The sequence below is a fragment of the Mytilus galloprovincialis genome, chromosome 4 (genome assembly GCF_965363235.1).
Source record: "Mytilus galloprovincialis chromosome 4, xbMytGall1.hap1.1, whole genome shotgun sequence".
Taxonomy (NCBI): domain Eukaryota; kingdom Metazoa; phylum Mollusca; class Bivalvia; order Mytilida; family Mytilidae; genus Mytilus; species Mytilus galloprovincialis.
Genome location: NC_134841.1, coordinates 82,761,547 through 82,901,749, shown reverse-complemented (window position 1 = coordinate 82,901,749; position 140,203 = coordinate 82,761,547). Strand labels below are relative to the sequence as shown.

At 31.3% G+C, this 140,203-nt stretch overlaps 8 protein-coding genes across 14 annotated transcripts in view; 5 read left to right on the top strand and 3 right to left on the bottom strand.

The window, feature by feature from the left end:
- Window positions 1-3,534: 3,534 nt before the first annotated feature.
- On the bottom strand, window positions 3,535-19,313 carry LOC143073164 (heme A synthase COX15-like). The gene is made up of 10 exons (XM_076248503.1): window positions 19,154-19,313; window positions 16,382-16,468; window positions 14,993-15,156; window positions 14,652-14,774; window positions 13,413-13,605; window positions 8,919-9,086; window positions 8,202-8,283; window positions 7,480-7,634; window positions 6,268-6,381; window positions 3,535-5,496 (listed from the first exon to the last, which is right to left on the bottom strand). Exons 1-10 carry the CDS (start codon window positions 19,214-19,216, stop codon window positions 5,365-5,367), a joined length of 1,281 nt encoding a protein of 426 aa, XP_076104618.1. The 5' UTR covers window positions 19,217-19,313; the 3' UTR covers window positions 3,535-5,364.
- Window positions 19,314-19,547: 234 nt separating this feature from the next.
- On the top strand, window positions 19,548-36,659 carry LOC143073163 (histone acetyltransferase KAT7-like). The gene is made up of 13 exons (XM_076248502.1): window positions 19,548-19,666; window positions 23,062-23,161; window positions 23,691-24,149; window positions 26,736-26,818; window positions 27,174-27,260; window positions 27,592-27,798; window positions 28,247-28,444; window positions 28,978-29,067; window positions 29,710-29,850; window positions 30,696-30,789; window positions 31,216-31,362; window positions 31,828-31,934; window positions 32,485-36,659. Exons 1-13 carry the CDS (start codon window positions 19,652-19,654, stop codon window positions 32,608-32,610), a joined length of 1,854 nt encoding a protein of 617 aa, XP_076104617.1. The 5' UTR covers window positions 19,548-19,651; the 3' UTR covers window positions 32,611-36,659.
- A 6,381-nt stretch (window positions 36,660-43,040) lies between these two features.
- LOC143073161 (BLOC-3 complex member HPS1-like) lies at window positions 43,041-86,295 on the bottom strand. Of its 7 annotated transcripts, XR_012977413.1 has the most exons (17): window positions 86,102-86,294; window positions 81,700-81,852; window positions 81,148-81,269; window positions 71,656-71,764; window positions 68,990-69,141; window positions 67,940-68,153; window positions 67,433-67,481; window positions 66,609-66,703; window positions 63,420-63,567; window positions 62,234-62,424; window positions 60,921-61,085; window positions 60,371-60,483; window positions 59,594-59,784; window positions 47,447-47,610; window positions 46,020-46,133; window positions 43,425-44,492; window positions 43,041-43,388 (listed from the first exon to the last, which is right to left on the bottom strand). XR_012977413.1 is itself a non-coding variant. In XM_076248496.1 (16 exons), the coding sequence occupies exons 1-16, from the start codon at window positions 86,213-86,215 to the stop codon at window positions 44,229-44,231; spliced, it is 2,271 nt and encodes a 756-aa protein (XP_076104611.1). In that variant the 5' UTR covers window positions 86,216-86,295; the 3' UTR covers window positions 43,041-44,228. The 7 variants fall into 7 exon arrangements, 6 of the variants coding, with proteins under 6 accessions (XP_076104611.1, XP_076104609.1, XP_076104614.1 ...); XM_076248496.1 differs by having other exon boundaries at window positions 43,041-44,492; window positions 63,507-63,567; window positions 86,102-86,295; XM_076248494.1 differs by having other exon boundaries at window positions 43,041-44,492.
- LOC143073160 (uncharacterized) lies at window positions 49,905-51,724 on the top strand. The gene is made up of 2 exons (XM_076248493.1): window positions 49,905-50,709; window positions 51,305-51,724. The coding sequence occupies exons 1-2, from the start codon at window positions 50,044-50,046 to the stop codon at window positions 51,629-51,631; spliced, it is 993 nt and encodes a 330-aa protein (XP_076104608.1). The 5' UTR covers window positions 49,905-50,043; the 3' UTR covers window positions 51,632-51,724.
- On the top strand, window positions 57,585-58,664 carry LOC143073162 (uncharacterized). Its single transcript, XM_076248501.1, has 2 exons — window positions 57,585-58,294; window positions 58,578-58,664. Exon 1 carries the CDS (start codon window positions 57,641-57,643, stop codon window positions 58,082-58,084), a length of 444 nt encoding a protein of 147 aa, XP_076104616.1. The 5' UTR covers window positions 57,585-57,640; the 3' UTR covers window positions 58,085-58,294; window positions 58,578-58,664.
- Window positions 86,296-86,510: 215 nt separating the features above from the next.
- LOC143073159 (polycomb group RING finger protein 1-like) lies at window positions 86,511-93,808 on the top strand. Its single transcript, XM_076248492.1, has 8 exons — window positions 86,511-86,541; window positions 89,630-89,732; window positions 90,149-90,301; window positions 90,622-90,681; window positions 91,237-91,345; window positions 92,287-92,428; window positions 93,040-93,120; window positions 93,498-93,808. The coding sequence occupies exons 1-8, from the start codon at window positions 86,524-86,526 to the stop codon at window positions 93,537-93,539; spliced, it is 708 nt and encodes a 235-aa protein (XP_076104607.1). The 5' UTR covers window positions 86,511-86,523; the 3' UTR covers window positions 93,540-93,808.
- A 9,435-nt stretch (window positions 93,809-103,243) lies between these two features.
- Window positions 103,244-117,437, bottom strand: LOC143073157 (polycomb group RING finger protein 3-like). The gene is made up of 8 exons (XM_076248491.1): window positions 117,280-117,437; window positions 111,384-111,523; window positions 110,679-110,775; window positions 109,618-109,673; window positions 108,677-108,736; window positions 105,618-105,847; window positions 104,668-104,748; window positions 103,244-104,085 (listed from the first exon to the last, which is right to left on the bottom strand). The coding sequence occupies exons 2-8, from the start codon at window positions 111,490-111,492 to the stop codon at window positions 104,038-104,040; spliced, it is 681 nt and encodes a 226-aa protein (XP_076104606.1). The 5' UTR covers window positions 111,493-111,523; window positions 117,280-117,437; the 3' UTR covers window positions 103,244-104,037.
- Window positions 117,438-122,402: 4,965 nt separating this feature from the next.
- The window catches only part of LOC143073154 (protein farnesyltransferase/geranylgeranyltransferase type-1 subunit alpha-like), a 21,449-nt gene continuing 3,648 nt past the window's right edge, over window positions 122,403-140,203 (top strand). The window contains exons 1-7 of the mRNA XM_076248485.1: window positions 122,403-122,561; window positions 123,591-123,705; window positions 133,797-133,901; window positions 136,330-136,440; window positions 137,153-137,314; window positions 138,933-138,995; window positions 139,574-139,748. Of these exons, the coding sequence (XP_076104600.1) occupies window positions 122,426-122,561; window positions 123,591-123,705; window positions 133,797-133,901; window positions 136,330-136,440; window positions 137,153-137,314; window positions 138,933-138,995; window positions 139,574-139,748 (867 nt within the window). The 5' untranslated portion in view covers window positions 122,403-122,425. The remainder of the gene's footprint in view (window positions 122,562-123,590; window positions 123,706-133,796; window positions 133,902-136,329; window positions 136,441-137,152; window positions 137,315-138,932; window positions 138,996-139,573; window positions 139,749-140,203) is intronic.

Sequence of the window (140,203 nt, the reverse complement as noted above, 5' to 3'; positions counted from 1 at the left end):
GCAGGAACTAGGAATAAAATTTAATTGCATTTGTTAACTGTTTTAGATTTTTTTTTTTTAAACTTTCCTGGATAATGAAAGCACTTTATATTATTGTCATATATTTTTCTGAACAGAATGACTATATTTGGTATGCAGCTTGGCAGTAATGAGTTGAAACTTTGAGCACTTTTCAAATCTATCTGACAATTGTCTGTTAATCCTTTTCTTGTCATCACAACTCTGAAACCACAAAACATAATTTCATGAAATTTAGGTCAACTACATTTGGAATTTGAAAATATTTTACTCTGTACATGTCAGTCTGGTATGTTTTGTTTGACCCTTACCACATTTTAGCTCACCTGGGCCGAAGGGCCTAGTGAGCTTTTCTCGTCACTTTGCGTCCGTCGTCGTTAACTTTTACAATAATCTTCTCCTCTGAAACTACTGGGCCAAATTGAACCAAACTTGGCCACAATCATCATTGGGGTATTTAGTTTAAAAAATGTGTGTGGTCAACCAATCAAGATGGCCACCATGGCTAAATTAGAAAATAGGGGTAAAATGTAGATTTTGGCTTATAATTCTAAAACCAAAGTATTTAGAGCAAATCTGACAAGGGAATTAATTGTTTATCAAGTCAATATCTATCTGCCCTGAAATTTTCAGATGAATTGGACAACTGGTTGTTGGGTTGCTGACCCCAATTGGTAATTTTTAAAGAAAATTTGCCGTTTTTGGTTATTATCTTGAATACTTTTATAGATAGAGATAAACTGTAAACAGCAATAATGTTCAGTAAAGTAAGATCTAATAATAAATCAACATGACCACAAAAGGTCAGTTGACCCCTTAAGGAGTTATTGCCCTTTAGAGTCAATTTTTACAAAATATTTTCCTCTGTATCTAAGGGCCTAGTCTATATAGATAGAGAAAATTGTAAGTAGCAAGAATGTTCAGTAAAGTAAGATCTACAAACACATTACCATCACCAAAACACAATTTTGTCATGAATCCATCTGTGTCCTTTTTTAAATATGGACATAGACCAAGGGGAGCGACACAGCCTGTTTAGAGCCTCTAGTTATGGTAAGCTCAATGTTAATTTTTTGGGTTTTTTTTGTCTGTTTTTCTGATACTGATATGTCTGTCTGGCAATTATCATCTGACCATGACCTAATTTTCATGGTTCATCGGTCAATCTCTTTATTAACTATATTTAAAGCATATTTGGTGAATGGAATGATTGTAAGTTGTACATGTATGTTTATCTTACCATGACCTCATTTTGTTGGATTGTGTTAAATTAAGGTGATAGTTGTAATAAAGCTTTATATTTAGGACTATTGACATAATATAAATAAATGGCTTATAAAGAGGGCAAGACATTTCATTGTGTGCAGTCTTGTTTTTCAAGGTGTTATGCCACTTTGAATTTGAGTGTTGACCTAAATATATTAAGTGCAATAGTTTGTCATCTCAACACCAGGTTGTTTAATTATTTCAATGAATTACACATAGATGGATCATAAAAGAAATATTGCTATCACCTTAGTTTTGCTTGTATATACATGTAAAGAAACAGATGAGATGGTTATATCCTATTGTGCTTCTTCTACAGAAATTACATTTTCAAATGCAAATCTTTTTTTAAAGTTTTTAACAGACCAAGGAGATGCATTTGTAACATGCAGTCTTTCATGTTATAATTGTACCTTTTTAATTCTCCAAGACTGATATTGGTGGCAGAATATATCTGTTTTGCTAACAGAGTAATTCCAGTGTTGTTTCTTTAATAATTTTAACCCTTCCCTGAAAAAATGGAAAAAAGGTGTGTAGATTTTGTATAATATTTTAGGTGTTCCAGGCCTGTAAATGCTCTTAAAGTTTACCAAAGATCCCTAGCTAAGTCAAACCACATTCTTTAAAATTAGTACATGTATTTGTACTATTTAGGAGTAAGATAAAAGACTGGTTGTTTTAAAACTGAAATAATGTGTAGACTTACATTTTGAACTTGCATTTTACATCATCATGTTCTCATCCTGATAGGCATGTAATACTTGCCACTGGATTCTAAACACATATCCACTCTTCATATTTTATTTCTCATTTACACAATAAAGATTCCAAGTTAATTTACCCTCAAGTTCCACATTTGAAGGAAAACAAGTTGGTTAAATGCAGTTGAACTAATGCATATTTGGGTCTTTGTTATTCAATTTCTGAGCAAATCTCATTTCATAAAGACAGGAACGATAAAACAGATGATATCAGTTCAGCTTCTTATTCAACTTATTGAGAGAAAAAAACATGACTCATTTGAGTTGAGCCCATGATTCTGTGACATTGTATCTTGTTCAGTTGAGACTAATGATATAAGCAGAAAAACAGTGCTAAATAAATGGTATTCAAAATTCAGTCTCATTAAAACCAGCCCCCACTAACCACTTGCATTTGTACCTACAAAATTGAACAATAAATTAAGCAGAAGTACTAATATTGTCAATGAAAAATTGTGCCAAATATCAAAGAAAACAAAATAGAATGCCCAAACAACTACAGTCTTCTTTTATGATCCTTTTTCTCTAGATTTGTTCATGACCACTTTATAATGTCTTAATCTTAAAGGTAATAAAATTCTTTGCAGGTCACAGCTTGATATGACCAGAGGTCCAACCATGAACAGCTGAGGCAACATTCAAGCTTAGTACAGCTCTGAATTTTGATTTTGATTAAATATTTGAATTAGCATAGGTTTATGACACAAAATAAATGTGGTCTAAGAACTTGAAAAGTTTAAAATCGGACATTTACCTATTGTTATTATAGTCCAATATCCAAAAAAACTACAAGGTTAACATCATGTTCTGGCCCCTTATTCCTAAATGTTTGAACCTTGAAAGCCAATATCAATTTGAGGTATGGATTGATGATTGATTGGTATTTAACACCACTTTCAACACTATTGTGCTATTTTGTGGCAGTCAGTTTCCATTGGTGGGGAAGCCAGCGTTCCCTGAGAGAACCACAGCCTACGGTAGGAAAAGTGTCAATCATAGTCAATTAAGATTGAAGTCGAGTGCACCTGCCATGTATGGTATTCAAACTCACAACCTAAGAGTAAACAGGCTAGTGACACAGTAGTTGAGGTCCCTTGAAGTATGTAGCTTTGTGGTACAATTTCATAGATATCCATACATTTATTCACAAGTTTTTGTCCTGAAACAAGAAAAATGCTTTTTTGCCCAAATCTGTCCCAACCTTCATTTTGTAGTACGAAACCTTGTGGTACAATTTCATAGAGATCCAGACTTATGCTCAAGTTATTGTCATGAAACCAAATGTCTTTGAAGGGACGACATCACCATCAACCATAAAGATTTTGCATTTGTATAAAAAGAAGTTTAATTTTAATCCTGAAATTTTCTTATATATCAGAAACATCATTAAACGTTTTAAAGTTGTTTGAGAATCATAATTTTTTAATGAGGGAAATATTGCCAACACTCCCCCAACTGAATTACAGGCTAACATAAAACAAGACAATCCTATAATTCAACTTGTTTATTTCAAAATAAGTCACTTCCATAAAAAGTTTTTACCAGCTTCCTATAAACTATGTAATACAATGGATAGTAATGTGCTCTTACTAAAAGTTCTATTTGTGGATTTCAGTTTTTAATATTTTGTTAAAAAAATGATTTAATTTATAATTCTAAATTTTCCACATAACAAATAATCTGACATGATTTTAGAACATTAAAACAACTATTAATTCCATGATTTTTTTTCCCCCATACTTCAAGTACTAACATAGTTTAATAGTAGATAGTGAAAACATTGCATTTGCTACACATTAACATATCATTCAAAAATATTCTAAAATAGCAAAATACTAATAAAGCAAGTCTTCATAAAAATAATTTGATAATCTACAAGAAAATCTACATTTTATAGTAAGAATGGAATGACTTCAATGTGGGTCTCATTGGGGTTTAAGCGTGATGCGGGATTGCCAATTTTTTGTAAGCGTGACACGTGAAAGTCAAATTATTGTGCCGTGAAAACGGGAAATGAAGTCTAGCGGGACATGGGAAATTACAAAAAAATGAGAATTGCTTACATACATAGTATAAAACGGATAAGGGACTCTGACAAAACAGTAAGCCGGATCCGGGATCAGAACCCCCTAATGAGACCCCTTTCAATGAATTTATTAGCATGAAAGTGCAAAAAAAAAAAACCCAACTACAAATTTTATGAATTTACACATCTAAATGAAAACTCTATTATGTCACATTATTTAACCTACATACAATATAAGCATATAATAATATGTGCCACCAATTGAACATTTTGAATACAGTTTATATCAGCTATTTTCACATCTTTTAAACATTTTCAAAAAAATTTAAATCTCTTATACTTTGTACACTTGGCAAATCTGCCAAAAAGATAGATGACTTCATTTTAAATTTTAAACTTCATAGTTATCAGCACTCTGATCAATGACTATATGTGTCATACAAAAGAAGACTGATTTATATTGCAACCACTAAATTATGTTTAAAACATAGTAATGTAGTAGACTGTGGACTCATTTAGACATTTCATGCCATTACAAATGTATTGTCCTTGAAATAAATATATATCTATCTTCTGAAATGAGTTGTTTCACCCTATAAGTGAAAATTTACACCCTGCAATACTCTCCTTTCATAAAGCCTCTGAAATACTGACAATTAAGGTCAGGGACAGGGCTTACAACGTAAGACATAAGATATATCACAGATGCTAATACATTTCTAAACAAAAATTTCTTATAAAGAACACAAAATTTAATATAATATAATTCAGATATCAAAGGTGTCCACATTAATAGAACAAAATAGCACTTGTATAAGCAAAGAAAATTATCATTAAGCTTGAGTGTATAAGCAACATACTTTCTTTTCTATTATGGTGACCTAAAGCTTCAAAGTTGTTTGTCTATATTTTGATTTAGGTCAAGCATGGTCAATTTGGTCCTAATGGGTATTGTAAGCTTAGAAGATTAAAACAAACATGTGCAAAACAACAATAAATGTAAAGTATCGAAAATAAATGTAACAATGAAATAAAATTTATAAAAACATTGCAGGCTGTACTATCAAGGATAACCTATATATACCGATACACATTAAAATAGTAACATGTTTCCTCAGAGAAATGTTTTTTATTAGTCTTTACAACAATCTTTCTGCGCCATTGATAAAAGCAACGCCTACATTTATGTTTCTTTTTAAAATTTTAATCAAACATAGAATGTTCCCTTGGAGAGATTCCCAGCTGTTTTTTATTTTTCCCAATTTTTGAGATCTGAGTTCTTGGTATTCTTTTTTACTTTGGTATCCTCCTTAATTCGTGTGTTAACCACACAGCGATACTCAGTAGGACCAGAGATCCAGATTGATGTGTAGCAGCCACTGGTGTTGGTACATATGTTAGTAATGTTGTAATTCCCAAAGATGCCTACAAAATAATCAGAGCATGTTATTTCAAGTAGTAAGAAGTAAAAGGTACAAATATTGATACGTCCAATGTTTGTCAAGGGCAGCTAAAGAAAGGATATGAGATCTACATACAGTGGCATTTCCAGGCTTAAATGATAGTGTAGGCTCCCAATTACACAATATAGAGAGGAATTACGAGAAAATATAAATGTTCCATTATTTCAACACTTTTTAGTAAAATAACAATCTCTTTCTGATCATTTTGCTTAGAATTTACATACTAAATGTACCATCATAATAACCTATAAATCTTTACGGGAAAACTTCCCGTTACACTCCAATAAATATCCTCTTTACAAAAACAGGTGTTATCATTTGTTTGAAATGGCCAATAAATTGAGTATTACATGGACAATCAAATAGTTGTTGCAGGAGTTCTTAATGTGTATACAGCACTCATCATACTCTTGTTCATGACTTGTCAGATTTTGCATACTTATTTCAACCAGATATTTAAACATCTTGCACAGCAATACAGATAATTTCTCATCTCTATACGGTGTCCATGTGACCAAATTCTATACCCCAGTCATCCTTTAGAGGAGCTCTGCATTTAAAGACGATCATGTGGTTTTAATAAAAAAAAAATTGACGATATTTGTCATCTATTTGTTAAAATTTTGAAGAATGTTTTTTTATTCTAGATAAATCAACAAATTACATACACATTTTTTTTTCTCTAATAATTACTAAACACAATAAAAATACCTGTATTATACTCATAGCATACCTGTATTATACTCATTGCAAGTAATGCATTGACTGCCATTCTTGCTCTGGGTGGAAGGGGAGCTTTACGACACATCCACCAAAATCCTGCTATCAATAGCACTGTACTTTCTGCCTGCATTTAACAAATAACTAACATATATCAGCCTCGTATAAATTCAAGTGTTGTTAAATTACAGAATTGCTCTTGACAATACATTTAAACATGAAAAAGAAGATCTAGAGGGAAATAAAAACGAAACCCCTTGTTGACTTAAGGATGAACTTCGGTGAGGTTTTGGAAATTGGTCTTAAATGTTCGGACTCCTTGTTTTTTTTCCATCAATACAGGGTAAAATATTTTGCCCCATAACACCCATTTTTCTTTACATAAAAGACTTTAATAGCTCATAAAAGGCCATTTTCCAAAATTTAAGCAGATTCTTGGTTTTTGTTCTTTCGATTTTAGACCCAAATAAATCAATGCAAATGTAAGGTAAAAGTCTGAACCAGCCTTTCCCCGCCATTTTCTGAAAACTCAATTATCTCGAAAAGGAGTTCTATGACCTTTCAATTTTTTAGCTTATTTTGTTCCTTAACAAGTGCTCTTTTAGAATGTGGTATCAATTTTAACTTCTTGATTTTTTTAATTTCACCTAAGTACATCCTTAAATCAGTGGTTTGTCTAAAATTTTGTGTCAAATGAAAAATAATAAAGATTTGCTTACGAAATCAAAGAGTGTACAGTAAAATGCAAATTATCATGCTTGCCGATGCCTGTATCACCTTGCTCAGCTCTAAAAAAGTTCTACATGAAGCTTGGTGACATAAAACTTGTATTACCGTAGACAAGGACTTGTCATAACCATTATAAATGTTGGATATAACATAGCAAGTAAGTATAGGTTTGAGAAGTTTTTGAAACAAAACAAACTTTTTTGTAGACATGAAAACTACATATAAAACAAAATCCAATCAATTCAATACTCTTATTTTTCTAAATAGATAGATACTGTTATATCAACTGCTATTTACCATATCACTCTAATATCTTACAATATCAATAAATAGAAATGTAATAATTTTATGCAAAAGTCAGTTACTGACACTCCTATCAAATACTAAAATATGAATAATATTATATTTTCTTAATTGATATTTTTCTGCGAACTTGATTAACAGTTTATTGCTGTAAATACCTATTTAACTTGAAAATAATTCTAATAATTCATACCAAGTGTCTGTGGTTAAATTGAACAAAGGTAGGATTCTCAAAAATATTTTTCCATTTAGGATCAATGTTCCACATATCAGTTGGAATCCATCTGTCTGCCATTTTAGGCCATGAGTTGTATGTTAAACCAGCATCTAACCCTGCTACAAAAGCTCCTGTGAAAAGATATGTGTAATTGTGTACATAATTATTGATGTAGTTATCAATATGTTGTTAAAATAGATATTGTCCTTTAATATCAATATGTGATATTCTTTCTTTATGTCCCTATCATATGTAATTTGAAAGAAAACAAAGAAACAAAATCCAACAATTCTGTTGAAAATTATATGCTGTACATCAACAAAAGCGAACACACATTTTTTATCCTTTTTTGTTCATATCTCTTTAGGATTTTTCAATCAATAAATAGTTTATTTTGTATCTAAAGCAGGGGCGGATCCAGCCATTTTAAAAAGGGGGGGTTCCTAACCCAGGAAAAAGGGGGGGGGGGGGGGGGGGTTCCAATTACATGTCCCCATTCAAATGCATTGATCGTCCAAAAAAAAGGCTTGTAAAGTCAAATTTGTTTTCTATATCCAATTAGAACTACAAGTTCTATTGTACTGACTACTGAGTATACAGCTAAACTTACATAGAAACTGATGTCTCATTTTAGTACTCATACTGAAGAAGGAAAATACATGCTTTCCATACATATTTTTAAAGAACTTATATTGTACCTGAAATAGCTGTTATAAATATCAAAGCTTTCATTCCATGAGCCATTCCTTTGATTCTTCTCATCTCCTTAGTAAACTCAATCTAAAATGTAGTCAAATTCTCATTAAAAGTCAATAGAAAATCTTTCAAAATTTACTCAAAAAAAAAATCAGTATGTATATAAAACTAGTACCTTGTGTATTTCACACTAAGTGACATTTCTTTTATATCAAAGTAGTTAACAGATGTGTTCAATCTGTTTTAAGTTACTACCTCTCCCTTTTTTTAATAGTAATTGTTCTATCATTTTATCTTATAGTAATGTCTGTAATCAACGTGCTTTGCCATCCTCTTACATCTGTTCAAAGTCAAAACTGTTCAAATGCTTTGTTTTTCAATTTCATACTGTGTCTATATACCAATGATTTTATTTTAATGTCATATTTCGTGTGTTATATCATTCAAGTGTTAATGCCATAGTAAACATTTGTTCTATACCAAAAATTTATTTCCAAATGTTAATGCTCAATGTGTTTACTAAGATTCATACCTTAAATGTCATATGTCATATGAGATATGTTCTTTGTTCAATGCCCATATCTAAAATGTATCCAAAATCTTCTATGTTCAATGCCCTCATTTCAATATAATAATGTCTAGTCACAAAATATACTGCCTTTTTTTCTTCAAAATCATATCAAAATAAGTTTTAAAAAAAATAAAAATATTCAACTTACTTTATTATAAGGAAGAAAATGTGTAAATCCAGACCACAGAAATAATGAATATAAAATAAAGGCAGAACCAAGATGAGATGCTAATCTATATTGGCTAACTCTAGGAATATCTGTTTCTTTCTGTTTTTCTTCTAAACCACTTTTCACCATATACCATCCAAGAAATCCCTAGATAATATAATTAGATCTTTATACCAAACATTTATCAGTATACAATTAGTATAACAAGAAATCTGAGGGTATTGCATGTGCATATTGAAACTTAAACTCAATCTGTAACTTCTTCTGATAACATAAGTTATATGGTTTGCTACTGACCCCAAATTGATCTATAAAGGGTTTGTAAAATCTATAGGGGCTGAGGCTGAAGTTGTGATAAGACCATATATCAAGAATCTTATTCAGGATTCCCCCTAAATAAGTGCTGAAAACATTTGATATTACAAATCAAAATTGAATGATCTGCAACCTTATAAAAATATTTGTACAAAAAAAACAGTACTAACCAGGTGCTCCGCAGGGCGCAGCTTTATACGACCGCAGAGGTCGAACCCTGAACAGTTGGGGCAAGTATGGACAAAACATTCAAGCGTGATACAGCTCTGAATTTGGATTGTGATCAAATTTTTGACATTACATGGTTTTTTTTTACACAAAACAAATGTCAAGATTTTACAAATCAATTAAAGATTTCTTCTTCAAACTTTTTAAGTCTAAAATTAAATAGTTGATCATGACACAGCATAGGTTTCTGACACAGAACTAATGTGGTCTAATGAACTTAAAAGTTTTTTTTTGCCTTTGAGCAATTCACTATGCTGTTGAATATTAATTCTCTCAAAAAAATGTTTGAAGAAATTTTCTTTTTATTTATGAAATCTGAAATGAGAAAAATTTAAACCCCCCTCCCCCCCTTTTTTTCACATCCCCGTTTCCCTTTTTCCAAAAGTGATATCAATTCAAATTTCAAATGGAGTTTGCAACAATAACTACTCTTTTAAATACATCATAAAATATTAAAATGTAAAATAAAGTGCTTGTTATCACTGAATGGTAAAGATTGGTTGGTAGTAAAAGTGAATATACATTGTTTATTGTATAAAACAATAAAAAAAACTTCATCAGCAACATTTTATATTGGCAAATTTCCAATGAAGTTATTTACATAAAGTTATTGGCAAATAAAAATAGAAAATGACATCATAGTCATGTCTGGCAAATGTCCAACATACATTATCTAAAAACATTTTAGATAAGATAAGGAAAAAAAGCTTCATCAGCAACATTTTATATTGGCAAATTTCCAATGAAGTTATGTACATAAAGTTATTGGCAAATAAAAATAGAAAATGACATCATAGTCATGTCTGGCAAATTTCCAACATATATTATCAACTACTATTCTATACAAAGAAAGATAACTCCAATTGAAAATTAATTGCTATTGCACAATATTGTGCAATTAGATATTTCTTGCTATTGTGCAATACTGTGCAATTGAAAATTTCTTGCTATTGCACAATACTTGATATGGAATCCTGATTTGGACCAACTTGAAAACTGGGCCCATAATCAAAAATCAAAGTACATATTTAGATAAAGCATATCAAATAAGCCCAAGAATTTAATTTTTGTTAAAATCAAACTTAGTTTAATTTTGGACCCTTTGGACCTTAATGTAGACCAATTTGAAAACTGGACCAAAAATTAAGAATCTACATACACAGTTAGATTTGGCATATCAAAGAACTTATTTATTCAAATTTTGATGAAATCAAACAAAGTTTAATTTTGGACACCCATTTGGACCAACTTGAAAACTAGGCCAATAATTAAAAATCTAAGTACATTTTTAAATTCAGCATATCAAAGAACCCCAAGGATTCAATTTTTGTTAAAATCAAACTAAGTTTAATTTTGGACCCTTTGGACCTTAATGTAGACCAATTTGAAAACTGGACCAAAAATTAAGAATCTACATACATAGTTAGATTCGGCATATCAAAGAACCCCAATTATTCAATTTTTGATGAAATCACACAAAGTTCAATTTTGGACCCTTTGGGCCCCTTATTCCTAAACTGTTAGGACCAAAACTCCCAAAATCAAACCCAACCTTCCTTTTATGGTCATAAACCTTGTGTTTAAATTTCATAGATTTCTATTTACTTATACTAAAGATATGGTGCAAAAACCAAAAATAATGCTTATTTGGGCCCCTTTTTGGCCCCTAATTCATAAACTGTTGTGACCTCAACTCCAAAAATCAATCCCAACCTTCCTTTTGTGGTCATAAACCTTGTGTTAAAATTTCATTGATTTCTATTTACTTATACTAAAGTTATTGTGCGAAAACCAAGAATAATGCTTATTTTGGCCCTTTTTTGGCCCTTATTTCCTAAACTGTTGGAACCAAAACTCCCAAAATCAATCCCAACCTTCCTTTTGTGGTCATAAACCTTGTGTCAAAATTTCATAGATTTCTATTCACTTAAACTAAAGTTATAGTGCGAAAACCAAGAAAATGCTTATTTGGGCCCTTTTTGGCCCCTAATTCCTAAAATGTTGGGACCAAAACTCCCAAAATCAATCCCAACCTTCCTTTTGTAGTCATAAACCTTGTGTTAAAATTTCATTGATTTCTATTCACTTTTACTAAAGTTAGAGTGCGAAAACTAAAAGTATTCGGACGACGACGACGACGCCAACGTGATAGCAATATACAACCAAAAAATTAAAATTTTTGCGGTCGTATAAAAAATCAAACTTTTATTCAAATATGTAGAAATTTATTTTTTAGAAGTCAATTTGTGCTTTACTAACTATGTAATATATATATATGCGTGTGTGCAAGTGTCTTCATATTAGACAGAAAGTCATTTCATGAAATAAAAGCTGTGAAACCTTTAAGGGCATTTGATACAGTAACAGGGGAGGTAATGACGTTGCTAACGTAAATTGTTATTTTCAAGACGTCAAGCTATGACTTATTGGGAAAAGATTCAGTTTTCGACTGATTTTTATCATTCAAACTTATTTCACTTGAAAACGAGTTCATGGACCCCTCTGTTTTAAAATGCCATTTGGTTTGATTACGTAAGAAGAGTATGTGTGCCAATTTTCATGAAAACGTAAATAGTGCAATTTTTTTTAAATTTGATAAATATACAGCAAAAAATTATGTTTTTTTCTACATTCATGAACATTTGATGAATATTGTTACGCCCCAGTGATTTGAGAGCTGATATATTTTTACTGTGGTCTCCGTTCCACACTTAATACACGCAGATGTCCGTTGTTGTGTTCTGATTTGTATTTTACAGAAGAAAAAGCTTGTGGCATTATATTATATACTGAATTCTTTAAATCTATATATCGACTCTATTTATGTGTGTTATAATTCATTTTGTATTTGTTTATACTTAGTTTCAGTATAATGCGCCAAATGTAACATTACGTGTTCTTGTTTATGAATAACTTGTGTATTACGTCACATGTTGTATAAAATACGGAACGCATGTTCCTACAGTGAGCTTCTCTCCAAAAACCTCCATGCAGTTAGCAGTCTCTTAAACTAGAATTTGCTGCACCAAGTTAGAGCACTTGGTGATAATGCAGTGCACCAAGTAGATTTGCTGCACCAAGTAAAGTTGCTTGGTGAAAGTATTTGAATGCAGTAGACCAAGTAGATTTTCCTGCACCAAGTAATGCAGTGCACCAAGTAGGAGTACTTTGTGATAATATTTAATGCACCGAGTATGCTGAGTATATGAATGCAGTGCACCAAGTAGGAGTACTTGGTGATGATATTTAACGCACCGATTATGCTAAGTATTTAATTGCAGTGCACCAAGTAGATTTTCCTGCAACAAGTAATGCCATGCACCAAGTAGATCTACTTGCACTGAGCGCTAGCAGAGTTGTTTTTATTAAACTTGGTGTAATGAATGCACCTTGCTGTATTACTTATTGTATATAATAATTAAGGTATTTTGTTTCATGAACCTCTGTATATCCTGACAAGAAAACCGGGAACGTTACAATATGAGTTATTTCTGAATAAAAAATGTATAAATTTTTAGGATACTTATAAAATACAGAAATTACAAATTATTTAACAAAAAACAATTTGTGTTTATCTTTTAAAACAAAAAAATTATGGCTTTCTTTCGAAAGTGAAAATACGGCCACAAATCCGAATTTTGAGCAAATATACAAAATTTCGACCTCATTTTACTCAAAAAGTAGCACATGAAGGTATATTTTTTATTACATATTTGATTTAATCAGGTAAAAAATAGTCTATATGGAAATGTTTATCAAAATGTAAATACGGGATCAAAACTGTATCGTATGCCCTTAATACAAATTTGTTTATGTTATGACTTCTGGTATGAATTTGATTGTTTAAATAAACCTTAACTTTCAAGTCCTCTTAAACTGACAGATATTGTGTAAAATCTTATTTGAATCCATGGTACACAAAACACATACCTGAAATCCAAGCAGTGCTGTTAATGCTAACATACGTGGCTTCATTCCTTTTGAAATCCATCCCTTCTTTAGAAAATATGCACCAGGTAAAAGAAATGCCAATCCTATTAACCGACCCCACATTCGATGGCCATATTCCATGTAAAAAATAAACTTAAAATCTGATAAGCTCATTTCATGCTGTGCATTTACACTGTAAAACAGAAAACATGAATTATTCAGAAATATAGTACCTTAATAGAACAAACACGTGAAATCGCGGGTCCGTGACTGAATTAAAGTATATAACTATGTGTAAACTTTATTTTAGTATTGTTATTGTCATCTGATAAAGTCGTGCCGATGCTTTCAAAATCTTTTTGTTTGAACCCGTCGACCTGGAACTTATCAATTATTGATAATATTAATTATTTGGAAAACAAAAGGGTTTGGAATGGAGTATATTTTAATCAACAGCATGGTCCTATATTAGCTATAAATAAAGTTGAATTCTTTGTGACAATTATTGAATTTAGTAGTGTCAATCCTGTGATTAACTTTTATGACCCGTATATATAGCAAAATCCTAAATACACTGTTTGGTGGTGAGCCTGTCAGATGCGGAACGTACAGATAAGGTAATAGGTAACAGGTGAATATATATACTATTGGTATCAGTATTGGATTCGAACCGGAACTTGTTAATTATTGGCAATACTAATTATGTGGAAAACAAAAGGTTCTGGAGTGGTGTAATTTTTAATCAACACCATTGTCCTATATTAGCTATATATAAAGTTGAATTCTTTGATTTGTTGTTTTTACCCCATGACGGCTGACAAATTGGACCTCATTATTTTAGTATTATAGATAGATTTTTCTTAAAAAGAATTGAAAGCCAGCTCTTCAATACATTTTGTTGTTGTTGTAAAAATCAAATGTTTAGATCTACCTCAAATTTTCCGGTTATTAAATTAAGAACATAAGAACACTTTTTTATATAATCATCCAAAACCATAGATTGTGTATGTATTGATAAACTAAAAAATAGCTTTTAGGACTGCAGTAAAAATTTAATTATCAACGAGTGATATAAATTTTATCAATAATCAACCCTTAACATAAACAGGATAGTGATCTGATCATCATGGAAATGATTGGCTGTCCTAACCTTACTAACAGTTTAAAACCCTTTCTATAAATATATTTCATGTAATATTACAAGACAATGTGTGGTTGCTCAATACATCAGAATCTTACTATTTATATTCTGGAAACTGTTTATATTTTTCAAATTCTTCCTCCCATTCTTGTAGATTTTGTGGGGGTTTCATGTCTTTTAACAGGCGCCAATCAACCATTGATAACCCAGATTCTGTTAATCTACAAGTATTAATGAAAACTATCAAGTACAGTAAATTCAGAAATTATTGTGTTTATTTATTATCATATAATTCATGGAGCTTGTTCATATATTTCACAAATTCAGTAGAAAAATAATAGTACATTTGTACATGGATAAAAATGACTATCATTAAAATAAAAATAAAGATGCATCAGCAATTTTATTTTAAATGCTATGAAGTAATAAACGAACAAACCGTGTTACACCACCCAATATAACAGCGCCAAAACACATGCCAGCACAGCCTATCAACCATCCTCCAACTATCTTCTGAGCACGTAATGGAATTTCTGGGTTTGTTTTGGATATAGTAGTGGTCTGTCTTAATGGTTGAATCAGTCTTGATAATGGAAGATTTAACTGTTGAATAAAAAATTATTAACTTTTCAAAATGTTTATTGTGAATATAATTTCAAGTGATTCCAACATCAAAAAAATAATTTCACTTAAAAAGAATTCAAAATATCACAATATGACTTCTGTTGGGCTCTTTATTTCCACTTAAGGGGGCTCGCAGGTCTAAATAATTTTTTTCTAAATATTGGATTTCGCTATTTTTTTCTATAAATAAACTTTATCCTATACAAAAAAAAAGAGGTTGAATAAAAAAAAAGGCTCCATGTAAAATTAAGTGAAAACATTATATTGAGCTCCTATTAGCATTCTTGCTATTGTCCCAATAATAACCATCTTCATGCACACTAGGTGTCTTCTGCCATCTTGGATTGTAAAAAGCAAAACACAATTGGCATAGATGTTTAATAAAATATGCCAATTTATACAATAGAATGCAAAAATATTTTTTTATCTAAAATAACTGAATATAGAAAATTATGTGTTTCACCATATCATTTTGACCTCTGTAATAAAACTGATTATTTCATGTTTGATTCAGTTCTTTCAAATTCAGCAATTAAGGGAGATAACTCAGAAAATGTACTTTAATAAATGAATGGGAATTAAAAATACCTATTCTGTTTTTAACAAGAAAACAAATTCTGTGACCTCATGTTTTTATTTTTTATCTTATAAAAGCAAATAACAAAGCTATCTTCCCTTTATTTATTTAGTTTCTTTTTATTCACACCAAAATAGGTTTTTCCATCTATCATTTATTCAAATTCTGATAATTTTGCACCACCCTTTTAAGTTATATCTTTTAAATAAGTATGATATAAACTACATTTTGCCAAAGTATGAAAAAATTCTATTGTCATTGATTTTGACCCCTCACCTATCAACCTTCAGCTTTATTTAGTGATAATGAGCATAAATTTCAATTTCTGTCTAATTAATTGATCAACTGGAAACCCACCAAAAACTTATTTTTTCTTCAGACAAACCAAAGCACCGTACAACTGCTTCATCATTGTTCATGAACCCATTTTTTCATAACCACATAAAAACAAATATGTAGTCATAAACAATCAAATGTGAGCCTAGGTAAGAATAGCTACGGAGGTTTGAGGGAGATCATACATTTCTCACTAGCATGTTTACTTGTACATCTCTTTATAAATTGTACATTGAACATGTAATCTCTGCATATCTAACAAATAAATTAACTGCCAGACTAATTACATACTTTAGATGTCAACTTGTTTCCTTTGTTCAGTATTTGATATGGATTTCTGCATGTTCTTAACTGTCTGGTACAAAGTTGTAGTATTGTCTGAAAAAAATAAAGGAAATAAATTTTTTCAGTAAAATCATTTTGGTTGTATTATTAAAAGAAAAAAATAACACTTGAAGTTTTTGGCTTCCAACATAAGTTTATGATATACAATGAAGTACCACAAATACAGAGAATCAATGCTTTTAAAGATTAAAGATTCCATTTCATGGTATGTGAATGAATGAAATAGATATTTGGCTTACAAGTTTCATAAATCTAGCAAATGTAGGAATTCATCATTGTCCTCCAAATCTGTCTGTTTGGCTTCAGACTTATAGATAGTTGTTAGGATATTTCAGGCTGTTGTTCTTTCACTGTCTTGTAATATCTGGGAAATATATGTCTCTTTTGAGGAAGTGGTGACTTTGAAGCGATCACAGTCATGTAGTTTTACAGTTATAACTAAATAGAGATTCTCAAAATGAAAATGGGAAATATGTTAAAGAGACAACAAACTGACCAAAGAGTAATAAAAACAACACAAGGCCACCAATGGGTCTTCAAAACAGGGAGAAAATCTTGCACCCAGGACTTCAACTGGCCTCATTTAACAAAAATGTGTACTAGTTCAGAGAAAATGGATGTCATACTAAACTCTTAAACATATAAATAAACTACAATTAAAATAAAATGCTTCAGTGACCACAGCTGGATACAACCACAGAGGTCCCCTGAACAGTTGGGGCAAAAGTTGACACAATATACACACTTGATACAGGTCTGAATTTGGATTGTAATTTAATATTTGACACATAACAGGTTTCTGACACAGAATAACTGTAGTCAAACTCAAAGAACTTAAAATTGGTTATATGATTTTAATTTGTATTCAATTGTTTGCTTTTGTGCAATACACTATGCTGTTGGGAATGGACCCCCTTTTAAAAAAAAAAAAAAATATTAGAAGAAATTTTCTTTTTCATTTCTGAAATCTGAAATGAGAAAAGAAGAAATTTTCTTTTTCATCTCTGAAATCTGAAATGAGAAAAGAAGAAATTTTCTTTTTCATTTCTGAAATCTGAAATGAGAAAAAATTGACGACAACGACCGCCTGATACCAATAAATGTTTTTGCCGTCGTATAAAAACCACACAAGGCTATGGAACAAAGGCCAGAGGCTTCTGACATGGGACAGACACAAAAATAAGGCATTATAATAAGGGGACGAAGTCCCCTAAAACAGTAGAAAAATCAATTACAAAAATTTTTTAAAAAATTAAAAAATTCCAATGTTGTCATGAGACTATGATTAACAACAGAACCAAAAGCAGAATTGTTACGGTATTTCAGGTTTCTTTTTTAACATTAAAATGTGTAAGAATTAAAAAATGTAATAGATACGGACTTCATCCCCTTTCAGAGGTAGCGTCTGCCTCATATTATGGGTAATCGATAAATCGTGCAGGTAAAATCTCCTTCTACTATCGACTGTTATTACATGTGACTGATTGGCATATTGGATTCCAGTTCAGTTAGTATAAGAGTCCTAATTCATTTCAAACTGTAGTAGAAGTAGTAGTGAACCATACAAATTAATTGTGAATGTGAACAAGAATTTGTAGTGTATACAAATCCTTGAAAAAACCGCTTGCTCTGAACATGGCGAATGGTTTAACCCACTTGCTGCTGCAGGGACACATGTGTCCACACCGACTGTGCCAGAGGGAAACATATGTCCATGTTTTAATTTATGCTAGCTTCTCATCGTTGCTGAATCCGGGTCCGTTCGCCCTGATTCACGTTTGCCCTGGTATCTGTTCGCCCTGATTCCTGTTCGCCCAGGGTCCATTCGCCCTGATTTTTATTTTTTTCTAATTGTTCTGATTTCATAATTTTAAGTATTTGAACAAAATATGTTAAAGTTTGTTGAAAAATTGACAGAATATTTATATTCCCGCAATCAATTTATCATTTTTCTTTGATTTACAGAGTAAAATACTGGAATACAATGTATTTCTCTTTAATGATTACTACTTTCAGAGTATAATACTAAATGAACATGTAAACATACATGTTTCATGATTTACAGTTCGTACATTATTGTTTTTTTTAATTTCCAGCTGAATATTTTATCAAAACAACACGTTTGATTTTTATTAATAATCCATCAAAAGACTAGTATCACAATAATCAGTGATCCGAGTTATTTTGTCATTGAACAATTTTAATGATCCTAAACAAGCCATACACTTTTAAATATTTCCCTGTTTCCATAAATTTCAAGAATATATACCATAGAAATATCTGAATAAGTTTATTCAACTTAAATGCCCTGATCATGAATATTAATATTTTTTAAGTAGGGCGAGCAGACTCTATGGGCGAACGAACTCAGGGCGAACGTACCCAGGGCGAACATGTTATTAGGGCGAACAGTCCCGATACCTGCTGTACCTCTATTAAAATAAAAGACCGAAAATTTAAAAAAGTGTAATATGTTTCTACAATGGCTCTCAAATGTAACGGTCATTACTGCATGACGTCATATATCGAAAGATGTCATTGTTTGGCATGTCACGTCACAAGGGACATATATCAAAAGACGTCATTGTTAGGCATGTCACATCACAAACGTCAAGCGGTTGTATTTTCTGGCATATTATGAAATGCAACCCTAAAAAACTACAAGCAACAAGACTGAAGAGGGTTAATTAATTTCGATGTGCAGACTTTTACACTTACCGAATGACTTTTGCCATGAACAAAACCTTTTATCAAGTTTTTTTGGAGGCAACTGTTAAACATTTTCGCTTAAGCTTGCAGAAAGTTTATATAACTGTATATTTTGTCTTATGCAAGTTGAGGATTTATTTATAATCAATGTCAATCTTGCGCTTACTATCTTTTGTCCTTACTGTCAAACACTCCATAGATTAAGAAATAATAATTTATCTGATTCCCAATTAGAAATCAGAAATCACAATGTACCATTCCATTGATTTTTACACTTTCATAATCATAATATCTGCACATAAGTCTTATAAAATTTGAAAACTTAAATCTTATTCTTATTAAATTGTGTATCAAATGTAATTTACCGGTTCACATATTAGTACAGCAACTCCAATTTATATTATTGGTTTTAAGATAGATTATTCAGAACCGGAAGTAAATTTTAGCGGCCGAACAGTTTTGGATTGTTTATGTTTTGAAACATTCGATGTTTTCCCCAAAAAGAAAATGCCAAAGCGAAAGGTAAAGGTCATAAAACAAGGAAATAGAAGCTTCGTCTTAATACTTCCTTATTTCATAAATATTTTCTTGTAAAGCGCAATAAAATGGTGAGTTAAGATCGATCGATCAATGGAAAATTGATCTCTCAGCAAAAATTGTGTTATAATGTAGTCCAGATTCAGTTAGTTTACTATATTGCCAGAAGAAAATTTCATTAAATTATTGAATATGAAATATCTTTGAACATTTGATATTAAGAATCATGTCTGTTTAATAATTGTGTAACAAAATTCCCAAGAACAATAATTGACTGGAACCATCTTGAAGACACTATTCTATTGTGCGCGCAACAAGCGTAGAGAGCTTTAAATCTGCTCTCACTAAACGTCGGTAAATCGATGATGCCTTCACCCCGTTGTATAAATGCCAGAATTGGTACATGTGTAGCTATGACGTACCCATACAGATACAGAATTATGTCAATGTACATGTACCTTAACAGGATTTTCACAATAAGATGCATTCTCACCTTCTGTATCTGTATGTACATGTGTATATACGTGGAAGATACCAATTCTGACAGTATTCAATGAGAGAGAAACATCTGTATGCCTTCAAGGCACACAATTATCTGTCCGGACACACCATTGAATGAAAATGGTATTAAGACCAAGTCGATACACCTTGTCAGTATTTGAAAATGTCACCCGCCTGAACTATTGATGTTCATACAACAACCACTAGTCTTTTCCATTGTCAGATTTTTGTATTGTGACGTCAAAATGTTACAGGAAGCATTGTGATGTCAAGAAATGGTGGGCAAATAGCAATAAGATGTATTCTAAGAAAGTGTTTCAGAATTGTAAAAGCTGAAAAAAGTGGTTGTCATTTTGTTAAAAACAAGTAAAACAAACTGTATTTTATTGCAGTACAGTTAACTCAAACACAATAATAAATTATTTAATAATGTATAATGACCTGGAGGATTAACATGATTGTATTCATCTTTTCTGTCTTGTAAAGTCTTAGAAAACTGTCATGGAATGGTAACCCAATTATTTCCCCTTCTAGTTCAATGCAATTTTATATCTTGAGTACAGATTTTCCATTGTACATTTTTTAAGTGCCAAATTTCTATTGCTTTTCAGACGTGTACTTGTTGCCCTCTAAATCATGTACATTGGTTTTGGGTTATTTCTTAAATGGTTCATGACTGCCATTAATATTTAAGACAATGTAAGAGAGCAATACTGTTTTGAGTATAATAAGGACATTATATTCACTTCCCAGATAAAAGAAATTAGGAGTTTGGACCATTTACAAATGTACTCAGATAGTCATCCACTATATCATGTATATAAACATGTACATTTAAGAATAGCACAAAATTTGATAAAACTTAAAAGTTTTAGGAATCTGTCATGTGACTTGACAAAAATGTATGCATAGAAATTTTGAACTCATGTTGAGCAAAGGGGTGAAAAAGTTTTATTTTATACTGCACAAAATATTTGGGAAATTTAAAATCTAAAAGGATGGTCACCCTCCCTCAGTCATACAGAAATCACGATTATGTACTTACGAAACATTAAATATTTCTATACTACCCCACAGAATGATGATTATGAAAGTGCTGAAAACTTTAAATAAAGCAGTGATAGAGGCGTGCTTCTATCTGGTAAATGACGCCATAAAAGCGTTCGAAATTGAGGATCTTTTCGGATGAAAGACATGATTCCAGAAATGACCTACACCCTTTGAATAGACATGTTTATGGATCCTTCAAATTTTAGTAAATCTACTTAATTTTATTTCTGTTCAATATTCAAGCTAAAAGATAGTAAATTTAATTACAGACTTTGTACATTTGTTGTACCTGGTGTTATATGTATTGTATGGTCATATGTGTTTTGTAGTTAAGTCGTGAGCGTTGTGTCCCTTTGTATAATGATGCATATTGTCATGTGACGTTATCTGGCTCTTTGAAATAAACGTGCTGTGGAAATGGATGTGTTTTGATTGCTCTTAAGCAAATATAACTTTAGCGGCATGGGGAGGCAAGAATATGTCCCCCATGTACGTAATACTGGGTACTGTACTAGTACAAAAATGTACTGTTATCCTGTAACTTGAGATCCTTTTCCATATATATACATGGATATGTCATTTACAATAATTACTCATATATATGACATATCAGTTCTTGTAACTGTTGCATGTTTAACTTGTTCTATAAAAATACAGAATTGATTAAAAACTCATGCCCTTGGATAGATACAAATGGTTAATGCCAGTGAAACAATAGTCAAATAAATTTGGGTTTGGCATTTACAGGACCGAGTTAATGATTCTTCAAATTTTTCTTAGAAATATATTTAAAAATTGACAAAATTCGACAGAAACAAATATATTTTACAGGGTACATGTATGTCCTGTCCTTCCTGTTCTAATTTTGAAGACTGAACAATATATTATAGAACTAAACTCACTGAAGACACAATATGAGTTGGCTTCTAACTCCTGTCCCTTAAAAAAACAAAACAATCCTATCCTACATTTGTACATATGTACTAAATATTCCCTACATTTCTTTGGCCAGAAACCTCAAACATTCTTTTTATCTTAAAAAAAATGTAACTTCATATGTATTGACTTTAGAAGTTGAAATACAGGTATACATCTTATTCTTTGTATAATTTAAAGAAATTCTGATATCTAAATATTTTTATATAGAAACAAGGAAATTAGAGTTTCTTCTAAGTGAATGTTTCCTTATTTAAGTTAAGTCCAATAAAGTGGAGGAGATATGATCTTTGTATATATATATATATACATGTATATCTGTAGATAATTCAGAGTAATTACATTGTATATTGTGTTCAAATTATCAATAGAAATGGAAAATCAGTTGGTTTAAACATATTTAGATTTTCATTTGTAAAAGCATCAGAAGGGATTAGGCATGAGCTATAACAACATTAGTGATTAGCATCATATTTTTGCAACCACTTGCTCAACATTTGAATGGAAGTGATGATGCCTCTAAATGCACAAATGATGTTTTTTTTAACAGAAATGCATCTAACTTGAAAGTTGTCTATTAGACCATGCAGTTTAATTAATTAGATTATTTATATTACTAAATATGTCTAAAGATATTACAAGCCATACACGGTGACAAACAAACTAGAAAGAGTATAATTTATAAAAGTGTTTGTGAAAATAAGTGATCCGACCATAGCCATAGAATTGGTGTTAAGGTGCAAAGAGTAAATCCCTCTTGACTCTATTTTATGCTTCTGTGTTTGTTAATGAATTGGTGAAAACATTTTGGGATAAGATAAATTTTACAATGTTAAACAGTTTGAGTTGATACACGTATATTAACTCTGTTAATTAAAATAATTTGTTTTTAGCATACAAAAGAGGTGACAGAAGAAGCTGAAAGTGAACCAAGTGATTCTGAGAGTGAGCATTCTGAACCAACATCAAGAGTTACACGAAGATCAGCGCCAGGTACAGTAATTCAGATTTCATCTAGGAAATGCTATGTTAACATATTTTATTTGCTTAAATATGCAGAAGGAATTAGACACTTGTTTATCACACATAATAAATAAAAGTCACATATAAATGTATTATATAAAATAATATTATATGACCACAGGTGATGATCAAATTTAGACAGTTCTGTGGTAATAAGCTTATCAGTCCAGATTATTGAAAGTATACTTCTTTATTAGCATAATAGGACATTAAAAAAAGAAGTGATAATAATCTTCACACTTTGTACCACATGAACAGGATGGATCTGAAATAATATACAATGTACATGTATATTGACTCTATAAAATCTTAATTCAAGAAGGTCTTAGAAGGAAGCTGAGCATCAAAGTTGTTTCATAATGATATTGAGTTTATGATTACCAAATTCATAATGTTAATTTACTTCGGCCTTTGGATTAAGAGCATGTATACAGTTGAAGTAAATACTTGTTTGATATTTATAGATAAACAGTACGTTTGTACATGTGATTATTTGCAGATTTGAAGACATTTACAGAGTTGACACCAGTCAAGAAAAGAAAGAGACTTGATACCTCAACATCTGATTCAGAATCGGAAGTACAAACTTTGTCACCGAAAAGAAAAAAAGTGAAAGGAAAACAAAAATCTCAAAGCCCAGAAAAAGAAATAAAATCTGCTAAGCAAACACTTGACTGTGATGTGAAGGTAGAAAAAGTGAACAAAAGTGGGAAACAAAATAAAAACAATGTCGGTAAATCTGAACGTGGTGGTAAAGGTGAAAGACTTGGGAAAGGAAAACACCACTCTAAATCCAGTAAAGGGAAACAGAGTGGGAAACATGGAGATAAAAAACGTACCATTGAAATGACAGCAGAAGATGGATTCTTGTCAATATGGACTGAGAAACGACCTACGCCATCGTTAGATTACAATGAAAGTAATGCAAAATGTCCATTACCTGGCTGTGACTCTGCAGGTAAATACACAACTTAGTACATGTACATGAGGTTTTTGTCGAGCCTGCAACTTTTGTTGCAGAAAGCTCGACATAGGGATAGTGATCCGGCGGCGGCGGCGGCGGCGGCGGCGGCGGCGGCGGCGGTGTTAGCTCACTTCTTAAAAGCTTTATATTTTAGAAGGTGGAAGACCTGGATGCTTCATATTTTGTATATAGATGCCTCATGTTACGAAGTTTCCGTCAGTCACATGTCCATTGTCCTTGACCTCATTTTCATGGTTCAGTGACCACTTGAAAAAAAAGTTCAGATTTTTTGTAATGTTAAATTCTCTCTTACTGTAAGTAATAGGATAATTATATTTTGTATATGCGTACCTTGCAAGGTCCTCATGCCCGTCAGACAGTTTTCACTTGACCTCGACCTCATTTCATGGATCAGTGAACAAGGTTAAGTTTTGGTGGTCAAGTCCATATCTCAGATACTATAAGCAATAGGTCTAGTATATTCGGTGTATGGAAGGACTGTAAGGTGTACATGTCCAACTGGCAGGTGTCATCTGACCTTGACCTCATTTTCATGGTTCAGTGGTTATAGTTAAGTTTTTGTGTTTTGGTCTGTTTTTCTCATACTTTATGCAATAGGTTTACTATATTTGTTGTATGGAATGATTGTAAGGTGTACATGTCTAGCGGGCAGATGTCATCTGACCTTGACCTCATTTTCATGGTTCAGTTGTTATAGTTAAGTTTTTGTGTTTTGGTCTGTTTTTCTCATACTTTATGCAATAGGTTTACTATATTTGTTGTATGGAATGATTGTAAGGTGTACATGTCTAGCGGGCAGATGTCATCTGACCTTGACCTCATTTTCATGGTTCAGTGGTCAAAGTTAAGTTTTTGAGTTTTGGTCTTTTTATCTAATACTATATGTCATAGGTCAACTATATTTGGTGTATGGAAATATTTTATGATCTATATGTCAGTCGTGCAGGTTTTATTTGACCGTGACCTGGTTTTCACGGTTCATTGCTCAGTGTTAAGTTTTTGTGTTTTGGTATATTTTCTTAAACTATAAGCAATAGGCTCAACTATATTTGTCATGTTTGTTGTATGGAAGCATTGTTAGCTGTACATGTCTGTCTGGCATATGGTTCAACTGACCTTGACCTCATTTTCATGATTCATGTTAAGTTTATGTGACAGTCGTAATAAAGCTTTATATTTAGGAGTATCAACATAGTATCAATGATTAGTAAAGAAGGCGAGACATTTCAGTGTGTGCACTCTTGTTTAGAAACACAATTAACACACAAACAAATTAGTTAATAATCACTCTTGCTTGTGTTGAGTGAATCACTGAATAACTTGTGATTCAAGGTGACAAGACAATTATTCTAAGGTTACACAATGATTTTATACTATTTATTATATACACTGTGAAAGTACTTTAATTCGTGGGTATCAAATTTCGTGGTTTGAGCAATATTTACATGTTCGTGCGTTTTTAAATTCGTGGATTTTAGTTTTCTAAAAAACAGAAAATGAAAAATTAAAGCCTTTAGAAAAGAAGGTTACAAATAGTCTGGATTGAAGGAAATTGCAAAGTTAACATTGACCCGTGTAAATTGTAGTCATAACACTAATTAAGCCATGATAAAGTGATTAACAGATTAATGACCATCAAAGGTGTTAATTAGGCCATAAACATGCCACCTAAAGAAACAGTAAACGTATCTTGAATTGTCAAATAATTCTTATCAAAATCAAACCCAGCAGGAAATTATTATTTCCCATATGTACGAGAACTATGAGGATATAATATGAGCACTTTATCAGACTAGCATATCAATACCGGAAATCTGACTTTCGATGATCAAAAATATTTTTTATGAGAATTAAAAGATCAAAAGTTGTACAGTTTAGGTTATTAAAGATTAAATGGGTGTACTCCTGCATGCGGTTGTAGTTCTGTGACTGCATTTAAAGTATTTTCAGATTTGGCTTTATTCAATATATTCTCTAGATCATATCAGTAGTCAAACCTACCGATAGGGATCTTTCCATGTCTTGATTTAGACAATGGTTGTTTTATTTCGTTGGACACATAAATTCGTGGATAAAGTCATCCACGAAAACCACGAAAATTGGTACCTCACGAATAAAAGTACTTTCACAGTATCTGTTGAATGTACTGTTACACCATCACTAGCACTCTATTGAAAATGATCAGCAAAAGTGATAAGTAACTGAGACATCATGAGTGTACTGTAGTATCCATTATTCAAGTACAACTTGAAAATACAATTTATTGGTGTACATGCATGATTTCCTAGCAGTATCCTTATTGACTGTGTTTTATGTCACATGATCATTAAATTTTTTTGTTCTTTAATATTAAATGCTATGCAATTCTAGTGCCAAAAATGTAATGCATTGCTTCTACAAGCAAGTTCGACACAAAAAAACACCTGTTCTTTATGAAGATTGTGTAATGAGTTTTAATTCAACTACTTTTCTTTTCGAAATTAATGATGATAAATAACTCCACTGAGGACTGTGTGATACTTAATGGTCTTTACTTTATCTTTTAATTGTTTTAATTAGGTCACTTAACAGGAAGGCATGATAGGCACAGAACATTAGCCTCCTGTCCCCTTTACCACAACACAACAGCAGATGAATGTAAAGTAAGTATTATTTATATTTGAATTATATTTAAGATAAAACAGCAAAAATATAACAATTGAACATTGAAGCTCTGGAAGTTCATGAGTTCTGCTCTGTGAAGTTATACATGTACTAATTCTCTTTTAATTTTAAAAAGAGATCCCTTTAAATCTTAAGAAGTAGTACCAGAATTCTATTTTGAATATCTATGGAAAACATTACATGTAGCATCAAATATATTTATGAAAGTAAGAAGTGAAAATAAAGCAAATATTAATTCACAACATGAAATGATGCATAAATAATAAGTAAAGCAGCATGAAGATTTTTTTCTATTTGATTTCTAAGACAAATAATTTTTAAACTACTTCCTAGGGTCGATATGAAGAAAGACAGAAGAATATTTTAGACAGGGTGAAAATAGTGGAATCATTACAAGATAAACGAGATTTTAGAAGGAAGGTTAGTATTGTTAGATTTTGATATTAGTAAGTTTGTATTTTGATGTTCTTGTCAATTTTTAATTTGGTGTATTCATATGACATAAATATATGTTATTCATATTTTAGCAGAAAGACACTTGTAAAGAAAAAGGTTTCTGAAGAACTTGTGACAGATATATAAATTAAGTCCTTTTAATTAGTAAATAAAAGTATGTAAAATGATATGCCAATAACTTATGTTGCTTTAGCTATAGGTAATTAAGCATTTTCTGTTCAAATAACAGGTATCATTATACAATTTATGCTAATTTCAAACAATAATTCAAGTTACATATATTTTTTATATGAAGGTTCAAACAGATGAACAGAAAGTCAAAGTGATCAAAATTCGAGGGATGAGACAAAAGTTTGGAGATATACCAGAAGATATCAAAGTGGAACACAGAAAATACAAAGACACGTATGAGAGAGCTAGAGAACCATTGCTGCAAGGCCTGGCATCAGACTTTGATCTCAAGTTGTTTAGGGAAGCGCAGGCAAAGGCCTGTGAAGTACTGGTAGTTATATATTTTATTAGTTATGTAAAAAGGAGTTATTTATTAGTAAGGCTGACAAGATACAATTATCTGTTTGAATTTCAATACAAAGGCTTTGGTGACTATGGTTTAAATATGTTAAACGTTTTGTTCTACCCAAATATGCAGCCCGGCTTGCATTTTAAAAGAAAACATATTGCATCCTAACTTTACATTTGACATGTTTGACAATATGATTACAGTTCATGATTATGGAAAGTAATGTAGAAAACACTGTACAACTGACAAACATTCCTTGAGTGCTGACAATTTTTTAAAGGACTATTTGACTGATGTTTTTATTACACATATTAGAAAAAAATTTAAAAATGAAAAGTCAAAATGATAAAAAACAGATTTGTAACATTGAAATGCATATGTTTGAATTTATATTTTTAAAGATTTTAATTTCTATATATTTACTTTCCAGGAACATGAAATAACACAACACTATACTAAAAGCGATCTCTCAGAATACAGAATAAAGAAGTTAGAGATTGGAAGGTTTGAAATGACGACATGGTATGCTAGTCCTTACCCAGAGGAATATGCTCGACTGCCTAAAATATATCTGTGTGAATTTTGTCTCAAATACATGAAAACGGCCACAATTTTAAGGCGACATATGGTAAGTAAAATACTCTTGTTATAAATCTACCCTTTTTCCTTTAATCACATGCTTTAGTGTAAAAATTACCTCTTACTTTACATTAGTGTTAGTTAAGTGATAAATCATAAAGTAACTGTAATGAATATTTTTAGTATAAGTATGATAAGTTTGATAAAATTTTTTCTTAACTTTTGTTTGACCTTGAATTGTTAGGAAATGCAAATGATTGAATTTTTTTTATGACGTTTGATCAGAGCCAAGTTATAGTATCTGAATATTGGATTGATTTTTTTACACGTTTTTAAAGAAGTATGTAACAATAATAAACTTTTCAAGGAGAAATTTTATTTAATGAGCCATGAAAAAATGTGGTGATTTCTAACATTTCAAGAATGACATCTGTTTGCAATTATCCATATCATAGTGATTAAGTATTGTAGATGGATCTTACTTCTTGTCATAAAATGAAGTTTAAGATGTAAAATAGTCTAAAATATGATCATTTATATAATTTATTTTGGATAGATAATAACTTCCAGTTTGTTTTGCAGGCTAAATGTGTGTGGAGACATCCGCCAGGAGATGAGATTTATCGTAAAAATAATATGTCTATGTTTGAAGTTGATGGTAAAAGAAATAAGGTAAATGTAACTAAAAACAATATTCATGGCTTAATAATAAAAAAGAAGATGTAGTATGATTGACAATGAGACAATTCTTCACAAGAGACCAGATGAGACAGAAATTAACCACTATAGATCACCATACAACCTTCAACAAAGAGTAAAGCCTTAAACCGCATAGTCAGCTATAAAAAGCCCCGAAATGACAAATGTAAAACAATTGGTTGATGAAAAACAAAACATCATTTCCCAGAAGCACAGGACAGTTTAAAACACATATAGATATCCTTTTATATATTTATTGAAATAATTTCATACATATACATTATTTTTGGTATTTTATAGCAATAGCATATTTTGCACCGAACTTAACAAAAATTATCAATCAAAAATATATCTTATCATATATGATTTTTACTGTATAATAATAACATTAAATTAACGTAACTAGATTTTTTCGTATGATAAAAAGATCATAACATGTCATTTTTCATATCTCATGTATTATCAGCCCTCGGTCAATATCAGCCCCCGAATCATGCGGCTCTTGGGCTGATATTGAACCTAGGGCTGATAATACATGCGATATGAAAAATGCCATGTAATAATCTGATAATATTGCATGATTGGAAAAAAATCATACATATTTCTTTCTTTCAGGTGTATTGTCAGAATTTATGTTTATTAGCAAAGCTGTTTTTAGACCACAAAACATTATATTTTGATGTAGAACCATTCTTGTTTTATGTGATGACAGAAAATGATTCACATGGCTGTCACATTGTTGGCTATTTTTCTAAGGTAAGTAAACATATATACATTTGATTATGAAAGTATTTCATTTATATCATATATAGTATACTCTGATCTTGATGCACATATGTAGATAAACATAATTAAACCAAATTATTTCTTTATGTTAATTCTGGTAGTAAAATTTAATTATTTGTTTTAAATTTGACTTGAATATTTTGGTAAGTTATTTCTCATAGTGTTGTAATTTTCTTCATGCTTTAGATCTATGTTATTATACCACAAATGTTGTGTAGGGGGTAAACTGATCCATCTGTTAATAAGTTACATATTTCTGTCACTTTATATCTGACAACAACTACGAAGTCATACCTTACAAATATGGTATTAAGCATAAAAATTAAATGGTATTAAACTTTAACTGATGCTGCCATACAATGTGACATGCTTCATTTCTTTAATGTTTTCCTTGCTGTTTTAAAAACTTGTATCTTAGTTTAAATATATTTATTTATAGTGGATTGGGAAACTAAGTTTTTCAACTTATATTAATCCCTTTCCACTTTGCGGGTGCGAGTGCTGCGTTGAAGCCGCATAAGCCTTCTCTTTTTCGAAATCTACAAGGGTGTCTTTTATGTGCAAAGAAATCTTAAATGCAATGACATATGAAATTTTCATCACATATTTCTGTACAAAAAATATCTTTTAGTTGATGAAAACAAACACATGTTTGAATCAAAAAAATTTCATTGTACACACTTATAGGAATGTAAAAGACTAATCTCAACTTGTAAAAAAACTTAAAAACTTGAATTATTGCAGAGAAGGTTTTTTTTCATAAAAAATACTAAAAACAAACTCAGATTTTTTTTTAACTTGTTTTGCTTTTGCAGGAGAAGAATTCCTTTCTGAACTACAATGTATCCTGTATATTAACCTTACCACAATACATGAGACAAGGCTTTGGGAAAATGTTAATAGATTTTAGTAAGTATGGCATGCAATTCATCATATTTTGTATATTTAAAACGATGATAGCAATACCACATATGTGGTTTCAAGGTTGCCCTCCCACTTGGATAAGGTCATATCAAATAAAATACTTTGATATTTTCTGCTTCTTCACGATTTATATGACATTAAGGAGTGCAAGCAAAGATCAAGTCACAAAAGTTTTCCTTGTAAGTTGGGTGATATTTCTCTATATTTATCGATCTGTGTAAAGTTATCAACCTTTTATAAAATATCAAGACTTTTACTACGAATAATTTATTTCTCTGTATTATGAAGAAAAATGTATATTCAATTTGCTGAAATACAAACTTAGCATATTATGTTTGTACTTTCTGATTAATTCATTACAGAATTCTTTAAGGCACCGCACAATTCATGAACTCATATTTTTGTTTTCAGGTTATTTATTGAGTAAAACAGAAAACAAAGTAGGATCACCTGAAAGACCTTTATCTGACCTTGGTCTTCTTAGTTACCGTAGTTACTGGAAGGATACATTATTAGGATATATCCACAAATACAAAGGCAGTGAAATTTGTATCAAAGGTTAGTATTGTAAAGATTCCTACTACCTTATACATACATTAGTGTATACATCTTGCCTACCAAGAAGATCTGCAACAATAAATTGTATTCTATAAAAATTGATTGACATACTCTGATGCTGATTCTGGAAATTTGCAGTGCATCTTTTGAAGTTTGGAGCATCAGCTGACTTTTAGATATTTGTAAAATCCTTATAATTGAAATTACGTAATTCAGTAGGATTTTGGGATGCAAAGCACGTGGATATTGTGTATCACTTCATGTTAAATTTGTATAAACTAGCATTTTTTTTTTTACCTAAGTGTTCACAAAAAATAAGATTATGTTTTGTTGTAAGTTTACTGGAAGAAAAGAACATCTCATAATTGTGTTTTATACAAATTGACAGTTTTTTGGTTGTATTGAGAAATATTTTTTGTTTACTTCAAAATGCAATTCCTATTTTATTATACATGTTAATTACAGATATCAGCACAGAAACAGCCATAAATGCCAATGATATTGTCAGTACTCTGCAGGCTTTGGGGATGTTGAAATACTGGAAAGGAAAACATCTAATTTTAAGGAGACAGGTAATTAAAATGTGTGGTATATATGTTAAAACATGTATGTCTACCCTCATCCATTGATATATTAAAGATCCTAGCACAGGTAATTTAATGAGTGAAAGATAAAAAAAAAATATTACAGGAAGTTAATTACATGTATGATTTCTGTATAACTATATCACATACAATCAATCACATCAATCATAACTTCTTTTTCAAGAGAGAGTTTGTTCACACTTATATCTCTAAGCTGATGCTATTGCTACACAAATTTCTTATCATAATTAAGAATGGAGTACTGGTTTGTTATTTGATTTTGCCATGTGATTATGGACTTTCCGAATTGATTTTCCTCTAAGTTCAGTATTTTTGTGATTTTACTTTTTGATATATGAATAGCATTTAAAGTTTTTAACTCATTGAATACCTGGATAAAACTGATTACAGTCTTATAATGTTTCAGTGATTAAAATCCCCCCCCCCCCACTAAATGAAGGTAAAAAGCAAGGATATTAGAATATGTAAAGTAAATACATATATACTTTTTCAAATTAACCTTTATTTTCTTTGGCAGGATCTTATTGATAGTTTCATCGAAAAGAAAGTGAAACGTCCAACTGACTTTAAAACAATTGATGCAGCATGTTTAAAATGGACACCACATGCAAAGAGACAACAGCAGCCTCAAACAGCACCCTAAAATAGTTTTATGTGATAGATTCAATCCCAATAGTTGATCATCAGTAATGAATGAATGCTTTGATTCTGTTCCTGCTAGAGATGGATCATATTAGCTTAATGGAACTATAGAAATTTGGTTGAAAATCTCAGCGTGTTGATGTATAAGCAGAGGAACTGAAGGACTGAAGAAGATATTTTTATTTGTTTTTAACATCTTCATTAAATCTGCTCTTCTAAGCAAAAACTTGCTAAGTATGCTAGCCTATGTCATACATACCTCAATTTAATAGATGTGTCTATAGGAAAGGTGAGGAGACTATTTTATGTATTGAAAGGAAGTACTTTCATCATAATCAAATTTATACCAAAACATTAAAATTTATTTTGGTTATTTATCAATAATGCTATTCAGAACAGAAACCTTAACAAATTAAATCATGTTGATATACGCTGAACTTCATAGGATACACACTAATGACTGGACTGCTAATTTTTGTGGAACTAAAAATTAATTTATCTATTTTTCAAAAAAAAAAATGGGATTGTCCGATATTTTGACATTATGTAAAATTTTCACATGTGGGTAATTAACTTTTAATTCTTTTGCAATTTTATTTTATAATTTTTATTAAAAGTGGTTTGTGTGTGGATAAACTTTATCTTCTGAGTCTCTGGGGAATCTCAGAATCTAAAACTTATTATTCTGTTCTGTTTTGTTTTAATTGCTTTAAATTATTGTTGATTTTTTAAATACTTCAGATATTGATTGTTTCTTTAAATTTTTATTATGTTGTAAATTTCATGTGTTGGAGTACATGGTTATATGAATGTGTCTGGGATGAAAGGTACTAGCCAATAGTTAATATTTAGTAGAAAACTTAATATTCAACTATATGTTTTATGTGTGATGGAATTTTAAGGATCATAAACGTTTTTTTATGAATCGGTTTACTGATTGTTTACTTACGTTAGAAAAAAATGGATTCTTTGTTCAATTGTTCAACCTTCCAATCTGCTTAAAAACTTTAAAAAGAAAAAAAATATGGATTTGTTATCCAATCTTGCAAACTTCCAATCTAGATTTAATATAATTCAATTCATGCATTTCTGCAGAGCACATTTTATAACAATAAATATCTAATAAAATTGAGAATGGAAACAGGAAATGTGTCAAAGAGATAACAACCTGACCATAGAACAGACAACAGCAGAAGGTCACCGATAGGTCTTCAACCTTATATTTTGTTGACTGTATCATAATCTAGGGCATTGTGGGTAATATCATTGTTCCTTCAAAAAATATCATTAAATCATTAGTTTGTTTAGGGCATCATTGTCTAGTCACAAAGTTTTTATATTCAATTTTGATATTACCCATGGTTGCTTTAGATTCTGAAAACAGTGAATTAATTCGTTTCCAATTATAAAAAGGAGAACAGTGCTTACAGATGAATCTCAGAGTACTACTGCCAGCTTTCTGTAGAAATTATTATAAATATATTTTCATAATAATATTTTAGAATGCAATTAATTTTCAAGCCCATAACTTGAGTTATTTACTAAATTAAAAGCAAGAGTACTTTTCGTTATAATACATAAATACTTAAGAGTACTTAAGTTTTTGTCAAATTTTACCATGTTCTATGTTTCATTTATTACTTGTAATCCTCATATTATCACATACTTGTTTTTCATTTTCATGGTATTTATTTTCATGCATGACCAGATGTATCTTGATCTATAATTCTGTCAATCAGAACAAAATTTTATAGAAAAGATGTTAAGAACATGGTTATGTGAAAAATGCTAAGAGTACTTGCTATTTTTATATTCAATAATTTAAGTGCTTGAAATTAATTTGCCCAAGTAAATTTCTTTAAAATGATTTTAATGTGGAGTAGGAATTCCAGTTGTACATGTTGTTTTTAGTAAATAAAGCCTTTTCTTTTCTATTGTGAATTATAAACAGTGATTCTAGGTGAAGTTCCCTCTTTCCTTTTTGAAATGCAAATCTTTTTACTTCTAGTTAAGTTAACTATATTTAAAACAGGTTATTTTGTGGGAATTTTTATAAATATGTTATTTTTGAGTAAAGTAAATAAAGTAGGCTGATATTCAGGCTTCATGTCATGGTTCACTTTGAACTAAGTTTTGTTTTTCAGGAAAACTAGAATAAAATAATTTAAAGAGTGTACTTTTTGAAGAGGAAATTTAAAAAGATATTTTCATGTTCCTTCGGTTTCTTTTGCCTTTCTTTTTCTTTATTTTTTTGTTGGAAAAATGACCTTTTTATTATTTGTGTTCATTTTCATGTATAAATGACTTCATAACCCAAGAAAAGAATTATGAAATAACTTGTAATGATAAACATTGCTTGAATTTTAAATACGTTCAATTTTTAGATAGCATTTGCAGTTGAGTGTTGTAAATCTTGTAAATCACTTTTACCATATTTTCACACAATTTATACATATTTATGTTCATCATTTATACATGTAGATACTTTCATATCACATCTGTCACCCTAAATTATTCCAGTTTGGTGCTGTGTATTTAGAGATACGATCTATCATTATTGTATATATACTTTAAAACTATCTGTAAAATGCATCCATCTTGAATTGCATAGTGTCATATATATGCCTCATGGGTTAAAATAATTGAAATCCACTTAACATTTTGTGTGGTAGTCATATATACTTGACCATTTCATCAAAAACCTATTGTATTTAGTATGTATGATAGTTCTTGGCATTCAACAATATTAATTTTTTAAATGCTAAAGCTGTTTTATATTAATAAAGTTAAAACTATGAATGTACAATGTAAGTGTAACCCAAACAAAGATATTTAACAAACTTTTGGGCTGAACTTTCTCCAACCTTGTGTTACAGATGTCTTAAAATAATCAAATTTAAATTTAATATTTAGATAAATTGCTCAGATAGAACAATTACAAATTATGTTATTGAAATATGGCTTATTTTATATAACAAGAGGTCAAAAGATGAACCTTTCTTAAAAAATTTAAGTTCACTAATTCTTTTTTGACATATATCTTTGTTAATATTATTTCTTGAAAAAAAAAATGAATATTTTATTCACTTTCACAGTAGAATAGTATATTCCAGATAACTACTATATTATTTATAACCAATAAAAATTTGGTTTGAATAATAATTCCACAGCCTCTGTCAAATAAAACAGAATAAAGAAATGATTAAAAAAAAATGATTGATTTTGGCACATACTGGATATTTATCGTATTATATACATACATGTAATTATAAGAAAAGGACAAATGTGTTTAGAACCCTTAAACAAAATGTGCCCTTTTGTCACATATTTACTCTTTAGTTAAGTAAGGTAACATAGTTTTTGCAAATAAGTTTATACAGTTATAAGGGTACTACTAAAAAAAACAGTAAGCTGTTGTAAGTGTAATTTTAAATAGACATATTCGATATAAGAACAGGGATGCAAAAACAATGTTGTTATCAGAGATATTTTTCTCTTTTTTTTTGTATCAATAGGACGTGCTTGTACATATACTTTTTGTTTCAGTAACCATCATACTTAAAATTCAACAGAAGGTTAAATTGAATAATGAACAGAAGGTTAAATTGAGTATTCAACAGAAGGTTAAATTAAATATTCAACAGAAGATAAAATTGAATATTCAACAGAAGATAAAATTGAATATTCAACAGAAGATAAAATTGAATAATCAACAGAAGATTAAATTGAATATTCAACAGAAGATAAAATTGAATATTCAACAAAAGATTAAATTTAATATTCAACAGAAGATTAATATGAATATATTTTTAAAGGTAAATCATAATCTTCGAACTTGTTTATAATACTGGTCTATATTGAATGACATGAATACATACATTTTGTTTAAGTAGTGGTTTGCATAGCTATAAGGGCATATTTTCATATAAGGTTTCAAACATGTTATTTTTGTTTTACTGTCATGTGTTTAGAAATTGGTATCATTTTATGTGCAATCAGTGGATTACTATCATGTGAGCATACCGAAATAAAATGTTCAACATATTCTTATTTGTGTTATTAATAATATATTATGGCCCTTTAAAAAGGTGAATATCCAAAATTGTCAACACAAGAAGGTTATTTCACTGAGGGCCCAGCCCATAGTGAAATAACTTTTAAGGGTTAACAATTTTGGATATTCATTGATTCTAAGGAGCCACAATCGTTTTATAATACCGAACTAACAGCAGAAGAGCCTTTTAAACACTTACTAACTAATACATTCTTTAGTAGCAAACACAAACTGACATTTGAAAATAAAATTGTGTTCTAAAACTTCTCGAATGTACAACAAAGGTAGAATCTTTTTGTAAAATATTGATGGCCCGAAAAAGGAGGAAATGGGGAATGTGTCAAAGTGACAACAACCCGACCATAGAGCACACAACAGCCGAAGGCCACCAATGGGTCTTCAATGTAGCTAGAAACTCCTGCACCCGTAGGCGTCCTTCAGCTGGCCCCTTAAAAAATATGTATACTAATACAGTGATAATGGACGTCATACTAAACTCTGAATTATACACAAGAAACTAAAATTAAAAATCATACAAGACTTACAAAGGCCAAAGGCTCCTGACTTGGGACAGGCGCAAAATTGCAGCAGGGTTAAACATGTTTATGAGATCTCAACCCTCCCCCTATACCTCTAGCTAATGTAGAAAAGTATACGCATAACAATACGCTCATTAAAATTCAGTTCAAGAGAAGTCCGAGTCCGATGTCAGAAGATGTAACAAAAGAAAATAAATAAAATGACAACAATACAAAAATAACAACAGACTAACAGCAGTTAACTGACATGCCAGCTCCAGACCTCAATTAAACTGATTGAAAGATTATGTCTTCATCATATGAATATCAGGCACAATCCCTCCCGTTAGGGGTTTAGTATCATACTTTCATAAAATATATGAGAAGAACATAACCTGTGTCATGCCAACTACTGTTTTTTAAATAAATGTGTTTAGACCATTTATAAGAGATATCCTCCGCTGCTGGCACTAGATTCCTGTCCAAAAATTTATTTCCTTGTCTCTGGATGGGCTTCCAGTGTAATGTGAATGCTGCCATTTTGTTTATTTACATCTGTGACATTATTTCCATCTGAGATAACTCTTGGGTTATACACCACAGTGGAAATTTTAAGGATTATTTGTCATTCCTTTCAAATAAATTAAAAATAACTGAATTATTCTATGTCACTTGATAACGTGTTACCCAATAGAACTGTATGTAATAAATGTAAGGGATAATAATAAGAATTAACCACCTGTGTTAAGCTTGTGGCAATAAGAATTTAGCAAAATTATAGAGCCCCCCCCAGGAATGAATAACCTTCAGCTTAGAGAATAAAAATTTGAGAAAAGTTTTGCTTAGAAAACACTTTAAACTTCTTCTCAATTATGATTAGCTCACCTTCAACAATAAGAATTAACTACTGGCAATGAGAATTAACCACTGGCATTGAGAATTTAGCAAAATTAAAGACTATCCACCTTAGAATAACCATCAGCAATGAGAATGAAAATGTGAGAAAAATCTTTAAAATGTAGGATGAGAGTAACATTGTTGTTTTTGTCAAGCCTGCAACTTTTGTTGCAGAAAGCTCGACATAGGGATAGTGATCCGGCGGCAGCGGTGGCGTTAGCTAACTTCTTTAAAGCTTTATATTTTAGAAGGTGGAAGACCTGGATGCTTCATACTTTGTATATAGATGCCTCATGTTACGAAGTTTCCGTCAGTCACATGTCCAATGTCCTTGTCATGGTTCAGTGACCACTTGAAAAAAAAGTTCAGATTTTTTGTTATGTTAAATTCTCTCTTATTATAAGTAATAGGATAATTATATTTGGTATGTGCGTACCTTGCAAGGTCCTCATGCCCGTAAGACAGTTTTCACTTGACCTCAACCTCATTTCATGGATCAGTGAACAAGGTTAAGTTTTGGTGGTCAAGTCCATACCTCAGATACTATAAGCAAAAGGGCTAGTATATTCCGTGTATGGAAAGACTAAGGTATACATGTCCAACTGGCAGGTGTCATCTGACCTTGACCTCATTTTCATGGTTCAGTGGTTATAGTTAAGTTTTTGTGTTTTGGTCTGTTTTTCTCATACTTTATGCAATAGATCTACTATATTTGTTGTATGGAATGATTGTAAGGTGTACATGTCTAGTGGGCGGATGTCACCTGACCATGACCTTGACCTCATGGTTGAGTGGTCAAAGTTAAGTTTTTGAGTTTCGGTCTTTTTATCTAATACTATATGCCATAGGTCAACTATATTTGGTGTATGGAAATATTTTTATGATCTATATGTCAGTCGCACAGGTTTTATTTGACCTTGACCTTATTTTCATGGTTCATTGCTCAGTGTTAAGTTTTTGTGTTTTGGTCTATTTTTCTTAAACTATAAGTAATAGGTCAACTATATTTGTTGTATGGAAGCATTGTTAGCTGTACATGTCTGCCTGGCATGGTTCATTGGTCTTTGTTTAGTTATCTTGGTTAATGTTAAGTTTATGTGACAGTTTTTAATAAAAGCTTTATACTTAGGACTATCAACATAATATCAATGATTAGTAAAGAAGGCGAGACATTTCAGCGTGTGAACTCTTGGTTTTTTTTTTAGGTTAATCCAGTGCTTATAATTTAACTTTGAATGATCTGAATAAACAAAGCAAGAATTATCTAGAATTTCTGTGTCCTTTGTGTCATAGCTTATAACATTTTTGGCCTAATCAGGGCCATAACTACATTGAGGCAAATGAGGCAAATGCCTCATGTTAGAAATTTCAAAAAAATAAAATGAAACAAAAGATTGTCTTCATATCAAATTGTTTTCACGGATAGTGTCTTGCAAGAAGCAAGTTCTCTTCACCCTCTGGTGTCGCCCTTGCATGTTTTTCGTGATCCATATTCTATTTTACTTTTAGTTTTCAGAGTTGATGGTCTATTGTTTATACTTCTATGTCCCGGTTTTGTTTTTTGTTCATTAATTGTCCTACTTTAGTAGACTATAGTCTGAGTGTTGATTTTCATTTGTAAACTTGAGGCTTTGCAATGATGCATGTCCACCGATGTCGAGACACTGTGCCAGAATTTTTTTTAAGAATATATGATGCTACTGGACACAGACAAATGGTCGTTTCTGCATGGAGAATTGAACTTGATATCAAAGATTACAAAACTTTTTTTTTTTGGTAGATAAATCTATATAGTTTTAATTAAAGTAAGGTCACCAATCTCCTGGTATTAAATAATATGAAAAAAAGATAGTGTATTGCCATATGACCGTTTACATTTCGGAAGGATTAAACTTGCATTAAGTCGTGTTCAGACCCTTTAACAGAAAATAAAGGAATAGGGGGTAAACGTGCACGGGACAGGCTAATCGCACACAAAGTCAATGCATCGAAAAAATACAAATGATCAATGGTCAAAGTTTTTATTCATGTTCTTCATCTTGATAGTTGCTGGAGGGTCTTCAACAAAAAAAAAAGAATCATTAATACCGTAAAACAAGGTAAAGATCAGGTCCCTAGTGTTGAATTAATCAGTACTAGTACTTAAAGCATAATACTGCACTGTCACTATATTTAAATCTAGTTATAAAAAAAATCAACAAAGTCTTAGCACAATGCAAGACAAGAACAGACAGACAGACAAATACAGTTTAATAATTATGAGATTTACGAATTTTACTTTATCCTACATATCAGTCTTTTAATGTTGTACCTAAAACCTGAAAGTCTTAAATTACAATGATTTTTATTAAACAATTAAAAATAAATCATCTATGTTTTTGCTTTGAGACCAGAATATTGTCGAAAAATTAGCCAAAAATTAATTGCGTTTCAATGTAAGAAAGAGTCTGGATATGCGCAGAATGCACGATTTTGCGTTAATTTTCTCAGAGCTTCTGGGGGCCTTGAGCGGCCCCCAAACCCCTTGTCAAATTTTTTTCACCTCTATACGCTCAGCGAAAATATAGTTTGCCTCACTATCAAAATAGGCTAGTTACGGCCCTGCTAATGCAGGAGCAAGTCAAGTAACCCCTAGACTTTTGTCTGCCCATCTGTTCATCCGTCCATAAAAAAAAGTTCCCCAAATTTTTCTTGGCTTCAAAGGAATGGGATGATGTTATATTTTGTCTGCAGCTTTATAATGTTCAGATGTAGTGAGTAAGTGAGTTTTACATCTGCAGTGAAGCCACTGCCTTTTGCTGATAGTTTAAAATTTGACATAAAATCATTACACAAGGGAAATTTTTGTGAAGGTTTTCTTAGCTTCTTTGAAAGGAAATAATTTCAAATTTCGTCTGCATCTTGATAAGGTTTATTTTTAGCATGTAAGAAATTATCACTCTGCCGAGTAGCTACTGCCTGTTGCTGATTGTTTGAAATTTTTCAAGGAACTTTTCTTGGCTCCTATATATATGCTACCTCAATCAATTGCATGTAGCAATGGAGGTGCACACCCGGTATTGGTTTTGTTCGTTTATAAAATTATTTACAAATTTCTTTATGGAAGTATTATAAACAAGAATGTGTCCATAGAAGACAGATGCCCCTATCACACTATCATTTTCTATGTTCAATGACTGAGTAATTGAGCATTACATGCTTTTTTCAATGTAATTAATTAAATTACCATTAAATGCTCAATTACACATTACATTCAACTACATGGAAAATTGTAATGCATTACACTTAATTACCATAACATTTTTAATTACCCCATCCCTGGTTCAGTGGATCGTGAAATTTAGCATTAGAATTAGAAAGATCATAAAATAAGGAACATAATGTACAAAGTTTCAAGTTGATATGACTTCAACCTCATCAATAACTACCTTGACCAAAAACTTTAACCAGAAGTAGGACAGACAAACGAATGGACAGAAGAACAGACACCAAGACCAGAAAACAAAATGCCCATAAATGGGGCATAAAAAAGCCCACTAAATCAGACAATTTTGAATAAATGTTCTCACACCACTGGGGGATGTGTTGTCAAAGTCGGTACCAAAAACAAAACCATCAAATTTACTTCAGATATCATTATATACCTTTGTTGATGTTAAATCTGCATGTTCAATCAACTGAAAGGAAATTTATTGTAATGGCATTCATTGGCAATCATACCAAAATCTCATTACTTTTAAGAAGATGCATTAGGAGATGCTGACCAGGGCCGTAACTACATATGAGGCAGAGGAGGCAACTGCCTCCCCTAAATTTTCAACACCAAATTTTTTTTTTTGAAGTAATAATTTTTAAAATAAAATATTGACAATATGTACACGAAGAACTTGAATTTGTATTATAAACAACACACGTTTACAGTTTCAACACTGTTATCATGATACGTGATATATCTGTCATTCCCCGGATTTTTGATCGAAAGTGAACCATTTCGGTATTTGTTTTAGTTTTTTCTCTCGAGTGGCCATCCATCTGTTATTCACTAGTTTTTCCTATGTCGTACGAGAACGCATATGAAACTTTGCTTTCGACAATTTTAAATAAATCTTAACTAATCACATTTATTTAAGGGCTGAATTAAGCAAAGGAAGTTCCCTTTGTATTGTGAATTTTTTATGATATCGGAACTTCGTTACCGGCTGAATCAGCTGCTGGATAACAATTTTTAACGTGTCTAGTCAGACAGTACGTCTCCCGATCGTACGAGAACCTTATGGTCAATGCCTCAGTCGTTAAACACTCCAATTCGTTGTAGTTCTATTCATGTCTGTTCAGCTTTCAACAATATTGAAATTCAAGGTCCTCGATAAAAAAAAAATCTTGCGTTCTATATTATCTTGCTTTATATGGGTTTTTTTTACTTACCAGTTTGATTTCTAACAAAAATATCTTTAAATACAGATTATAATTGTTTGAAAAACAAATTGCTTCCAGGTTCAAGCATCACTGATGAGTCTTAAAGTAAGGAAAACGGGTATTTTTTGTTAGCCAATTTTATGATTATGAGAGAACAAAATCAGCGGTCACAATATATTTAATGTTAATAATTATAGTTCAAAGTACGGCCTTAAAGACGGAGCCTTGGCTCACCCCGAACAGCAAACTCAGTTTGTTTGTTGCATAAAAACTGCTTCCAGGTTCAAGCAATACTGATGAGTCTTAAAGTAAGGAAATCGAAGGAAAACGGGTTATTTTTAGCCATTTAATTGAGGGAAAAAAATCGGCGGGGGCTTAAGGGGCCTCAAACGGCTGCCCCAAACCCCTGCCTCCCATGAATTAGAACCCTAGTTACGGCCCTGCTGACATAAAGCTGAAGCTTATTCAAATACATTTAAACTTCATTTTCCTGTGTTAGAGAACCTTTGTTTCTAATCACTTTGGATAACGGTCAGAATAAAATGCTTGTTTATAACAAAATAAATTTATTGTATATAATTAATAATAACATGTTCAATTGCATAACAATAACATATTGCACTTTCATGATAACAATTATAAAGTTTCAATTTAAAAAGATTCAACAAGTTAATAAATAACAGTACAAATACAAGTATTTGTAAACTAATGATAAAAAAAATCAATAAGACCAATTAAGACAAATTCATTCATATATAAAATAATTAAATACAATTATTTCAAACACATAATTTGCCTCCAAAAATTTGTTCAACAGATCAATTTAGAAAAATAAATATGTTCAACTGTTCAATTTGCAAAAATAAACTATATAACTAGGGAATGTTTAAAGACCTTTAACACCCACAAGGGTGTTGCACATTTAAAGACCTTTAACACCCACAAGGGTATTGCACAGTTGGTACCGTCATTTCATTTTATTTTGGTGACATTGATTTCAAGCACAGATGTTTTAGTCTAATTTGGAAAAATAAATTGACAGCTGACATACTAATCTAAATAAAATGAGGATTCCTTCATTTTTCTCTGTTATAATTTTTGTGGTTGGATGATTTTTTTAATTCACAGAAAATTAGTTTCAATGGCTTATTTATTTGCTCCTTGATTTGCAAAAATTGGAAATTATTCAAGATTTTCAAAATTATGTTAATTTTCTATAAGCTGGATTCTTCTTAATGCAGAAAGGTCACTTGTTTAAATAATAAAAATTGACAAAAAATTGACATTAAGCAGGCTTATGTCTGAATATCAATCACAGGATCTCAAAATAAGGCTATTTTGGTTATTTCTTGCTGTTTTTCCTTAAATGGTAAAAATTTGAAGTTCTAATGCAAATACATATACAATGTATCAGATAAAAATATAAAAAATTTAATAAAATAGTTTTATTTGACAGACTAAATTTCTTTTGAATCTTTGAAGTATGCTCTTTGGTATATATTCATAAAACTTTTTCTCCTTTTTTAGAGCCTTGGCAATATGTTGAATTTATTTTTATTATTTGCTGGAAACCTAGTGAGTGAATGTTAGTAGTTTTCATGAATAAAGGAAAATTACAAATTCAAATATAGATAGGTAGGAAGACTTTGTTTATCGAACCAAGATATTGAATACACAAAAATGCAAGTTTTCTAAAATCAAGAAAGTTGGTGCCCACAAAAATGAATAATATCATTATAATGCTAAAGTCATTGGTGATACTGATTCTCCAGAACTACTTCTTAATAATGCAGTCAGACGTGTCCTGTTCTCTGTTATGTATGATAAACTGACTAATCCTACATGCATCATCATAAGTTCAAAACAAGCAATAGATCCTGGTATCATATTAGGGAAACATCGTCTCAGTAGCATGCTGTAAAAGTTACTGGTTAATACACCAGGACTTGATAAGGGTATTGATACTTGTAAAGGCTGCTGTGGTGTTATAATATTCCCCTGAAAATATATGTTTAGATTTTTAATAACAGACATATAACTTTCAATGATAATATATATAAAACAAGAAAACAGTTTACAAATTCTTACCAATCATATGATTAGATATGACAATGTCCCTCATGCTCTTTAGTTATGGGAAACCATAAACATAATTTTGATAAAAAATAAAAGGTGCACAATTGAATTACTTTGGATTTATTATTATGCCCCACCTAGGGGTACAATGTATTAAGTTTTTTGGTCTGTGCGTCTGTTTGTTGTACCCTCCATCTGTCTGTCCTACGTCAGGTTGAAGTTTTTGGTCAAGGAAGTTTTGTTGATGTTGAAGACCAATCAACTTGAAACTTAGTAACATGTTCCATATGATATCATTCTTATTTAAAAGTAAAATTAAAGTTTTTACCTCAATTTCACACAACCTGGGTCTAGAAAAAAAGTGTGAGTGGGGCATGCATGTTCAACAGACACGTTCTTGTTATTCCTGCGATACTATTATTTGTTATTTGGGTATAAGGTTAGACTTATTTACAAACTTCAAATGATTATGATGAAAACACAATCTTTCAAATAGTTTGATTGAGGTTTGGAGCTGGCTGGAATGTCAGTAACTACAATTTTCATTGCAGGCAAGACTATAACATAGGACTATATAGAGATCAATCCATCTATTGTTGGAGACTGTATGATGCCCTCTAGCTGACTTTTTGTTACTTTCTTTTTGTTGAGTTACTGTCGCATCTACACGTATCCCACATCTCTCTTTACTCATATTCAAAGAATCCTCGTATTGCATGAAAAAAGGTAAAATTATTCCTACCTCACAACTATTTAGCCAAACATATACTAAAGGCTCTCCGATAAATAATTAATGAAAGTATCCTACTCTCAAAGCTTTTGATACAAGAGAATAATCAAATCATAGGCACATGGAGAAGTTACATTCTTGTACAGAAAATATACACAATCATCTCCCTTCTTTTACTGCTACACTTACCCGAGAATCTTCAAATTATTACAGAACAGAGAAGTTATGTTGTCCTCTCACAGCTATATATAGATCATCAGGTTTTCTACACATTAAAATCGTAAAACATCAGCCGTAAGTCACAATGTGAACATTTTTGGTCATCTTCACAATGTGTCGAACGGCTGATATTGCCTGCTCTCATCTCAAAGCTGTGATACAGGTACTGTGGATTCATTATTATTTGTTGGACACTACTTTCGTGGATATCATGGGTATAGGTAAACTATGAAATTAAATGTTCAACTAATGATCAATTTCCCATAGACTTGTGTGCAGACTTTAGCAAAACCGTGAAATTAAATATCCATGAACAAGTAAGATTTCCTTAATCCTCGAAAATTGGAACCCACGAAAATAACTAAATCCACATTATTACAGAGCAACTCAGCAGGGTGATGATATAGACGGAGGGAAGGACGATAAATATTCCTATCAGAGAATCAACAAATTATTAAAGATCAAAGAAGTTAAGTTTCCTCTCACAGATATATACTTACCGAAGAGTCCCCAAACCACAGGAAATATGAGAAGTAATAATCTCCTTCTCTAGCTGCTACACAAGTGGTACCACTTTTCAATTTTAACTGCATGAACTCCATCATTTTCCAAACCTTCAAACAAATTAATTTATGATTATTCATATAATAACCAGTATTAGAAATTTTCTGCTACAATAACATACTGCATATCTACTATTTTTCTATTTCTCTAGCTTAAATGAAATCCTGTGTCATTATCTGTTTAAAATTTAAGATATTACTGATGTTCACTTTGGCAAAAAAAGTATTGTGGTACATAAAATCCTACATTTCATTGCATTAAAAAAAATATATGTCAATGACATATACCTGTCATTGACATATACCTTGGGTGTTTCAAAGCACCATTATTTTTTAATTTTGTGTTTCTATAGAATATTTTGAAAACTTGAGGTTACATGGTTACTAAAGCTTATAACCAGGAAGAAAAAGGGTGAACATTTGATTGGTTAACTCCCAGTGATGGTCATTTTGTATATGCAATGAAACATTACATGAATTTTTTTTTCTATAGTACTGCACAGGATAAACCTTTACTCATGCCAAGTATTTCTTTATTTGAAACAAAGACAAATTCTGCACACATTTTTTAAAAGTGCAAATCAAACAAAGACTTACAGGGGAAAATTAATGGTGGTAATACTATTCTAATTAAAAATATTTTATTGTTCAAATATTAAATGTACATTTAAACAAAGGGATTGAACAAAAGATTGAATACAATATATGTATACATATATAAACAAGAATGTGTCCAAAGTACACGGATGCCCCACTCCCACTATCATTTTCCATGTTCAATGGACCGTGAAATTGGATAAAAAATATAATTAGGCATTAAAATTAGAAAGATAATATCATAGGGAACATTTGTACTAAGTTTCAAGTTGATTGGACTTCAAATTCATCAAAAACTACCTTGACCAAAAACTTTAACCTGAAACATGCACTTTCATTTTCTATGTTCAGTGGACCGTGAAATTGGGGTCAAAAGTTTAATTTGGCTTTAAAATTAGAAAGATCATATCATAAGGAACATGTGTACTAAGTTTCAAGTTGATTGGACTTCAACTTCATCAAAAACTACCTTGACCAAAAACTTTAACCTGAAGCGGGACAGACGGACGAATGAACGAACGAACAGATGAACGAACGAACAGACGGACGGACGAACGAACGAACGGACGCACAGACCAGAAAACATAATGCCCCTCTACTATCGTAGGTGGGGCATAAAAATAACTATGCAAACAGTCATTGCAAGATCTACTGAAAGTGCTGTAGAATTTTATACCACATTATTAAGTGTTGGTAAGGAATCAAAAAGATTGTTTAAGTGATATTTTTACTCAAATTCACAAACTCACTGGTAATACTTTATTTACCTTATCCTTTAATAGTCTTGTTGCATCCATTTCCTTCACAGTAGTCTCCCCTGTTTCCAGTGTTGTCTCTCCAGAAGTAATATTAAACGATGGAGCAGTTACTTGATTGGTCCTCCTATCTATGTATATAAAATGGACCAGGCCTGGAAACTGTTCTATATATGTTAATTTGTTAAGGAAAGCTTATGTAAATTTAGAATTCTTTAAAAGATATTTCAGATCTGTAATGTGATAATTTAAACTTCAACTTTAAAAAACAAGAATGTGTCCATAATGCATTGATACCCCACTCACATTATGTTCACTGGACTCTAAATTAGCATTCAAATTAGAAAGATCATATCATTGGGAACATGTGTACTAATTTTCAAGATGATTGGACTTCAACTTCGTCAAAAACTAGCTTGACCAAAAACTTTATCGTGAAGTGGGACAGACAGACAGATAGTCCAACGGGTGAACATAATACACACAGACCCGAAAACATAATCCCCCTAGGTGGAACATAAAAAAAACCTAACATTTTAGTATGAAAGAGGGGACAGTAACCTACTTTTTATCCGGATACTGATTTCTCATGTTTGTGGAAGTACATGCAAGTAAAGATATTTTAAAAGCTTACATTACTTGATATTTGAACTAAAGATATAAACAAAATTGTCACATCACCTTAAATATGCTTCTTCGGTTACTGTATACATTTCCATTACATAACACATGATAGATAATACAATCCTTAACAAATCCCAAACTGTTGAGGTTCATTTATAGATCATAACCAGATGTTTCCTCTACATAAAATGAATGAAAATTAATGTATATATATAATAAAATTGAGAATGGAAATGGGGACTGTGTCAAAGAGACAACAACCCGACCATAAAAAAAAACAACAGCAGAAGGTCACTAACAGGTCTTCAATGTAACGAGACATTCCCGCACCCGGAGGCGTCCTTCAGCTGGCCCCCTAAACAAATATATACTAGTTCAGTGATAATGAACGCCATACTAATTTCCGAATTGTACACAAGAAACTAAAATTAAAAAAATACAAGACTAACAAAGGCCAGAGGCTCCTGACTTGGGACAGGTGCAAAAATGTGGTGGGGTTAAACATGTTTATGAGATCTTAACCCTCCCCCTATACCTCTAGCCAATGTAGAAAAGTAAATGCATAACAAAACCATACCTGCCAACTTTTCAAAATGCCCATGGGGGTTTTGCGTGCAAGATGGCTGTCATAGTCCTAAAAAATCTTCAAGGGGTCCTTAAAATACATTTTAATGTTGTTTTTTGGCTCCTCCATACTTTTATAAGCCTCAATTCATTGTAAAATTAATTGTTTTGTTAAAAATTGTGGACAAAATTGCTCTTTCAAAATTTCAATTTGGGAACCTCCATGGGGGAAATCCCCCACAAATAGTGACAGTTGGCAGGTATGAACAAAACGCACATTTAAAATTCAATTCAAGAGAAGTTCGAGTCTGATGTCAGAAGATGTAACCAAAGAAAATAAACAAAATGACAATAATACATAAATAACAACAGACTACTAGCAGTTAACTGACATGCCAGCTCCAGACTTCAATTAAACTGATTGAAAGATAATCATAATTTATTTTCAATTGAATTTTAATAAGTTTTAATCATAATATGTCCAATTCAGTAATAAGAAGAAAACACTCAGTGATAATTAATAATCATTGGCATAGAATTCATAATCACTTTCATCACACACAAGCCACACTTGATTAGAGTGATATGAATTCAGTCTGCTTTTGCAATCATTAGTGCAAAAAATATTATTAAACTTTTGTGTATCATTTTTAAAACTAAATGAAAAAAAATAACTTAGAATAAAGTGTTTTACATTGGTCTAAATACAATTCACACAAAAATAAGAATTGACCAAAACTTACGAAAGACGAAAGAATAAAGTATAAACATTTTCATGTTGCTAAAACATCTCCATTACAATAGCACTTCTTTTCAAATAATCTGAATTTTTCATTTAATAGTTATGGCAATAATACAAACAACAAAGAATGTATAATGCATTATTTTTGGAAGTTCATAGTATATGTATTTAAAATTTCAAGTGTTTTTTTTTCTTCTAATAAATAAAAACAATCTAAATATTCCAATCATCATATATGGTAAAGTGATTATAGATGATTTTAATTTTAATTTAGCTTTAATCATGTAAATCACAAACCTGATTAATAAATAACAATTCTGATTATTAAGAATTTCAAAGTCATTATTAATGATTATTGATAATTTTCATTTGTATTAAGCTTTAATCACAAATGTGATTAATTAATGATCGATAATTCTAATTATTGTCACTTCAAAGTGATTATCACTCATTATTAATCATTAATGATTTCTTTCACAGTAATGATCATCATAATCATTTACAAGCCCAGCAATGGTTTAATGTCCAGCTCAGCCAATGGGAAGTAAGTGTTAACCACCCAAGCCAATTTCAAGAATTTTAAGATAGTATAAATAGAAATCCATTATGGTCCACAAATCAGTTCTCATTGAAAGACAAAAAAAGCAATTATTAGTTAAGAAAGAATAATCAGTACAAAATGACAGAAGTATACCAGTCCTCACCAAGGTCATCAGCAGCCATGTATATCACTTCTACTTCTACACTTCATGATGTTATCAATGCTACCATACTGGACAACCCACCTCTAGATGACATGGCCATGACATCACTTAGATCTAACCCAGATGCTTACTTAGATACTCTACTCAACAGCTTACTCAATGATCCACCTACTCAGCAAGCTGTGACCCCAGAACAGACACAAGAAGCAGCTCCAACTCAACCCCCAACATGTAGCAGTCCATGTCCAGACAGCAGACCCAGTGAGTCACTTACAAATCTACTGGGATCACCAACACCAACTACTCAGCGTGTTTCTGCTACAGAACTCCAGACACTAATCAGATCTGATTTAAAGACACAATCTACACCATCTACTCAACTTCAAACTCAACATCCTACAACAATCAACCTTCACAGTATCAACAACAGAGAATTCCAACTGCAAAAGAGATTTCATCTACTTCAAAACTCTTTCCCTGTACAGATTCAGCAGTTATCCAGCTTCTACAGGTACCAGTCAGCAATTATACAGACAAGTCATTTCCAGGCTCTTCAGCAGTACTCAAACTACCCATGTTACTTTGCCTCACTCAACAGTTACTATGACAACCAGCTACATCACATCATTGATAAAGTCGAGGTACTATTCGTTTATTTTATCTCAATTATTTCAATAATTCAGATGCTCATCAAATATTTTAAGTTTTTTTCATTTTTTTAAATTATCTCCTGCAAGATATAAATGTTAACCTGTTTATAGAAAAGTAGTTTTTTTTAGATATGAATACATGATATTACAATATATTTCAATTTCACAAGCTTGAGCATATTTTAACTCAAAAAAATTATTAACTGTTTTTAATCAATTTGAATTTAATGATATTTTAACAAATTTGATTAAGTTATATTTAAGGTGGTACCCAACACTACAGGGAGATAACTCTGTAAAATCAGCTAAACGTTTTAATTACGTTGTGTTGTTAGGGAAATATTAAGCTTCTCAATGATCAAAATTAGTGTTTGTCAAACTGCTATATAACCAGTGTATTTTTTCTGACAAAACGGTTGGTTCAAAATTTTTGAAATTTTTATATTTTTGTTAAAATGTCAAAGTAAATACTTTGTCAAAATTTTATGAAAATTAAACGAGCCAAATTAATTTTAGCAAAAGTGTTGGGTACCACCTTAAACTGATTTCTATTTACATGTTATTTATTGTGTTTTTCTTATTGTAGTCTAGTTTAGCAACTTTAGAGTATTCCAATGGTGTTACTGCAAGTTATCAGGTTATCACTCCAGTACAACAACAACAACCAGTTTGCCGTTCCAGACCAGTGCTGTCCAAGAAATCAGTCAACGTAATGGAGACCTGGTACTATGACAACCTACACCACCCATACCCAAACAACACCATCATCCAGTATATGGCTCAACAGACCAACCTCAAAGAAGAACAGATTAAGAAGTGGTTTGGTAACAAACGTAATCGCTGCAAGAATGCTCGCCCTTACAAGAAGAAACAGAAGAAGCTAACACCTTCTCTGGTGCAGAACATGTTGTGATTATCTACATGAACAATGTTCAACTTGATTTGTGCTTAAACTGTGATATAAACAAAATAGTGCTTATTAATTTTTTATTATTTGTTATTTTGTGTTAAATTATTGCATATGAAATGATAGAACGTTAATATTATTTGAATAAAATCTTAAAAAAAATATTGTTTTAATACATTTTATAATTCTAAAGGGGTATATTATATTTTATAATTGCAAAAGGTATGAAAAAAGAGAGGAGAAAAAATTCAAGGGACCTTCAAGGTCATAAGTCAAAAATTAACTGACAACTTTAGCTAAAAATAAAAAGTCAAACACAGACAACCAACAGTACACAAAATAGAAAACTCAAGACTAAGCAACACAAACGCTACCAAAAAATGGTGGTTAGCTCAGGTGCTTATAAAGGGTCATGAACATCGCTCTACATGAATTAATTCAATTTCTTAGAATTATCTTCCATAAAAACATTGAGGTCATTACACTGAAAATATGAAAGAGTTGTACAATATAATTGTCTTAAAAACTGGCTTTGAAAGTTTTAAAGGAAGAGGATAAATCAAGATTATCAAGAACAACAAACAATTAAAAACAAAGGAAGACAATTTAACAGCTTCTTCTCCACTTAAAATACCTTTTCATATCATCACCATTCAATAACAAGAGGCTCTCAAGAGCCTGAATCACTCATCTGTAATTTTTTGCTTAAATCTTTTGTCAATGATTAATTTTGCTTTTCAATATACATGTATATATAATAATGAGAGGCTTAAAATTGCCATTCAAATCTTCTTTGTATCTGTCATATTTTCTCCAAAATAAAAAACAAGAGTGCACACACTGAAATGTCTCGCCTTCTTAAACTTATCATTAATATTATGTTGATAGTCCTAAATATAAAGCTTTATTACAACTGTCACATAAACTTAACATTAACCAAGAAAACTAAACACTGACCAATGAACCAAGAAAATGAGGTCAAGGTCAGTTGAACCATGCCAGTCATGTACAGCTAACAATTCTTCCATACAACAAATATAGTTGACCTATTGCTTATAGTTTAAGAAAAACAGACCAAAACACAAAAACTTAACACTGAGCAATGAACTGTGAAAATGAGGTCAAGGTCAAATAAAACCAGTGCAACTGACATATATATATCATAAAATATTTCCATACACCAAATATATTTGACCTATTGCATATAGTATTAGAAAATAAGAACAAAACTCAAAAACTTAACTTGGTCTATGAACCATGAAAATGAGGTCAAGGTCAGATGACACCTGCCCGCTAGACATGTACACCTTACAATCATTCCATACACCGAATGTACTAGACCTATTGCTTATAGTATCTGAGATATGGACTTGACCACCAAAACTTAACCTTGTTCACTGATCCATGAAATGAGGACAAGGGCAAGTGAAAACTGTCTGACGGGCATGAGGACCTTGCAAGGTACGCACATACCAAATATAGTTATCCTATTACTTATAATAAGAGAGAATTTAACATTACAAAAAATCTTAACTTTTTTTCTCAAGTAGTCACCGAACCATAAAAATGAGGTCACAGACATTGGACATGTGACTGACGGAAACTTTGTAACATGAGGCATCCATAAAGGAAGTATGAAGCATCAAGGTCTTCCACCTTCTAAAATATAAAGCTTTTAAGAAGTTAGCTAACGTCGCCGCAGGATCACTATCCCTATGACAAAAGTCGCAAGTGCAACAAAAATGCATTTTACCCCTATGTTCCATTGTAATCATAGTGGCTATATTTCTTGACTTAATAGGAAATATTTTTTTACTAGATACTGTGAAACTCATTTAGCCCAAGTTTGGCTGAGAATAATTCAGTAGTTGCTAACAAGAATATTTTTTAAAGTAAACAAACTACATGATCAAATTGTGGTTGTTTTTTTTTAAGGCAATAACTCATTAAGGGATAAATTAATAATTTTGATCATATGAACTTTTATTTCCTTTCCCTGAACATTTTTGCTGTTTACAGTTTATCTTTACCTTCAAAAATATTCAAGATAATAACCAAAAATGCAAAATTTCCTTAAAATTACCAATTTAGTGGCAGCAATCCAACAATGGTTTGTTTTGTTCCTCTGACAATTTCAGGGCCCATAGACCCTGACCTTTTGAACATTTGTACACAGCATCAGATTTACTCTACCCCCTTCAGATGACACTATAGACAACGTGATACCAATATATGACCTAAAATTTGCGGTTATATAAAAACATTTACTAGTAATAAACTAGAATTAAAAATCGGACAAGACTAACAAAGAATAGATGCAAAAATGTGGCAGGATTAAGCATATTTTGTAAGATCTCAACCATCTCCCTTTAATGACCTCTAGCCAATGAAGAAAAAAATAACATTAAAAGAAGTCTAAGTCCGATGTCAAAATAGGTTACAAAAGAAACTAAGCAAATGACAATGATACATAAATTATCAAGAATGTGTCCAAAGTACAAGGATGCCTCATCCTCACTATCATTTTCTATGTTAATTATATATAAGTGGACCGTGAAAATGGGGTAAAATCTCAAATTTTGGCATTAAATTTAGAAAGATCATATCATAAGGAACATGTGTACTAAGTTTTCAGTTGATTGGACTTCAACTTCATCAAAAACTACCTTGACAAATTTTAACCCAAAACTTTAACCTAAAGTAGGACAAACAGACGAACGAACGGATGGATAGACGCACAGACCAGAAAACATAATGCCCCTTTACTATTGTAGGTGGGCATAATTAATGAAAAATTTACTTTAAAAGGCCAATAACTTATGAAGTGGTCAACTGACAATTTTGATCATGTTGACTTATTTGTAGAGCTTACTTTGCTGAATGTTTTAATGTTTACAGTTTATCTTTATCTATTATAATATTCAAGATAAATAACTAAAAACTGCAAAATTTCCTTAAAATTAAAATTCAGAGGCAGCATCCCATTAAAGGGTAGTCTGAAGCGTCAGATCTGCTCTAAATGCTTGAGTTTCAGAAATATAAGCCAAACTTGTTTACTGTATGAAGTTTATCTTTATCTATTATAATATTCAAAATAATAGCCAAAAACTGCAAATTTTCCTTAAAATTTCCATTTCAGGGACTAACGTCTAATGTGTCTGAAAATTCCTGGCAAAAAGATCTTGACCTGATGAATATTATACTCTATCAGATTTGCTCTAAATGTTCTATTTTAGCCATGGTGGCCACCTAGGTTGATGTGTAGGACATCAGATACATTTTTTAAGCTAGATACCCTAAGGATGATTAAGGCCAAAGTTTTCTTTTATTTGGTCCAGTAGTTTCAGAGAAGAAGATTTTTGTAGAGTTAACAGATGACGACAGACACCAAGTGATGAGAAATGCTTGATTGGTCCTATTAAGCAGGGTAAGCTAAAAATGAAAGAAAATTAGTTTATAAATAAGTTCTTTTAGAGATGTTTCATCTATAACATTTACTATAACTACTTTAAGCGCCATTTTTTGTCTTTTTCAGTATCATTTAATGATATGCAATTAATTTGAAATTGTATAAATCTTAACAAGAGCCTGTATCGCTCACCTGACTTTTCTTGGGTTTTTGAAATTATATAAAAAAAAGATAAAATTTGGCTACAAAGTAACAACACTTGGCCAGCACCTTAAAAGGAAAGGAACAAACATGTTTGGTTTTATTCAGTTCAGTGGTTCTCTAAAAGAAGTCATTTGTATGCATTTCCAATAGGGTCCTATGTTAAACTAAGTCCCCTGCTGGCGGCCATCTTGGATTATGGATCGGCTACAAAGTAACAAAACTTGGTCAGCACCTCATAAGGAACATGTATGCCTTGTTTGGTTTCATTATTATATTACTCGCGTTTGAAGTACCCGTACTGATCACTGCTTAATTAACACTACTCACTTTTTGGACAAATCATCATGGAAATACCCGATGACTTGAGCGCTTTGTTAGCTGCCATGAAGTTGACTGGAAAAGAACCTGCCTGGAAGTTCTCGGCAAGTTCTGACCAGGTGTCAGTACAACTGACGTGGACCAAGACCAAGGCTAAGAAACCAGAGGCATCCTCTAGTAAATCCAAGCCGGCCCTGAAGAGCAAGCCACCCTCCACCAGGAGAAGAGACGCAAAGCGCTTTGACCAGTGGAAGGCAACAAAAACAGCCGTGATACCTGCTGAGCAAGTCCAACAAACTACCAACACACAAACAGAGGCAAGAGACAGCGTAGTTGGACACGTACTAACACCAACTAAGTACAAAGGGGAACCAGTTGGGGTTGTAGTCAATAGGGATATTGTCACCAGTCCCTTCAACCCCATCAAGGCCTACCACCGCCTTGTATATTACACCTCCACCAATGACAGAGGCAAGCGCAGTAGGATCGACTATGAAGATGGGTTTGACATCGACCACCCAGACCTACTGCGCACACCACCGCACACATCGCCCGTCTACAACGAACAATTCAAAGAGGCAATACAATCAGCCATACAAGCAGCACGTCCTGATACTCCGTACCAGCAAGACCAACGCAGTCGGAGTAAAATGAAGGCAAAAAGACCGACAGACTCCAGTCTATAGAATAGGTAGATACAGTCCGCGATATCCAGACAGGATAGTCGGACTCTAAACACCCACACATCATCATGTTTGGTTTCATTCCATTCAGTGGTTCTCTAGAAGAAGTTCAAAATGTAAAAAGTTAACGACGACGACAATGGATGACAACAACAGACGACGACAGAAGTCGGACGCCAAGTGATGAGAATAGCTCACTTGGCCTTTGGGCCAGGTGAGCTAATAAAAATCTTCAATATATACTAGTAAAAATATTTGTTTTCCCCCCCATTTTTATGATTTGCTTTTCTACTCCTGTTATTAAAAGATGATTGCATCAAATTTAATTCTTTAAAGTTTAAGTTTTCATTTTTTTTTAAATTTACAAAATATGATAATATGGAATACTTAAAATTACTAATTAATTTGACATAAACTCACTTTAAACACAGTAATTATTAAGAAATAATTAACTTCTTCAAAGTGATCATTTATCATATAAATTGATTTCAATTGAATTTAATCATTTGTCTCATTCATAAATAAAAAGAAAACAATCAGTGATTATTAATCATCATTGGCACAGATATCATAATCATTTTAATCACACACAAGCCACACTTGATTAGAGTGATATGAATCAGATTGTTTTCACAATCAATAGTGTTACAAATTTGTTATTATTAAACTTAGTGTTTAACTTTCAAAACTAAATAAAATCTAAAATTAACATAAATTTTAAGAATAAATGTTTTGCATTGATCTACATTTAATTCACACATATTAAGAGTTATTCTATAAGACAGCAAATTTATGTTGCTAAAATATCTACATAAAAATATCACTTCATTTAAAATAAAATGAAGATATTTTCATTTGATAGTTATGGTCATAATGCAAACAACACTAAATGTAAAATGTGCTATTCTAATTTTATATTATTTCTAATTCTAGTTCAATAAGCATACTCATAACATACTTCAAAATGATAATTGATTATCATTAATATTTTTTTAAAGACTAAATAATCATGTTAATCACGAATCTGATTCAATATCAATGATTCTGATTATTGGTGATTATTGGGAATTTCAAAGTGATTATTAATGATCATTGATAATTTTCATCTGTATTGAGCTTTAGTCACAAATGTGATTAATTAATGATAATTATAATTATTGTTAACTTCAAAGTGATTATCACTCATTATTAATCATTAATGATTTCTTTCACAGAAATGATCACCCCTAATCATGAACAAGCTCAATAATGGATTAATATCCAGATCAGCCAATGGGAAGACAGGATTTGCCACCCAAGCCAATTTTCAAAAATAGTATAAAAAGAAATCCAATATGGTCGAAAATTCAGTTCTCATTGAAAGACAAAAAAGCAATTATTAGCTAAGACAGAATAATCAATATGACAGAAATTTACCAGTCCTCACCAAAGTTTCCTGCAGCCATGAACATCACATCTACCTCTACACTTCATGATGTTATCAATGCTACCATACTGGATATTCAACCTCTAGATGACATGGCCATGACAGCACTCACAGCTAACCCAGATGCTTACTTAGATACTCTACTCAACAGCTTACTCAATGATCCACCTACTCAGCAAGCAGTGACCCGAGAACAGGCTCCAACTGAACCACCAACCTGTAGCAGTCCATGTCCAGACAGCAGACTCAGTGAGTCACTTACAAATCTACTGGGATCACCAACACCAACTACTCAACATGTTTCTGCTACAGAACTCCAGAAACTAATCAGATCTGATGTACAGACAAAATCTACGCCATATACTCAACTTCAAACTCAGTATTCTACCACGACCAACCTTCACAGTGTCAACAATTGAGAATCCCAACTGCAAAAGAGATTTCATCTACTTCAAAACTCTTTCCCTGTTCAGATTCAGCAGTTATCCAGCTTCTATCGGTACCAGTCAGCAATTATACAGACAAGTCATTTCCAGGCTCTTCAGCAGTACTCAAACTACCCATGTTACTTTGCCTCACTCAACAGTTACTATGACAACCAGCTCCATCACATCATTGATAAAGTAGAGGTAACATTATTGTATACTCTTTAAACAATTATTAATTCATTGAGATCTACTACCAATATTCAATGTATTTTTTCTTATTTAAAATTATTTTCCATGACCTATACTCTAGTTATAAATGAATTTCTGTTTAATGAACATTTATATATTTATAATGAATAAGATTTAAATTCAAGGTATTTACTGGTTTAAATTCAATAATATTTGAATGTTTTTAATTCTGTGATTTATTACTACATGTAGTTTTCATTTAACTTTATTTTAATTAACTTTGTTTCCTTTACAGTGTAGTTTAGCAGCTCTAGAGTATTCCAACAGGGTTAGTTCCAGTTATCAGGTAATCACTCCAGTACAACAACAACAACCAGTTTGCCGTTCCAGACCAGTGCTGTCCAAGAAATCAGTCAACATAATGGAGACCTGGTACTATGACAACCTACACCACCCATACCCAAACAACACCATCATCCAGTATATGGCTAAACAGACCAACCTCAAAGAAGAACAGATCAAGAAGTGGTTTGGTAACAAACGTAATCGCTGCAAGAATGCCCGTCCTTACAAGAAGAAACAGAAGAAGCTAACACCTTCCCTGGTGCAGAACATGTTGTGATTATCTACATGAACAATGATCAACTTGATTTGTGCTTAAACTGTGATATAAACAAAATAGTGCTTATTAATTATTTGTTATTTGTTATTTTGTGTTAAATTATTGCATATGAAATGATAGAATGTTAATATTACTTGAATAAAATCTTTAAAAAAAATATGGTCTAGTATAGTACAGTTTTTATTCTATAGTAGATGTCTCATCTTTAAAATGAACTAAATAATCTCCACAAAATCAGGATGCTATCACAACTAAATATTGCTGGCTTATCATAAGTTGCAATTTTTTACATTGGTATATAAAATAAGATGTTGTATGATTATCAATGAGACAACTATCCACCAGAGTTCAATTATGTGGAAACAAGCAATAATAGGTCACTATTCTACCTTCAACAACAAGAAAAACCCATACCACATATCTAGCTATAAAGACAAAAATATTTTTGTCATCTTTCAAGTCACACATTAGTATAAAAACTTGTGGACTCCATATCTAAAGTAACTCTGGCTTCCACTGCAAAACTTATGTATTATTACTGGTGTAAAATGCACTTTCTAGTCATTTCTAAAGTGTTGCTTCTGATAGATAGTCTCCCTTAATAAATCAGCTTTGAGTTAAATACCGGTAGCTTTCATAATATTTTGATATGTTAGAAACTTACATACAGATAATATTTAAAGGATATGACGTCATTGTTATATTACGCTGTGCTTTGACACACAAATAATCTTTGAAATCTCTTAGCTTTTGTCCCGCTCTTTCTCTGATCTGTGTGACCATTCTCTCCAGCTGTGGAGTCAGTGGACGTGGAAGTAAGTACAGGAATAGAAACAGATCCTTCATCTTCTTCAGCAGATAGGTTAGAGATCTTTCTATACTAAAATCAAATACAATATTTCATATTTTGTTTTTGTTAAAGAGGTATTAAAAGATACATAAGGTAGTATGCATTTTTTAATCATTTGTTGGGTATTGTTTTGATTCTCTGGTTACAGATTAATATGAACATAAATTTAAACCAAAGAAATACAAATTTATCCTGTATGCAGAACTTGTTATAACCACAAAATCAATTACACATGAAATGATAATTTTTAGTTGATACTGCTGAGGGAGTGCTCTCATATTTCTGCAACATGATCAGTAATTAACTTCTAATCAAACAGGTTCACTGGTCTAGGAATTAAAATCTGTTTTTCAAATGTTATAACCAAGTATCTTGAAAATAAGAATATAAGTTCTAATGTTAATACACATCTCAAAGGGAAGCTCTTCAATGTCTTAAGAAATTACATTTTCCTTCTCTTTTTTATGTAGTAATCTTCCAATTGGCATTGGTATAGCAATGCAATTTTTAGGTAAATAAGAACTACCTATGATCTCCATTATTTTTTATCTACATTATTTAGGACATATCACAAAAAATATCCACTTCTAGTATATTTTTTATTCAAACTAAATACCTTGGAGGGATTTCTTTATCCCTTGGTTGTTCTAAGTAATTCAAAAGAAGTGATTTGAAACTTGGATCATCCCATTTCTTTAAAATATCATTAAATATTGCTGGAACGTTTCCCTGAAAACAATGCTAGAAATAATATCATGCAGACAGATAAGGCATCTTGAAATCTCATGATTTATTACTTTCAAAATGTATTACCCTATTCTTTTATTACCAAAAATAATAGGCTTTTATGACGAGAATAATGAAGAAAGCAGTGCTTAATCTACAGGTGCTTAAGATATTGATCCCTATTTTCTTGGCTAAAATGTTTTGGCAACAATGTCTGAATGCTAATTCAGCTTATTTTTCTTTATTTAACAACTTCATGCTTTGACCAACTTAGGAAGCAGTTTAAATGTGCCATTCCCACTGTTATTGTGTAGTAGTGGTTTGGCATATGTATCCATGTGCAATTCTAATGCAACTTAAGTTACAAATATAATTATAGTAATCTGAATTCTGAGTTAAGTTTTGTAGAACATATCATTTGACAAAATAACATTTCCTACCTTTGCTCTTCTTAGAGGTACAGACATTTTGCTTATCAAGATGTTAACAGTGTCATACATATTCTGTCCCTGAGCCCAATAACCATGACTTGTTTTTCCTAACACAACTTGTTTCAGCAAAAATAAAACTTGGCAGAGGGTGTTTGCTAAACTGGCTCTTGGCATCTAAAAAAGAAATTAATGACTTTTCAATATTCCCATCTAAGTTTGAGTAAAACTAATTACTGCGATAATTTTTTAAATAATTCTTCATAGATCTATTACCATTTTTAAAGAGTGAATCAAAAAATGATTTAGCACTAATAAGGCACATAAGAAATAGTAAGAAATATTGACTGTTCTTTTTAATAACAAATCTCCTATATTTTTTTGTATACTTTCTAGTTAATTGATCAATTAATGTAAACATATTGAAGCTTACATTTTCTTGTTAAATACAGAAATCATCTGAATTTAGGTGATTGTTGATATATTCAGTCTGTCATAATTGTTTTTTGTTTATTTGCATAATATAAGGTGGTACCTAACACTACTCTGTAAAATCAGCTAAACGTTTTCATTACGTTGTGTTGTTAAGGGAATATTAAGCTTCTCAATTATCAAAATTAGTGTTTTCAAACTGCTATATAACCAGTGTAATTTTTCTAATAAATTGGTTGGTTCAATTTTTTTATAATTTTTATATTTTTGTCAAAAGGTCAAAGGAAATACTTTGTCAAAATTTTATGAAAATTAAAGGAGCCAAATTATTTTTAGTGAAGGTGTTGGGTACCACCATAAATCAATGAATGTCTAAGAACATCTGTATAAAAATAGCACTTTTATACATCATTGATATTAACTGATCTTAACTGTATGCCCACAAAATCTGTTTATTGAGGACATGATGGGAACTTTACCTCACTGATAAGAACAAGTGTGATACCAGAGAATACATACATACCCAAGACAAGAACTTTACCTGACTGAAAAGAACAATTGTGTTACAAACGAACACCAGTATACGAAGGACATGATGGAAATTTACCTCACTGACAAAAACAAATGTGATACCAGGGAACACATACATACCCAAGACAAGAACTTTACCTCACTGACAAGAACAAGTGTGATACCAGGGAACACTAGTATACCTAGAACATGATTGGAACTTTACCTCACTGACAAGAACAAGTGTGATACCAGGGAACACCTCTATACCCAGGACATGATGGGAACTTTACCTCACTGACAAGAACAAGTGTGATATCAGGAAACACAAGTTTTACCTCACTGACAAGAACAAGTGTGATATCAGGGAACACAAATTTTACCTCACTGACAAGAACAAGTGTGATACCAGGGAACACCTGTATACAATGGAGCTGATGAGGACAGTGGTTACAAAGCTCATTTTGTAGAAACACTATGTGAGACATATAGAATGGTATAGACTCTACTTCCTCTGGCACTGGTGGTGTTGCAGTTTTGGGTCCAACTTCAGGTGGTGTAGCTCTTGAATCATCTAAAATACAGAATAGCATTATTATAAATAAAAAAAAATTATTGAGATGAGGCCTCCTCAATTTATTGTCTGGACTCTAGAAACCAAAAATAAGTCAATTTTTCCCTTTATCAACGCAGACTCATATAAAATAACATAGATGAAATATAGACTGTAAATAATACTGCCACCTGTATTTATTTTGTTATAGATATTGAGTGCAATGTACATACAAGTAACTTTATCTCATTGATAACAATAAATAGTTCCTATATTACATAACTTAAGTTGGAGTTATTTCCCTTGTCTTTAATGATGGTGTGCAAACTTGTTCATCTTTTCATTGAGCTAACCAAATTAAAACATGTGGTAAAAGCGAGTCAAAAAAGAGATCCTTACACCGTGATGAATAATACAAGGCTTAAATGAATAAAGATTGTTCAGAAAACATTTCTAAATTCAAGCAGCCAGTATCTAACAAGTCAAATATGGTGCATAAATGGAGAAATTGGATTTGTGCATATTGACATCCAACATGGTGGTAAAGAAATAACTCACATAAGAAAAACCAAAACAATTTATTAGTGCATATCCAAGAATAATTGGCTTTTTTACATCTTATTTTACTACTTCTTACTTAAGGCTATATGGAGCATGCACAGGTTCAGACAGGGGCGAAAGTGTCACACCCAGTAACTTTGAATTAAATTACAGCCATTGTTTGGCCAAATTATGAGCCTCTTAACTCATAGTTCCCAGGAGTACCCCCTCTCATACATCATATCCTGAATAAGTGTCTTTGGTGATCTTTAACAAATTACATATATTTTATTTACAATTCAGGAAACTGCATGATAATTCTTGAATAAGTACTGTGAAGTGTGGATTCTAGGAAAACTTATAATCATTTTCTTTAAACTCATGGTTAGAAGTTTACAGTGCAAGATTTTATTGGTCCAAACTAGTGAAAGGATAAATTAAATTAGTTCAATCAATTTACAAAATGTAAAATGTACCATATCTTGGTTCAACCCAACTACGACTTCTAGCCCTACCACCTCCTACAATTTGTTTAGCAACATTCACACCAGGTACATTTTCACCTTCAAATGTCCTACTTCTTCTTCGACCAAACAAAGGCAGAGAGCTGGTTTTATGAAGAGCCTACAAAACAATCATTAGTATATTAAAAATTCTCAATAGAACTAGCCAATTATCTGTCCTTAAGCTGGTACCACTTATTTAATTACTATTTTTCCTTTGTGCTGCCAGACCCAATTTTTTCAATACACCATATCATTCATAGATTCATAGTTTAGAAAACTCAGTCACAGAAGACTGCATAGCAGGAGCATATTATACACAATATTAATTACAACATAGTTCATAATACAAACAGTATACATTTTTAAATTATACATCTTCAGAAATAAGTCTGTGTTTATTACAGTTTTAAATTAGACAAGCATCTTTTTCTACCTTTTGAATAAAAATTGACAGCTTAGACAGCACATTGATATCACAATATTTAAGCATGCCAAATACTTTTTTTTTCATTGGGATATTTTAAATAATATGGAGGTATAAACTTCCCCCTTAAATCCTTAACTTCACAATTGGTACATTTACATATATAGTGGTATACATCCCCAATACCAGCTTTACAAAGAGGACAAATTCTCTCATTTCATGGTACATTTCTCCATCTTCCTGTTTCAATGGGAAACTTTGTATTAAATACCCTTAATTTACATATATTTACTCTATGACCCCGCCTTAATTTTAAAAGATATGGTTCTAAACAAAACTCTTCTTTAAAGTGTAAATAAAATTCCCCCCTTGATGTGTTGTTTATATCAGAGAACCATTTTTGAATAAACTGGTCCTGGAGACACTGTCTTACATCAATTTTAATATAATTAAAATCAACTTGCTCCAGAATATTATATAGTTCACAAAAGCCACAGTCATTAAACACAAATTTTACATAGTTAAACCATTTGAAATTATAACCTTCATGCTCATGCATGTACCAAAGTAACTTATACAGTTTACCCAATAGTTTTTTTATCATTTGTTGCTAGCTTTTGCCAGAAACATACCATTTTTAACTTGATCTGCAGTTCAAGTGGAAATCTTCCAAGTTCCCCATACACCATAAAATTTGGCATAGATGATCGCACTCCCAAAATGCGCTTACAAAACTGCAGATGTAATTTTTCAGTATTATTTTTATTTTCAAACCCCCATATTTCCGAGGAATAGGTCAAAATAGGAACCACCAATGCATCAAATAATTTTAACTGTAAATCAATCGGAAGTGAGATATTATGTATCTTCTTGTAAAGAGCATAAAGTGCTTTTCGAGCTTGGTCTAACAATTTTTTTCGAGCTTGAAAGAAATTTCCGTTGTAATTAAACAGCAGACCAAGATAAACATATGAATCTTTAGTTTCAATAATTTCCTTACATAGTTTAAAAGTAACATTCTTATTAAACTTTCTCTTTGAAAAAATTACAATCTTTGTTTTTGATACATTAACAGTGAGTTTCCACTCAAAACAATATTGCTCAAAAACATCCAGAGCCTTTTGTAACCCTTCTGCCGACTCCGCAAAAATAATTGTGTCAACAGAAGAATAAATAACTTGATATACAAGTCAAGAATCTCTGTAAATTTAAGGCTGTTATAAGAACAAAACAGGAATATTGCTTAAGACTATTTTTGTGATATTACTTGCTGCATGATACAATGATGAATCTTATAATTTAATAATGAATATTTCAGTTTTCATATTATGTCATGGATTAAAGAATCATTAGACTTTTATTTATCTCAGTAAAATCCAACAATTCTTGTCTCTTTACTAAAGTATTTTTTGGAATAAAATGATGTTTGATTTAATAAAAAAATTCGTAAGGCTTCCACGGAACCCAGTGTCTCGCCTACTTTTGCTGTTAATCGCAGACTCAACAAAAATGAGGAAAAACATCAATAAAAATTTCCCTCTCGATACTGTCTTTTGATTGAAAGAAGCTTCCAAGTTTGGTAAAAAATCCAGGATAGTTTATGAATCTAATAAATGTTTTATAAACTTTAACTGCAGACTGTATGTAATGTTAACTGGAAGAAAAACTAAGTCCATTTATAAGTAAAATACGGAAAAACTGAATTTTTCTTTTACAAAATTTACTTCTGAATAATATCTTATGATCAGAAACAAGCTTTTGTCTAAGTTTGGTAGAAATCCAGGATAGTTTAAGAACATTATAAAAATTTCAAAAATTTTAACCACAGAGTGAATGTTTTGTTTCTGGCAAAAAAACTAAGTCCATTTATAAGTAAAATACGGAAAAGTGGAAATTTATTTTTACAAAATTTTCTTCTTGATACTATCTTATGATCATAAACAAGCTTCTGTCCAAGTTTGGTACAAATCAAGGATAGTTTATGAAAGTTATCAAAATTTTAAAAACTTTGACCACAGAGTGAATGTAATGTTTCCTCGCAGAAAAACTAAGTCCATTTATAAGTAAAATACGGAAAAGTGGAAATTCATTTTTACAGAATTTTCTTCTTGATACTATCTTTAATATGATCATAAACAAGCTTCTGTCCAAGTTTGGTACAAATCAAGGATAGTTTATGAAAATTATTAAAATTTTAAAAACTTTAACCACAGAGTGAATGTAATGTTTCCTCGCAGAAAAACTAAGTCCATTTATAAGTAAAATACGGAAAAAATGGAATTTTATTTTTACAAAATTTACTTCTGGATACTTTCTTATCATCATAAACAAGCTTCTGTCCAAGTTTGGAAGAAATTCAGTATAGTTTAAGAAAGTTATTAAAATTTCAAAAACTTTAACCACAGAGTGAATATTTGTGGATGCCACCGACGACAACGCCGACGACGACTGAATGTAGGATCGCTTAGTCTTGCTTTTTCCACTAAAGTCGAAGGCTCGACAATAAGCATAGAGATTTTTCTAAATTCATTGACATTTGTTACAAGTTATTCTTTCCCTCAATTTTCACGTGTTTGTGTATGTTTCTTTTATCTTATTTTGTTTTGTACATCAACATGACAGCACTCAGATGATATAATAAATGGATTTTATTCTTTATGACTGTAAGTCCTTACATCAATAAGACTTACTCTTGACAATAGTTTATAATAATTACAAATTCATCATGAATTTACCTCTGGAGTAGGAGTTCTAGTTGGTGTTTTTGATTCTATTGGTGAGGATCTTTTCTCATCTGTCAGTGATATTGACATTTCTGGAAAAGGATTATCTGAAATAGCAATAACATTGTAAATAGTTTAGTTTTGTCTTAGAATGAGTGTGTGTAAATAGACAACTAAATATAACTAGCTTTCGATTGACATATTTACTTTTGAGCACATTGTATTTGAATGTACATGTACTTGTCTGAATGACCCCAGATATAGCTCAGAATAACTTTCTTACCTCATGCCACAATCAATTTTTATGTATAAACTTACCAGTAAATGTTATAATTTGAGGGCAAAATTTTAAAGAAACTTCTGTGACTTTTAGTAATGGCAGACAAATGTGTGTACATGTATATAAAAATCATTCTTAACCAATGTTAGCATTTGAACAATCTTCAGTTCAGAGTGTACAAAAACAGTTGTGTCTAGTGTAAACAAATTTCGTGAAGTGAAAACAGAAAATAAACATTGGCATTCCAACATTTGTGTGAGAAACATTCCCAAAAACCTCAATTAGTTGATTAAGAACTGAAAGATTGTTGTCCTATGCTTTGGGTGTAAAGACCTGTTGCACAATCTGCATGTGGCAATTGTTTATTTGCATTGTCTACATTTTCATGCGATCCTCTTAACTAAAATTGAGAATGGAAATCAGATATAACAGCTGTTTTGATTGGATGCAGCCAGGTACAACTGTGACCAATGGAAATAATTACATAGTGGAGCTTAATTTGCCAAGGGTGTAGATGAGGGGACTGGATCCTGTTATAAAATTAAATTGAACTTACCTGAATCGGATCCTCTTTCTGGATTTGGTGATTCTAATGCACTAGCATACTGCAAATATAAGGGGCAACAAAATTGTTAAACTGTTTAAGTTATTTCATAATATATAAAAATAAAGATGTCCAAAAAAAAGCAATAATAACTATACAAAAAATAATGAGGAACTCATTTTTCTTCATATATTTTTTTACTTCTTACATTTATATAAGTGATAGTAACTGTGCTTGTATAATCATATGCATGTACGAAAATATTAAAACTGAACTTTACTCAAAAGTCGATACAAGCTTAAAAATGGCAGGCTTTTTAAAATCTATTTGAACATTTTTGACAGCCAAATTTATTGACAATATGAACAACAGACATACAAAATACTTTTAAATATGAACTATTATAATACAACCAACTTACACTGGCACTAATCAGTGAAAAGTGAATCACTGTGCTTATCATAGATCAAAAAGACATTTATGTCAAATTAGCCGAACAAAACAATTGTAGATTCTAACCTTTTCATCATCATCCTCAATATAATCTTGTGCACTGTCATATCTGTCAGAACCTGGACTGCTGGGCTGGTATTCCATCTTGGTGGATCCCTGCTCAGACTTTCTATAGGAGAAGGAGAACAAATCCTCCAGCTTCTCATTGGTAGGAAATAAGTGCTTTATCAGCAATATTATAGCTAGAGTATCAGATGGTCTAAGTTCAGGTACATTTCTTCTACAATCAGAAAATTTTGTTATCAGTGATTGTCTCAAGAACTATTGAAATAGAAATGAATTCAATTTGGCTATTTCTGAATTAAATGCATTCTGGGCAATTATTTCAAAGCATACACCAAAACATTGTGATTGGTTAAAAAAGACTTATATATATATAAGTCATCCTATTGTTAACGTCAATCAATTGTTTTATTTATATACAAGTCACATTACCTGAAGATCTGGGGAAGCAGTGAAAGTACTAGTAAAAAAGTGATGCATTAAAACTGTTATTATCTTTTAATAATTTTCTTATATATATATATATTAGAAATTCAACTCAAAGCATGACATAATTTTCATTTTAGGGTACAAACAATTAAATTCACCCACAGTCCTTTAGATTCTGAAACGTCAATTACAACTACAAATATTTTTAGATGACATGTGAAAAAATTCAATTAATTGCACAATGATTGTAAATTATTTTTTTAACAAATTATTGAAAATCATTGTTTGAAAAAAATAGATTTAGAACATGTTTACAATAAGTATTCAAGTGACTATTGACTTTATAAACCACTGTGTGAGGGCTGTATAATAGCCAGTCCAGGTTATTAAAACTCATCATCATAGATTTCATAAAAACAATAAATAAATAAGATCAAATAAATATAGAGAGTAGAATCTCTGTGAACAATTGTTATTCCACATATGGTTAACAGCTTTTCAAAATGCAGTTTTTTAAACCCATTGTTTTATTGTGTGTTTTTTTTTCTTTTCTCATAAGTATCTACCGGTAATCATATCTGGGTTTTTTTCTTCTTGTAAAAACAACTTATTTTGCAATCTTACCCGGAATACAAAGTAAGGAGTTTACTGTTAACAAAGAGTAAGCCATGGTATGTATTCTTCTCTCCTGCATTCTGTAATTTGTTGACAGCATGGTCTAATACATCCACACATCTTTCATTAACTATCATATTAATATGTACTCTTTCAATTGCCTGAAAAAATGCCTTCATATATTTAGATTTAAATGTATATGTTTGTATTAATTAGAATATACCAAACCATTTCACCATTCATAATATGGATTCATTATATTTGTTGGACACCAATTTTCTTGGATTTCGTGGGATCAGGTGAACCATGAAATAAAATGTTCAGAGTATAACTAAATTTCTATAGGCTTGTATGAAGACTTCGGCAACACCATGAAATTAAATATCTATGAATGTGTAAAATTGAGAATGGAAATGGGGAATGTGCCAAAGAGACAACAACCCGACCATAGAAAACCGGATGCTCCGCAGGGCGTAGCTTTATACGACCGCAGAGGTTGAACCCTGAACGGTTGGGGCAAGTATGGTCACAACATTCAAGCTGGATTCAGCTCTAAATTTGGATTGTGATTAAATAGTTGACACATCATAGGTTTCTGACACAGAATGAATGTGTTCTAATGAACTTAAAATTTTTGTTTTCTCTTAGAGCAATTCACTATGCTGTTGAATATTAATCCTCTCAAAAAAATGTTTGAAGAAATTTTCTTTTTTATTTATGAAATTTCAAATGAGAGAAATTGAACCCAATTTTTTTAATCACATCCCCCTTTCCCTTATTCCAAAACTAATCTCAATTAAAATTTCTAATGGAGTTTGCAACAATAACTACTCATTTCAATACATCATAAAATATTAAGATGTAAAAAAACTGCTTGTTATCACTGAATGGTAAAGATTATTTTAATTTATCAGTTGGTAGTAAAAAGTGAATATACATTGTATATTGTATATAACAAAGATTTAAGTTGATTCTGGACAAAGAAAGATAACTCCAATTAAAAAAAAATCTTGCTATTGCACAATATTTTGCAATTAGATATTTCTTGCTTACTATTCTGGACAAAGAAAGATAACTCTAATTAAAAAAAAATTTGCTATTTCACAATATTGTGCAATTAGATATTTCTTGCCATTGCGCAATACTGTGCAATTGAAAAGACTTGCTATTGCACAATACTTAATATAATAATTTTAGATCCTGATTTGGACCAACTTTAAAACTGGGCCCATAATAAAAAATCTAAGTACATTTTTGGATTCAGCATATCAAAGAACCCCAAGATTTCAATTTTTGTTAAAATCAGACTAAGTTTAATTTTGGACCCTTTGGACTTTAGTGTAGACCAATTTGAAAACAGGACCAAAAATGAAGAATCTACATACACAGTTAGATTTGGTATATCAAAGAACCCCATTTATTCAATTTTTGATGAAATCAAACAAAGTTTAATTTTGGACCCCGATTTGGACCAACTTGAAAACTGGGCCAATAATCAAGAATCTAAGTACATTTTTAGATTCAGCATATCAAAGAACCTAACTGATTCATTTTTTGTCAAAATCAAACTAAGTTTAATTTTGGACCCTTTGGACCTTAATGTAGACCAATTTGAAAACGGGACCAAAAGTTAAGAATCTACATACACAGTCATGACAGTTAGATTCGGCATATCAAAGAACCCCAATTATTCAATTTTGATGAAATCAAACAAAGTTTAATTTTGGACCCTTTGGGTCCCTTATTCTGTTGGGACCAAAACTCCCAAAATCAATACCAACTTCCTTTTATGGTCATAAACCTTGTGTTTAAATTTCATAGATTTCTATTTACTTATACTAACGTTATGGTGCGAAAACCAAGAAAAATGCTTATTTGGGTCCCTTTTTGGCCCCTAATTCCTAAACTGTTATGACCTAAACTCCCAAAATCAATACCAACCTTCCTTTTGTAGTCATTAACATTGTGTTTAAATTTCATTGATTTCTATTTACTTAAACTAAAGTTATTGTGCGAAAACCAAGAATAATGCTTATTTGGGCCCTTTTTTGGCCCCTAATTCCTAAACTGTTGAAACCAAAACTCCCAAAATCAATCCCAACCGTTCTTTTGTGGTCATAAACCTTGTGTCAAAATTTCATAGATTTCTATTAACTTAAACTAAAGTTATAGTGCGAAAACCAAGAAAATGCTTATGTTGGCCCTTTTTGGCCCCTAATTCCTAAAATGTTGGGACCAAAACTACCAAAATCAATACCAACCTTCCTTTTGTGGTCATAAACCTTGTGTTAAAATTTCATAGATTTCCATTCTCTTTTACTAAAGTTAGAGTGCGAAAACTTAAAGTATTCGGACGACGACGCCAACGTGATAGCAATATACGACGAAAATTTTTTCAAATTTTGCGGTCGTATAAAAACAACAGCAGAAGGTCACCAACAGGTCTTCAATGTAGCGAGAAATTCCCGCACCCGGAGGTGTCCTTCAACTGGCCCCTTAACAAATATATACTGTTTTTTTTAAACCAGGAAAATTGGCATTAAGCAGTATTTACATCAATATGAAATTGGAAGGTCTGTGACATTGAAAGGACAGAAAATATTAACTTTAATAAAATTATATGAATAATCACTACAAAAACAAAATAAATATGTAATTCTTGCATTCATACCTACCTCCACTAGAAAAGCATGTTCTTCCAAAGCAAGTTGATTCCATGTTTTCATAATTCCCTTTAGAAGATTCCACCTGTTTGCTTTCTTACTAAATTTACTGTATCCTATTCTGAAACAGAGAAGTACATGTATGCATACAAATTAATGTGGACATTTGTCTAGTTAATAAGTCAAATTTTGTGTAGACTGACTTTATTCAACTAACTTTGTTACTTTAGTCATTACTAATGAATAATTAGATAAAATGGAATTTAACCTGAATTAAATTATATTAAAATCATGCATGTACATATGGATGGAGATTTTCTAATTTGCACTCATATCATAATTTCTTATATCTATGTAAACCAATTCAAGGTTTATTTTTGTTTGAATAGTTTTACAATTTGTAATTTTGTGTCTGTTTTTTTTATTCCTTACAATACAGTATGGGTTTTGCTAATTGTTGAAGGCTGTACAGTTATCTCTAGTTGCTTTTATCTTTTTCCTTTGTTTTTTTGTGTGTTAAGTTGTTTCATTGACAATGATACCACATCACCCTTTTTTATATATATATCAGATGCACAGTTTGACAATGATACCACATCACCCTTTTTTATATATATATCAGATGCACAGTATATTTGACAGTTCTGCAAAGTTATTGTATTCTATTTTAAAGAAAAAAAGTCTCTCAGATTTTGTTTAGATTGACGAGTACCTTTATCACTTAAGTCAATTCAATATAGTTATTTCCAAAGAAATAAAACAGCTGACCTATTAAGATTTTTTTTACAAAAGTAGACAATGATTTGTATGTATATATATACATAAAATAAATAGATAGAATATAGATATAAGAAGATATGGTATGAGTGCCAATGAGACAACTCTCCATCAACTGATCAAGTCACAATTTATAAAAGTAAACTATTATAGGTCAAAGCCTTGGCTCAAATCAAACAGCAAGCTATAAAGGCCCCAAAATAGAAATCTGAAAATGACTAATATATATCTTTACACTTACTCATAAGTAACAGGTCCAAAGAGAAATTCTACCATTCGTACAAACATATTTGTTTTTCTTTAGACTTACTCGTCAGTAACTGGTCCAAATAGAAATTCTACCATTCGTACAAACATATTTGTTTATCTTTAGACTTACTCTTCAGTAACTGGTCCAAAGAGAAATTCTACCATTCGTACAAACATATTTGTTTATCTTTAGACTTACTCTTCAGTAACAGGTCCAAAGAGAAAATCTACCATGTATACAAACATATTTGTTTATCTTTAGACTTACTCTTCAGTAACAGGTCCAAAGAGAAATTCTACCATTTGTACAAACATATTTGTTTATCTTTAGACTTACTCGTCAGTAACTGGTCCAAAGAGAAATTCTACCATTCGTACAAACATATTTGTTTATCTTTAGACTTACTCTTCAGTAACAGGTCCAAAGAGAAATTCTACCATTCGTACAAACATATTTGTTTATCTTTAGACTTACTCTTCAGTAACAGGTCCAAAGAGAAATTCTACCATTCGTACAAACATATTTGTTTATCTTTAGACTTACTCTTCAGTAACTGGTCCAAAGAGAAATTCTACCATTCGTACAAACACATTTGTTTATCTTTAGACTTACTCGTCAGTAACAGGTCCAAAGAGAAATTCTACCATTCGTACAAACATATTTGTTTATCTTTAGACTTACTCGTCAGTAACTGGTCCAAATAGAAATTCTACCATTCGTACAAACATATTTGTTTATCTTTAGACTTACTCTTCAGTAACTGGTCCAAAGAGAAATTCTACCATTCGTACAAACACATTTGTTTATCTTTAGACTTACTCGTCAGTAACAGGTCCAAAGAGAAATTCTACCATTCGTACAAACATATTTGTTTATCTTTAGACTTACTCGTCAGTAACTGGTCCAAATAGAAATTCTACCATTCGTACAAACATATTTGTTTATCTTTAGACTTACTCTTCAGTAACTGGTCCAAAGAGAAATTCTACCATTCGTACAAACATATTTGTTTATCTTTAGACTTACTCTTCAGTAACTGGTCCAAAGAGAAATTCTACCATTTGTACAAACATATTTGTTTATCTTTAGACTTACTCTTCAGTAACTGGTCCAAAGAGAAATTCTACCATTCGTACAAACATATTTGTTTATCTTTAGACTTACTCTTCAGTAACAGGTCCAAAGAGGAATTCTACCATTCGTACAAACATATTTGTTTATCTTTAGACTTACTCGTCAGTAACTGGTCCAAAGAGAAAATCTACCATTCGTACAAACATATTTGTTTATCTTTAGACTTACTCTTCAGTAACTGGTCCAAAGAGAAATTCTACCATTCGTACAAACATATTTGTTTATCTTTAGACTTACTCTTCAGTAACAGGTCCAAAGAGGAATTCTACCATTCGTACAAACATATTTGTTTATCTTTAGACTTACTCGTCAGTAACAGGTCCAAAGAGAAATTCTACCATTCGTACAAACATATTTGTTTATCTTTAGACTTACTCGTCAGTAACTGGTCCAAATAGAAATTCTACCATTCGTACAAACATATTTGTTTATCTTTAGACTTACTCTTCAGTAACTGGTCCAAAGAGAAATTCTACCATTCGTACAAACATATTTGTTTATCTTTAGACTTACTCTTCAGTAACAGGTCCAAAGAGAAAATCTACCATGTATACAAACATATTTGTTTATCTTTAGACTTACTCTTCAGTAACAGGTCCAAAGAGAAATTCTACCATTCGTACAAACATATTTGTTTATCTTTAGACTTACTCTTCAGTAACTGGTCCAAAGAGAAATTCTACCATTCGTACAAACATATTTGTTTATCTTTAGACTTACTCTTCAGTAACAGGTCCAAAGAGAAATTCTACCATTCGTACAAACATATTTGTTTATCTTTAGATTTACTCTTCAGTAACAGGTCCAAAGAGAAATTCTACCATTCGTACAAACATATTTGTTTATCTTTAGACTTACTAGTCAGTAACAGGTCCAAAGAGAAATTCTACCATTCGTACAAACATATTTGTTTATCTTTAGACTTACTCTTCAGTAACTGGTCCAAAGAGAAATTCTACCATTCGTACAAACATATTTGTTTATCTTTAGACTTACTCTTCAGTAACAGGTCCAAAGAGAAATTCTACCATTCGTACAAACATATTTGTTTATCTTTAGACTTACTCTTCAGTAACAGGTCCAAAGAGAAATTCTACCATTCGTACAAACATATTTGTTTATCTTTAGACTTACTCTTCAGTAACAGGTCCAAAGAGGAATCCTACCATTCGTACAAACATATTTGTTTATCTTTAGACTTACTTGTCAGTAACAGGTCCAAAGAGAAATTCTACCATTCGTACAAACATATTTGTTTATCTTTAGACTTACTCGTCAGTAACTGGTCCAAAGAGAAATTCTACCATTCGTACAAACATATTTGTTTATCTTTAGACTTACTTGTCAGTAACAGGTCCAAAGAGAAATTCTACCATTCGTACAAACATATTTGTTTATCTTTAGACTTACTCTTCAGTAACTGGTCCAAAGAGAAATTCTACCATTCGTACAAACATATTTGTTTATCTTTAGACTTACTCTTCAGTAACAGGTCCAAAGAGAAATTCTACCATTCGTACAAACATATTTGTTTATCTTTAGACTTACTCTTCAGTAACAGGTCCAAAGAGAAATTCTACCGTTCGTACAAACATATTTGTTTATCTTTAGACTTACTCTTCAGTAACTGGTCCAAAGAGAAATTCTACCATTCGTACAAACACATTTGTTTATCTTTAGACTTACTCGTCAGTAACAGGTCCAAAGAGAAATTCTACCATTCGTACAAACATATTTGTTTATCTTTAGACTTACTCGTCAGTAACTGGTCCAAAGAGAAATTCTACCATTCGTACAAACATATTTGTTTATCTTTAGACTTACTCGTCAGTAACTGGTCCAAATAGAAATTCTACCATTCGTACAAACATATTTGTTTATCTTTAGACTTACTCTTCAGTAACTGGTCCAAAGAGAAATTCTACCATTCGTACAAACATATTTGTTTATCTTTAGACTTACTCGTCAGTAACAGGTCCAAAGAGAAATTCTACCATTCGTACAAACATATTTGTTTATCTTTAGACTTACTCTTCAGTAACAGGTCCAAAGAGAAAATCTACCATTCGTACAAACATATTTGTTTATCTTTAGACTTACTCGTCAGTAACAGGTCCAAAGAGAAATTCTACCATTCGTACAAACATATTTGTTTATCTTTAGACTTACTCTTCAGTAACAGGTCCAAAGAGAAATTCTACCATTCGTACAAACATATTTGTTTATCTTTAGACTTACTCTTCAGTAACTGGTCCAAACAGAAATTCTACCATTCGTACAAACATATTTGTTTATCTTTAGACTTACTCTTCAGTAACTGGTCCAAAGAGAAATTCTACCATTCGTACAAACATATTTGTTTATCTTTAGACTTACTCGTCAGTAACAGGTCCAAAGAGAAATTCTACCATGCATACAAACATATTTGTTTATCTTTAGACTTACTCTTCAGTAACTGGTCCAAAGAGAAATTCTACCATTCGTACAAACATATTTGTTTATCTTTAGACTTACTCTTCAGTAACTGGTCCAAAGAGAAATTCTACCATTCGTACAAACATATTTGTTTATCTTTAGACTTACTCTTCAGTAACAGGTCCAAAGAGAAATTCTACCATTCGTACAAACATATATGTTTATCTTTAGACTTACTAGTCAGTAACAGGTCCAAAGAGGAATTCTACCATTCGTACAAACATATTTGTTTATCTTTAGACTTACTAGTCAGTAACAGGTCCAAAGAGGAATTCTACCATTCGTACAAACATATTTGTTTATCTTTAGACTTACTCTTCAGTAACAGGTCCAAACAGAAATTCTACCATTCGTACAAACATATTTGTTTATCTTTAGACTTACTCTTCAGTAACAGGTCCAAAGAGAAATTCTACCATTCGTACAAACATATTTGTTTATCTTTAGACTTACTCTTCAGTAACAGGTCCAAAGAGAAATTCTACCATTCGTACAAACATATTTGTTTATCTTTAGACTTACTCTTCAGTAACAGGTCCAAAGAGAAAATCTACCATGTATACAAACATATTTGTTTATCTTTAGACTTACTCTTCAGTAACAGGTCCAAAGAGAAATTCTACCATTCGTACAAACATATTTGTTTATCTTTAGACTTACTCTTCAGTAACAGGTCCAAAGAGAAATTCTACCATTCGTACAAACATATTTGTTTTTCTTTAGACTTACTCTTCAGTAACTGGTCCAAAGAGGAATTCTACCATTCGTACAAACATATTTGTTTTTCTTTAGACTTACTCTTCAGTAACTGGTCCAAAGAGGAATTCTACCATTCGTACAAACATATTTGTTTATCTTTAGACTTACTCTTCAGTAACAGGTCCAAAGAGGAATTCTACCATTCGTACAAACATATTTGTTTATCTTTAGACTTACTCTTCAGTAACTGGTCCAAACAGAAATTCTACCATTCGTACAAACATATTTGTTTATCTTTAGACTTACTCTTCAGTAACAGGTCCAAAGAGAAATTCTACCATTCGTACAAACATATTTGTTTATCTTTAGACTTACTCGTCAGTAACTGGTCCAAAGAGAAATTCTACCATGCGTACAAACATATTTGTTTATCTTTAGACTTACTCTTCAGTAACAGGTCCAAAGAGAAATTCTACCATTCGTACAAACATATTTGTTTATCTTTAGACTTACTCTTCAGTAACAGGTCCAAAGAGAAATTCTACCATTCGTACAAACATATTTGTTTATCTTTAGACTTACTCGTCAGTAACTGGTCCAAAGAGAAATTCTACCATTCGTACAAACATATTTGTTTATCTTTAGACTTACTCTTCAGTAACAGGTCCAAAGAGAAATTCTACCATTCGTACAAACATATTTGTTTTTCTTTAGACTTACTCTTCAGTAACAGGTCCAAAGAGAAATTCTACCATTCGTACAAACATATTTGTTTATCTTTAGACTTACTCTTCAGTAACAGGTCCAAAGAGAAATTCTACCATTCGTACAAACATATTTGTTTATCTTTAGACTTACTCGTCAGTGACAGGTCCAAAGAGGAATCCTACCATTCGTACAACCATATTTGTTTATCTTTAGACTTACTCTTCAGTAACTGGTCCAAAGAGAAATTCTACCATTCGTACAAACATATTTGTTTATCTTTAGACTTACTCGTCAGTAACAGGTCCAAAGAGAAATTCTACATGCATACAAACATATTTGTTTATCTTTAGACTTACTCTTCAGTAACAGGTCCAAAGAGGAATTCTACCATTCGTACAAACATATTTGTTTATCTTTAGACTTACTCTTCAGTAACTGGTCCAAAGAGAAATTCTACCATTCGTACAAACATATTTGTTTATCTTTAGACTTACTCTTCAGTAACTGGTCCAAAGAGAAATTCTACCATTCGTACAAACATATTTGTTTATCTTTAGACTTACTCTTCAGTAACTGGTCCAAAGAGAAATTCTACCATTCGTACAAACATATTTGTTTATCTTTAGACTTACTCTTCAGTAACTGGTCCAAAGAGAAATTCTACCATTCGTACAAACACATTTGTTTATCTTTAGACTTACTCTTCAGTAACTGGTCCAAAGAGAAATTCTACCATTCGTACAAACATATTTGTTTATCTTTAGACTTACTAGTCAGTAACAGGTCCAAAGAGGAATTCTACCATTCGTACAAACATATTAGTTTATCTTTAGACTTACTCTTCAGTAACTGGTCCAAACAGAAATTCTACCATTCGTACAAACATATTAGTTTATCTTTAGACTTACTCTTCAGTAACAGGTCCAAACAGAAATTCTACCATTCGTACAAACATATTTGTTTATCTTTAGACTTACTCTTCAGTAACAGGTCCAAAGAGAAATTCTACCATTCGTACAAACATATTTGTTTATCTTTAGACTTACTCTTCAGTAACAGGTCCAAAGAGAAATTCTACCATTCGTACAAACATATTTGTTTATCTTTAGACTTACTCTTCAGTAACAGGTCCAAAGAGAAATTCTACCATTCGTACAAACATATTTGTTTTTCTTTAGACTTACTCTTCAGTAACTGGTCCAAAGAGGAATTCTACCATTCGTACAAACATATTAGTTTATCTTTAGACTTACTCTTCAGTAACTGGTCCAAACAGAAATTCTACCATTCGTACAAACATATTAGTTTATCTTTAGACTTACTCTTCAGTAACAGGTCCAAACAGAAATTCTACCATTCGTACAAACATATTTGTTTATCTTTAGACTTACTCTTCAGTAACAGGTCCAAAGAGAAATTCTACCATTCGTACAAACATATTTGTTTATCTTTAGACTTACTCTTCAGTAACAGGTCCAAAGAGAAATTCTACCATTCGTACAAACATATTTGTTTATCTTTAGACTTACTCTTCAGTAACTGGTCCAAAGAGAAATTCTACCATTCGTACAAACATATTTGTTTTTCTTTAGACTTACTCTTCAGTAACTGGTCCAAAGAGGAATTCTACCATTCGTACAAACATATTTGTTTTTCTTTAGACTTACTCTTCAGTAACTGGTCCAAAGAGGAATTCTACCATTCGTACAAACATATTTGTTTATCTTTAGACTTACTCTTCAGTAACAGGTCCAAAGAGGAATTCTACCATTCGTACAAACATATTTGTTTATCTTTAGACTTACTCTTCAGTAACTGGTCCAAACAGAAATTCTACCATTCGTACAAACATATTTGTTTATCTTTAGACTTACTCTTCAGTAACAGGTCCAAAGAGAAATTCTACCATTCGTACAAACATATTTGTTTATCTTTAGACTTACTCGTCAGTAACTGGTCCAAAGAGAAATTCTACCATGCGTACAAACATATTTGTTTATCTTTAGACTTACTCTTCAGTAACAGGTCCAAAGAGAAATTCTACCATTCGTACAAACATATTTGTTTATCTTTAGACTTACTCTTCAGTAACAGGTCCAAAGAGAAATTCTACCATTCGTACAAACATATTTGTTTATCTTTAGACTTACTCGTCAGTAACTGGTCCAAAGAGAAATTCTACCATTCGTACAAACATATTTGTTTATCTTTAGACTTACTCGTCAGTAACTGGTCCAAAGAGAAATTCTACCATTCGTACAAACATATTTGTTTATCTTTAGACTTACTCTTCAGTAACAGGTCCAAAAAGAAATTCTACCATTCGTACAAACATATTTGTTTTTCTTTAGACTTACTCTTCAGTAACAGGTCCAAAGAGAAATTCTACCATTCGTACAAACATATTTGTTTATCTTTAGACTTACTCGTCAGTGACAGGTCCAAAGAGGAATCCTACCATTCGTACAACCATATTTGTTTATCTTTAGACTTACTCTTCAGTAACTGGTCCAAAGAGAAATTCTACCATTCGTACAAACATATTTGTTTATCTTTAGACTTACTCGTCAGTAACAGGTCCAAAGAGAAATTCTACCATTCGTACAAACATATTTGTTTATCTTTAGATTTACTCGTCAGTAACTGGTCCAAAGAGAAATTCTACCATTCGTACAAACATATTTGTTTATCTTTAGACTTACTCTTCAGTAACTGGTCCAAAGAGAAATTCTACCATTCGTACAAACATATTTGTTTATCTTTAGACTTACTCTTCAGTAACAGGTCCAAAGAGAAATTCTACCATTCGTACAAACATATTTGTTTATCTTTAGACTTACTTGTCAGTAACAGGTCCAAAGAGAAATTCTACCATTCGTACAAACATATTTGTTTATCTTTAGACTTACTCTTCAGTAACTGGTCCAAATAGAAATTCTACCATTCGTACAAACATATTTGTTTATCTTTAGACTTACTCGTCAGTAACTGGTCCAAAGAGAAATTCTACCATTCGTACAAACATATTTGTTTATCTTTAGACTTACTCGTCAGTAACAGGTCCAAAGAGAAATTCTACCATTCGTACAAACATATTTGTTTATCTTTAGACTTACTCGTCAGTAACTGGTCCAAAGAGAAATTCTACCATTCGTACAAACATATTTGTTTATCTTTAGACTTACTCTTCAGTAACTGGTCCAAAGAGAAATTCTACCATTCTTACAAACATATTTGTTTATCTTTAGACTTACTCTTCAGTAACTGGTCCAAATAGAAATTCTACCATTCGTACAAACATATTTGTTTATCTTTAGACTTACTCATCAGTAACTGGTCCAAAGAGAAATTCTACCATTCGTACAAACATATTTGTTTTTCTTTAGACTTACTCTTCAGTAACAGGTCCAAAGAGAAATTCTACCATTCGTACAAACATATTTGTTTATCTTTAGACTTACTCTTCAGTAACTGGTCCAAATAGAAATTCTACCATTCGTACAAACATATTTGTTTTTCTTGTCAGGTATTCTTCAGTCTCACTTCCATCTCCATTTATAGCAACAATCAATAAATCTTCAACCTAAATAAAACTACATTCTTTTAAATCAAATCTCATTAGTACATGCAGTAATGAAAAATAGCTAAAAAGAAGTATAATTTAAAAAAAAAAAATTTAAAGTGACTTTGTCAATAGATTGGTCCATTTGCATTATCATGATTATCCATTGCTTTTAATCACAATTGAGGACATACTTAATTTTGTAGAAAAATGTGACAATAAAATGTTTTGTCATCATAACATGTTTGTTAAATAATATCCTTTGCAAATATGAAATTTCCATGGAAATTTAATGCATACAAGATATTTGCATCAGAATTCTGATGAAATTATGGTTACTAAAAAAACAATCAGACTTTATAAGTAGAAAAGTTACAAGGGCAACAAAGAGAACCACACTAAAAGGCCTGAGTGACCAGTTTGCCTAAATCTATTTAATAAATAAACTTACATGTTGGAAGACAAAAACAAAGCCGTTTTCACAAGTTATAGATTTACATGGATTTTTTCTTTGATCTATCATAAACCACTGTGACATAAAAATTGGTGAAAACAACTGCATGACAATATTTGCTTCAAGGATGTGAGCTTCATCATCACTTATCTGTAAATAAATTCTTTGAATACAGTTTTGTCAATATTTATATGATACAAGAAATGTATTTTGATGTACATGTCATATCATAACAATAAGAATTTGTAAAAGAAAACACAAACAATTCTATCTTGTAAAGTCAGTGTTGGTGCAGCTTTATGATGCATAAGGTTCAGATTCTGCTTACAGATCAACCTTAAGAAAATAATGTTCAGATGTGTGAACTGAAAATATATTCTTTTCTATCAATTTTGGTATACGAATATCCCAATGTGCTCAGTCAATGTGCCAGTTTCTCAATATTATTTTTCCATAATTTATTTTCTTTGGTTTGTTTTTTCCAGCAGTTGTAGTTAGTACATGTGTAACAACTAACATGTGTAAGCAATCGCAGAGATTTCCCTGTATATCAAGTATGTAAGCATAAACTGACTTTTTAAACCTAAAAGCCATGTTCAGCATTCTTTGTAAAATTCAAATCATTATCTATGTTTTTAATAGTTTATCCTATCTTTTCACTTTTATCAGAGTTTGTCGTGAAAAGTTCAGAACTTTGGTCTTGTGGGAAGTTACAAACAACAACCAGCAGTAAAAGGGGTAGTCTGCAAAATTATGACCACTAGATGCCCACCTACAAATGACCTGTTGTGTGCCCAAATTTTCTTCTTTAGAAAACATCCCATAATCTCTGAAAGTAAGCAGTTGATAAGCTCGACTGAGGGACTTTCTTCATTACTTCTAAAGAATCTATTTCAACGGGTTGTTCCCTGTCAAATGTGGAAGTGTTATAAAACATGATATATGAACATCCGAACAAATATGAGCATTGACATAAAGAGCATATTTCCTGATCTTCATTTCTTTTCTCATTTTGTTTTTATATACCATAATGAATTTAAATAAATAGTCAGTAGAAAAAAAGCAAACATGTTACATGTACATATATATACCAGGTAGTTAAAATTTTAAAGCAAATTGTCACAGAATAGAAGTTCCTTCATAATATAAGTTCCAAATTTAAAAATGCCAAAAGGAAAAAATATTCTGGAATATTATTTCCACAGGAATACATATTACAGTATATGTTCCTAACGGTATAAATGGTATAGAATATTTGTTCCAACAGGAATAGATACAATGTATTTTCGTCCCCAATAACAGTAGAAAAATCAATAAAAAAAATTTAAAAAAAAAAAAAAAATCGGGAAAATTTTCCCGAAATTTTCATTGTACTAATGAACTCAAAATCGTTCAATTTTTTGGATGTCATGTTTTGAATTCCCGCATCTGCGCAGAAATCTACAGTGTACTTCCTTTTTCCTGTCTCGTTTGTATGAAACTTTGAGTAAAATATATATTTAACAGTCTAGTATAAAATAGGAAGGAATGCAATACCAATTTCATTTTTAATAATTCCTTAACGTTATATATTTAATATAAAACGTTACCTGATGATAGCGTTTCTTTGTTTACCTTGCATATGACGTCATAAATCAAAAATAATGTCACAACTAAAATCCCTAACAACTGAACCAACTTCGGAAACTTTACGGTATTTCTGTTTCTTTCTTTTAACAAATATTTGTTACAAAAAAATAATTCATATTGCGGGTACGTCTAATCACCGCTCAGGACCTCCTGAGTGCACTCAGGACATACAAAGTGCACTCAGGACCCTTTATAGTCATCGCATTTGCACACAGGATGTATGTATATATTCGTGACTTGCTGCTTATATAAGAATTAAATTTTGGTAGAATTTGGAATCGAACTTACATAGATATGTTAATTTTTGTAAAATAATGAGGGCACGTGTCACTGATTACACAACTACTGAGCCGTGAATTATCCAATCAACAAAATTAATTGGATTATCTTTATCGATGTTTATGAATTGTGTTGTTTGTACAATGTTGCGTTTAAAATAGTTGAGATTGTTTAATGTAGTTAAATTTAAATTATGCGTTGTAAATATATTGAATTGTATGTTTATGGAAAAAAATAAGATAACCCTTTCGATGTTCTTTTTCAGTTTATTTTTCATTTTGTCGGCTAAATTTATATTTTGTATTCTGCAGTTTATGAATAAAGAAAATAAAAAAGTCTGTAACAAGTTCTATTTTTCTTTTTCTCGCTCTACATATCAACTTAATAAACAAAAACAATGTTTACTTAATATCAAATTTTATTCTCAATAAACAATACACATAGTTAAAGAGAAATTCGTTCAAGGTTTGTATTACTGGACAAGAACGATTAAAATGAGAAATAAAATCTTACTAAATGCGGATTTGTTCGAACATTCGTATTACTCAGAATTAAATTAAGACAATTTCTTATAACTTTTTTACAACAAATGATTCTTCAGAATTTACTTTTACATTCATTTTAATACTGGACAAGAACGAGCTCAATTTAAAACCAAATATTACTACATGAAATTGTCTAGAAAAAATACCCAAATATGATAGTTTTCAAAAAACGGAGACAAATTCATTTTTCAGAATTTATTTTCACATCGAAATTCGTTCAAGGCTTGTATTACTGGACAAGAACGACTTTCATGAAAAATAAAATCTTACTAAATGCGGATTTGTTCAAACATTCGTATTACTCGGGAATTAAATTACTGGACAAGTCCGATAAAAATGAGAAATAGAATCCAACTTTATGAGACTTTTATTGTTTGAAAAATTTATTTTGGTCAGTACGGTTTCTATTAACTTCATGAAAAGTAAATTTATTTCCCTTTTTAACCTCGTTCAAGGAATTTATTACTGGACAAAAACGAGTTTCAATAGGGGAATAAATCTTACAAAATGAAATTTTGATTGAATCTAACGACAAGAAAATAGAGAAAAAAAACACACACACATACATATATATATAAATATTAAAGTAAAAAAAAACAAAATGATACCAAATTAAAAAAGAATCAACGCTACTATTCGTAATTGTAACTGTAAGCTTGGAAATAAATTATATATAGATTCTAAAAAGGTGTTATACATATTCTTTTATATTTTTTTACTATGGAACAGTGCAATTGAAATCTATTGTAGTATATCTAGAGATATGAAAATACGAAAGAATTATTCATCTTAATTTTTGAACTATTAATGAATAAAACTAAAACTTTTCCGTATAATGAAAGAAATTTGATAAAAAAAAAATAAACGCCACTTTTTGTGATTATTCGAAAATCTTTACAAAGAAAATGTTTACGATATTTTTATCTATTAAGTTAATATACCTTGCTCAATCTCTGGAAACACTCCTCGTAGTTGAAACGGGGTTTTGATCCCCAAGAACGCCACATTTTGCAATAAATTTTATCTATATTTTTAAACGTTTTCAAATGAGATGATTTGAATGAAAATTTCCCAACTTTATGTAGATTTCTCATATTTCTCAACTGGCTTCAATTATTACAAACAAAACTAAAAGTTTATTTAACATTTTTTTCCAAAGCAATATATCTTCTTTGTTCTATATTTTTCGAAAGACATCTTGGTTTTGTTTGTTTGCCAAGCTTACATGTATGAGGTTAGATCCATCACTAATCACTTCTAATTATTAAAGATCAAACGACCTAATCAACATGATAATTGGTATTCAATATAATCATCGGTCATGCCTGACATATTTCATAAAAACGGCGCGTGCCGATGAAAACTCAAATAACTTCTTAAATATAAAATTGATTTTATCGAAACCAAAACTATAAAATGAAGAATTAAATTATCTATCGAATGCATACCTTCACCACCCACTTAAACATAGATTTCATGTCCTGAGTGCACTTTGTATGTCCTGAGTGCACTCAGGAGGTCCTGAGCGGTGTTTAGACGTACCGCATACAGACTTCAACCCCATTTACAGGTAATGCCTGCCTCATGTTATGACAATGTTTATAACAAAGTTTCCATTGGAACTTCTGTTAGGTCAGTAAGGTGGAAGAAATATATGTTGACAAGTCCCTCCCCTAAATATAAGGTGACCTCTATTCATTTAATAATTTTTGTAATGAAAATTTAAAAAAATGGATACAAGAATGGGGACGAGACTACATTTCCTAACGCTAAAAAAGAGGGGACTGAGTGGTTCTGACCACGAAATCCTGGGGAAATTTTTTCAATCCTGAAATCCCGAGCTTAAAAACACTCGATCCCGAAGTCCCGATAAAGATCCTATAAATAATTTTCCCTCTCATAAAATAAACTCACACTTTATTTGAACATGATGACATAATTTTTACCTCATTGATCAGTCCTTGTTCTTTTGCTTGTTTGTTTACGTGTTTAGCAAATTCATCATCAACATCCATAAAATAAATATCGTTTATTCTATTTGCAACAATAAACCCTTTCATTTTACCCTTCGTTTCAGAGGGTGTTTACTTTTCTTCGATGTTTTTTCGCAGCAAAATTTATTATATATTCTTTTCATTTGGATAAGCAGTCAGCTGATCTAGACAATATGTAGCCAGTTTCTTTATTTTCGTATATTTGTTAAAAAAAATATATATTACCCTTTTATCAGTGATCTTCATTTATATAATGTCTCTGTAATTATAAATGAAATATAGCAAATATTAAAACAGTTAAATAAACATGATAAATATCTTAAACACCCTTTTCAAAATTTATGCGAAACTGCGTATAAAGGGAATTACCAGAAATGGATTTGGAAGAAGAGGTTCAGTTTCACTTTCATTTTACCCAAATTTTCTATGTCATGTCATTAATACAACATCATAAAATTACATAATGTATGCTAGCATGTGCAATTAGCAATAATGATTAATAATATACAATAAAATATTAAGAAATAAAAAAATTCTCAATGTTTACAAAATAGAGAAAATATTATTCAATAATTTGAAGTAACTCTGTGGCCAAGTTGACTTGAAACTCTCGAGTTAACTTTACTTACTCAGGTTTCAGCAAAACAATTTTACTTGAACCACTCGAATTAACCCCTCATACCCTGGTTCCAACCCTCACCGAGCCAGGGTTAAACTTGAGAAACTCTTGAATGACGTCAAACCAATGAGAATATTTTATTTTTTATGCTTGGTCAGGACCTTACCCTAGAGTTGCTTTGAGTTGTTCCGAATATCAACTCTAGTGCGATCACGTGATAATCTATCAACTCTGAAGTCAATTGAAGAGTTTCAAGTGAACTTGGCCTGTAATATGAGGCAGGCATTACCTGTGAATTGGGGACAATTTAAGTCTGTATGTTTTTTTTAAAATCAAACATGTTAAAAAGAGAAACAGGAATGCCGGAAGGTTTCCGATTTTTGTTCGGTTGTTAGGGATTTAGTCATGTTAATTGTGATGTTATGACGTCATATTCAATGTATTCAAAGAAACGCTGTCATTAGGTAACGTCTTTTTTATAACAACAATTTTTAAAAATTAATTTTTATTGAGTTCCTTTCTTAGAAAATATACATTTTATCATGTTTATTCATAGTCTCATGCAAACAAGACATGAACGATTTTGAGTTCATTAGTACATGTACAATAAAAAAATTCGGGAAATTTTCCCGATTTTAAAAAAAAAATTTTTTTTATTGAATTTCTACTGTCAATGACTGTAATATAATAGTGAGTGTATATGTACTAATGTATACAGATGGATCAGATATTTTATTTACAAACATGCTTTTTTCCAAGAAGTTGGGTGTTGGCAGTTGCTGTATTATGTTGTTCTGTCTAATATCTTTTGAAATTTATGCTTTTCTTCTTTTGTGCTAAAACGGCAGGCTTTGAACATGTTAAACTTCATTTACTGTACAGTTTAAGTTAAAAAGTAAGATTTGGTATGTTTTCAAATAAGAAAACTCCAAAAGAGACTAAATGACACAGAGATTAACAACTATAGGTCACCGTAACTTTAAAGATTGTTTTTGTTTTGCTAGAGGAATCCTGGTTTGTTTGCCCATTACAATTCTAGTCAAATCGGCACTTGGTTAAATCAGCAACTGGTCGAATTGGCACCCTGTATAGTCAAATCGGCACCTAGTCAAATTGGCACCTGGTTAAATCGGCACTTGATATAGTCAATTCGGCACCCATGTTAAATTTGTTTAATATATATATGTTGTGTACAAGATGTAAGTTTGTACAAATTATATATATAAGGGTTTTTGTACAAGTTATAAGATTTGACACACATTTTCTTACACCAGGTGATACAAGTTTATCTTTAAACATGTTCTAGTTCAATGTTTTAAATTTAAATTTATACACTTCAACCTAACATTTCATGCTATTCTCTTTGTCCTCACAATGTAAATGAGGATACCTGAATGGTTTAAATTCTTACTTTAATTTTCTCCTGATACCATATGTATATCCATAAAAAGTCTTTTTGTGGTCCAATTATGTTTTTGTATTAATTCTCACTATTAGATTTATCATATAGTTGTGAAAATATGACAGAAATATGGAAACAAAGAAAAGCCAGTGTTACATTGTGTTCAGCAGTTCAAAAAACACTGATAACATGCACAATTTATAATTTGTACAATATTACAACTTAAACTCTGTATGGTGAACAAATGCCTATGTGAATCATTTCGATAGAGTCCCTGAAGAATAAAACATCTATAACTCTACCTTTATACTGTTGAGTTAAAAAAAAATACTAACTATGTACTTGATAAAAGTTATTAATTATTAAAATTTATCAAAACATCAGTCACATAATGTTGAGAATTCTTTAAATGATTAACTTTTGTATTTTAACTGCTTGATGCTTTTTAACATGTAATGCATGATAAAATCCAACCCCCAAAATAGATCATGATTGAATTTATACATTTTTAGAATTATTTATATATATCTGGGACTATTATGCTAGCATAATTAACTTACTAACTTAGCATAATCATGATAATAGTCCCAGTCCCATATATTATATCAACTATTATTGGATGCCGAATTGACTTTAAATAGGTGCCAATTTGACTAGATGCCGATTTAACCAGGTGCCGATTTGACTTTTTCTATGGGTGCCAATTTGACCAGGTGCCAATTTGACTTGTACCCCCTTATTTTCTGTTCCTGGTTATTAATATTTTGTTTTATTTGTTGTGTTCAATATACATGTAGTGTCAAACTGTAAACGTAGCATGGTATAACATATAGACATAATAAAAGTAAAATAATACATGTTATAATATAGATGTCATCTTGAAAGGCAAAGTAATTTTTTATTCAGTTTACAGTTAGATATTCATACCAGAATTCATATCTTAAAGATTCTGTCATTTGTTTAACAGCCTTAATCACATGAAATTTTATTAAAAAACATTTGTAAACCATCAAATTAAAAAAAGAACCTAACAGACCATGTCTTATGTTGTTTTTTACTTACTTTTAAAAATGAACTTTATTTTTAGTATTTGTTTTCCATGAATTCAAATTTAAAATGCCTTAAAACATGGTATTCATCTGTATTTCTATTAAAATTATTACAAAATTTACAAGGCTTTCCATTTCTTGGAAGTTTTCTGTATCTCCCTTTCACATTTTCAATAAAGGTTATGAACACTTTACCTCATGTAAGCAAAACAGATTATATGAAGTTTGATATTAATGGTTACAAATGCATTAAATCTTTTAGCCAACGTTTGATTTTCAACGAAATTTTTATAGATAATCATTTGAGCCTGAAGGTTTTTTTTTATCTGGTAAAACAACATTTACATATATCATGTATATATTTAATGCTTTGAGATTTTATGTTAATTAATTTGTTATTTATATTTCAGCTGCTAAAGATCAATATTTCGCATTTAAATTCACATATCACCTGTTCCTTGTGTTATGGTTACTTCATTGATGCTACAACCACTACAGAATGTCTTCATACATGTAAGATGCTATCTTATAAATCTCAATAATGGAATAAAATACTCTCATCATATTGAAGGTTCTTGGTTTACCAAATGTGTTTACAAGAAATAAATAACCAGCATCCTTATAAATGCAAAATGAATAAGGAGATGTGTTATGATTGCCAATGAGACAACTATCCAAAAGAGACGATAGGATAAGGATCAAACAATTGTACTGTGCAGTCTTAACAAAAATTTCTTCACTGAGAAAGGAAATTATCAGTCAGCAAGATCAAAGCATGCAATAGAAAGTTTTATAAAATAGCGATAATATTGTATATATTACAATTTCTTCAATCTCATGACATTAATTTGACTTTCTGCTTGAAAATTATGATCTGGTCTGATATTTTTTTATTAAATGATTCTTTATTAAATGATTTTTTTTTGCAGTTTGCAAAAGTTGTATAGTGAAATACTTACAAACCAGCAAGTCATGTCCCCAGTGTGGTGTGAAAATACACGAAACTCAGCCACAACTTCATCTAAGAGCCGATCGTACCATGCAAGATATTGTCTATAAAATTGTACCAGCATTGTTTGAAAGTAAGTAACTACCTTTCAACATGTTCATGGGCCTGGGTGGTGATGTAGTCTAATTAGTTCTACTGTAATCCCTAGCTAGTCAACACTGATGTTGGGAGTTTGAACCCTGCTTGTGCGGGTGCACTTGACTCCAATCTTAATTAACTAGGATTGTCAGTTTTATTTTTGAAGTTGGTTTTCTCCAGGCACTCCAGCTTCATTTTTTTACTAATCAAAGCTTTGAATAAATGTTCATTTATGAAATACTTTTTTTATACCATGAAACTGATAACATTGATGACTTAAAAAATTAAATTTCAAAAAAAGAAAAATATTTGCAGATGAAGAAAAAAGAAGAGAAGAGTTTTACAATTCCAGAGGATTTTCTAAATTAAAGAAAGGTAATTAGCATTTCTTATAAAAGAGTGATATTATATATAATGTACAAAAACAAATAGCAAGTTCCACAAACAAATGACACACAGTACAACAGCCCACAAAAGTCACCATCACCAGACCCCTTAGGAAAACAGACGATGAATAACAAATGGACTAGATAGCAAGCACAATATGTAGTTGGGATAAACCAGTTTTACTCAAGGTTAAATAATTTATCATCATTACAATATCCATTACATTGAATTTTTTTAGCAGCATTTTTCAAATCTTATTAAAAAATGGGAGGTAATCATCTGCACAATTTCTTTTAAACTAATTGTTTGGTGGAGTAAAACATTTTGTTTTGAAATATACTAAATGTTATTTTCACATAAGGTTTTTCTTTCTGCAAAGTTAATTCTAGATTTTTTTTGTAAATTCCTTTAAAATAGTAAAATAACAAAGGTACTGAACTCCAGTGAAAAGTAAAAATATATAGACATTTCTTTTAATATATGAATCAAGCTGCTAATAATATGAAATGAGAATAATAACAAATTATTTATTTTAATGTAAAGGTGTGGTGGAAAAAATACCTGAGCCAAAACTAACATGTATACAAGCCAGCGATGATAGACATATGTACAAGTATGATGAAAAGATCAGCATTTGTTTAGAAAGATATCAGTAAGATAGATTAAATGATAAAGATTGATCAGATTTACCTTTTAATGTAAATTCAGAAATTATTGCGAGGCTTTTATTGTTGCGAATTATGTGATTGGGTGAGTATTGCAAAAATAATAACCTAGTTTTTGATATCTGATACATATATATGGTATCTGTATGTAGATTTTCCTGAAAAAATTATAATTTATCTCGCGTATATGTCCATTTTCTAAAAATAGTTTCTGAATTTACAGTAAATCACTGTGTATTGTATATTAGTTGTATGATAGCTTTTTTCTGACAGCAAACTAAGGCAATGCTCTGAATACATTTGAAAATATATCTTCCAGCATATTATTCACATGATTTATGCAAAGCAATTCAACACAACATTTAAACTTTGTTTTGAAAAAAATAAATAATTGGACTTATCACAGAAGTTGATAAGTTTGATACACACTTACACTTAGCAAGTCATAGCTGCGGAACCGTAGCTCTTAGGTCCTTATGCTATTTTTTGACTATTTTCGGACCATAGACTATGGTCCACAAATAGTCAAAAAACAGCATAAGGACCTAAGAGCTACAGTTCCGCAGCTAAGCAAGTCATGGCTTTTTTTCCTGTTAAACAAGGAAAAACTATTGTGGTTATCTTGAAATGCACACAAATACAGTGATAAATCCAATATCAGATATGATAGTGTAAAATATCAGCTGCTCTACACAATATGAAGCCTTTTGAACTAGTTTACTGCCCTCACTCTTCAAAAAGTGTGATTGAATGATAAATGATATGATAGTTGATGAAAAAATTATTTCAAGATATAAGATTAAGAAAGGGTTTGTCAGAAATGTATTTGATACCAGGAGTAATTAAGGTATATTAATACAATGTTGTACTTCTATAATTAGTACATACTTTGTACATTATGTAACAATGGATAATTATTATTTTCCAGTGTCCATTCAATGCCAGTCCGAGGAAGTCACAGCAAGGTACCATCTTTACAGGAAAAATTCATTAGGTGCTCAAACAGACTACAAGTTCATGATGTTATTGAACTACTGATGAAAAGATTAGATATACCTACAGAAGCAGAGGTATTATTTCATGTATTTCCTGATATAAGTTTTACATGGATGATTTATTATTTTATGACTCAGGACCAAGAGTTTTTAAGGGCTTCTTATACTTGTTATATTTTCCTCTGGTTAACATGGTTGATGTACTTGGCTTTTAAGTTTAAACATCTTTTATTGTTCAAAATGACAAATGTGTCAGACACTAGTTTTACAATCTCATCAAAAAAATAAATAAATATAAGATTTCAAAATTAAAGTCTTACTGTAAAACTATACTTCAAAAAAAAAGTCTTACAGTGAAACATTATTTCCAAAAGAAAGTGCAGGTAAGGAATTGCTGATTTGGTCATGGAATATACCTCCTTTTGTACAAGACAATACATATTTACTATAGAGACCCAATGGTCCACCTAAAGGTGAAATATTAAAGCAGACACTCATTATCTATCCCCTGAAATTGTTTATCTGTAATTTTAAATTAAAATGTCATTTGAAAAGAGGAAAAACATTGTGTATAACTTTGCTCATTGCATATCAAGCAAGATCTTTGGTTTTTTTTAGTGGATAAGAAGCCATAAGAAAGAATTTCTCATCAATAATGTTAATTTAATGTATTTTGTAATTTTCAGTTAACACTAATATGCCATGGGCATGAATTGACAAAAGAATGGTCCCTTAAACAAGTATATCTGATGTACTGGAGCCCAAAGGTAAATATTTTTATTTGATTATAGAGTTACTTCTCTTTTCCATTGTATATGGACATGATGGAGTTACACTTAGTAATAACATATTGAGGTAAACAGTCTTAAAATTTAAACATTAATCATTAGTGATTCTATATGGGGTTTGGTTTTTTTAGGTCTGCAATTAATGATTTACCTATGTTAAACATATCAATAATCACTCCTTTTATTTTGAGACATTTTCTTTTAGTAATTTTTTTTTATCTTTACTAAAATGTGCAGTCCAAACAGTAAATTGTCATTAGCTTACAATGTACAGAATTTCTGTTGATTGTCTCTTATTATTTGATTTTTAAGTTCTGTTATCAGTACATTTCTATATTTTTTTTTATTTATTTCAGGGATCACCTATGTTTCTATTTTACTGCTTCAAACCTGGATAAATTCTGACACTGTACATTAAATGTATCCCAGAAGAGCTGCAGGACGGCTTGGTGCTAGATATGGTAGAATATTCTGTCACCTGTAGTGCTCAACGAGACTGGAAAAACTTACAAAACAAACTGTAAAATTTTATTTAAATGAAATTTTTACCTTTTGATCTTTCTAAGACCAATAATTTGTCAATATATTTAAAAATTGAACTGGTTCCTTCTTATGAATATGATTATGAGGTTTTCAAAGTTTCAAGAGAATGTTTACAGTGCATTTATTCAATTTCTTAACTGACAAACTTATGTAATATTTATACTTATTTCAACTATTTTGCATTTATAGTTTGAAAATTAAAGTATGCTATGTTTATAGGTAGCATATTAAATAGCTTATTGCATCATTACTGTGCTTAGGCAAGAGTTCATGCCCTTTAAGGATATCAATGATTCATGACAATTTTTCAAATTTTCAATTATAACTGGTCTCTTCAAACTGGCCAGCTGTTGAAAAGTTTAAGGTAAATTTTAGAGTAAAAATATTTTTGATATAATGTAAATAAAGTGCAATAAAAAAAAGTCTTTCTTTTAAATTTCTAATAAATGAAAAAAGTTTAAAAAAAAAGATTTGACTGCTATAGTATATGAAAACTTCTATTGCAATGGCATTTTGTGTCAATACATTTTAGTAATTAATCAGTTAGTCAAGTAGAAGGGTGATCCTGAAGATGCATGAAATATTTGCAACTGGATGTTTAGCAAACAACAGTCACCGTTATCATGTGGAAGGGAGATAATTTTCAGCATATTATGAGATATAATTTGTGGTTAAGCAAGTTATCTCCCCTTCTTGTCCTGTTTACAACATTTTAGCAATTTGAAGCAATGATAACAAACTGCAACTATAAATAGTCATTTGCCCTGTTTATAATTTTATAAAGATTAAAGACTCTTGAATAAGCACAGTGATAACTATTATTGTGACGTGACTGGCCAGAGGCTGGTCCTCATTTTACTGTATTATGAATTTAAATGTACCGTAGTTTTATTTGTTGTTGTAGTTATTGCTTGGTTGTTAATTAAAAATTGTTATATTTTCTATTTTGTTATATGATGACCTATTCAGTCAGAAGCTGAAAAACTCTCAAAGAACATGCTTCTTCATGCAAAACAATTACCAGTATACGTAAATGAGATCAAAGACCTCAGAGTTGATATTGAAAGAAATCAAATACTGTAAATTTAGATATTAATGTGAGGGTTTTGATGTGTGTGAATGTAGCAAGTATAACAACTCACATCATTTATTCCATACTTACTGTGAAAGTACTTTCATTCGTAGAGAACCAATTTTCCTGGTTTACGTGGATGACTTTATCCACAAATTTAAGTGTCCAATGAAATAAACCAACCATTGTCCAAATCAAGACATGGAAAGATCCCAATGTAGGTTTGCCTACTGATATGATCTAGATAATATATTGAATATTGCAACATCTGAGAATAATGTAATAGTAGTCACAGGGCAAACACACTATGAACTACAACTGCAGGCAGAATTATACCCATTTAATCTTTAAAAACCTAAACTGTACAACTTTTGATCTTTTAATTCTCATAAAAAAATATTTTTGATCGATGAAAGTCATATTTCCAATATTGATATGCTATAATAAAGGGTTCATTTTATATCCTAAAATTCTTGTATGTTTGGGAAATAATAATTTCATGCTGGACTTGCTTTTAAAAAAAAGAATTTACAAATCAAGATACATTTATAGCATTTGTTCATGCACCTGTTTTCTTAATGTGAGTTGATTATTGCCTATTTAACACCTTTAATGGTCTTTAATATGTTGATCACTCTATCTCGGGTTAGTACGATTTATACAGGACAATGTTTACTTTGCATTTTATAACCTTCATTTCTCATGTTTCTAATGTCTTCAGTTTTTATACGACCGCAAAATTTGAAAATTTTTTCGTCGTATATTGCTATCACGTTGGCGTCAGCGTCGTCGTCGTCGTCCGGCGTCCGAATACTTTTAGTTTTCGCACTCTAACTTTAGTAAAAGTGAATGGAAATCTATGAAATTTTAACACAAGGTTTATGACCACAAAAGGAAGGTTGGGATTGATTTTGGGAGTTTTGGTCCCAACATTTTAGGAATTAGGGGCCAAAAAGGGCCCAAATAAGCATTTTCTTGGTTTTCGCACTATAACTTTAGTTTAAGTAAATAGAAATCTATGAAATTTTGACATAAGGTTTATGACCACAAAAGAAAGGTTGGGATTGATTTTGGGAGTTTTGGTTCCAACAGTTTAGGAATTAGGGGCCAAAAAAGGGCCCAAATAAGCATTATTCTTCGTTTTCGCACAATAACTTTAGTTTTAAGTAAATAGAAATCAATGAAATTTAAACACAATGTTTATGACCACAAAAGGAAGGTTGGTATTGATTTTGGAAGTTTAGGTCCCAACAGTTTAGGAATTAGGGGCCAAAAAGGGACCCAAATAAGCATTTTTTTTGGTTTTCGCACCATAACTTTATTATAAGTAAAAAGAAATCTATGAAATTTAAACACAAGGTTTATGACCATAAAAGGAAGGTTGGTATTGATTTTGGGAGTTTTGGTCCCAACAGTTTAGGAATAAAGGGCCCAAAGGGTCCAGATTTAAACTTTGTTTGATTTTATCAAAAATTGAATAATTGGGGTTCTTTGATATGCCGAATCTAACTGTGTATGTAGATTCTTAATTTTTGGTCCCGTTTTCAAATTGGTCTACATTAAGGTCCAAAGGGTCCAAAATTAAAAGAGGGACGAAAGATACCAAAGGGACAGTCAAACTCATAAATCTAAAACAAACTGACAACGCCATGGCTAAAAATAAAAAAGACAAACAGAAAAATAATAGTACACACGACACAACATAGAAAACTAAAGAATAAACAACACGAACCCCACCAAAAACTAGGGGTGATCTCAGGTGCTCCGGAAGGGTAAGCAGATCCTGCTCCACATGTGGCACCCGTCGTGTTGCTTAAGTGATTACAAATCCGGTAAATAGTCTAATTCGGTAGGTCATATTCATGAAAGGGAAGGGGATTGTAGTTACGACGTAAGGAACATATCCGATATCATTTGTGAAACGGTTATTCCATAACGGTCAACCAACTCGTGATGGCGTCCGTAAAATTTACGAAGGGATGATTTCAGCTTCACCATTTGGAACTCTTGGTTTAATAGCTTCCTTGTGAGCAGCAAACCTCTATCAAGAAAATCATGATAGGAAATGCAAGCACGGGAATATCGTATCAATTGGGAGATATATACCCCGTATGCAGGTGCTGCTGGAATGTTGCTACTTAGAAATGGAAAGTTCACAATTGGAAAGCTGAAATCATCTCTTTTGTCGTAAAGTTTTGTTTTCAACCGACCCTCATTGTCAATTTCTAGATGTAAGTCAAGATATGAAGCCGACTTAACTGTATCTGTAGTATCCTTTATCTCTAGTTCGATTGGATAGATGCGTTCCACATAGTCACCAAATTTTGAATTGTTTAGTGAAAGAACATCATCTATATAGCGGAAAGTAGAGTTAAAGGATATTGCTAACTTCTTATCTTTCTTCCTAAGAAGTTCCTGGATGAAGTCAGCCTCATAATAATAAAGAAACAAGTCGGCGAGTAGAGGGGCACAGTTTGTTCCCATTGGAATGCCGACAGTCTGTTGAAAAACACGTCCTCCGAACGTAACAAATATGTTGTCAATCAAGAAATCAAGCATCTTGATAATATCAGTTTCAGAGAATTTTTTGTTTGAATCAGAGTGATTCTTTACAAAGTAGGATTTATCCCTCCCTAAGACAAGATACTTGTATCTACGTTGGCCATTCTTTTTTATGAAGCAAAGTAATATCAACTCTTTCAATTTGTCTTTTAGTTTGGAATGTGGAATACTTGTGTACAGGGTAGAAAAGTCAAATGTTTTAATACTGTTACAAGATGAAAGAGAGTTAGATTGTATGTACTCTAAAAGATCTTTTGAATTTTTAAGTATCCACATCTGATTCACGCCACCTCTAGAATAGGCAGTTTCACAATAACTTTGAAGCCCGTCTTTGATTGCTGATAAAATAGATGTTAATAATTTAGAAAGAGGTTTCGTGGAGCACTTGGAAGACCCAGCAATATACCGTTGTTTGTAAGGACACTTATGTAGTTTAGGTATCCAATACAGTGATGGAAGATCCAGTTCTTCATCTTTGGTTGAAATTCCAAAGGAACATAGAACAGACCTATGATTATCCAGGATTTCCTCTTTGGTAAGTGTCGTGAGGGTATATGTTGAGTTACCAAGTGAATTGTCAATACCTAATTCGTTTATCAAGCAGTTGATGTAGTGACTTTTACACACAAAAACGATGTTATTTGGGGCTTTATCTGCAGGGACAACAACATATTTGTCATGGAGGTCGGATAGGTGTTTTGCAACATTTGGGTCTTTAAAGATTGACGTAGCATGGGCATTGATGGACCCATTCAGTTTCTTAATTCTGATTTGTATCAACGACCTCACTGCCTTAATCCATTCGGAAAGAGTGTCTACGTCTTCCTTCTCGCGCTTAGTCCATTGCCTGGCATAATCCTCGACTGAATCCATCAAAATTTTAAAGTTGTATTTCCAATTGATGGATTTAGGCTCACGATATTTGGGACCTTTCGATAACACATTTCGTAGAGAAGTGTTATTAACAATGTTAAGGTCACCGGTAATAACGTGGCCAGCAGGATTATATGTGAATTTGGAACTAGCACAAGTGCAATCAGGAGGTTTAGACTTGAAGTCGTCAATATCGAGATCCTGCAAAACGCGTTTGTAATTGAAAATTTTAGTTGCAATAGGTTTGGTATAGGTATAAGAAATTATTGGTACAGACTGGTCTTTGAAATAAGGAGGTATTTTAAACTTAGTTTGATTTTAACAAAAATTGAATCCTTGGGGTTCTTTGATATGCTGAATCTAAAAATGTACTTAGATTTTTTATTATTGGCCCAGTTTTCAAGTTGGTCCAAATCGGGGTCCAAAATTAAACTTTGTTTGATTTCATCAAAAATTGAATAATTGGGGTTCTTTGATATGCCAAATCTAACTGTGTATGTAGATTCTTAATTTTTGGTCCCGTTTTCAAATTGGTTTACATTAACGTCCAAAGGGTCCAAAATTAAACTAAGTTTGATTTTAACAAAAATTAAATTCTTGGGCTTATTTGATATGCTTTATCTAAATATGTACTTTGATTTTTGATTATGGGCCCAGTTTTCAAGTTGGTCCAAATCAGGATTCCATATCAAGTATTGTGCAATAGCAAGAAATTTTCAATTGCACAGTATTGCACAATAGCAAGAAATATCTAATTGCACAATATTGTGCAATAGCAATTAATTTTCAATTGGAGTTATCTTTCTTTGTATAGAATAGTAGTTGATAATATATGTTGGAAATTTACCAGACATGACTATGATGTCATTTTCTATTTTTATTTGCCAATAACTTTATGTAAATAACTTCATTGGAAATTTGCCAATATAAAATGTTGCTGATGAAGCTTTTTTTCCTTATCTTATCTAAAATGTTTTTAGATAATGTATGTTGGACATTTGCCAGACATGACTATGATGTCATTTTCTATTTTTATTTGCCAATAACTTTATGTAAATAACTTCATTGGAAATTTGCCAATATAAAATGTTGCTGATGAAGTTTTTTTTATTGTTTTATACAATAAACAATGTATATTCACTTTTACTACCAACCAATCTTTACCATTCAGTGATAACAAGCACTTTATTTTACATTTTAATATCTTATGATGTATTTAAAAGAGTAGTTATTGTTGCAAACTCCATTAGAAATTTGAATTGATATCAGTTTTGGAAAAAGGGAAACGGGGATTTGAAAAAAAGGGGGTGGGGGGGTTTAAATTTTTCTCATTTCAGATTTCATAAATAAAAAGAAAATTTCTTCAAACATTTTTTTGAGAGGATTAATATTCAACAGCATAGTGAATTGCTCAAAGGCAAAAAAAAAACTTTTAAGTTCATTAGACCACATTCATTCTGTGTCAGAAACCTATGCTGTGTCAACTATTTAATTTTAGATTTAAAAAGTTTGAAGAAATCTTTAATTTGATTTGTAAAATCTTGACATTTGTTTTGTGTAAAAAAAAAACATATAATGTCAAAAATTTGATCACAATCCAAATTCAGAGCTGTATCACGTTTGAATGTTTTGTCCATACTTGCCCCAACTGTTCAGGGTTCGACCTCTGCGGTCGTATAAAGCTGCGCCCTGCGGAGCACCTGGTTCAATATTGTTTTTTAGAAAACTAATATCCACAAATTTAAAAACCTACAAACATGTAAATGTTGCTTAAACCACGAAAATTGATACCCACGATTTAAAATACTTTCACAGTATGTTTGTTTGCAAATTTTTCCTGAAATCACAATAAATATCATAATTTGGCCTTTTTTCAAAAATCACAATAATAAATGCATTAATTTCTGAATTAACAATGTCAATGATCTATGAAATAAAGGTTAGTTTAATCTCATTTTGGTCACCTCAAAGAATATTACAGATACTTATATTATAGTTGAGGATCAAAGCTTTCTGTATCCAATAAATCTTGAAAGCTTTGTCATATAAACCCAATATGGTATTTGACTGCCAGGATTTACTCAAATACTTAATAACACGATTGCAAGAACAAAATATCTAAGAAAAATGATATCTTGTTCCAATTTTGTAATTCTCCTTTTTCACAGTACCGGTAGTTCTCTGCATTCCATATTGTTGGTAGGGTACTAAAAAGAATACAACATTTCCTTGCAGATGCTGATTTGTCTAGCCTTCTCTACTAACCATTGATTTTATGTTGATAGTCATAAATGTAAAGCTTTACTACAAGTATCACATAAACTAAACATGATCCATGAAAATGAGGCAAGGTCAGATAAACCAAACAAGAAATACATGTCATGGCAGATGCATGTACACCTTACAATCATTCAATATACTAATATAGTTGACCTATTGCTTATAGTTTCTAAGAAACAGAGTTAACCAAGAAACTAAACATCGACTTATGAACCATGAATTTGAGGTCAAGGTCAGATGAACCATACCAGGCAGACATTTACACCTTACAATCCTTCTACACAACAAATACAATGGACCTATTGTATACAGTTTTAAAAAACCCAGACCAAAACACATGAGTTCAAGGTCAAATAAAACCTGTCAGACTGACATGTACATCATAAAATATTTCCATATACCAAATACAGTTGACCTATTGCATATAGTATTAGAGAAAAGAGGACAAAAACTAAAAACTTTGACCACTGAACCCTGAAAATGAGGCCAAGGTCAAATGACATCTACCAGTTGGACATGTACACCTTACAATCATTCCATACACCAAATATCACTATCCCTATGTCAACCTGTCTGCGACTTTTGTCGTAGTCTGGACAAAAATCCACCAAAAAAAAAACATTTTTTGTCTTCAATACATAATATTTGCATCTTCCCTAGACAAGTATTACTATCCTACACCGTCCTCTTCAACATTGGCAGAGTAAGACAGAATTTGTGTATACAGGATGTGCCATCTAGAGACAGATAATAGTCACACCTTATCCAACATAACACATCACTCTTAACAATAACAGCACTTTAGGGCAGGTAACATATATTACTGAAATTATCTGTATGGATAATTTTTCATGTATGGCAAATAAAACAAATAGCTTTAAGCTATTAAAAGGCCAGCTGAAGCCTGTATCCCAGTGTGGGATATTCTACCTGTATTGAAGACCCATTGGTGGCCTTGGGCTGTTTACTGCTCTTTGGTTGGGTGTTGTCTCTTTGACACATTCTCCATTTCCATTCTGAATTTTATCCATGAAAGGATGTGATCAAAGTCCAAGTAGCACCTAAACACCTAACAGATATACAATTTATGAACCTATAATCTACACATCACAAAAGATTGAACAAAAACACTTTCACTCAAATGGACAAAATTTACAAAAAACAACAGCTGCTTCTACAAAATGTGAATGTGTTCCTCAATGCATAGATGTAGCAAAGAGTTCTGTTCATATTGGTGCTAGTGGCTGTCTTAAACTTGCAGGTTTATAGTTTTTGTTTAATGTCGAAGGCTTAGCTATGAAGAATAGCAGTATAAGGGCTGCTCCTTCCTTCTGGTTTTTTTTATGTGCAGATAGTGTTTTTTATGTCATGAATCGTTTCAACATGTCCTTTCTTTTCAGAAACAATGCCAAATTTAAGCATTTCAGGATAAAGACTTCATTGCATTTGTTAATACATTTTTATTTTTTTTCATACACTGTTATTAACTGGTCTCTGGAATATTGTGAACAAACCTACTTTTGTGAGTGATTTACTGTCATTTCTTATGCAGGTAGAAAAATAATGTGAATAAATTGTCGCAAATATGTCAAGCTTCTCTTGTATGAATAAGCCAATCAAGAAAATCTTGAAAACAAATGATGAAACATGACTAAAAATTATTAACAATTTTTAATAATATGAATATAAAATGTCAATGATTCTGTACATGAAACTTGCATGATCAGGTTTTACATAAAAAGCATACCACAGCCATGTATCATACAACTGCAGGTTCAACAAAGAAACAAAATGTAAGTTTCAATGAAACAGATGAAAAGGTTTTTTTGGCAATGAGATCTCAAATTAAATGAAACTTTAATATATAGAATTTTTTTTTGACTAGGACCAATATTTTTTAGCATAGTAATGTTAAAAATGGTTCTATTTCTTTTTCTAGCATAATTTTGCATAAATGAATATTTATTTTATCACCAGGATTATTTTGTAAACCATAGAACAGAAATTCATGAAACTTTTATAGATGGTCAAGTACATTTTGTATGTACTATGCTGATATGCATATCCACAAGAAAATAATATGATTACATTTTTTTCTCTCTAGGAGTTATGCCCTTTGGACTTAGTCCATTATGACCTAAATGTATTACTGCAACAGTTTGTCATTGCAAGTTCATTGAATCCCAATAACATAATTTCATTAAACTTTGTAGATAACAAGGACATACTATGTAGATATTCAAAACACAGGAAATTATGATTCAACTTTTTTATAAATCTATAAATATTTCACTTAACTTAAGGGATGATTTACCTCATAGAAATAAAAAGCAGAAATGACTGAATAGTAAGCAAACCTCTCTGTATAATTAAGTTGTAGTAGTTAAATGTATACTGACAAGTCTACATCTGTTAAAACACAGATTAAAATCATCCCTGAACTAATCCAAATCAAAGAATAGAAAACTAATATATAAAGGATAATTATACACAAAATAACATGTTACCTCGTGGGCAAGCACCATCAATAAATATATGCTTTCTTTTAAAATGATTTACTCTAAACTACTTCATAAATAAAGGCCCAACAAATAAACATGCTTTTACACTCTTCTTTAGAAAAACAAGGTAAGGAGGAAGAAATTTCTTTTCTTTTATTTAATTGTAAAATTGGGAAAATCTGTTATTTTGTCAATACTTTCTACAAAAGGCCTCAATTTTAAAAAACTTATGGGCAGGCTTTTTAGGCATCAAATAAATCAAGTAGGGAAACCCTGATCACAACTATTTTTATTTAGTGTTAGAGTTAAATACTGAAATACTTTGATACGTTTTCCTCTAGCTGTCGTTAATTACAACATTGTTTAAGAATATATAATATGTAAAAGCATTTGTAATCAGGTGAAAGAAAAATCATAGTTAATTGAGGTATTTAGAACTGGACATGCAAAGTTTTTTCTCATAATTTTACCATTTGTTTGTATTTTGCATTGTTGAGAATGTGATTTCAGCTATGGTGGATCAGTTGAAATATATGCAGTAATAGCTGAGTTTTAATGGTCATAAAATTATTTTTTAACTTTTTTTTCTAGATAAAAATTCTGTAATTTTCTAAAGATTATTTTATATCAAATTAAATTTCAGTTGAATCTACACAATTTTTCTGTTAGTTTAAAAATAAATAATTTTTTTATCCAAAGACTATAAACAACAGTTTTGTGCAAAAAAGAAAATATCATAAAAACATTAACTCAATAAATATAAATTGCATAAATACAAAAACAATAAATTAAGAGGAAGTCTATTTAAACATGTGACAACTCCAGGAAAGCAAACTCATCATATCACTTATATTCTTGGCTGAACTTGTCAAGCAATGTATTGTCTAAATGACTTTAGTTATCTGCAACCCTGTGGTAAAATATATTTGACTGAAATGATAAATAACCAAAGTTTTATTTAACACAGCATTGAATGCTTTGGTATCTGCAGATGTCCTCCAAGTCCTTTATACATATGTATTTGTCTATGAATAACAGGAAATTAAGCACTTAAAAGTCTTCTCATCAGTACTCGATAGTTTTTGGTCTGTAATGAAGAACAAGTGGTCCATCCTAGGAAAAAATAAATTGAAATAGTACCATAATTTAGATAACTATAAGATTTTGATATTTGCTTAAATTGCAGATGAATCTGTAGTGTATTTGTCAATAAAATTGCATTGCATTTTCCCAATTAGCTCTTTTAATGCACTACATGATGTTATAAACAAAAAATTAAAAGGAATTTTTCAGGATTAAAAAAAAATATAAAAAATTTACACGACTTTTATTGCTAAACAAAATAGTTGAAATAAAAATAAAGTACTTTGGATGAAACTTTCCTATCAAATTGTAAAATGAGAATCAATATCTCTCTCTACCAGCATAGTATTGCTACTGTTACTATTGAGTAATTTGATAATCTCCCATTTATAGTTTGGATATAACTAATAGTTCAAATTTCTATACACTATTCCATATTACACATTAAAGTTTGAACAAAAATTGTGTAAACCTTATATTTAAGCAATAAAATCAACTTGGTATACTGTTGCATTTTACATTTCTCTTGTGAATTAAGTAATGGTTTAATAAAATTAAGATCAAGAAAATCATAAATGAAAAAGAAGCGTTTTTAACCCAAGAATTTCTTACCTTTTGTCTTTTTCTTGTAATTGCTACAAATTTAAGTGTATGATATTTCCCTAACAGTTCATCATTACACAAAATCTCGATCTGAAATTAAACAACATAATATTTAATGAAAAACAACTACTTTCACTTTCATACAAAATTAAAATTGAGGATGGAAATGGGGAATGTGTCAAAGAGACAACAGCCTGACCATAGAACAGACAACAGCAGAAGGTCACCAACAGGTCTTCAAGGGAGCAAGAAATTCCCGCACCCAAAGGTGTCCTTCAGCTGGCCCCTAAACAAATATATATACTAGTTCAGTGATAATGAACGCCATACTAAACTCCAAATTGTACACAAGAAACTTAAAGTATATATAGTTGAACAAGATCACATTTTCTTGTTCAGCAAAACCATGATCTGAGTCAAAATCTTAATTTGGCATGTATATTTTTAAGGTTCAAATAATAATGAACATATGTGCTTAATTTCAAATTTAAGTGTTTACAACTACTTGGTACTTAATTATATCAAATTCATATGAATAAAAAACTTTTCTAAAATCTTTAAATGAACTCTTTAAAACTTTAAATTCTTTATAGCAAAAATAACACGAGTAATTGCCATTTAATACTCATTCAACAGTATTAATTAATATGAATTGCTTCTACACTTCACTTTTATTAGGCACCTACAGTATACTCTAGCAACCCCAATTTCTTAATTCAAATCATATCTACAATATACAATTTCATCTTTGCTGGTTATTCTCTACTTTTATATTTCATATGGAGGCTAATAAGTTCTCATCCATCAATTTAAGAGTCAAAGATTGGTGACCAAACTGATAACAAATATTTGTGCAAGTAAATTAAACACACATGATTATCATCATGCTGTGATAACCAAAGTATCAGCTAAAATGAAAAGGCACATGAATTTTTGTAACTATTTTGTAGACTACTTACATCTGTAAATCTCTTAATATCATCAAATAATTTAAGTGCAATGAATTTCTTCAGATGGCTAACTGTTGCCTGTGAAGATAATCGTAAGAATTTCCTGCGTAAACATTTCATGTCTAGATCCTGTCCTTCTAAACATACATTCACTTGTTCATCATTTCTATGATAGTCATTGTTTTCTTCTTTTTCTACTGGTTCTTTTTTAATTTCCGTTTCAGTAAGAAGAGGTTCTTCTACAATGATACAGGTATAAACATTTTATCTTTTGAATTTCTACAACTATACAAAACTTTTGACATCAAAGGCTGATTACTAACTCTACATCTTTAAGGAGATACATGTACAAACATAATTTGGGTTTTCTTACCTATTAAATTGGCAACATAACTGACCAAACTAGAGGCTCTAAAGAGCCTGTGTCGCTCACCTTGGTCTATGTGAATATTAAACAAAGGACGCAAATGGATTCATGACAAAATTGTGTTTTGGTGATGGTGATGTGTTTGTACATCTTACTTTACTGAACATTCTTGCTGCTTACAATTATCTCTATCTATAATGAACTTGGCCCAGTAGTTTCAGAGGAGAAGATTTTTGTAAAAGATAACTGAGATTTACGAAAAATGGTTAAAAATTGACTATAAAGGGCAATAACTCCTAAAGGGGTCAACTGACCATTTCGGTCATGTTGACTTATTTATAGATCTTACTTTGCCGACATTTATTGCTTTTTATAGTTTATCTCTATCTATAATAATATTCAAGATAATAACAAAAAACCCAACAACGGGTTGTCCGATTCATCTGAAAATTTCAGGGCAGATAGATCTTGAACCGATAAACAATTTTACCCCGGTCAGATTTGCTCTAAATGCTTTGGTTTTTGAGTTATAAGCCAAAAACTGCATTTTACCCCTATGTTCTATTTTTAGCCATGGCTAATTAGCTCATAAATGGAGGTGCTCCTGAATTGGAGGAAGATTCTCAAAACAGAGTTTTACAGAAAAAAAAATGAAAAGATCGTTTCTCTCCCCGATCTCATGTAGCCCCTCGGACTTCCTGTTTACTTTGAAAGTTGTTGACCTACAAATTAAAGTATTGCATGTTGATGCTTGAATCATCTACAGCAAACATCATTATGTTTAAATTTAACAAATACTATTTTCTAATAAGTGCACAATCTTTGAGAATGATTTAAATAACCAGTGAAGGATATCCCTGCTTATGCGTAGTGGGGCATTCCAACAATGATGTCACTATAAAATATAATGTAGGTTGGATATATTTAGAATATCTCGTCATACTGATTTTTCCGGATTGTAAAAGAAACGTAAATAGTGTAAAGGAGAGCTCAATATACGATAATTTCGAGAGAAACAGAAGGGAAATGTGTAAAAAAAGTGTTTAAAGTCAATTTATACATTTGTGTCTCCCCATCTCATCATTCTCAGTAAGATTTGTTGGGGGTTTTCCACACTATAAAAACAAAATGAATGATGTGAGGGAATGTCACTCTGGTCAACCCCATTGGGGATTGACGGCTTGAAGCCGTCTTCCCCAAAAAGGGCATTTAACATGTGATATCATAATATGAAAAGGGCATGTTTTAATAAAGATATAAACCAAACAATGTGTTTATTCGTTGAAATCACTGGTTATACAAGAACTACATCATTAGCCCATATAGAACTCTATCTTTCTACTTATTAGGCTGAAAAACTTGTCAAGCAGCTTGTCACACAATTTGTATTAAAAATAAAGAAAACAGAAAAAGGTGACCAAGGCACCCTACCAACACTGCTACTAAGACCCTCTTTAACTTTTCCCATAACTCAAAATACCTAAACATATATATATATATTTTTAAGCAAGAAGTTTGTAGACATATTTTAGAATATGTGAACAGGGATCTCCATGGCCTGTTTAACGATGGCGCCCCGCCATCGTTCAAATGTCTTGAACCATCGTCAAATGACTCGCGCCATCGTTCAATTGTCTTATCAGGGCCTTTTATAGCTCACTATGCGGTATGGGCATTGCTCATTGTTGAAGGCCATACGGTGACCTATAGCTGTGTCATTGTGGTCTTTTGTGAATAGTTGTCTCATTAGCAATCATACCACATCTTCTTTTTTATACTTTTAATATGTCCTGTAAAGAAATATTGTATTCTGAATTCATTTCGTAGTTTACAATCAAATTTATACATCCGCGTTTCCGGGTTCTATTCAGACTCGAATGATGCATGTTGCATAGCATCGATTTGCTAGATAAAGTCATTAAAAACCTTTTCATTTGACGTTTGTTTTACAAATCTTTTTAACCTTTTACACAACCCGTACGACTCGTTTTGTCGTTGCTACAAACTAGTCATACCGGTAATGGGTTCATGACTTCTGAATTTGAGTGTCCGTGAAAAAATAAGCTCCACATGATTTTTAACCCCCATAACAATTATCAAAAATATGTGAGGACCTTCGTGACAGCTATTGGTCATTCTCGACTAAGGGAAAGGGAGGGGGCATGAGGTCTTCCATGAGTTGTTTGTGGTTTTCAACTTTCTGTCATTACGTTTTCTCCATGAAACTGCGGTAAAACATTGCAAATTGTACCAAGGTTGTCGTATGCACATTTTTTTAAAGATAATTGCCAACTGACTGATTCTATTTGAATGAATTAATGTTGATGATCATTAATGACCCATCCGTTAAACGGATTACCTATAACAACAGATTGTGACATCAGCTGTAACAGTTGATTAGCTTGGGTCGTAAACAAAGTCATAAACTTTTTCGCCAGGTAAAATTTAGTAATTAGCGTATCATATTATCAATACGAACAACATACAATCGATCTTCAAAAAAGGCAGGGCGCCCTGGAAACTGTAAAAAGGGCACAGAGCGGCACTCGGGAAAGGGCAGGCACCACGCCTTCTGAAAACGGCCTAGCTGGAACACTGCATGATACATGTATTTAAATCTCATATTTTAAAATTTTTAAATTTACACTTAATGAATAATTGACTCTGGTATTTTAAATTAAGTTTTTTACAATTAGCTCACCTGTTGGTTCTGGTTTTATTCCTCTTGCTTTGTAAAACTTTTCTTTACATTTTGCTTCTTCTGTGGAAGTAAAATAATACAAATGTATGAATTATAGAAGAACTAATGGAAGAATTCAAATATCGAAAAATATTCAACTTGTGACCGAACAACACATTAATTCACGAATGCGCGTAGCGCATGAGTGAATTATCAGTGTTGTTCGGACACGAGTTGAATATTGTTTGATATTTGAATTCTTTAATTAGTTATTCTTTTTATTACATTGGCAAATGGCATTTTTTTAAAGAAATTAATGTAAAACATTTAAGGAACTATATCTTTTTTCTACGCATTCACAATTTGTTTTGATCCGCCGTTATCGATGTCTTGACAAGCCTATTGTTGTAAACCACGTTTATTTCACATGTGAAATTATCGGTTTTTATCTAACTGGGAAATTAATGTAATTCATTGCAACCAATGTAATAATACATGATTATATCTGTGCAATTCATATTTGTTCAACATTGAATACCCTTATAAAACTAGTTGCCTGATAAAAATATAATTTTTGTTTTTTTGTTCATTTCAACCATAACAATTTCATGTTTACAGTTTCATTGTTGTAGAAAACCACATTGTTGGTAATAACCAATAGAGTTTGGTAAGTACATGTTTTGGGTAACAGACAACTTCTGTCATATTCAATAACATAAAATCCATATATCTATTCATGCAAATACTTGGACATGCCACTTACAAAAAACAGTGTGTGGTGATAGGCTGAAGTGAAATGTACAAGTTGATTTCAAACAGACAACAAAGGACAACATCTTGATGTGAAAATATAATGTATTGTTGGATCATTCCTATGAAATTTTGCACAGATTTACTGATTTTCTCTAAATGTAAAATTTTCTAAGATTAAATCACAAATTTTAGGTGAAACATCTACATACTTTCTTGTAACTTGGGTACCAGCTTGTACACAATATCTTGCATGGTACGGTCATGACTAAAAATAAAAATGCAATATTTTTAAAATAAATCATTTCAGTTGAAATAAATCAAAGAAAAATTCTCGTTTGAATTGTTTTACATTTGTCATTTGGGGCCTTTTGTAGCTAACTATGCAGTAAGGGCTTTGCTCATTGTTGAAGGCCTATAATTGTTAATTTCTGTGTCATTTGGTCTCTTGTGGAGAGTTGTCTCATTAGCAATCATACCACATCTTCTTTTTTATATTAACAAAATTGTTTTGATCATATTGAATTCAAAAAGCTTTTCTATTACATCATACTGAGCAATAACTTATTTTGTAGATAGATCAGTCTGTAACACATGCAAATACAAAAACTAGTCAATTTCTAGTCTGTATACAAAACACTGATTTCTGATAGATAAAATTGACAGTACATACATGTATGTACAATGTAAACATATGGTGAGGTACATATTTCATTTCTAAACTTTTACACACAGTCTAGAAAGAAAGCTGCCTCTATGGTAGTCACAGACCATCTCTACATTTTCTTTTAAATATCTAAATAAATAATTTACTGGTCACAGAAGTGCTAGCAGTACCAATACATTATATACACAACTTATGAGATTCTGATTGAATTCACTATACAGACAGTACTAAAATTAGAAATGGTAGCATGATATAGCTCCTACATAAATATTACTTAAAATGATCTTTAATTGCAATAGTCCATTTGCCAATTACCAATTTGATTCTGTTATTACCATGATTACACACTTTTTAAACAAATTACTTCCCTTTGTCAATCGTAGACTGGTTCCTTACCGGACAAAACTAGCTTTTGGCAATGCAAAGCATGATGAATTCAAAGTGATGTATCGCTATTGTAAATATTAATTAATGTCCCTCATAAGGGAGACAACTAAAAAGGGGATCTCTAATTACAGGGTCAATAACAGAAATTGGCAAATAGCCTATTGGCTGTTATACCAATATGATATACTTATATGTGTATATATGAGAATGTTATGTTACCTGATATAATTTAATGGATGACTTTGGTGTATCAAAATTCCACACTTAGGACATTTGTTGTGCTCATGTAAATACTTCACCAGACATGTCTTGCAGACTGAAATACACATATTATTACATTCATATACATTTCATAAATATTATTTTGCCATTCTTATTGGTCAATAGTTTTATGAATTTAACTTTTTTACCCAATAAAAATCTATCACTGCACATGCCTGCAATTACCAAGAAAAATATTCAAAAATTTCTATATACTGTATACCAAAACATGCATTTGTCCCTGCTTGTAAATATGCATGAGTCAACTTCCACATACAGATGCAGGATTCATGTAGATAAGACAGTGTTCTGATTATAAGCATTTATGTGGGGGGGGGGCATAAAAATGTTATGGCTTTTATAAGCTGCAACATTACTATGAAAACTTAAAAAAAAAAAAACCAGTATCCAGAATGTTAATTGCATTATTATAAGATCAATATATAAACAAAATTTCTCATACTTTTGGATTTTCTCAGTTGAGATCGAATGCTATTATTTATGACAATGTGGTGTGTACAAGTTAAAACATAGAAAGTCTCATTTAAAGTTATAGCATACTTTTAGAATTAAAAATTTTGTGCTTTAAGAATATTTTCTTTGTTTTCATTCCAGTATCATGTAACAATACTTCAAACTACCAAACTACTATACCATACTTACACGTATGTAAACATTCTGTAATAGTTGTTGCTTCAATAAGATATCCACGACACAATGTACATGTTATATGAGTATTGACAGTTTTCAGTTTTACTCTTTTTTCCATCATTTTGGTATTTTGGTGAAGGTTCTCATTATAGCTGTAATTGTAAAATTGTAAACCTGAATGAAATCTGCATTACTTATTTACGTATTGCAGCTCACCTACATGTACAAATGCTATGGTTATAGTTAAAATATACAGCCCAGTAAAAATGGAAGAGATTTTCAAATCCTCTTTTTATTTGATCTCCAAATATTTGACCAGGAACCTTAAACCAATATCTCTTCATTCTTGTAGTGGGAATCCTTTCAAAAAGATCTGGTTTGTTGTTAAATCAACAAATAAACAAACAATAAGGCACACGTCGAAATATGTCGCCTGTTTTAAATTTACTTATCATTGGCCTTTAGTTGAAGGTTGTTACATAAAGGTTTTACTACAAGCATCACATAATCTTTACATTATCAATGATCTATGATACTGACTGAACTCAGTGGCCTATTGTTATTAGTACCAGTATTTGATAAACCAACCAAAACACAAAATCCTAACATTGACAAATGAACCATGAAAATGAGGTCAAGATCAGATGTAACCGACCAGACTGATATGTACCCCTTACATTCATTGCATACATCACATATAGTTGACCTACTGCTTATAGAATGTGAGAAACTGATCTAATAATGTACAATGTCCTAAGTCAGGAATCTGATGTACAATAGTTGTCTTTTGTTTATGTAATTTATATGTGTTTCTCGTTTCTTGGTTTTTTATATAGATAAGACTGTTGGTTTTCCCTTTTGAATGGTTTTACACTAGTAATTTTGGGGCCCTTTATAGCTTGTTGTTAGGTGTGAGCCAAAACTCTATGTTGAAGGCTGTACATTGACCTATAATGGTTTACTTTTATAAATTGATGGAGAGTTGTCTCATTGGCACTCATACCAATTTTCAATCTGGGATTTTCAGCTGTTTTCAGCACATACAATCATTACATTTGAGACATTTGTTTCAGGAAACTAGATGTATTTTTCACAGAATTAGAGTTGTAGCACATACAATACTTCCATCATTTAAGAATCATATCAAATCGCATGATGAGCAGAATTGATCCATGCAATTTATTTAAAAGTGTTGTCTGCCTAAAGAGAGGAATAATAGTAGAATTGCATCATGTCCCTGAAAATAAGTGATATGGTATAAATTGAGATACCTTCTCTCTATGAAAATATGTGTGACTGCTGTAAATAGTAAACTTAATTTGATAGTAAATACAATTGTATTTCTACAAAAACATAATATTGTCATAATAACAGGAATATAAAACAGTAATTGAGGCCTAAATTAAAATATTGTTTGTTTGCTCTTTTCCTACCCTATTTTTTGAAACAAGGTAGGTAGGTAGGTGAAATATTTTATTTTTCTTTCCCATAAAATAACTTGGCTCGGTACATTTTTTGTCATGGGTAGGCAGGTAGGTATAATATTTTATTTTATAGATACAATATCTGCATGATATCATTTTTGTCTGTATTTGCTCTTGTTTTAAGAATGATCGATTTTACTGATCTTTACTTTTATTAAAGTTTCTGAATTGTCCCAGGAAGTTATGAAAAAAATTATCATGTATAATGTGAAGTTAATTCATATGCACTTCTATTTGTTTTCAAATATCAAAATATAGGGCTCGAGCATATTTTCAACAATTATATGCCTGGAACTTTTAAGAGTTTTAACTTGCACTAATATTCTGTACTACGTACATGTACCTTGTACGCTTAACTTGACCGAAAGATTTATTAATATTATATATATCTCCCTAGTATGGTTTGTGAAAGAGCTTTACAATGTGCAATTTATTAGGGGGGTAGGACCTTTATCGGGACTCTGGGATCAGGTGTTTTTAAGCTCAGGATTTCAGGATTTCCAGGAATTGTTTTTTTTTTTTGAATTTCGGGATGCAGAATTTAAATTTATTTAAATTCGGGAGCTCAGGATTTCGTGTTTTAAAGCCCAGGATTTCAGGATCAGGACCCTCCTAGCCCCATCTACATGATCTATAGCATGTGTTATTACGACATTCTACCAATTTTATAAAAATTTGAACTGAAATTATCAGAGATTATATGTGTGAAATAAAAAAAAAAAATTTGATTAAAATATAAAGCCACTACCCGGCAGTGCATTTCCCACCATCGTCATCATGCAACCAGTTAAAAGAGCTAAAACTAAGCATTATCTTACTTTATTTACAACTCTAAAGACTGAGTGTTTTTCGTGTGTCCCGGTGTTATCAATAAAAAGCTAAAAGACTTGAAACTCAAATGTCACATATTTTACATCGCATTCATAAATGGTCTGCAAGAAAAACTTGGCGATTTTACTGCCAATTATTCTCCAATTTACAGGACTTTGGTTCATGTCAGATATAAATAAAATGTCAAAGCTGGTAGAAGGCAGCGTTAACATAATCATCCTGATATACGAATCACTACAACATCCGTTAACAAAATAGTTTGTACACACGTTGATAATTTTGTATTGGATAAACTTTTTTGAATGAACCCTGCTCTTCAAGTATAAAGGGCAACATCTGTCATACTTTCAACATCGACGTCAATCAAATGCTTTGAATCTCTAAAACGCTTACGTGATACCAAATGGACTTAACATTATACGGGGAAGATAAAACCCGTGGATTCCGGTAAAAAAGTTTTGAGCGGGAAATACAAATATAAGATTTTCGGTAGGAACGAAAAAAACTAAAATAAACTATTGCTGGTAAATACAAATAAAAGATTTGCAGTCGGAACGAATTGATAGGGTCGGTCGGTAAAGGGCAAACAAACAATATTTTAATTTAAGCCTGAAACCAGAGGCTCTAAAGAGCCTGCGTAGCTCACCTTGGTATATGTGCATATTAAGCAAAGGACACGAATGGATTCATAACAAAATTGTGTTTTGGTGACCATGTGTTTGTAGATCTTACTTTACTGATAATTCTTGCTGCTTACAATCATTGACAATAATCTCTATTTGTAATAAGCTTGGCCCGTACTTACAGAGGAAAATATTTTGTAAAAATTTACAAAATTTATGAAAATTGTTAAAAATTGACTATAAAGGGCAATTACTCCTTAATGGATCAATTGACCATTTTGGTCATGTTCACTTATTTGTAGGTCTTACTTTGCTGAACATTATTGCTGTTTACAGTTTATCTTATCTATAATAATATTGAAGATAATAACCAAAAGCTGCAAAATTTTATTAAAATTACCAATTCAGGGGTAGCCATGGTAGCAATCCAACAACGGGTTGTGTGATTGGACTGAAAATTTCAGGGCAGATAGATCTTCACCTAACGAACAATTGTATTTCACATCAGATTTGCTCTAAATGTTTTGGTTTCAAAGATATGAGCCAAAAACTGCATTTTACCCATAGTACATATACTATTTTTAGCCATGTTGGCCATCTTGGTTTGCGGGCAGGGTCATCGGACACATTTTTTAAACAAGATACCCCAATGATGATTGTGGACATGTTTGGTTGAATTTGTCTCAGTAGTTTCAGAGAAGATTTTTGTAAGATTACAAAAATTAACAAAAAAAAATTTAAAAATTTACTGTAAAGGGCAATAACTTCTTAAAGTCCAAGTCCCACATTGTCCCACTAGACCAGGATCGCACCACAATCTAAAATAAATTCAGAAGGTGGTGAGGTTGCGGTATGAGCGGCATGAAAATGTAAATGTTCGTTGATTTAACGATGCTGCGACGTCCTTATTACGTTTCCACAAGGATCCCATTACGATTATACCACGTTCTCACCATGCTTATTCTGCCATCTTACTACGCTTATCAAGATTGTTCTATGCTCTTCAAGAGTTGTCTGTAAATGCTTTGGCTTTAGAATTATAAGCCAAAATCTACATTTTTACCCTATGTTCTATTTTTAGCCATGGAGGCCATCTTGGTTGGTTGGCCGGATCGCGGGACACAAGTTTTAAACTAGATACCCTAATAATGATTTTGGCCAAGTTTTGTAAAATTTGGCCCAGTAGTTTCAGAGGAGAAGATTTTTGTAAAAGTTTACGGATGCAGGACGCTGGACAACAGACGCCAAGTGATGAGAAAAGCTCACTTTGGGCCAGGTGAGCTAGAAATGATTGATTGGTTGTTAGTTTAACGTCCAGTGGCAAATGTTTCATGCATGTTAGACGAAATTGAAAAAATATCACTGTCACTGATATAATTTAGAAAAAAGGGAGAGGTCTAAAACAAAATTGTTATACCACCATGTACATATGCTAGTTACTCTAGTGTCGTGATCAATAAGATCTTGCAGTTCAGGGGAAAAAATTATGGGATAGGTTGTTCAGTTGTTATCCAGGTGTAATGATAAGTCGTTATCCTAAGGCTATTTTTTTTTTATTTTTTCTGTACTTAGCTTTCATTTTTTATTACCATGCATTGTCAAGCTTGGTAACTCATAATTATTTGTCAGTAACTAAATGTACGATGCTGTCCCATACTGAACCTTCTGACCTTGTTTGTTTACATTTAAATTTCAATGGCGTCAAAATCACGTGATGTCAATTCGTTCTACCCAATCAAATTGCTCTACTGTCAATTTTTGCTTCAAAATAGTTTGCAATAATTTTGGGTTTTATTCAACAGGAAAACTCTTTTTTTGCCATCCCTTTTGACATCAGTGGAATTCTGTATGAATATTTATCTACAGTCATGATGGTCAGAATATCGATCTTTTTATAATGAATAAAAAGAAAATTCTATGAAAAATAAATGTAAATTATTTTTCATTAAGGCCTAAAAAAAAAAGATATGTGTTTCCGGTAACATCATTTTGAAAAATAGGGTCGGTAGGTCGGAATTCTTTTTTTTTTTTTTTTTTTTTTTTTGACATCGTAATTGAAATCCGGAAATTTATCATGTTTTTTCCAAGTCCGGATCCGTAATTAGTTTCAAAAACCGGAAGTGTGCCATTTGCAATGTTTTTGAAGCACCTGCTGTGCAAATTTCTTGGATTTTAACCTATTTGGAATACTTTTTGACATTAATAAAATGTTTTACTGGCTTTCTATGCAAGAGGAAGCAAGAGAGAAAAAATATTATGTCATCTATCAGAAGCCTGTGTCAAAAACAGGGTCGGTTGATAAATTTATTTTTTTTTTTTTTTTTGGAAGATCCAATAAAAAAGTTAGGGTCGGGGCTAAAAAACAGGGTCGGTCGGGTTACCGGAAACACGGATCTTTTTTTTCTCGGCCTAACCTACTCTATATTCCTGTACAAAATTATGGCATGGGCATCGTTTTTTCAATTACTTTTCCTTTCATTTTGGTTGGGCTTTTTTCGCGGGAAAATCGCGAAAGACGTAAGGAGCGTGTCATTTTAAAATTCCTAAAAATACGATTTGCTTGACCTGTATTACCTGCCACAAGATTGATGACGCTGAATGGAATGTACACAGAGCAATGGAGGCCGGAAGTGGGATTTTGTGAAGTTCTAGAATGTTTTTAGACATTCGGAAGTCGGGATTGAAACGGGCATTAGAAATTTGGCATTTTTTAGCAATAATTGAGAACAACAATGAAAACTTACGTTCAGAAATGTTTTTTTATTCAAAAGTGCAGAAAAAACGTATTCTTCATTGTTTTTCTACGCCGGAAGTAGCGTAGTGACGTCAATGCGGAGTTTCCCCGTGTGTTAAGTTCAAACACAAATACCTAACGAACTGACAAGATGAACGATTTTAGACTACGGTAGGATACCTATAAATAAAATCGAGTAGTTGGTTCAGTTTAAAGTAAGGTCTATTAAAAATTACCATGATTCTTTTTTCGTTTGTTTAAGGATTTTTCTGTTGGTATGGAAATCAATGTGTTGGTAAGTGCGTTTCCCCAGAAATATAACAGAGTAGAAAAATCATCAGTGCTTTGTCTATTGTTGTGGACTGGTTCTGTTTCCGGAACCAGTCCCGATTACAGGTTTATAATACAGCTTTATTGATTGGCCAATTATATATCTTTAAACCAATCACAAATATTTTTACACTACCACAAGTACCACCCTTTACCGTCTTTCCCTTTACAAGTGCTCACTATAAATCATATATTGGATTACTTACTTATGAAATTTCCTATAAATAAAACTTCGATTTTAATGGAAACTTTTGGAATTCTTTACTATGGTACCAATGATAATCAAAGCAATTGACGTACTGCCAGAGACATAATTTTCTATAACAATGTATTGTGGTATATCCAGTGGGTATATCATAATTTATTTCATATCTTGGATAAAAAGGGGTGACATGACACATTATTCTTCAGAAATAAATTCTATCGGTCAGTTTCTCTGCTTAGAGAGATGTACCTTTTATAAAACATGTTTCTGTTTTTAATATTATATTCAAGTTGTTGAATTGTTTATTATATGTTTTCGTTAATAATAAAATTAAAGAGAACTTGATTAAGTATTTATATACTGAAAAATTGTACTAAAATGAATGGCAGTATTACTACGACTGGTCTTCACTCTTTTTCATATAAAATGAATGGCAGTATTACTACGACTAATCTTCACTCTTTAGCATGAAATCGTACAACTACTCGAGTTCGCTTTACGGGCATTTTGAATTTATGAGAATTTTCCAAAACATGGTTTCTCAATGAAATAAACATAATAGTTCTTGAAAAACTGGTCATTATCGTGATACATGGACTGCCCATAGGACAGTGGTATTGATTAAGATAGTGATAATGACTGAGCCGAAGGAACTATTATATACGTAATTGTTATAGGTATATATATTTCTTGAGATAGAAAACGAATGATACGAATACGAACGTTTTATTAAGATTCGATTCACATATAACTATACAAACCATTGGCGGATCCAAGAGCGGGGGTTCCGGGGGTTGGAACCCCCTTTTTTTGGACGATCAATGCATTTGAATGGGAGCATATAGTTGGACCCCCCCCCCCTTTTTACTCTGGGTTGGGAACCGCCCCTTTTTAAAATGGCTGGATCCGCCCCTGCAAACATAAGCTCTCAATAGCTTTTTAACGAATATAAAATAACACAAACACAACATTAAAACACACAACATACAGACAGTCACAAGATATATAACAGCACAGACATATTAAAATACTTGCAAAGCACTATTAAAATACATATCTAACAAGAATATAATTTTCTTATACTTTGCCAAAAGGAATATTTTACTATGCTTTTTTCAAAAATACAATAAAAAGATTGGGTCCTTAAAAATTGCCTAAATTTGGTAAGATTATTCATGAAAACACATATTTATTTAATTTGTGGTCATTAATACAAATTTGATTTTATAAAATTGAGAACAGAAATGGGGAATGTCCCAACGAGACAACAACCCGACCATAGAACAGACAACAGCAGAAGGTCACCAACAGGTCTTCAATGTTTAAATAGTCTTTTTTTTGTGAAGAATGATCAAGAATGTGATATAAAAATCATTATTATTGTTAACAGTATAAGTGAAATCAAATGTAAAATGAGAGAATTTGAAACAACTATAATGTCAATATATGAACTGTGTATGACTTATATTATAATAAGCCGATATATACTCGAGATATTTGAAATGATAACCTGATGAAGGAGTCATGTTGTCAAAAATAGTATTATAATAGATACAATATATTTATAATTTATCACTTTTATTTTTTTTCAATGCGACATGTTTGTATTGTTATCTTTCTATCGTTTTTTATTTTTATGTTTCAAGTTATTCTCTAGTAAAACCCCTATTGTTTGGATTTCAAACTCATAACTTATTCTTATTCTGATTCCTTGAAAACTGGTACAAATAGCACAGACATATGTGCTGTAAATAATATGTGGTATAATTACAAATGAAACAACTCTCCACAACGGCAGATCAAATGACACAGAAATTAACAGTTATATGGCCTTCTACAATTATCAAAGCCTAAGCCGCATAGTCACAAATGTAAAACAATTCGAACGAGAAAACTAACGGCCTAACAAATGTACACAAAATGAACGAAAAACAAATATGTAACACGGCAAAAAAAAAGACAACCACTGAATCAGTACACATCCAACACCCGATGGATTTATTGTAACATAAAAGACGTTTCGACAAAATGTAGATCCATGGAAGTACATATGAATAGATTAATTTATAACAATAATATTTAGTTTGCTTTTTATTTATTGATTACAAAATCAATATTGATACCAATTAAACAATTTTCAAAGATCTAATGACAGTAGAGTTGGTATTTGGTAACTTTTTAGAATAAGTTTATTTAAAGGATCGATAAGTTGCCAGGATCGTTTCTAAATTTCTGGCCAAGGTAAACAACATCTCTGTAAAAATGAGTATGTACTTTCCCGTTTGAAATAAGTTTTCTACAGGGACAACCGAACATCAAAACCAAAAACTTCAATTTCGTAAGTTTTGGCACATTTTTTTTTTGCATTTTTGCCTAAAACTCTTGAAAACTATAATACATACAGAGAGACATTTTAAAATTTAAAAAATGACCAGAAAGACAAGTTATTCAAATAAGTTCCTACATTGTCGAAATCGTCAGCCTATTTCTTATGGGAGTTATTGCACTTTGATCAGGCTATTTTTATAATATTTTGCGTTTGTGCCTTACTTCTGAAATTTATAATAGATAGATAGAAACCTAAAGAGGCAAACATGATGGTATCGTGTTACCTTAAATAAGGATTTTTTTACCCTCTTTTGAGTTTTGAGCAAAAAATGAAGAAGATAGAGAGAAACTGAACAGACTAAATGAGCATCAACACAAGATCAACAAAACAGAGATTTTTCTGATGTATTTGCTTCGCTTCACAGAGCGGAGCTATTAGTTTCAGTCGAAATATACGCCATCTTGAATTAATTACTGATCACGTATAGATTCTGATTAGTTGCATTATTATGAGGCTGAGATACAGCAACGACTATTGGCTTAAATGAGATAAAGGATTACAGACTTTTTTCGACCAGCATATATAAGACATCAAATGCCGGAAAATTAACTATGTGTTTTTCAGTTCCGATCAACTGTCATTAATTCATGTTCGTTTTATTATGCATTTCACAGATAAATTCAATATTGAAATATCAATTATTAATACGTGTTTATTTGCTTTGTTTCTCTGCAATTTTGCACGAATTGCTTTGCTAAACAATGTTCCTATACAATGTTCACAAAAATGCAATATCTGTATTTCATAACTTCTGACAATCTAGTCACACCTCCAGTAAGCACACCTCAAGAGTCGTGTCTATCAAAATTGTTTTGATATTCAACAAGATTTTTTTTTAAAGCATGGATGTATAACGCCAATGATTTGTATATTATCATATACTTAGACTAAATAACATATAAATTTTACCGTATGATAATAGCCTTAAATTGACGTAAATTCCATATTTTTCGAATTGGTGCTTAGCGGGCTGATATGAAAAGTTTATCACATGCTTTGATTGTTATCACATGCCTTTCCGTAACGTTATCACATGGCATTCCGGTAATACTCGGCCAATTCCGGAAAATACACCTCAATGCTACGTTTTCAGTGAAAAACATTAGAAAGTAGTGTACAAAACAATTACTTGAATACTGGAAAGTATATTGATTAAAATAATAAAATAATAATAATAATAAAAAAAAACAAACAAACAAATTATTTAATAAATACATTTTTTAAGTTTTTCTGAAACATTATTTAGAAAGTTTCTTTAAAAAGTTGACTTTTCCGAACAATGATCATTCTGTATATTGTTAAATTATTTTTTTGTCGATTCGTCCATATTAAAATGGTTTTTTTTCTCTCTCTCTCTGTTGAGGCATATGATAGAAAGGTATCAATTTTTGGGTCCGACGGCCGTGAACTTTTTTACTCTTTAAACTTCGGGAACCACGTAAAAGGATCAATAAATGAATCTGTTATTTTTCTCTACTGTTGAAGCATATGATAAAAAGTTCATAACATGTCATTTTTCATATCGCATGTATTATCAGCCCTCGGTCAATATCAGCCCTCGAGCCATGCGGCTCTTGGGCTGATATTGAACCTAGGGCTTATAATACATGCGATATGAAAAATGCCATGTAATAATCTGATATTACTATACAAATCCTTGATAACGCACACTCCGTTAAAGTACATTCATTTTAAATCAATCAATATCTAAAAATTCCACATTTCCAATACTAATTCAACAACCACATGCACACATATTACCATAAATAAGGGGTATTGCGAAGCAGTCCATAGCTTTTAGAAAGCTTAAACTTGTATATTCTTGTTTTTCAATGTTGAAGATTGTCCTTTGTTGAACTTATGCAAATAGACAAAGGTGAGCGACAAAAGCTCTTTATCATGTTTATAGCTTCTATAGTTATCAAACATTTCTTCTTTGATAAAATACTGTGTACCATGACATTTCTATGTTACAATATAATATTGGTAATGGTGTTATATGTCATCGGCCGGGACGTGTCTCAGTAGTGCCTACCAAATGCCAATGTGAAATTTCAGTATAATTTTTGTTTTAAAAACTTGTATCACAAATAAAATTAACATTTCGGTGGCATTTTACATTAGAAAACGATACTTTTTTGTCAATTTAAGTCTTTATTTTAAAAAGCTCACAGAACACATAACATAACATAACATAACATAACATAACATAACATAACATAACATAACATAACATAACATAACATAACATTTCTTCATTTGCTAACAATTGCTAACAATTCAACTACTCATCATCTATTTTTACAGGATACCATTCCTGAAAAAGTATTGTTTTATTTGAAAGTCTGATTTCAAATCTTTGCCAGGAATGCATATTTAGTAGTACAAAGACGGTAATCAATTTTAAAGCGCCCTCTAGCAACCCCGGTGTTATTAATTTCACTTTCCTTTTACCGCCATGTCGGACAGCGGATCAGAGTGTGGCGATGGACCTTGGGTTGCATACAGAGAAAGAGAAGAATGGAAGGATGTTTCACCTGTGCCACAGGACGACGGACCACATCCAATTGTTCAGATAGCATATTCGGAAAAATGTAAGCATGACATTATGCATTTGGGAAATTATTTGCTAAGAAAAAAGGGGGGTAACATGTGCCCCTTGAAAATGTTTACATGTTACTTCCTTGTCCTTTGTAGTAATAAAGGCAGCTACATCGTGTTAATGTTTATTTAGAATGGACAAACATGTACTACTGGTGTGTAACACCATCCTAGCAGGTTGGGCTCGAGTCGGGAAAAGTTGGGCATCACCTGCTGTTTTTTGGGTTTAAAACACCAGTATCAAGGAGTTCTTTATCCTTTTCAATGTATGGTATGAAATCTTCAAAAGCACACCTTTTACATGTATTGACAATGTTTTATGTTTGCCACAAATTTGGTCACCAGGAGCATAAAGTGTCAATATTGAGTATTTTTGCACTATTTCTTGACCAGAAGACTGGTTTTAACCTGAACAGTTTTTGGGTCCAAGTAATACCATTGAGAGCCAAATAACTGTTGTTTTGGTATTAAAGCCCATCAATGTTCACCGATGGTAAGGGTTAAGATTTTCAACATAAAATCAATGGTCAGTAAAGCAGGCAAGATATTTCAGCGTTTTCTCTCTTGTTTACATTTTATATTTCCTAAAATTGAACTGGCATTAGTAGTTTGGTTCAGTTTCATCAAAATATCAAAATAATGTACAAAAAACATCGATGACAACCGCCCGGTTTAAGGTTTGGCTGTTTTCCACTCTTGGGTCGGATTGTCATCTTTTTCACACATTCTGTTCTAAGGTCAACTGGATGGTTAATTAATTGGCATATATATGCATGAAATGCTGCTACAAAATAACTGTCAATATTAATCCTTTTTTTTTGTAATTTGGATAAAGTTGCAGTGTGTTATACATCAAATATGAGAATTTCATTCAAATTGATGGACACTATACATCATTATATAAATCAATATGATCTTTATAAGAGCCTTTGATTCAGTTAGTTTTTGATCCTTTTTTCCACTTTATTAATAATATTTTGGGTTGTTGCATTCTGGTTAAATTTCTTATTGTTTTCTTCTAGTCAGGGATGTTTATGATTATTTCCGAGCCATTGTTGCCAAGAAAGAAATAAGTGATAGGGCATTAGACCTGACCAAAGACGCAGCTGAGCTTAATGCAGCCAATTACACAGTATGGTGAGTTAAATAATTTGTATTCTTTCATTTGAGGGTGATCTTGGTGGCACAAACTACATTTTTAAAAGTTCTTTTAACTTCATTGTTGATACCAGAGCTCCAGATAAGAATTCTCAAATTGGGTTTTTTACCCACCATTTTCTTATATAATTGGGTGATAAAGTTTTTTAATTGCATTATCAATTCCAATTCACCCCTCATGTTAATATCAAATTGGGTTTTTCACCACCAAGCTCCTGAATGTATTGGGTTTTTTCATCAACACAATATTGAATATTTAGGCAATATCAACCCCAGATTTTTTTCCGTCTTAAATATGTTTCTTTGTTTAGCTGTTTTATTTGGTTTAGGGTTAGGGTTAGGGTTATTTGCTAGCTGTTTTATTTGGTTTATTCACTGAGGAGCAATTGTAGGTTTAATTTGTGTCCCGTTCCAAACCTTCTGCCAGTTTTGTATTTTCTCACAAAAACGGATATGTGTATTCACAGGCACTCGTCTTACACCTTTATATAATAAATTCTGAGACCAGTGCCTGTGTGTGTATTCATTAATTAACCGTAAAATGAAAAAAAAATACTACATAAACTCTAATTATACTTGAATGATTTTGGTTTATTCAATTTATATAAATCTGGGTTTAGTTGTCTTTTATTAGAACTTTTGGTTTCTCATGCTTTATCATGTCATAATAGATTTGGCCTTTCACTTTTTCCAACTGATTTTGTTTTTGACGAAACCCCGTGTTTATTAGCAATGTTCTCGTTAGAAGGTACGCACACACGCCCGTGCTTTCGATGGACGCTTCCTAAAACACTGGCTGAGTCTTGTTATCATAACTTTCCCTCAGCTTTTCAAAAGAAGCAGAAAACATGCTTCTATTTAATATTTTTACCGGACATTCACTTTCGTTTTAATTCAATGTATGTTATGATAAATCTCGAGCAATGCAAACAAAATATGACTAAATGACACACGCTAATTGGATAAACGCAGAGAAGACCGAAATGTTTTCAAAAACACGTGTACCTATTGAGCAACGGGAAAACTCCAACAGGGACCCATTTCAGCTACTTGATGCAGGGATCTATTTTTAGAACGAAAGGAGATTTCCAATTATAAATATTATAAACATAGATTTACGCGACGACTGTAAACAGATAAGGGTAAATAACGCAAACAGTAGCCAATTAAAGGGTTGAGAACTCATGGTTTGGGCAAATAATTGGGTTTTCCTTTGAAATAATTGGGTTATTGAACCCTGCAATGGGCAATTGCATTGGGTTTTTTATTATTTTTATTGCGTGATCACGCAAATACGCAGCTTATCTGGAGCTCTGTGATACTGGTGAGATTTATATGCAAATCTTGTATCAAATTTTAGAATTGATAAATCAATCTATATAAAATTGTCTCAGTCATTTGAATTATAGAGGTACTTTGATATGCTGAATATAACCGTGTATATAGATTTTTAATATTGGGTCCCGTTTTCAAATTGGTCTACTTTAAGGTCCAAAGGGTCCAAAATAAAACTTAATTTTGAAAAATCGATTTATTGGGGTTCTTTGATATGCCGAATCTAACTGTGTTTTTATATTCTAAGTTTTTGGTCCTGTTTTCAATTTGGTCTACATTAAGGTCAAAGGGTCCAAAATTGGGGTTCTTTGGTATGCTGAATCTAAGGCCAAAAAAAAATATGTCTGTTTCCTGTTTCCCGACCGACCCTGACTCAAAGCCCCCGACCCTAGATCTTTTTATTCAATTCCGGAAAAAAATCGGTTCCGGTCCGATCCAGATCCGTATTTTACTATACCCAAACAATCAAAATGGCTGCTCCCAGCACAAATGTGCTACAATTAAGGTTTAAAAAATGTCGGCACTGGGAGGATTATTCAATTAAAGCTTCTTTATAGAGATTAAATGATTTTAGGGTACAGGACCCTAACCAAACATGACATTTAACCATCTGCAAATCTGACAGGGAGTGCAAAAATAATAAAAATAAAAAAAAAAAAAAAAAAAAAAAATCCCGACCTACCGACCCTGATTTTTTACCTTGGCAGCAGGAAACAGACATATATTTTTTTTTGGCCTTAACATGTATTTAGATTTTGATGATGGGCCCAGTTTTTTATTTGGGCCAAATTGGGGTCCAAAATTTAACTTTGTTTGATTTCAACAAAAATTGTATGTATGGGGTTATTTGATATGTTAAATCTAACCATGTATTTAGATTTTTGATTTTTGGACCCCGTTATCAAATTGGTCAACATTGAGGTCAAAAGGGTCCAAAATAAACTTTGTTTGATTTCATAAAAAATTGAATTCTTGGGATTCTTTGATATGCTGAATCAATCCATGGCCATGTATTCAGATTTTGGATATTGGACCATAAAAGGTTTCATTAGACCACATTCATTCTGTGTCGGAAACCTAAGCTGTGTCAACTATTGAATCACAATCCAAATTCAGATATGTATCGAGCTTGAATGTTGTGTCCATACTTGCCCAACTGTTCAGAGTTTGACCTCTGCAGTTGTATAAAGCTGTGCCCTGTGGAGCATCTGGTTTTAAAGAACAACAGTACAGCCATTTTTAGGATAAGCTTCAACAGAACAGAAATAAATTTGACCTAAAATGTAAATTAAATATTTTGATACAATACTTTTAGTGATACATGTACAGTTATATATTATAAGAGAGTTGTCTTGATAGGCTCATGATATATAATTCTATTACAATGATATTAACAATTCTTTTCATTTAATGGTTCCTGAAAATTCCAAATTAAAGTGGCATTAGCTAGTCTATGATTTAAACAAAAATCTGTTTACAACCATCCTGTAAAAAATCATAAACTTCTTAATCACGCTAATGTTTCTACAAAGTTGCTGGAGCTATTATACCAATAACTTTATATACATCACTTTATATACATATATATATATATATATATATATATATATATATATATATATATATATATATATACATCTATGCAGATATTGATTTTTTTGTGAACTGCTTCTCTAGAAACTAATCTTGTTGAAAACTTAAAACAGTTCTGCATGAAATTAATCAAAAAGTTATTAGTATCAAAACATACCACTTGATGTATATTGGATCTTGAAATATGCTCACTATTGTTTTGTATGATGTCAGAATGTAGGGAATTTTTAATGCAATAATATAAAAAAAAAAAAAAACAAATTATGAGATATCTTTTCATTCTTTTCTTTTATACAGAATCATTGTGTTTGAAATTCTGTAAACTCCTAATTACACCAAGATTACTCATATATCAGGAACTAAACTTGGGAATTTCAAGCTGGGAGCCAAGACCAGATATTTCATAATTAGTTTCTTTATGTTTAACTGAAATTTACCTGAAGGTTTAGGGGCCCATGTCAAAATCTAGGAGCCATGGGCGACTGGGCTCCTTTTCAGTTTTGTCCCTGAGATTACACTTTTGAAAGTTTTCAGTGCTCCAGTGAGATATATTACTGCCAAACACTGGAAAGACATAGAACTTTATATGATGTCAGATGTTGTTTAAAATTTGACTCCAATACAGATTGATTCATCTCGTCTAATATTGAGGGGGGAAACCCAATATTGAGAGTTATCCCATTTTAGCATTGAAAATTACTTTGACCAAAAAAAAAAGATATGACTTCATTTTGCATGAATGAAATAAACTGACCTCTCTGCTCTCAGGGATTGAAAGCAATTTTTCTATGTCATTGTTTCAACTTAGATTACAGCAAAAACTGGTTTTAGTTTTTTGTTTCTGTTCTTCTAATGGCCATAAAACAATTTCTTCTCCAGAACTATTGAATGAATTTTATGATCATACCTGACATAGAAGTAGTTCACACATACATGTTATCATTCAAGTAGTTCAAAAAAAGGATATAAATTTTATTAAAATATTATTCATTTAGAGGTCATTTATTATGCAAAAGGATACATTTTTGAATGTCAAATGGAGGACAGGCATATTTAAATGCATTGAAGAAAATTGTACATGCTTTTCCATTAAAGTACACATGTAATTGCTTCCTGGTTCACACTCATAATTATAAAAAGCAAATTCTTTTTCCTAAAGTATATATAAGATTTATAATTTGTTAAGGCCAAATAAAAATATATGTGTGGTTCCAGTAACCCTACCGTCTCTACTTTTTCGGCTTAAAAATAGCCTACCCTAAAGATTTTATTGTCATTTTTCATTAAGCACTGTTAAAGTCAGAATGTTGCTCCCATAGACTCTAAGTAAAAAAAACCATAAAATAGAAAGAAATCCCTACCTACCTACCCTAACTTTTTTTCAGATGTAACTGGAACCACACATACCTTTTTACTTGGCCTAAGCATCATTTTCATTTGCCAACAGATATATGAAAAGTTATGAATTTGGTGACAGATAAAGTTGCAAATGAATTCAGTTAAATTAAGGCCTCATTTAAAAATAGATATATATGTATCCATCCTGTCAAATTTCAAATCTGGTATTTTTTGTGTGGCTTAAATGTATGCCAGAATATAAGAATTAACAGATTAAGAGAAAGGAATAAAAATATCACTTGATAACTTTGTGGGTGACAGGAGCTTTTTTTCTGGATTTATCTACAACAGGAATGCTTAAACCCAAATATTTGAATTTATGTTTAAATACTCCCAACATTTTTAATCAGAAAGGTACCTTACAAGTCAAATGCATCTTACTTCTAAGATCAAATATGCCCCTCCCTTAGTTTCTTTATAATTTCTATATTTTCTATATTTATCTAAGAATATAAGAATAGAAATATTTAAATGTCAAGTGTAGTATAGAAAACAAGAAAACAAGTATTCACATCTTCAGAATAGAATGTCATGGTGTGCTTCTTGTAAATATTACACCACCTGCTGTTTCTCTCTTCACAAGATTTCTGGCAGAAATCTGTTGCTTTACACATCCTAATTAGTTCTGGCTGTTTGTAATTTATATCATAATATTTATGATCATTTGACATGGAAGTAATACTACAAAACAATATTATTAGACCTGCATAATTAATAAGTATACAAATTCTGTGGGAGTAATAATAATTAGGTCATGTGTTATACCGGCAAGGTTGTTCTGATCAGGTGTACTTTTATTATGTGTTAGATATTCTCATCAATGATGATTTATTTTAAACACAAAACACCACAGCTTTGGATTTTAATGGTTTAGCTCTCCCCTCCCCTCCAACACCACCTCCTGATTGAGGTAAGACTGTGCAACATGTGTTGTTCAAAATAAGATTCAAAATCAAAAATGTCTTATTTCTAAGTAGCCACACTTATGTCTGTTTGGGAGGATTGTTTTATACAAAAGTACTAAGTAGAGTAAGTTTAGATAAATATTATGTGAGAACCTAGACAGTAAACCCAACTTATATAGAAAAATGTCATTAAGGTAAGCTGTGTTGATGATATCTTAGCTGTAGACCTGGGACATATTTGTACTGTTTTATTCAGAATTCAGTTCCCTCAAGAAGTCCATATACCACATCATTTCATTCCAACTCCATCAATGAAAAATACATGATATTTTCTATGAGTTTGGGAGGATTGATGTCTTTCAAGGTCAAATTAAAAGACCTTTCATTTATAGATATATGCTGCTTGTTCTGGTCATACCAAAGACTTCGAAGTTTGGATTTGCTGTTTCTGCAAGAACACAGGGTGTTGGAGTTGAAACTGTAGTTACATTTATCTCAGGGTGATTCAGCTTGTTAGTTAACAAAGAGGGTATACTAGACATTCATGAGAAATAAATATTTATTGTCTTGAAAATGCATTTCAAATTGCAGTATGATATGATGAACTTATCAATCAATATTTTTTTTATAATCTTGAATAATTTCTATGGTGATGTCAGACTTTTCCGGGTAATATTATACAATGCCACAAGTCCTCTAGGTTATTTTGTGTTTATTCCGGTTATTTGTAACCATTGATATTTCATGACTCTCTGGTCCATTTTCCTACCTCCTACATCAAAGTCAATATATTATGTTGAACCTTGGTTTCCAAAAGAAAATATGTTTACTTTCCAAGGTTGTAAAATCAATACATAAAATCTTGTTTTGATTCCCAAAGAATATGTAATGTATTCAGAATAAATCAATATTCCATTCACAGAACTTGGCATTGGGACAGAATGTTGAGGTGAAAGTAAAGTGAATTGTATAAATCTTGTTTTAAAAATTCAAAAAAGTAATGTCAACAAGATTTAAAAGAAATCTATGGTAAACAATGCAAAAATCAATAATCTTTGGAGATATTCCATGAGTAATCTGTGATGACATAATCTGATGAGAAAATATCTCCAATCAGTAGTGAGAGCATCACCAGGGGCATTCTTTGTAATGATTACAAAAATCCAGGTTTCTATTTGTATGCCTTCTTTTAATTTCCCAATCCATATAGAGTTATTCTAAACGATCCTTTACTCTCAAGGTAACCCATACCTAATGTTAAAACTAGCCCTAGAACATCCCCTAACATAACCCATACCTAATCATCATAAATAGCCTAATGTTAAAACTAGCCCTAGAACATCCCCTAACATAACCATAAATGATCCCTCTACATTAAGATGTAGGGACCCCTTAGCAAAAGTCAAGGGCATTTCTAGGATATCTGAAAGAGGGGGCTTGTTTACTTTTTTTTTTAAATTGGCTATGCCCATTACGCCCTCACCTGGACCCGCCCCTGAAAGTGAAAGAATGCTTACTTTGTATTTCTTAAAAGAATGTCAGTTTTTGAAAATCTTTGAATTTGATGTTTTAACAGATCTCTTATAGACTGCTATTGAGAAATTAGGGTTGAGTTGGAGCTTTGAATATTATATATTGTAAAGACTCATTTAAAAAAAAAAGATAAGTGAGAAACCTGAAGTACTAGTATAAAACACTTATGCATTTGATGATCATAGTATCATTTAGGATTCCTGTATCTGCTAGTATTCATCTTGTGGCAAAAAGTGAATCTGCTTTTGATTTACCCTGTTATTTTAAAATGAATCCGAGATAATTAGATTCCAGCCTGTGCTCATCACTATAGAGATGCCAAGTGGTTGGTTACTATTGCAAATTATTACATACAATAAGTAAGGACAGATTCTGCTTCTTAATTTTGACAGAAGGAGTTAAGGTATCAGTACTTGCAAAGATTTCTAGTTCTTTTATTTTTAGGAAAACAGACCTGAATACTTTGTGTGAAGGTGTGGTCATATGTTCAAATTTACTGGAATATTTGAAAATATTCTGATCATCTGTTTGTGTTGGGTAAACAAGTCCCCAGGTCACCTGTCTCCAGACCAACTATATGTTAAAGAGGACTTTCTTTTTCATAGAATTGATTATACCATGTAAGATTTACAAATTATGACCTTTCCTAGCGGGCTTTTTTTCTGTGGAGGTTATAAAAAGAATGTATCTGCCTTATCATTCTTTCAGGCTTATAAAGCAAATTGGATGATTTAAACTGATATTTTATCAAAATATTGCTAATTTATCATGTTAGTGATGAGGACTTTTTTCTAAAGTTTCTATGTCTCATTGGCAATCATGCCACATCTTTTTTTTTATATCTATTCTTTCCTATTTGTTTTTAGTCTCCTACTCTGACAGTTATATCACATAAAATGGTTACTAATTATAAAATACTTGCTATTTTAACAAACATGTTGTTGAATTTAAACTTTTGCTGAATGTTAAGAGAACAGTATAGTACTTTTGTAGTGTTTATTTCTGAATCCACCGTTCCAGTTAATCATATCAGTATTGAAATGTCAGTCTCATGTGGAGTTTCAAATTTGAATTTACTTTACTTTCTTCTGGTCTGAGAGTTTTTACACTGAGCAGTTAGATTGAAGAGGATTTTGTTTCTCAATCATTTTGCTTTATCATGTGGTGATATGTGATAAAGATTTTAAATGTTAAAAGATCCTATTATAATGTCTGGTCACAGTAATTTACAGTAAAAGTTAATTGACACTTTTTAGGCTATCACCTGCTGTCACCTCATCAATAGAATTTCATTTTTTTGTCAATGCTCAAATTGTAGTATGTATAATAGATGGCCTTTTAGCATACATTTTTTGGCCAGCTGAAGCAAGTCTCTGGGTGAGGGTTTTTCTTGCTGCATTGAAGACTTATTGGTGGCCTTCGGCTGTTATCTGCTCTTTGATCAGGATGTTGTCTCTTTGACACATTCCCCATTTCCATTCTGAATTTATTTTGATTTCGAAACACATGCCCAAGCACAAAATTGCTATCTCATGTTGGTGTACTGATCCCAACTCCATAAAACAATAAACAGGGTACTAGACAAATGATTCATTATTACAAATAGATTAAGATTAGTGGATAAACAGATTAATGTAGAATTAAAAAAAAAGATCACTGACCATAAGACCATATTATTCTGATACTTTTAAAGTTAGGCATTGACCAAATTGAAGGCTAGGATAAGCCAAAAATGTGGATTGAAGATTAAAACATTGACCCACATTAAAGTTGAAATTATTCATATTGTTTGTTTATCAGACTATTATGACGCACATTTAAAAAAAGGACGATTTTGAAATCACTAAATGGCATTTGAATTAGGACAAAACATTGTAAGGGTATTAATTTGTAAAGGGATATTTAATGGCTGTGCATATAAGTATTTGAATTTTGTACTAAAGATGGCTAATACTCGAGGTTTAAATGTGTATTTGTATTGAATTTCTAAATGCCTTGAATAAATGAAAAATGGTGTATATGTTTGAAAATTGTATTCCTCTATTACTTATTTCAAAGAACTTTTGAACATTTTTGAAAAATATTGATTCTGTGGTTAATCAGTTCTGTACTGGACTATAAATTTGGCTATTGGAATAAGAATACCTTAAGGTACAAAATTTAAATAAAAAAATACAAAAAACATGAAATACTTTGGTTCAGTAACAGGGTTGTCATTGCCAGACAAACTGTCCTTGAGAACTGTCACAATTGTCAGTCAGAATATAGATCTGGGTTATCACTTATCCTAAATAAAGTCGCAGATCAAAGCATCGTCTTTTGATAGTGATAATAATAATGATAATAAAAACAATAACAAAAGCTTTATCTAAAGAAGGTAAACATAGTTGGTTACAACAAATAAACTTGCAAACTTTAATGTTTAAATAGTCGGTCAGTTATTAAAATATTAAGAGTTCCATTTTTATTTAGTTGTCTGTTCTTAACATTTTCTCATGAATAAGAAATGAAGTGTTATGGTCCCTGAGACACAAATCCAGAGTTTGCTTTTTTCCCCCAGTGGTCCTTGAAAAAAATGCTGGTCCTCACTATTATTTCTTGTTCAAATTGATACCAAAATCTTGTCTGTCCTTTGTAGAATTTTGGTGGTCAGGAATTTCAAACCACCACTTTTTGAGAGTCATTACCATATTTAAGTTCTATTATGGCATGCTGCATTCATTGTTAAACTTGATTGACCTTCAAATATCTTTATTACTATGTTGTTGGATTTCTGTCTCTTATGTATACCATAACCCAACTGTAAAAAATAAAATCCTCCTGGAAACAATTTGATCAAGTTGATCCAAACTTTGCTCAATAATTCTATGTTCAGAATTGGATCTATTAATCCACAATTAAAAGCAGGATGGTTAAAATCTGTTTGTTTGCTATGGGTAAATTACCCATAGCAAACAACCGGTAAATAACTGAAGCAGTTAATTCTATTGTACCATTTACATGAAATCCATGGGAAAATGTAACATGGAATACAGATTTACAATTACTTATTCAGAGGTTTATCTGGATATTTTTTCCGATTTCCAAATGTTTACACTTATATCTTGCCATTTGAAAATCATGTGTGGGATAAGTTGAAAACTGAGAATTAATATTTGGACACTTTTTCCCCCCTTAAGAATGTGTCTTTTAACAAGACCCCCAGAAATTCTAGGCAACTCCATGTGGTATATAATGTTTTATTCTATTGTATTTTTAGACAACTCCATGTGACATATAATGTTTTATTCTATTGTATTTTTTCAGGCACTACAGAAGAACAATAATGAAAGAATTAAAGAAAGATCTGAAGGAAGAATTACGATATATAACACAAGTTATAACAGAACACCCTAAAAATTATCAAGTTTGGTAAGTTGGCAAATATCTGGACAGGGGCAGACTACTTAGTAAAGTTGTTTGGTTTAAATCAATGAAATAATGTGCTCACAGAATGGAGCTCAAGTGAAACTATGGCCACTAAATAAATAAGAACTATCTTCATATAGTTACTTCTGAAAGAACGGGGAAATGTTGTACCGTTACTGTTGATTGTCTGTACATGAGTATTAAAGAGTTCTATAAGTCAGCCAATGATGTCTTCTAAACCTGTAAATGTTTGAAATTTGTCTGAAAGTAAGAGTGCATTTGTTTCTAACCCGAAATTTTGTCATCGATGACTATCGTTTAGTAAACGTTAAGCTGCTAGAAACAAATACATCGTTTAATTAACTTCATCGACCCCACGTAGTCGGACAGAAATGGATTACACTCACGCACTGTAAACAAACAGGTAAAAGAGCGGGAAATAAATAACCAGGACTTTGCGAAAACAACATGTGCTCGTAATTATTTAAAAGACAGATGCAGAAACAAATTTATTGTTTACATGTCTCAACGATAAACGATCAACGACTACTCGACTATTTTGCGCGTACATCGTTTATGTGAACGATGTCAACGTTGACCAAAAAATGTAAGAAACAAATGGATTAAATGACTACACGCGTAATCGTTTACATCGTTTAGGTTAGAAACAAATGCGCTCTAAGTTTTATCATATCTTTTATTTAATGAAGAAGGATATAATTCAGTGCTTTTGGTTTTTATAGCTCGAGGAAAAATTACATTGAAATATTATCAGTATTAAAGAATGATAAAATTATCAATCTTAGTTTTATGTTTAACAAGAGGATATGTATCTAAGTTTCCCGTAATTAATTTCTTGTCATGTCAAATCAGAAACACAAGGGTTTTATTGTCAAATTTGTGGACATCATTGTATGAAGATTTGTCATTATTCTCTGTTGTTATAATTCATAGGAAAATTGATGAGTTAAGAGACGAGAGGTAGATAACATTAAAAAATCAAACTTTTTTTTAACTCGGAAAATTATGGGATTTGACATAATTCATGTCCATGATGTCAGGCTGATGTAATTATGTGATGCTCGTAGATATTTTTTCTCTCAGGGTCTGACTAATATATGTGAAGCTCAATATATAGATTTTTGCTCAGGGTTTAGCTGATCTAATTATGTGAAGCTCGGGAGAGATTTTTTCTCTATTTTTTTTATGATAAATGTTTTAAGACTCATAGTTTGCTTAGTATTTTGATGCTTTGAAAAAATACATTTTCTTTTTTCAACTTCTTTCATAGTTTTCAGTGACATGCCTGTTAGTTTTACTCTGCCAATTGGAAATATTCATTAAAGTTCTAACACAATTGCAATATACATTTTGTATGTTTGATTTGAATCAGACTGCTTTTAGGAGAGCCACAGGTAAGTTGTTAGCAGTCCAAGTGTAAAAAACTTATACTTATCAGGGTCCACTTATTAGATATTGAATTCAACTTCATCCTTACAACTTTTGTGCAGGAAATGATTTCCCCAGGGTTTGACCAAATATGGTTAAAGGTTGAAAGGACTTTATTTGGGCAAAAAAGAAAAGAAACCCAAGGTTTAAAATGTTTTTTTAATAGCCATGTCCATTTTCTCTAAGATATTGAAAGGTATTGTACCTTTATATGTAACAGAATTTTTATTGTTTATTTTGATGTTGAACATTGGTTGTATAGCTTGTTACTACCAGATTACAAGATATAAGTATATTACACCACAGGATGAATAAACAGATGTTGACCTTATTTCCAAAAAATAATCCAGAGTTCATCCAATCCTTGAATTAATTCAGTTTTAAATTGATTATTATAACTGATATGAATTATTTATAATTTTACATGGAAAAGGAAGTAGCTATGATGTTCCTTATAGAAACTTTTATGTGAATCAATCCAGAATGGTTTAACCAAAACAAACTTCTAATAGATTTTGATAGCATTGTTTGTATGTAGTATTTCCTAAAATCATGATTGACATTAAATTTTAAATTGTGGTACATATCGATTTCATGCTGTCATAAACAAATAAAAACAACAGACATAAACTGGTCCAGCAGCAAGAGATATTTTGTTAATTTCAACTTTCAAAAACCTTCACATGTACCCCAACTTGGGTTAATAATATGTTCAATTGTGCTTTGCATACTATTATTTTCTTCATTAAGATTTCTTTTTATTATTTTAGTATATGAAAATGTTCAAGTATCTGGCTCCATGAAATTTCAAATGTAAAATATATAGGGTTCCACTGAAGCAAAAAAATAATGGATTACTTTGTGAATGAAATTTATTTGTACCTCTTCAAGTTAGATACTTTGTTTTCAATATATCCCCCATAAACCAGGAAAGTTTGAAGGTTGTCTTTACTTTGACAGTTCAATATTTCATGTTTTACAGGCATCACAGAAGGGTCATAGTGGAATGGTTAGGAGATCCAAAAGAAGAATTAGAATTTACAGCAAAAATACTTAGAGGGGACGCAAAAAATTACCATGCTTGGCAACATCGGTATGCCATAATCTTAAGTGTCGTATGATTAATTGCCTTCTGTAAATTTTGACTTGAGTTTACAGAGGGCAGTCTTGATATACAACAGACATAACAAAAAGGTACATATTTTTTAATAGAAAATTTTAAAGATAGGTGTATTATAAATAGTATATATGCATTCTCAAATTAGAATGACTTTTAAACACTCATTTATTTAAAAATGTTTTAAATGTTTTGTCTGTTGCTAATATGTTTTTCAGATATACCACAAGGAACCAGTGTAAACTGATACCAGTTGGGACAATTTGTCAGTAATTATACAAACTTCTAAAATGTCCAAATTAATCACAATTTATCTGCAACTGTACAAATATAATGTATAATATAAGATACTCAAATGTAAGAAATTTTATAATGCCGTTTTTAGACTTGATTATTCCTTTGTATATTGTAATTATATAAATAAAGACAGATGTGTACTTTTTGTTCTTTAATGTTTTGAAAGTTTAAAGTACAGTTAGAAAGAGTGAAATGTACACATCTGTTAAACTAGAATGTCAAATATTATAACTATTTGCTTGTTTTAAAACAAAATAAAAACACAAAATAAACAGAATCAACAATATTTAATTTTAACTTGTCACTAATGAAGTTCTTGTTTACATCAACTATTTATAAATACAAATCCAATGTCACATTGCTATAATAGATTCAAACCACTTTTCTTCAGGCAATGGGTTATTAGAGAATTTAATCTATGGGATAATGAATTAGATTATGTGAACAAACTACTCGTAGATGACCTTAGGAACAATTCAGCCTGGAATCAACGATATTTTGTCATCAACAACACAACAGGGTTCAACGATGATGTTGTCGATCGTGAAGTCAGGTAATTATACTTTGTATTGATATAGAAATCAAGATATTCACTGCTTTAAAAGTCAAATGCGGTCAAAAGCTAATTACAGATTTAGAATAAAAAATTGCTGAAAAAAGTATATTTTGTGCAAATCTGAATTTTCTTTCTTTCACAATTTGTTCATTGTACTGAAAATTCATACCGTAGATACTCGCCTATAAGTCGATCCGACTATAAGTCGGATGCCCTTTTCAGCTCCAAATTCTGAGGATTTAGTCTTGACCCTCGTATAAGTCGGACAAAATTTGGACATTTTTGTTTGCAGCTGACAGTTACTGAACGCCGGTAAAACCAATGCAAATCCAGGAATTATATTCATTTTCTGCGTAAATGTTTGTTTGGTTTGAATTTAGTTGATGTTCATTATGATAATTTATATAGCTGTTTAATAATAAAGATGTATTTATTCCTGTTGTTTTGTTCACTGTTTGATTACAGATTAGCCATGTGTTGTTTACGTAATGCATCAATGATTTTGTAGGGTATGACTAACAACCTATTGTTTGAGAAACGCGAACATAAACCAATATGAACCTGAAAAAATTTAAAGTCAATCAATATTTTCACAGCACACATAATTCAGTGTTAAAGGAGCATGTACACTTCATAATTCTCATTATATTGTGATGATTAAAGGATTAAAAAAATTAAGTGAAGCTAATCAACTTTATGTTAAAATAACTCCCAGCTCATTAGTGTCATCTATTCACCTATCACTGATGTTTTTCACACCTTTAGTGAATACAACTCTTTGTCTCTTAATTAGGGGTTATCAATGGATTATATTGGCTTGCCAATCAATTTTGTAATCTTTGTCACTCACACACAGTTTACCTGAGACATTTTAATGAATAATATTTTGATCTTGGGAATGAATCTTAAAATTATTTTTATTTTTGTATGATTTATAAGTATTGAATTGATATCATGATATCACAATAATGACACAATAACTCCGCTGAATACATCCTTTTACATAGTTGGTACATTGTTATCTCATTTTCATTTTTGGTTCTTGGCTCTTTCTTTTGGGTTTATGCACAAACCATTTGACCATGAAAATCAATATACAAACCGGAAACAGTCGGAAATTCAAAACAAATTGACAGAAATGTTAACAGAGAACAAATAAAACACAAAGACAGTATTGTAGTCATTTATTTTCAACAAAAACTTTTAATTTGGGGATTTATGTAGGTTTGGCAATCACCGACGTAGTTTTGACCAGGAAATTCACTCCTGACCACTTTTCTCGAGCTTGGATTTTTCCTCTGGTCGCTGGATCTCGCTTATAAGTCGGTACCCCTCTCTGGATTCTGAATTTTACTCCCAAACTTCCGACTTATAAGCGAGTATCTACGGTAGGTACCCAGTGAACAATCCTGCAATCTTTACAATAAATTCATTAGGTGGACAACATGGATTGCATTATTGAGAATTATTTATTTTGCTTTTAAATCAACTCATATCTACTATAACGCCTGATTTGCTTTTATTTTCTCATTATTGTTTAACACTAAATTTCCTATATTTCTCTCTTATTATTTATTTATTTAATTTTGAACACACAAATCTTTTTTAATTTCAGTTACACACAAGATTTCATCAAAAAATCACCCAACAATGAAAGTGCATGGAACTATTTGAAAGGGTAAGTTAATGTCTAGTACAAGGGGAGATAACACAGTTTCATTTGAAAAAATAGTTCCAAAATTTGAGAATTTTCATGTGATATGTAAATATGAACAAGCAATTCTGTTTGGAAATACCTTTGTATATAAAAGTTGCAGTAGTAAATATACCTAGAGGGCCTTAGCCCAAATGGGTGTATTTAATTTACACCAAGATATTATTGTCAATGCTATATGATTAAGTTTTCAATAATTTAGGAGGGGGTCTTTCAGCGATTTTGATCATATGTTATTAAAAAGCATGATAAATGCAGGTTATCCAATTTTATTTAACAACATCTTGGTATAAATGTGGATACAATTATCTTTATAGATAGTATATCTTACTGTCAAAAAGGGTCATATCTGTTTACTATAAATCACCTAATGATCGTTATGACCTATTGTCTATTTACAGAGTATTGATAGACCTTTTGTTTATTTAGAGTATTGATAGACCTGAATTGTACTATAAATGACCTTTTGTCTATTTTCAGAGTATTGTTAGACCTTGAATTAAGTACTATAAATGACCTAATGACCTTTTGTTTATTTTCAGAGTATTGTTAGACCGTGAATTAAGTACATATCCTGGTTTAATGGAATTCTGTCAACAACTATACAATGACAGATATCGGTCACCCTATTTGATAGCTTGTATGATTGATGCATACGAAGAAATGTTAGAAAATAATAATGGTGATCAAGAGGAAACACTCAAAAAATCTGTACAGGTATATTATGTGGTTTTTTTTTATTGTGAAAACAAAAAATTTTAAATTTTACCATTGTTACACCTATAAAAAGTCCTTTGGGGAATTTTTAATGGAAATTACAAAAAAAATACTTATTGTTGACAAACAAGTATGAAAAGTCTTATGTACCAAGTTTATGGCATTCTAACCATTTGAAAAACCCAGTATTAAAAGTGTGATGGCAAAAGATTTGTATATAAAAAGGGGTAATGTAATTAAGTTGAGCTTGAAAAGAAACCGAAAACATGCTAAAGTATCATCTACTGAGTTCAGGGTCAACCTCTTTATATATAATTGATTATATAAATTAACACTTGCAATATTTTCCAATACAACATTTTATGCAAGTTTCATTATAACATGCTTTTCACATTATGCTGTATAGCAACCAAAGTTAATGTATATATGTGTTTGCCTGTAAAGTAACTAGAAAT

Excerpts from the sequence above, each read along its gene's own strand:
- LOC143073164 (XM_076248503.1), bottom strand. The coding sequence starts at position 19,216 with ATGTTTAACAGTTGCCTCCAAAAAAACTTGATAAAAGGTTTTGTTCAT. Across the intron at positions 13,606-14,651 it reads CAGTTTCCAGAATATAAATA|TGTAAATGCACAGCATGAAA; the intron begins GTAAGATTCTGA and ends TCTGTTTTACAG. Across the intron at positions 6,382-7,479 it reads AATTTAACCACAGACACTTG|GCAGAAAGTACAGTGCTATT; the intron begins GTATGAATTATT and ends TGTTAAATGCAG.
- LOC143073163 (XM_076248502.1), top strand. Across the intron at positions 24,150-26,735 it reads ACCTGGCTGTGACTCTGCAG|GTCACTTAACAGGAAGGCAT; the intron begins GTAAATACACAA and ends TGTTTTAATTAG. Across the intron at positions 29,068-29,709 it reads TTGATGGTAAAAGAAATAAG|GTGTATTGTCAGAATTTATG; the intron begins GTAAATGTAACT and ends TCTTTCTTTCAG.
- LOC143073160 (XM_076248493.1), top strand. The coding sequence starts at position 50,044 with ATGACAGAAGTATACCAGTCCTCACCAAGGTCATCAGCAGCCATGTAT. Across the intron at positions 50,710-51,304 it reads ACATCATTGATAAAGTCGAG|TCTAGTTTAGCAACTTTAGA; the intron begins GTACTATTCGTT and ends TTCTTATTGTAG.
- LOC143073162 (XM_076248501.1), top strand. The coding sequence starts at position 57,641 with ATGACAGAAATTTACCAGTCCTCACCAAAGTTTCCTGCAGCCATGAAC.
- LOC143073161 (XM_076248494.1), bottom strand. The coding sequence starts at position 86,215 with ATGAAAGGGTTTATTGTTGCAAATAGAATAAACGATATTTATTTTATG. Across the intron at positions 66,704-67,432 it reads AGAAAGAGGATCCGATTCAG|ATAATCCTTTTCCAGAAATG; the intron begins GTAAGTTCAATT and ends TTGCTATTTCAG. Across the intron at positions 44,493-46,019 it reads TGTGGTTTGGGGACTCTTCG|GGGAATATTATAACACCACA; the intron begins GTAAGTATATAT and ends ATATATTTTCAG.
- LOC143073159 (XM_076248492.1), top strand. Across the intron at positions 92,429-93,039 it reads ATATACCTACAGAAGCAGAG|TTAACACTAATATGCCATGG; the intron begins GTATTATTTCAT and ends TGTAATTTTCAG. Across the intron at positions 93,121-93,497 it reads TGATGTACTGGAGCCCAAAG|GGATCACCTATGTTTCTATT; the intron begins GTAAATATTTTT and ends TATTTATTTCAG.
- LOC143073157 (XM_076248491.1), bottom strand. The coding sequence starts at position 111,492 with ATGATGGAAAAAAGAGTAAAACTGAAAACTGTCAATACTCATATAACA. Across the intron at positions 109,674-110,678 it reads CATCCATTAAATTATATCAG|TCATGACCGTACCATGCAAG; the intron begins GTAACATAACAT and ends TTTTATTTTTAG. Across the intron at positions 104,749-105,617 it reads ATATTAAGAGATTTACAGAT|ATCGAGATTTTGTGTAATGA; the intron begins GTAAGTAGTCTA and ends GTTTAATTTCAG.